The 144,179-nt window shown below is 37.6% G+C and overlaps 3 protein-coding genes across 13 annotated transcripts in view; 2 read left to right on the top strand and 1 right to left on the bottom strand.

Annotated features, from left to right (window-relative positions):
- The window catches only part of MIGA1 (mitoguardin 1), a 105,286-nt gene extending 53,600 nt beyond the window's left edge, over positions 1 to 51,686 (bottom strand). For all 3 annotated transcript variants that reach the window (XM_007079225.3, XM_042997624.1, XM_042997625.1), the window contains exons 1-7: positions 51,601 to 51,686; positions 47,408 to 47,521; positions 27,440 to 27,617; positions 25,589 to 25,725; positions 22,785 to 22,911; positions 19,490 to 19,623; positions 18,402 to 18,525 (exon numbers count right to left, since the gene is read on the bottom strand). In XM_007079225.3, coding sequence (XP_007079287.2) covers positions 18,402 to 18,525; positions 19,490 to 19,623; positions 22,785 to 22,911; positions 25,589 to 25,725; positions 27,440 to 27,617; positions 47,408 to 47,506 — 799 coding nt within the window. In that variant the 5' untranslated portion in view covers positions 47,507 to 47,521; positions 51,601 to 51,686. The remainder of the gene's footprint in view (positions 1 to 18,401; positions 18,526 to 19,489; positions 19,624 to 22,784; positions 22,912 to 25,588; positions 25,726 to 27,439; positions 27,618 to 47,407; positions 47,522 to 51,600) is intronic.
- Positions 51,687 to 59,911: 8,225 nt separating this feature from the next.
- USP33 (ubiquitin specific peptidase 33) lies at positions 59,912 to 123,316 on the top strand. Of its 3 annotated transcripts, none has more exons than XM_042997623.1 (24): positions 59,912 to 60,125; positions 78,695 to 78,826; positions 79,248 to 79,301; positions 80,433 to 80,495; positions 82,448 to 82,600; positions 85,611 to 85,713; positions 86,371 to 86,440; positions 89,625 to 89,738; positions 93,965 to 94,043; positions 95,511 to 95,928; positions 98,042 to 98,182; positions 100,155 to 100,270; positions 101,592 to 101,764; positions 101,894 to 101,964; positions 102,591 to 102,624; positions 105,571 to 105,616; positions 106,265 to 106,445; positions 107,292 to 107,418; positions 108,096 to 108,265; positions 109,387 to 109,468; positions 110,596 to 110,704; positions 120,203 to 120,305; positions 122,026 to 122,094; positions 122,467 to 123,316. In XM_042997623.1, exons 2-24 carry the CDS (start codon positions 78,746 to 78,748, stop codon positions 122,622 to 122,624), a joined length of 2,715 nt encoding a protein of 904 aa, XP_042853557.1. In that variant the 5' UTR covers positions 59,912 to 60,125; positions 78,695 to 78,745; the 3' UTR covers positions 122,625 to 123,316. The 3 variants fall into 3 exon arrangements, with proteins under 3 accessions (XP_042853557.1, XP_042853554.1, XP_042853556.1); XM_042997620.1 differs by having other exon boundaries at positions 101,870 to 101,964; XM_042997622.1 differs by lacking the exon at positions 59,912 to 60,125 and adding an exon at positions 76,413 to 76,518 and having other exon boundaries at positions 101,870 to 101,964.
- A 9,400-nt stretch (positions 123,317 to 132,716) lies between these two features.
- Positions 132,717 to 144,179, top strand: part of ZZZ3 (zinc finger ZZ-type containing 3) — a 109,779-nt gene continuing 98,316 nt past the window's right edge. For all 7 annotated transcript variants that reach the window (XR_006221605.1, XM_042997617.1, XM_042997619.1 and 4 more), the window contains exon 1: positions 132,717 to 132,788. The gene's annotated coding sequence lies outside the window, so the exon portion shown is untranslated. The remainder of the gene's footprint in view (positions 132,789 to 144,179) is intronic.

The raw sequence follows: 144,179 nt of genomic DNA, 5'->3' as shown, positions 1-144,179 counted from the left end.
CTTCGAGCCCCACGTCAGGCTCTGTGCTGACAGCTTGGAGCCTGGAGCCTGTTTCAGATTCTGTGTCTCCCTCTTTCTCTGCTCCTCCCCTGCTCGTGCTCTGTCTCTGTCTCTGTCTCTCTCTCTCTCAAAAATAAAGAAATAAACATTTTAAAAAATTAAAAATAAATAAAAATAAAGTAGCAAGAGAAAATAAAAGTTATACAAAGCAGCTCCATACAGCTAGCAGCTAATTATTCATCAAAAACTTTGCAGGAGGAGTCAATACTATCCAAAGCAATCTACATATTCAATGCAATCCCTATCAAAATACCACCAACATTCTTCACAGAGCTAGAACAAATAATCCTAAAATTTGTATGGAACCAGAAAAGACCCCGAATAGTCAAAGCAATCTTGAAAAAGAAAACCAAAGCAAGAGGCATCACAATCCCGGACTTCAAGCTATACTACAAAGTTGTAATCATCAAGACAGTATAGTACTGGCACAAGAACAGACACTCAGATCAATGGAACAGAATAGAGAACCCAGAAATGGACCCACAAATGTACTAATCTTTGACAAAGCAGGAAAGAATATCCAATGGAATATAGTCTCTTCAGCAAGCAGTGCTGGGAAAACTTGACAGCAACATGAAAAAGAATGAACCTGGACCACTTTCTTACACCACACACAAAAATAAACTCAAAATGGATGAAAGACCTAAATGTAAGACAGGAAACCATCAAAATCCTTGAGGAGAAAGCAGGCAAAAACCTCTTTGGCCTTGGCCGCAGCAACTTCTTACTCAACACGTCTCCAGAGGCAAGGGAAACAAAAGCAAAAATGAACTATTGGGACCTCATCAAAATAAAAAGCTTCTGCACACCAAAGGAAACAATCAGCAAAACTAAAAGGCAACTGACAGAATGGGAGAAGATATTTACAAACGACATATCAGATAAAGGGTTTGTATCCAAAATCTATAAAGAACTTCTCAAACTCAACACCCAAAAAACAAATAACCCAGTGAAGAAATGGGCAAAAGACAGAAATAGACACTTCTCCAAAGAAGACATCCAGATGGCTAACCGACACATGAAAAAAAATGCTCAACCTCACTCATCATCATCAGGGAAATACAAATCAAAACCACACCTGTCAGAATGGCTAACGTTAACAACTCAGGCAACAACAGATGTTGGCGAGGATGCGAGGGAAGAGTATCTCTTTTGCGTTGTTGGTGGGAATGCAACTGGTGCAGCCACTTGAAAACAGTGTAGAGGTTTCTCAAAAAAAACTAAAAATAGAACTACCCTACAACCCAGCAATTGCACTACTAGGTATTTATCCAAGGGATACAAGTGTGCTATTTCGAAGGGACACATGCACCCCAATGTTTATAGCAGCACTATCAACAATAGCCAAAGTATGGAAAGAGCCCAAATGTCTATCGAAGGATGAATGGATAAAGAAGATGTGGTATATATATATACAATGGAGTATTACTCGGCAATCAAAAAGAATGAAATCTTGCCATTTGCAACTACATGGATGGAACTGGAGGGTATTATGCTAAGTGAAATTAGTCAGAGAAAGACAAATAACATGACTTCACTCATATGAGGACTTTAAGAGACAAAACAGATGAACATAAGGGTAGGGAAGCAAAAAGAATACAAAAACAGGGAGGGGGACAAAACATAAGAGACTCATAAATATGGAGAACAAACTGAGGGTTACTGGATGGGTTATGTGTGGGCGGATGGGCTAAATGGGTAAGGGGCACTAAGGAATCTACTCCTGAAATCATTGTTTCACTATATGCTAACTAATTTGGATATAAATTAAAAAGAAAAAATTAAAAAAAAAACTTTGCAGGAGGGACTGCCAGGTTTTATATTCAAAATGATGAATGAAAAAATCTGCAGCCAAGAATACTCTATCCAGAAAGGCTATCATTCATAATAGGAGAGATAAAGAATTTCCCAGAAAAAACAAAAGTTAAGGGAATCCATGACCACTAAACCAGACCTACAAGAAATGTTAAAGGGGGCTTCTTGAGTGGAAAAAAAAGACCATGAGCAGGAGTAAGAAAAGTAGAAAGCACAAAAGCAATAAAATTAAGTAGATCTATAAAAATCAGTCAAGAGATTCACAAAATAAAAGGATGTAAAGTATGACACCACATATCTAGAATGTTGGGGGACAGGAGTAAAAAATGTGTTCAAACAAAAGTGATTATCAACCTAATACAGACTGCTATATGCATGTAACCACATGTACACAGTAACCACAAATCAAAAACCAGTAAAATATATGCAAAAAAAAAGAGAAAAGAATCCTAGTGTATCACTAAATAAAACCAGAAAATCGTGAGAGAAAAGAGTAAGAGAGAAAGGAACAGAGAAGACCTGCAAAAACAACCATAAACAAGTAACAAAATGGCAGTAAGTACATACCTATCAATAATTACTTTGCATGTAAATGGACTAAATGCTCCAATCAAGAGATGTAGTATGACAATAGATAAAAAAGTAAGACCCATCTATATGCTGCCTACAAGAGACTCATTTCACACCTAAAGACACATGCAGATATTCCATGCTCATAGACTGGAAGAACAAATATTGTTAACAATGTCCATACTACCCAAAGCAATCTACAGATTTAATGCAATCCCTATCAAAATACTAACATCTTTCACAGGCTAGAACAAACCTAAAATTTGTATGGAACCACAAAAGACCCCAAATATCCAAAAAATCTTGAAAAAAGAAGAGCAAAACTGGAGGTAACAATCTCCGATTTCAAACTTTGCTACAAAGCTATCCTAATCAAGAGTATGGTGCTGGCACAAAAATAGACACATAGATCAACAAAAACAGGAGAGAAAACCCAATAGTAAATGCACAATTATATGGCCAATTAATATTTGACAAAGCAGGAAAGAATATCCAATGAGAAAAAGACAGTTTCTTTAACAAATGGTGTTCAGAAAACTGGACAGCTATATGCAAAAGAATGAAACCAGACCACCTTCTTACACCATTCACAAAAATAAACTCAAATGGATTAAGCACTTAAATGTGAAGCCTGAAACCATAAAAATCCTAGAAGAGAGCACAGGCAATAAATTCTGTGACATTGGCCATAGCAACATTGTTCTAGATATGCCTCATGAGGCAAGGGAAACAAAAGCAAAAATAAACTATTGGGACTACATCAAAATAAAAAACTTGTGCACAGCAAAAAGCAAAACAAACAAACAAACAAACAAACAATAAAACAATCAACAAAACCAAAAAACTGAAACAACCTATTGAGTGGTATAAGATATTTGCAAATAGCATACATGATAAAGGGTTAGTATCCATAATATAGAAGGAACTTATACAACTCAACACCAAAAAACACGATCCAATTAAAGATGGGCAGAAGACGTGAACAAACATTTCTCCAAAGAAGACAGCCAGATGGACAACAGACACATGAAAAGATGCTCAACATCATTCATCATCAGGGAAATGAAAATCAAAGCCACAACGAGATATCACCTCTCACCTGTCAGAATGACTAAAATAAAAAACAGAAGAAGCAACATGTGTTGGCGAGGATGTGGAGAAAAAGGATCCCTTGTGCTCTGTTGGTGGAAATGCAAACTGGTGCAGCCACTGTGGAAAACAGTGTGGAAGTTCCTCAAAAAATTAAAAATAGAATTACCATAGGATCCAGTAATTCCACCAATAGGTATTTACCCAAAGAATATGAAAACACTAATTCGAAAAGATATATGCACCCCTATATTTAGTGCAATATTATTTACAATAGCCAAATTATGGAAGCAGCCCAACTCTCTGATAGAGGAATCGATAAAGAAGAGGTAGTTTATATACAATGGAATATTAGTGAACCATAAAAAATGAAATCTTGCTATTTGCAACAACATGGATGGATCTAGAGACTATAATGCTAGATAAGTCAGACAGACAAATACATACGATTTCACTCATGTGTGGAATTTAAGAAACATACAAAGAAAAGAGACAAACCAAAAAACACACCCTTAGCTACAGAAAACAAACTAATGGTTACCAGAGGGAAGGGGGGAGGGAGAATAGGTGAAATAGGTGAAGGGGATTAACAGTACACTTATCATAATGAACAATGAATCATGTACAGAATTGCTGAATCACTATATTGTATGCCTGGAACTAATATAACACTGTATATTAAAAATGTTTTTTAAATCAAAACTTTAAAACTTGCCAAAGAAAATACAAAACAATTCTCTTTGTATCTTCTAAACAATACACAAAAAGTGCAAATTGTAATGGAAAGATTGATAAATATGGTAAAATTAATTAATGAAGACCTCTTAAACAGAAATGCACATGAGAATCATCTACTGAACTATGAAATATGAATGTATTTCACAATCCTAACCCCAAAGTTTCAAATTCAGCAGATGTGGAGCAAGGCCTAGGAATGGGCCTTGCTTAGGCCAATTTATTGGGCCTAGGCCAATCCATGTTGTTGAAAAGCTACAGAAGGGATTCTGATGAACATTTTGTCAAGACCCTTAGACCACTGACTATACTACAGTGAAGCCACAGTATCAGCACTGAAAAGAACAGAATTAAATACTCCATCTGCCCACAAGGAGGTTATGGTCTAAAATCAGAGACTGGATGCGTACATAAATAATTATAATTTACTGTCAGAAGTAACCAATTCCACAAAGAAAACCATTAAACCTCCCACAACTTCATATTTCATATGGGACTCCCACTCCATTCTCCAGGAAGAAGCTATACTGGTTTTACACCTTACGTTGCTCCTTTCACCTCTTTATTTGTTCTTTCTGATGGGAAGAGTAACCTAGCTAATGCTGAGAACCTGAGTGCTATTAAACAGAAGAAAATAAGATAAAGTCATTGTTCACTGCATGGCTCTTGGTGTGCAGTCATGTTAGTTCTTTCTCAAGTCTTCTAGAGAAAGGTGTAGGTCTGCAAACCCATCACTTTGGTGCTGGATCCCACTCTCCTGAACTGGACAGAATTGGCAGGGATTATAAGGCAGGCAAATCCGTATGCAACTGGCTAAGTGTGCTAGGCATTTTCTTTGCATTCACAGCTCTTCTCCAGAGAGTTTCTTTTAAGGTTTTATTTAATTTTGAGAGAAAGTGTGCAAGCGGAGAGGGGCAAAGTGAGAGGGGGACAGAGGATACAAAGCGGGCTCCATGCTGACAGCAGAGAGACTGATGTAGAGCTCAAACTCATGAACCATGAGATCATGACCTGAGCCGAAGTTGGACACTCAACCGACTGAGCCACCCAGGCACCCTCCAGACAATTTTTTGAGGTGAAGTAAGGACAGTGCAGGAAGTCTCACCACATTTTCCAATCCAGACATTAGCAATAAAAGTTCTAAATAAAGTTAATACTATTGTATAATCAACATCAGGTTCTTTTTGTGTTCTCAATTTATTCAGAAATCAGAGAGACTGATAAGTCTTTACATGGTACCACTAAGAACAACATATGCTATTATCATGGAACAGAGAAAGGTATGAGGGGTTTCCCCTGGTTGGAAAAGCAGAGAAAAATACACAGAGGAAGTAGTTTTGAACAAAGCTGTGTTCTAGAGGCAGAAAAAATGCTTCAGAGCATGTTGAACCATGCAAAGGAACAGTATCAGAAAAAGAATGCAAAAAGAAAAACAAAAATTTACTAAAAACCTGGAGTTGATTATACAACTAAAATCTTAGAAAAGAATTTCAGTTCTGGAAGAGACTTTGTTCACTTTGGCTAGAATATATGGGAGAAAGTAAGATAAACAGGTCAGAAAGCTACTGAGAACCTGCGAGTGACAAGATGGAAGTTTTGCACCAAGAAGATAACTCTAGAAACAAGGTGTATATGTACCAAAGTGGGGAGAGAGACTGGAGGAAGGAACCCAATTAGGAGAATATTAAATCCAAGCAAAACATGGGGCGCCTGGGTGGCTCAGTCGGTTAAGCGTCCGACTTCGGCTCAGGTCATGTCTCGTGGTCCGTGAGTTTGAGCCCTGTGTCAGGCTCTGTGCTGACAGCTCAGAGCCTGAAGCCTGTTTCGGCTTCTGTGTCTCCCTCTCTCTCTGCCCCTCCCCTGTTCATACTCTGTCTCTCTCTGTCTCAAAAATAAATAAACGTTAAAAAAATTTTTTTTTTAAATCCAAGCAAAACAATTATTTTAATGTTTATTTATTTGAGAGAGAGAGAATGTGAGTGAGGGAGGGGCAAAGAGAGGGAGACTCAGAACCTGAAGCAGGCTCCAGACTCTGACCAGTCAGCACAGAGCCCAATGCAGGGCTCTAACCCACGAACAGTGAGATCATAACCTGAGCCAAAGTCGGACGCTTAACTGACTGAGCCACCCAGGTACCCCCAAATCCAAGCAAAATTTAATGAGGGTGCACAGAAAAGAGAATGAATGAGAGCTATATTATGGAGTCAGAATCAAGAGAATTTGCTAAATAATTGTATATGCTAGCAAAAAGAATATCCATTACCACTTTTTGTTTTTCTCCTATGCATATGTCAAGATCAGGAATCAAAGAAACCTAGTAATCTTAGCTATATCTAGAATAAATAGTTTTGCAAAGTATTTGTCCTTCAGGATGGCATTTTCTTTTCTAACACAGAGACAAAGTATATTTATAAAGAGTATCTTCTTTACTTTCTCAAATAAATAATTTTAAACATGATAAATACCTTGTTTCAGGAAATGCAAATTTAAGTTACCACTATAACGTGAGAAAAACCAAATTAATTCCCCAAAACAATGAATGTTGCCCGGAGAATATGACTGAACAATATCATTGTAAAACAAGTTAGGAACATGTGACACCAATCTACCTGTAACCATGCAACTTTAATATAATCTTTGGTCTCATAAAAATGCTAGACTATAACTAGAATATGAACAGATAACAAGCATTTACCATGTGCCCATGTTAAAATGATAATACATGTTATCATTAACATGTTAAGAGAGGCAAACCAGAAAACAGGCTCTTAACTATAGAGAACAAACTGAGGGTTACTGGAGGAGAGGTGGACAATGGGACGTTAAATGGGTGATGGGTAAAGGAGGGCACTTGTTGTGATGAGCACTGGGTATTACAATGTAATTGATGAATCACTAAATTCTACACCTGAAACTAGTATTACACTGTATGTTAGCTGGAATTTAAATAAGACTTGAAAAGGAAGAAAAAATAAATACAATGATACATGTGATCTCACTTAATCTTCACTATTCTATGAAGTTGATCCTAATGTAGACCTTCATCTTACAGATGAAGAAGCTGAGTCTAAGAAAGGTCAAGGCTTGCTTACGTTTCTTAGCTAGTAAGAGTGCTAGAGCCAGGATCTGAACCCACGTCTGCTTAACTCCGAAGACTTATGCTCTTAACCATTAAACTATACTGTCTAAAATTGAAACCATATTGGCGTTTTTTGGTTGAACCTTCAAAAATTACAATAACTAAATTATAATTTAACAATTCTCTAAAAAAATTGTATATAAGCATAACATTTACAGATGCTGTTAGCTAGAACTTGTATACTAATGGAAATTTACACTAATGTTATTTCAAGTCTGTGCATCATCTTCATGCTCTTACTCTGAGTTACAGTAGCAGGTGTATACAAAACATGCCAGAAAAAAATGTGGTGACCTAAATTTAACTTCCAGTGAGAGGAGCAGCACAGAATGGCATTTATGAGTCATTGGCTTTTAATATGTAGATATAATATGCTGCCCTCTAGTGATTTCAATACCTTGCATTTATTGAGACTGAAGAGCCTCAATAAGGAAGAAGGAAAACATTTTTTTTATTATTAGAGAATTCAAATCTTCATTTTATTTTATTTTTTAACGTTTATTTATTATCAAGAGGCAGAGACAGAGCATGAGAGGAGCAGAGACAGGAGGAGACACAGAATCTGAAGCAGGCTCCAGGATCCAGTTGTCAGCACAGAGCCTGACGTGGGGCTTGAACTCATGAACTGAGAGATCATGACCTGAGCCAAAGTCAGACGCTTAACTGACTGAGCCACCCAGGCTCCCCTCAAATCTTCATTTTATAGTAGGAATAACTGAACAAATAACTATTGTTTAAGCCCTAAATAAACTTTTGATGTGTAAGAGCACATATAGAAATAGAGTTGACCCTTAAACAATGTAAAGGTTAGGGGTGCTAACCCCCCAACACAGTAAAAAATCTGCATATAACTTTTGACTACCCCAAAACTTAACTACTAATAGCACACTGTGGACCAGAAACCTTACAGATAATATGAACAGTTGATTAACACACGTTTTGTATGTTATATATATTATATACTGCATTTTTACAATAAAGCTAGAGAAAAGAAAATGTTATTTAAAAAATCATAAGGAAAATAATATACATTTATAGTACAGTGCTATACTTATTGAAAAATATCTGTGTATAAGTGAAGCTGTGTTGTTCAAGGTCAACTGTACATCCAATAATGATTTACCAATTCAGAATGGTTAAGGAAATACCAGTACAGAACACAGGAAAAGATGAATTAGAGAATAAGGAGTGATTACATTTTATGCAAGGAATTCATGCCTTAAAACCTTGCCTAATCCAAAGTTATTTTCCTAATCCAAATATAAAAGGGGTTGAAGTAGACAACTACTGTGCTGTATTTCTTTTTTCAAGCATAGGTTTAAAGCACAGTAAATGATTACAATTAAAACAGTTTTTAAGAGTGCTGTTAGGGTGCCTGGGTGACTCATTCGGTGGCAACCAACTCTTGATTTTGGTTTAGGTCATGATTCTCACTCACGGGATTGAGCCCTGCATCAGTCTCTGCACTGAGTGTGGAGCCTGCCTGGGATTTTCTCTCTCCCTCTCTTTCTGCCCCTTCCTCACTCATGCTAGCTCTCTCTCTCTCTCTCTCTCTCTCTCTCAAATCAACTTTAAAGAAAAAAAAATGCTTTTAAAACATTTGCAGTATTTGTAAGAAAATTTTTTGCATCACTATTTCCTCCCAAATATCAAAAGTATTTCCTATTATAAAAAAAAAATGACAGCTTGGCTTAGAAGTACATTAGTCGTTGTGATGTCAGACCAGGTTGTCAGAAGTTTTTAATTTTTTTAAAAAAAGTGCTTTTGCTATTAATTCTGCTCTTTTATTTTTTTCAGCATTAGTGCCAAATTTCCAGCATGCTCAGTACTAAATTAACAGCAAGAATATCATCAGTTTCAGTATTCCTAAAATTTAATAACCACTTGGGTGACAGTATTACAAAATATAAAAAAGACTAAATTTAACAATAGCAGTAAAAATAACATCAGAATTACTAAAACCACTTGCAGAAGTTTTCATAGTGTGGTTCATAGGATGGTTCACAGAACATGTACAAATGATACTCAATATTTCTAGTTACCAGCTGAGGTGGCACCACCTAGAGCAAACAGTTTAAAATTCACCAGGCCCACAGCTTTGTAACTAAGTGATTCATGATTAATTTTTTTAAAGTTTTTGGGATTTGCATTATTTGAAATTTTTAGTATAAAGTGATATTTTGCTAATTCAAACTAATTCAAACTCATGAAAACTTACTTAAAATTAGCTTAACAAGAACCATACTGTATTTTTAACAGCTTTACTGAAGTATAATTTACATACCATAAAATTTCCTCCTTTTAAATGTACAATTCAATGAGTTTTAGTAAATGAATTATAGACTTGTACAGCCATTACCATAATCCAGTATTAGAATCATACTCTACATGGGGTGCCTGGAAGGCTGAGGTGGTTAAGCGTCTGACTTCAACTCAGGTCAGGATCTCCCGGTTTGTGGGTTCAAGCCCCGCATTAGGTTCCATGCTAACAGCTCAGAGCCCGGAGCCTGCTTCAGATTCTGTGTCTCCCTTTCTCTCCGCCCCTCCCCAACTTATGCTGTGTCTCCATCTCTCTCTCAAAAATAAATAAATGTTAAAAAAATTTTTTTTAAAGAATCATACTATACATTTATTAAACTGTTACCAACCTCACCTATGTAAAGTAACCAAATAACTCATAATACCAACAACTCGAAAGGTTTTTGGATCTGCTATTTTTAAAAAAGAGAACAGATTTAATCTACTTTCAATAAACACAAAATTACCTAAAGGAAAAATGCTAAGACTATTTTAAACATACTGAAAGAATCGTGCTGAGGAGGATTTAAACCGTCCTCTTCATAATCTTGTCCACAACATTAATCTGGCAGACTACTATAGATAGTACCTATGTAAAATTATGCAGAGTCCTTGTTTATGTTTTGAACTCCAAATTAATGAAATAAGTTTTGCTGAGGTTCTACTATAGTTAATAAAAACCTGACACATGTGACTTCTAAAATGAAGATGATTTGCAAGTGAGTATAAAACCAATCATAAATACTTGATAGCAAATATTCACCTACAAAATAGTTCAGTATCTGCAATATTTCTCAAAAAATATGAATTGATATCAGCCTCTTTTAAAAAAAATTTTTTTACATTTTCCTAAACTACTGGTTAAGTATATAAGTACACATTCATTTTGCCATGATATATAACAAAGTATTCTATAATCTTTTAGTGATCAACATGAAAAAAATGAGAAAGAAGAATCAGTTGAACCTATAGCTGGTTGAACTACCAAGTGTCTTAAGTGACCTAAGACAACTTGGAAGTATCTGTCCCAGATCTCTCTTTGTCCACTTTAAGATATGATATTGACAAAATAGTATATATGTAGTCCAAATTCCAGGCATAGAGCTCCGAAAACTCTTAGGATTTCCCAAGTGATGGAGGTGAGAGAAGTATCTTTGTTATCCATAATAAATTCCTTTCAACCATACGAGAATTTATGCTAATGAGTGACTCTTGGAGGTGGGGGATGGTTGTAAGGGAACCAACCATATAAGTAAAAGATTGGAACTTTCAGCTCCAAACCAGATCCCTGAGGGGAGAAGAGGTGAGGATCACATTAGTCACCAATGGCTGATGATCTAATCAACTGTGCCTACAAAATGGAGACTAAACTAGGGTCCAGAGAGCTGCCAAGTTAGTGAACACATCGAGGTGTGGAAGCTTGTGCACCTGGAGAGGGCATAAAAGCTCTATGCCTATTCCTCATATCTTGCCCTATGTATCTCTTTCATTTGATTGTTCCTGAGTTATACCTTTTATAATAAACTGGTGATAGTAAAGTGTCTCCCTAAGTTCTGCGAGCTATTCTAACAAACTGTCAAGCTTAAGGAGGGAATTGTGGGAACTCCTGATTCCAGAAATATGGGAAACGTGGACTTGTGACTGGCATGTGAGTGGAAGGCAATCTTGTGAGGCAGAGCCCTTCATCTGTGGGGTCTGTGTAAACTGGGAAGTTAGTGTCAGAACTGAATTAGACTGTAGGACATCTAGTTGGTATCTACAGAGAATTGGAGGATTGCTTGATATTGAAAACAACGCATCTGGTGTCAGAAGTGTTCTGAGTGTTCTAAGCTTTCCTTGAAATATTTTTTGTTAATGCTTTCAACAAGAGCACCAGTGACCAACTAGACCAAACTGACAACACTAGAGACTCACAGCTGAAAGGGATACCAAATCAAAATCTAAACTATGAAGGCACAAAAACAGACACTCAGATCAATGGAACAGAATAGAGAACCCAAGAATGGACCCACAAACGTATGGCCAACTAATCCTTGACAAAGCAGGAAAGAATATCCAATGGAATAAAGACAGTCTCTTCAGCAAGTGGTGTTGGGAAAACTGGACAGCGACATGCAGAAGAATGAACCTGGACCACTTTCTTACACCATCACAAAAATAAACTCAAAATGGATGAAAGACCTAAATATAAGACAGGAAGCCATCAAAATCCTCGAGGAGAAAGCAGGCAAAAACCTCTTTGACCTTGGCCGCAGCAACTTCTTACTCAACATGTCTCTGGAGGCAAGGGAAACAAAAGCAAAATGAACTATTGGGACTTCATCAAAATAAAAAGCTTCTGCACAGTGGAGGAAACAATCAGCAAACCTAAAAGGCAACTGACAGAATGGGGGAAGATATTCGCAAATGACATATCAGATAAAGGGTTTGTATCCAAAACCTATAAAGAACTTCTCAAACTCAACACCCAAAACACAAACAGTCCAGTGAAGAAATGGTCAAAAGACAGGAATAGACACTTCTCCAAAGAAGACATCCAGATGGCCAACCGACACATGAAAAAAGTGCTCAACATCACTCATCATCAGAGAAATGCAACTCAAAACCACAATGAGATATCAGCTCACACCTGTCAGAATGGCTAACATTAACAACTCAGGCAACAACAGATGTTGGTGAGGATGCGGAGAAAGAGGATCTCTTTTGCACTGCTGGTGGGAATGCAAACTGATGCAGCCACTTTGGAAAACAGTATGGAGCTTCCTCAAAAAATTAAAGATAGAACTACCCTACGACCCAGCAATTGCACTACTAAGTATTTATCCAAGGGATACAGGTATGCTATTTCAAAAGGGCACATGCATCCCAGCGTTTATAGTAGCACTATCAACAATAGCCAAAGTATGGAAAGAGCCCAAATGTCCACTGATGGATGAATGGATAAAGAAGATGCGGTATACACATACACACACACACACACGCACACACGCACACAAAGGGAGCATTACTCGGCAATCAAAAAGAATGAAATCCTGCCATTTGTAACTACTTGAATGGAACTTGAGGGTATCATACTAAGTGAAATTAGTCAGAGAAAGACAAAGATCATATGACTTCATTCATATGGGAACTTAAAGATACAAAACAGATGAACATAAGGGAAGCAAAAATAATATAAAAACAGGGAGGGGAACATAAGAAACTCTTAAATATGGAGAACAGAGGGTTACTGGAGGGGTTGTGGGAGCGGTGATGAGCTAAATGAGTAAGGGGCATTAAAGAATCTACTCCTGAAATCATTGTTGTACTATATGCTAACTAACTTGGATATAAATTAAAAAGTAAATTAAATTTAAAAAAATAAACTATGTTAACAATTCAGAATGATGATTCAGAAGTGACAGTTTAGTAAGAATAATAAATACATCTAAAACTTGTACCCAGAAAAACAACTGCACAGGAACAAATGAGGGAAGATACGGTTTACCAATAATAAATCTAACAATAATAAAGAAAAACTTAGAAGTTTCAGTAACTGTAAGTTCAACACTAGCAGTGTTAGAAAAGCTAATGTAGTCCTTGGGCTCTGTGATTATAATGTCCAGAATTTTTTAATGTTTATTTGTTTTTGATAGAGAGCATGAGTGGGGGAGGGGCAGAGAGCGAGGAGGGGAGAGAGGATCTGAACTGGGCTCTGTGCTGACAGCAGCAAGCCAGATATAGGGCTTGAACTCACGAACCATGAGATTATGACCTGAGCCAAAGTTGGACAGTCAACCAACTGAGGCACCTAGGAGCCCCTAATGTCCAGAATTTCTACTTCAAGATGTAGAGCATAGGCATTTACTTCTCCTTTTTCCCAAAGGCCCATTGAAAGTGACTTAAAAAAAAATTTTTTTTTTTTTAAATGAGGAAAATTATAGCATCACTGGAAAACATGAAAAGGGTATCGGTGGACAAGAAATTTTAATGACTACCTTGAAATTAGCAAATACAGGATCAGGCAGGTGGAATAAGAACAACAACAAAAACCCCACAGCCTTCCTGAGTGTCCCAGAGAGGGTCCAAATTCCGAGCCGATAAACACTGTTACCCTGTACCTAGCACTTTTATTGTATTATTTCATTTAATGCTCATAATTATTTTGAAAATAGGTATTATATGCCCATTTTTCAGATAAGAGAGCTGACATTTAGACAAGTTATATAATCACACAGCTAATCAATGGTGAAGCCACGACTTGAATCCAGTTAGTGTGAATCTGGAGTCTGCTTTCATTTATTATGCAGATACAGGCCAAAGGGTAATCCATTACAGTAATCATTAAAGCACTACGCTAAATCCCGCTGGTACTGGGGGTGCCTGGCTGGCTCAGTTGGAAGACCAGGCAACTCTTCATCTCAGAGTTGTGAGTTCAAGACTCACGTTAGGTGTAGAGATCACTAACAAAAATAAATAAATAAAACTTTAAATTCATCTGGCACTATTTCCATCAGGTAAGAAGGGTAGCTCTCTTCTTTTGTTCTTGAATTAAACCTTGATAACTTCCTTCTACAAAATGAGTGGAATCTGTCTAGAGTGCCCAAAAGCGCCTGAGAGAGGAGTAAAGAAAGACACAAGAGTTAACGTCAGATCCCCACACAAATTTGGAAGAAGGAAAAATGTTTTAAGGAAAGGAAGATCCACACTAAATAAATATCACAAGAAATGCTTCCTTACTTTGGCAGCTGTGGGGTTCCAGGCTCCCTGCTCCAAGATTACATTTCCCAGAGTGAACTTTGCCAGTAGGCACGCTCTGCTCACAGAGTTCACAGTCAACCATCCTATTCAAGGAAGGTATCTGTCTTATAAATTGGTGAGGCAATGTCGTATGGTGGTTCAGAACATGAATTCTAAAGTTAGCCTGCCTGGCTCCAAATCTTGGCTTTCCCATGCAACTCTAGGGAAGTTACTCAGTATCTCCTTCCCTCTCTTTCCCCATCTGAAAAATGAGGATGATAACTATATTTATCTTATGAAAGTTTTTTTGATGATTAAGTAAGATAACTTTCACTCAGTGTAGTGCTTCTCTTATGTAAGTGCTCAGCAAAGCGCCTGGCACATGGTAACCTGCAAGCAATGGTGTGTGTTAGTTATGAAGTACAGGGGACAAAAGGGAAAGGAGATAAATTAGATGACGACTGAGAAATCTTCCAACCTTGAAAATCTATCAAATTCTTAAGAGAAAAAAATTTTAATTTCATCAAATAAGACAAAGCAAATTCCAGAACAGTGAAGTATTCACTGACGCTAGATCAATACTTGGTTTAAATTCACTACTGAACCTCTGAAGGCATTTATTAACCTCTTTATTTATGACTACTAGCTATAAGTTGCCTCCCAATATAAATTAAATGTGCAAAATGAATTTGAATTTAGAAAATGAGGAGAGCTAACTGACTTCTAAGCAATTTTGATTAATATCAATGAACAGATATAACAGAGCTACTCCCCTACCAGAATCTTGAGCATAGATTGAGCTCCTTCATCCAGAAGTTCAAAAACAGAAATTAGCAATAATAGAACAATATCTAAAAAACTGCCAAGAAGGAAGATAATAATACAGCATCATGTCAACTGGAATCTCCAGTGCAATAACAGGCCAAAGCACTGCATGGCTGCAGGGAAAAGCCAGGCAGCTTAGAAGGCTGTGACAGCCCAGGATGGGAACTTCTTATTCCAAACGTAAGCTAATCAAATTTTATGATCTAATTATGGGTCTCCTCTAGAAATCCTATCCATTTAGGGTTCCAAATTAATAACAATTTACTCAGAAACAACTTAAAGTTAGGTCCCAGAAATTAAGCCATTTGCCTAGGGAACTTCTTATCTAGAAGCAATGTGTATCCAAAGCAGACCTTCCGGGCCAGTGCTAAGAAATCTTTATAACCTGATAAACTAGGAAATCAGAGATGGACTCTGCCAACCACCATGGTCAGTAGAAAAAGAAACTTTAGGCATGCCAAATCTGAGATGCACATTAAATTGTAACAAGTGCAAGAACTACACACCTACATGATCCTTACCATGAGCCAGGAAAATGCAGGTAGATAATTAGAACAGTGAGGATAAAGCCTCCATTCCCAGAATAAGACATTAAGCCTTGGGGCCCTTTTCCTCTCCTCTCCTTATATTTATAATTTTTTCCTACTCCTTTTTCTCTATGGTCATCCTTGCCACATAACCACCCTCCTATCTTTTCCAGTTGTTCCACTCCCGCTGTTACACTTGAATTCTTTTAAAATTCCTTCTCTCTGTTCTTTCTACAATGTCATTCTAGTAAGTTACAAAAGGAACTGTATAGAAAGAAACAAATATAAAAAGAAGGCTTTGGCAAATTCTATTTGTTGACATGAATACTGTCTACTTTTTCCTGGCCTGTAACTTCCACATGTCAAAACATTATGCCCATGATAAGAGCAGAGCAACTGTTAAAAAATACTCAAGTCTAATGAATAATTTTAGTGACAATATAGAATGAAAGAGCAAAGAACAAAATTAATACAAAGAGGCCTCGTATAACATTATGACATACACAGAGCAATTCTTTTTAAGATTTTTTGTTTTTTTTTTTTAGTAATCTCTACACCTAACAAGGGGCTCGAACTCATGACCTCAAGATCAAGAGTCACACACTCCTCCAACTGAGCCAGCCAGGTACCCCTAAACAGTAATTCTTAATTCTAATACAATTAAAATCTTTTACCTAAATTCAAAATACATAGATACCTAAGTATTTCAAAATGCAGCCACTTTTAGTATATTATGTTCAGAAAAAAATGTGGAAAAACTTAACACTCCTTAACTATTTTTTTATTAAAAAAATTTTTAATGTTTACTTATTTTTGAGAGAGAAAAAGAGAGCGCAAGTGGGGGAGGGGCAGAGAGAGAGGGAGAGACAGAATTGGAAGCAGGCTGCAGGCTCTGAACTGTCAGCACAGAACTTGACACAGGGCTCAAACTCATGAACTGCGAGATCATGACCTGAGCTGAAGTTGGACGTTTAACCAACTGAGCCACCCAGGCACCCCACTCCCTAACTATTTTTATTCCTTATAAGAATATAACAATTCTCCTCAAATTAAAAAAAAAAATTATTTTTGCCAAAAAGAGATGCAATATAATCTTGTCTTACTTCATTCTTTGGAGCATTTACAGAATTTAAGGAAGAAATTTTAATTATTCTTTCCTTTGAAGATTTCACTCAAAAAGTCTTTTCAAAGTTTTTTTCTCTTTAAAATAGGAAACTAGGGAGGCGCCTGGTTGGCTCAGTCAGTTGAGCGTCCGACTTTGGCTCAGGTCATGATCTCAAAGTTCATGAGTTCAAGCTCCACATCAGGCTGATAGCTCAGAGCCTGGAGCCTGCTTCGGAGACACAGAATCTCTCTCAAAAATAAACTCTCTCTCTCTCTCTCAAAAATACACATTAAAAAATAAATTTTAAAAAATAATAAATAAAATAAAATAGGAAACAAGGGTAATTGCATATATTAATGCATGCCCCAACTGCTGATATCAAAATCTCGCTTGCAATTAAAATGGGGTCCAAGATGGGGCATGTGGGTGGCTCAGTCAGTTAAACGTCTGACTTCAGCTCAGGTCATGATTTCACGGTTCTTGAGTTTGAGTCCTGCATCAGGCTCTATGATGAGGCTCTGCAGCTCAGAGTCTGGAGCCTGCTTCATTCGGATTCTGTGTCTCCCTCTCTCTCTCTCTGTCCCTCCCACACTCACTCACTCTCTCTCTCTCTCTCTCTCTCTCTCTCAAAAATAAACATTAAAAAAAGATTTCTAAATGGAGTCCAATAAATAGAATTACTTAAAATATTTTAAATGTATGCCATGAGCTACATGCACACTTTCGAGCCATGTCTCTGTCCCATTTTTATATTTCTGTTTATTTTCTTCCTCTCTCCAACACTTGAACTGGGATTCTTTCACTTAGAATGTAATTTTAGGGGCATTCAGATGCCTGAGTGTTGGTTTAGCATCCAATTCTTGGTTTCAGCTCTGCTCATGATTTCACGGTTTGTGGGATTGAGCTCCATGTGGGGCTTTGTGCTGAGCGTGGAGCCTGCTTGGGATTCTCTCTGTCCCTCACTGCCCCTTCCCTGCTTGCATGCACAAGCACAGGCTCTCTCTCTCAAAATAAATAAACATTAAAAAAAAAAAAAAGAATGTAATTTTAAAACAAAGTCACAATCCTACCTACACACTCGAAAGTATATCTTATGGGCATTAAGTTCACTAGAAAAATAAAACTGAAAGAAAAACCAGGAAATATGATAGAACATTTTCTGTTGACTATTTGCCAAAAAATATGTAACCATATCATATTAATACACTTAAATGATTCTAAAAATATTTTTTTTTAATTTTATTTTAATGTTTATTTATTTTTGACACAGAGAGAGACAGAGCATGAACAAGGGAGGGTCAGAGAGAGAGGGAGACACAGAATCCAAAAAGGGCTCCGGGCTCTGAGCTGTCAGCACAGAGCCCGACACGGGGCCTGCACCCGCGGACCACGAGATCATGATCCGGGCCGAAGTCGGACGCTCAACCGACTGACCCACCGAGGCGCCCCAATGATTCTAAGAATATTAAAGAAGAAATTCACACGTTTCCTAAAAAACCATATAAAATGTCCATCTTACCGATATCATTAACAAGGGAATTAGAATCAGATGCCCCCAGGGTAGCTTCGAACTCCTCTTGGAGACGATATGCTCTTTGCAGGAGAGCTTCAAGTTTATGGATAAATTCAGTACTAATAATATCCTACAAGGAGAAGAAAAGTACACACAGCAAATATTAGATTCTAATGTTAAGATTCTCAATACCTTCCACTCTTAAATGAAAGACAGAGAAAGTGTGGGATATGAGGAAGGTCCATTGGGTGGTGACAGCACTGGATTCTGGCTGTGCCTTTGGCCAAGTCACCCCAGTTCTCAGGGATTCAGCTTCTCTACCTATAAACTTAAGGAGTGGGATTCGACCAGGGTTCTCAAAGTAAGATCCTGACCAGCAGTATCAGTATCATGTAGGAAGTTGTTAGAAATGCAAATTCTCAGGCCCCACCCCAGCCACTGAATTAGAAACTCAAGTCTGTTTTAATAAGCCTTTCAGATGATTCTAATGCATGCTGAAATTTGAGACTCACTAGCTGACGTGATTGGTAAATATCAGTCCAGCTCTAATTCTGTGCAACCTTTATGAATATAATGGCACTTAATTAAAACGAGGCTTTAAAAAATCCCTTTAGAAGTCAAAGTAATTCTATATATTCTTAGAAAATCAGGGAACTTGATTATGAACTGCAAATTTGGGATTTAATAACTAACTGAACAGAAAAAGCCCAACAAGACATACCCCTCCACACATACACTCTTAGTCCCAAGGGAGAAAACAAACCCATTGTATTAAATGCCACAAAAAAGAGGCACCTGGGTGGCTCAGTTAGTTAAGCTCCCAACTTCAGCTCAGGTCATGAACTCGCAGTTTGTGGGTTCGAGCCCTGCATCGGGCTCTGTGCTGACAGCTCAGAGCCTGGAGCCTGTTTCAGATTCTGTGTCTCCCTCTCTCTCTGCCCCTCCCCCACTCATGCTCTGTTTCTCTGTCTCAAAAATAAATAAACATAAAAAAAAATTCAAATGCCACAAAAAGCAAGTAAAATGAATCAACATTAAACATTGTTCAATTCTTCCACTATTATAAAGGCCACTCTCAGGCAAATCACCCTTACATCTACACTTTCTTCAGCAATGGCATCTCCTGCACCCAATTTAATGGAACTACAGGCTTCATCTTCAGCCTGTCTATTTCGAAAGGTGAGAGCCTGCTCCCATCGACGTAGTGCCTCTTCAAACAATTCCATACCTATGAATTAAGAACAGAATGATTGTAAATAAAAAAAAATCAATGCCAAAATAAAATCATTTGGGGCTGAAATCTTTTTCATATGGTTATCAACAATGGCATAGTCTGACTGTAATTTTGGCACTAAAGAATAATCTTATGCTCACCTGATTTCATAGCAGAATTTTATTTTATTTTATTCTATTTTATTTTACATAATTTATTTTATATAATTTATTTTATATAATTATTTTATTTTTAAGTAGGCTTCATGCTGAGCATGGAATCCAATGCAATGCTCAACCTCATGACTCTGAGATCAAGACCTGAGTTGAGATCAAGAGTTGGACACTTAATCGACTGAGCCACACAGGAGCCCCTTCATAGCAGAATTTTAATTTCTCAATATATTCTAGGCCTATGGTAGCCAACCAAAAATCAGAGAGAAATGACCAATATGTTTTCTTTTATTTAAAGTAACTCAAATATATACAGTGCTTGGGATTTCTCTAGAATAGTATCATGCGTTCACCAAAAGTCCAACAATGACTAATTTTTATATTCACACAACTATGCTTCAAAATATCCACCTATATTAAAAATTAGGTAAATAGAAGACAGTAGTTGTTAAGAAGCTATCAGGTTTATAAGAGGTTGTCAGAAAGAGAGAATAAAACTAAGAAGAAATAGCATACTAAGTCTAGAATAAAGTTTTGCTGTGTCGATTTGGATAAATACAGTAATTGCTGCGTCAGTTAAAAATCTACAAGACCACTGCAAGAACCAAACAAGGGTTACAGTCTAAGTAGAAATTCATATCCCCTCAGCTATACACAGCTTTTGTGGGAAAAAAAGGTATGCGCTTCTTTTTCTCCAAGTAAAAAAAGTCTTACCAAAATAATTATGTACTTCAAACAAAACCAAAATATTTCAAAACTTCAATTTTTCTAGACATATAAAAGAAAAAGATCTTTAAAAGCTGCTTAATCTGGGGGCACCTAGATGACTCAGTCAGTAGAGCATGCAACTCTTGATCTCAGGGATGTGAGTTCAAGCCCCACACTGGGCATGGAGCCTACTTAAAATAAAAATTAAAAATAAATAAACAAACAAACAAATAAAACAAAGCTGCTTAATCTGGGCAAGTCATTCTCAAGATGTTTTCCATATATAGTAGTTAAGGAATACCTCTCCTCTAAAATCATTTCTTCAAGTTCTCTGAAGAACCTACAACCCTAAACAAAAAAAGTGTTATTTAAATACAACTCACGCCTTTCCTTCTTATGTAATGTAATTTTCCATAGCGAAGAACCAATACTGTGTAGATCTTCCTTCTAAAAAACCTATACACTTAAAAGACAATTAATTACATCACCATCTACTCTCCTTTCTCCAAGCTTTACAATTCTAGTTCCTTCAACCTTTTCTCACTCCATCTACTCTCCAGCCATCTGATTATTTTGGGTAAACATTAAGGAAGAGTGATGTAATCACAGAATAGTCCAAAGATAAAAGCTGCCTCCCAGGAAGAATTGTGTCTCACCTCGTTGCGGCACAGGGCCCAAACCACCACATATCTTCAGTTTTATAAAAGGAATTCAAACATATTTCACTAATACATTCTTTTAATGCCATCAATCTTGTAAAGGGAATTCAAATAATAGGTGGGTGATTAGATGACCCAGAGGGCTTCTACCAATCTTAATTCTATGATACTGAGACTCCCTGCAGCTTCTCTGGTTTTGCTCTATTTCTCTACAATTCTAACTCCCAATAATCCAATGGAAGTTGTTAGTGTAGGTTTATTAGACTTAAAGTAATCCAAAGGCATAGCTTAATTCTCAAGAGACCTTTGGAAAAGATGGCAAAAGAACTACTCTTAAATCTTTCCCCATAGGCAGGAATAACTATGGTGATACTGCAGGAGATGATACAGTCTAACTCCTCTAGAATGTGGGAATACATTCAGAGGTACACAGTCCTTCTACAAATCATTATCTCCTTTACTGTTCATTGGCCAGGGCTATATCAAAGTTTTTTTGTTTTGTTTTTGTAATTAGTATGCACTTCCATCAAAAGAAATACAGCCTGAAATAAAGTAGCAAACACAGAAAAGCATTTGAAAAAGTATTTCAATCTAATTCAATTCTTTTTTCTTTTTCTGGGCTCCAGTGATACTCTCTAGACATGCTCCTTGGTCAAGCCAAGAGGAATACTAAGATGTGAAACACAGTCCTTTTTTTGTTATAAAATCATTCCTGGATATAAGAATACAGGGCACCTGAATGGCTCAGTTGATCAAGCATCTGACTTTGGCTTAGGTCATGATCTTGCTGTTCCTGAGTTCGAGCCCTGCATCAGGCTCTGTACTGACAGCTCAGGGCCTGGAGCCTGTTTCAGATTCTGTGTCTCACTCTCTCTCTCTGCCCTTCCCATGCTCACGCTCTGTCTCTCAAAAATAAACATTAAAAAAAAAATTTTTTTAATACAAATGATAGATAAAAAACAGATTAAATAAAGTGGACTCTGATAGACTCATTAGATAAGAACCAAGAGATCAGGTTAGATGAGTGAAACAGACTGAATAATAGCCACCCAAAGGCATCAGGTCCTAGTCTCTAGAACGTTACCTTACAAAGAAAAGGGGTCTTCGCAGATGTGACTGAATCAAGGAATCTTAAAATTAATTAATTAAGAAATTTAACATGGGGAAATAACCTGGATTTGGTGGGGCCTAAAACCAATCACAACTGTCCTTATAAGAGGCAGAGGGAGATTTGATATACACAGAGGAGGTGATGATGGGAGGTAGAGACTGGAATCACACAGCCACAAGCCAGAAGCCATCAGAAGCTGAGAAGGGCAAGGAACAGATACTCTCCTAAACAGGAATTGTTGTTGGAAGCATAGCTCTAATGATACCTTGATTTCAGCCCAGTGATAATGATTTCAGACTTCTGGCCTCCAGCACTCTGAAAGAATGCATTTCTGCTGCTTAAAACACCAAGTTTGTGGTAATCCGTCAGAGCATCCTCCAGAAATAGGTTATATTATATACACCATATTCAACAGATACAAGAATATTTAAAAATTACGTTGCTTCCCTTAGAACAATTCATCATTATTTAGTTTCACATTAAATGTAAGCATAACATCTTAAAACATTATTATGTTATTCCTACCCATCAAGTATAAGTTCTCAGGAGTGGTCACAGGAATATTAACAAGTTTAACATCATCTTCATCTGCTTTGTCCCAGGAGTTAGAATTGCCACAAGCACAGCTATGACAAGAATTGACGCTCTGGACCTAAAATTAAAATCGACAGCAGTGACTTCAAAATCTCTTTTGTGACAGTATTTTGCCATCTTTTATATTTACAAACTATTTATATAAATCCTATTCCAGGTAAAACAACCCATGTAATCCCCACCTGAACAAATAAATCTGATTGTATTCAAAGTTAGGAGTCATACGACCCTAAGTATCTTAAGCCTTTGTTTGCTCAAAAATACACGAATAGAAGAATATTTCCAACAAAAATCAGTTATTTCCATTAGAAATCAAGCAGCTATTTTTACAGTTTACTGTTTTATTAAATATTTGCTTATAAATTTTATCCACACCTACTCTGGTTTGAGGTAACTAGCTTATTTCCGTTTTAAAAATTATTAACAGTGCTGATTATGCTAAACAATAACTAAAATTGAAAAGCCTCTATCATCTTCCCTTCCCTAGCAAGGTGCATTGAGCCAATCATTTCAGTCATCTTTATGTAGATGATTCCCAAGTCTCTGCCTCCAATTCTGTCCTTTTTCTTCTTTTTATTTTTATTTTCAGAGAGAGAGAGAGAGAGCGCATGCAAGAGAAAGCGGGGGAGAGAAGTAGAAGGGAAGAGACAAAGAATCTCAAGTCGTATGCTCAACTGACTGAGCCACCACCCCTCCATTCCTGTTGCGTTTTTTTATGTTTATTTATTTTTGAGAGAGGGAGAGAGAAAGTGGGAGTGGGGAAGGGGCAGAGAGAGAGAGAGACCAGAGAATCCAAAGCAGACTCCACGCTGCCAGCACAAGCTTGACGTGGGACTCAAACCTGCAAACCGTGAGTTCGTGACCTGAGTTGAAGTCTGATGCTCAACCAACTGAGTGACCCAGGTGCCCCCAAGTTCTGTCCATTTTAAGGGTGCCTTGAGTGGCTCAGTCAGTTAAGTGTGACTTCAGCTCAGGTCATGATCTCGTGGTTTCCAAGTTTGAGCCCTGCGTCGGGCTCTGTGCTGCCAGCTCAGAGCCTTGAGCCTGCTTAACATTCTGTCTCTGTCTCCCAAAAATAAATAAATGTTAACTTTTTTTTTTAAGAAGTCTAAGCCTGGGGTGCCTGGCTGGTTCAGTCAGTAAAGCACGGGACTCTCAATCTCAGGGTCGTGAGTTCAAGCCTCAAGTTGGACATGGAGCCTACTTAAAAATATATAGGAGCACCTGGGTGGCTCAGTCCATTAAGCGTCTAACTCTTGATTTGCCTACGGTCGTGATCCCATGCTCCATCTCACGCTTGAGATTCTCTCTCTCCCTCTGTCTCTTTGCCCCTCCTTCGCTTGAGCATGTGCACACACACACTTTCTCTCAAAAATAAAAATAAATAAACATCTTTTAAAAATTTGATATATTTAAGAATGGGGCAGCTAGATATTCCAACAAAACAGAGAAGCCAAGTACAGAATATGGTGTTTAATAAACTATTTAAAATAATGACAATACATGATGGTACAGACATACACTCCCAGAGGTATATATGTAAGAAATTACCGATGTTGTTTGTCTCTAAGGACGGGAACCGAGAGGATAGGGAGCATATTTATCACTGTACATTTTTTTGCCTCTTCTTTATTTAGTAGCAAGTATATATCCTACCTATTTAACAAAATTTTTAAACCATAATAAGTCAAAAAAAATACTAACTTTATTCCTCACTTGTCAATCAATACTATATTAATGCTTCAAAGAACAAGGCGAGGAACTCCACACTTGGCTTCAGCAAGCCACATACTTTTACCTACGCAAGCTCATCATCTTGTGACCTAGTACAAAGTCTGACTGTATCTTCCAGCTTTTTTGCAGAACATCTAGTTTTTTTGTTTAGATTTTTTTTTGTTTTTTTAAATTACTATTTTAGACAGAGAGAGAGAGTGCAAGTGGGGGAAAGGGATGGGGGAAGGGAGGGAGAGAGAGGGAGGAAGGGAAAGAGGGGGAGAGAGGTGGAGAGGGGGGAGAGGGAGGGGGGGAGGGAGGGAGAGGGAGAGAGAGAGAGAGAGAGAGAGAGACAGAGAGAGAGACAGACAGACAGAGAGAGAGAATCTTAAGCAGGCTTCACACTCAGCACAGATCTCAACCTAGGGCTCCATCTCACGACCCTGGGATCATGACCTGAGTGGAAATTGAGTTGGACGCTCAACCTACTGAGCCACACAGGCGCCCCAGAAATATCTAGTTTGAAGCAATACTTCCAGATCAGCACTATTCTTACAGGACCCCACGTACCCATATCACTTGCTTAAAGAAATCTGGAACCAAACTGGCTGGTTATTTACCAAAAGGAAAGTTTTACTTGCCTAAAGAAAATAGACTCAATAAGATGATTTAAGGTTCTTTCCATACTAAGAGCTATCTATAATTATATGACATTTAAAAAAATTTCTTTTTCTTTTTTTAAGTTTTATTTTTATTTATTTTGAGAGAAAGAGAGCAAGTGGGGGAGGGGCAGAAAGGGAGGGAGACAGAATCCCAAGCAGGCTCCACACTGTCAGTGCAGAGCCCGATGCAGAACTTGAACCTATGAACTGTGAGATCATGATTTGAGCTGAGGTCAAGAGATGGATGCTTAACCAACTGAGCCACCCAAGCGCCCCTATTATTATATAACATTTAAACCAATATATAACAATAGACACAAAAACAAACCTATAAAATAATAAATTTTTTTCTTTACTTACGGAGGCTAAACTCTGTGCAGAACCTGAGTATTTACTGAAAAGTCCTCCATTAGCATAGTTACAAGACTGAGATCCTTTGTCTTTGGCAGAACTTAAAGATAATGTCAAATTTTGTCTACTACTGGAACAACTTGAACCTATCAAACAAATATATCAATAATATTAGAAGTATCAGTAACTCCAATGACAAATTTCCGATAAAATTTCCAAGTTTACATTATATTCCTTCAGAAAGCTTCTAATTTTAAAACACATTTCCCTCAATTGTGTAAATTATTAAGTGTACAGCATTATTAAAATCTACCTCTCTTTACAATTGTTTTTAACACTGCTAAAATATGCTTCCTAAATGAAGACTAAACCATTCATCTAATTAGGGTATTTGATATGATATTTGAATGACCTATTATAATCAGTTTAAAATACTGGCAACTATGAATCTTCAAGTTATAAATTAACAAAATATAAGCACTTCCTTTCCTGAATTACATCTGTACCATGTCCATATTGCATTACATTGTAATTAGTTTTTTCTTTTTCTGTATCCCCTAACCATCTATCTATCCATCTATGGCTGACATTGTATCTCAGTCTATCTTAATGCAGCAGTTAAGACACTACTCAATTCAATTCCTGGGACGTGTATGACCCTAAGCAGGTCACTTAAGTTTTCCTTATCTCGATTTTCTTTATGTCTAAAATGGAAACAATAACACAGGATATAGTCCTAATTCATAGAATTGTTATAAAAGTTAAATAATGTAGTGAGTATACAGCATTTAGCACTAGGCCTGAGATCTAATAAGATCTCATTAAGTGAGAGCCATCATTACTGTAATGTTCACTGTACTTGGCACAAAATAGTCATTCATTAATAATTTGCTGGACAAGTTAATCACAAAAGCATACGATACTCTAAATAATAAATTAAAAATAATTAAAAGTTTTAAAAATAAGAAATTCAGCATGCTCAAGAAGTTATTAGGTTTTTTAAAAATTTTTTTATGTTTTATTTTCAAGAGAGAGACAGAATTTGAGCAGGTGAGGGGCAGAGAGAGAGAAGGACACAGAATCCGAAGGAGGCTCCAGGCTGTGAGCTGTCAGCACAGAGTCCAACGCGGGGCTCAAACTCACAAACCGTGATATCATGATCTGAGCCGAAGTCAGACGCTTAACCAACTGAGCCATCCAGGTGCCCCAAGAAGTTATCGTCATTGATACAACATGGCAATATGTACCATATCTCTAACAAAAACTACAGGTCTTTTAAAAGCCAGCAATTTTACTTCTATTTATACACTAAGAAAATAATCAGACAAGTATATTCAAAGCAAGAAAAACATTCTAAAGGGACTAACAGGGAATTGGTTAAATAAATTAGTGGATATGTTTTCAAATTTAACACTAAGTACATATTAAAACGATAGAAATATATTTATTGACCTAGAAAAACAATTTTATATATTGTTAAATATTTTAAAAGCAGGCTACAAAAGGTGTAATCATAATTTTATTTAAAATACATACATCATCTACTTGTACATAATATAAAATTGTGTATCTCAATAGACTTAAATGCAAATAGAAATGGATAGATATATGCCAAAGTATTATAAGTCATTACTTCTGGGTAGCAGAATATCAAGTGATTTTAATTTTTTGTTTGCTTCTCTATATGTTCTATTCTTTCTAAAATCAATCTGTATTATCTGGGAGTTAAATATTAAGGAAAGACATTTTGGAGGCTACAGCACAGAAATCACTGCACTCCAGTTATGATTAATATATAAATCTTTCTATGATTTAAATATAAACTTTCTTTGTAGACTCAGTTCAGCTATCTCCACATACCTTTGTCTGATGCTGCTCTTTTAGTGTATTCAAGTATGAGGTGCTCTGGTTCCCATGGTAATATTTTTCCTTTCTTCTTTCCACGTCTTCTTTTAAAGTGACGGGCCAGAAAAATTACAGATACGGCACTCACTGCAGTTACCACAAACAGCTTTTTTGCTACTGGTGAAAATCTTATCTGGAAAAGATGTAGTTAGATTGAAAAAAACTTCTTATATTTGTTCACTTTAAATAAAGATGTAAGAGGCAAACTTTTTTTTTTTTAATTTTTTTTTTAACATTTATTTATTTTTGAGACAGAGAGAGAGAGCATGAACAGGGAGGGTCAGAGAAAGAGGGAGACACAGAATCTGAAACAGGCTCCAGGCTCTGAGCTGTCAGCACAGAGCCCAACGCGGGGCTCGAACCCATGGACTGTGAGATCGTGACCTGAGCCGAAGTTGGACGCTCAACCGACTGAGCCACCCAGGCGCCCCTAGGCAAACTTATTCTTAAGATAACCTAGTTCTGGGGCGCCTGGGTGGCTCAGTCGGTTGAGCGCCAACTTTGGCTCAGGTCACGATCTCGCGGTCCGTGAGTTCGAGCCCCGCATCGGGCCCCTGTGCTGACAGCTCAGAGCCCGGAGCCTGTTTCAGATTCTGTGTCTCCCTCTCTCTGACCCTCCCCCATTCATGCTCTGTCTCTAAAATAAATAAACGTTAAAAAAAAAAAAAATTTAAAAAAAAAGATAACCTAGTTCTAACTACTATGAGAAGAATATTATTTCACTCTTTGAATGACAGCTCAAATGAAAGCTGTCACTCTTTGAATGACATTTTGTTTAAAAACAAACAAAACGTACTAACATATGAATTTCTGAAAGTCTTAGGTAAATAAACAGTATTACCACAAACATCAAAAGGAGCACAAAATAATTTAACCCCATTAAAACCTGTTGAACAACTAATGATTAATTCATGCAACTAACTGAATCATAGCAAGATTTTAAATTACAGGAATGATTAATTCAGAGATTTATTTATGTATTTATTTTTAACGTTTATTTATTTTTGAGAGAGAGAGAAACAAAGCATGAGTAGAGGAGGGGCAGAGAGAGAGAGAGAGAGAGAGAGAAATGGAGACACAGAATCCAAAGCAGGCTCCAGGCTCTGAGCTCTCAGCACAGAGCCCTATGCAGGGCTTGAAACCATGAACTGTGAGATCATGACCTGAGCTGAAGCTGGTTGCTTAACCGACTGAGCCACCCAGGCACCCCAGTTCCGAGTTTTAAAACATACCAATTTTTTTTAACTATCTGGAAATTTGAGCAAACATGAATTAACTTAATTTCTAAATAGAATCTGAATAAGCCCTTTTATGCATGAATTATTCAACAAATATTTACTCAGCATTTTACAAAGTACCACACTGTGCTATGAAAATTAGAATTAAAATCTTATCGTAATCCTATTCAACAAGCAAGTATCAAATGCCTTTCATTGATCAGGAAGCACTAGGCATAGAGGACACAGATCTTGCCTCCTTCAAGCAGTATGTTATAGTAGAGACAAATATATTCACAAGTAATTACAATATAGTGTGATAAATACAGTAACATAAGTATACACTAAGTATTCACATCACCTTCACATAAGAGGTAACTAACTTTGTCTTGGGGGACAGACACAATCACCTAAAATACAGGAGAACTATAAAATAAAGCCATGATCTTGGGGTGTAGAGGGCTGGAAAGAGTGTCACTTTCAAATGAACAACAAAAACAAGACAGACAAATGGCAAGTTCTCAATTTTTCTTGAAACCATCACAATGCTGAGGACAGAGGGCAATCACTTGGCCCCAAAATTAAGGAGACACAGGTATCTGCAGGGAGAGATAGGGCATAAGCACTGGCATGCAGAGATAAAACACAGCAGGACATCAGTAAGAAGAGTTCAGCTAGTATGGCTGGTAAATTGGTGGAAACAGTAGCATTGGTGAGAAAGGGTAAAGCACCCCCAGGAGCACTGGGGATGTTGTAAATATGGGCATAATCCATAGTTTTTGCAGGTTTTATCTTCACGAATCCCACCAGGCACTACTCACAGAAAAGACTGCAAGACTCCTAAGTCTCCCCAATGGTGCAGAACCCAGGGAGGGAAACAGGAGTTTCTGTGGAGGTGCATGAACTGCATCAACACCCTTCTCTATTCCCTCAAAAGAACAAAAGACATAAACTGTAGGATGCAGCTTTAACTTTCAAAGGAAATACATACCATTAAACACTTATATTAAAGAAGGTATAAAATCCATAATCTGAGTTTTTACTTTAAGAAACTAGAAAACAGATGAACAAATCCAATCCAAAGCAAGTAGAAGACAGGAAGTAATAAAGACTAAACAGAAATCAATGAAATAGAAAACTAAATCAATAAAATCAAAAGCTTATTAAAAAGAAATCAATAGATTCACTCCTGGCTTTTGGCAAAAAAAAATAAAATTAAAATTCAGTAAAACTGACAAACCTGAAGCCAGTCTGACCAAAACAAAAAAGAAAGAGAAAGAAAGAGAGAAAAGATGAAAAGACACATATTACTAAAATCAGAAATGAGAGAGGCATTGTCACTAAAGACCTCATGGATATGAAAAGTTATTACTATGAACAACTCTATGCCCATAAATTCACTCTGGAAGAAATAGATAGAATGAATAGTTACATATGTACTAAAGAAATTGAATTTGTAGTTAAGTAAAACCTTTTAACAAAACTATAGGGCAAATTCTACCAAATATTTAAAAAAGAAATATTAATTCCATTCAATGAGGGACTACTTCCCAATCATATGTGAAGCTAGCATTACTATTAATATCAAAACCAAAGACGTTACAAAAAATTATAGACAAATATCTATAATGTAGATAGATTTTTTTAAAAGTCCTTCACAAAATAGTAACACATTGAATCCAGCAACATATACAGGAGATACTACAGGAAATAAATACTACAGGAGAGTCTGGGTGGCTCAGTCAGTTAAGCATCTGACTCTTGGTTTCCACTCAGGTCATGATCTCAAGGTTTGTGGGATCAATACTACAGGAGAGTCTGGGTGGCTCAGTCGGCTAAGCATCTGACTCTTGGTTTCCACTCAGGTCATGATCTCAAGGTTTGTGGGATCATGCCCCGCATCGGGCTCCATGCTGACAGCACTGCTTGGAATTCTCTTTCTCTGCCCCTCCTTCCCCTCTGAAAATAAATAAACAAACTTAAAAAAAAAAATGAACGCTATATATGACCAAGGAGTGTATATCCTAGGAATAATTATCTGAATAATTATCTACTCAGAAGGTGTTGCTTTATTGAATGAGGGTGTCACACCTGTTCCAATGTCCACTTGTTAAGAACCTGTTGGACTTGGCTTTGATTTCTGATTGAAGAAGTAAGTGAGCCCCCCTAAATTTGGCAACTCGTAGACCCTGTTAGAAAATGGTGTGTGGTTTTGGTTTCCACATTATACATATATAGGGAAATTGGAAGGAGTTCAGAGAACAGAAACACAATGATTAAAGGGTTGGGGAAATAAGGAGCTGGGATTATTTTATCTGAAGAAAAGCTTTCAGGGAAAGCATGGTGTATGTGTGAGTGTGCATGTGTGTGTGCCAAAGACAGAGTCAAAGAAGCCAAATCTTAAAGGCTATGTGTTTGAGCAGGTTTGATTGGCCTTTGTAGGCCATCTGGAGTCTGGTGGAGGGAGTGAGAAGAAGCTGGTCTGCCTTACCAATTACTGGGAAGGAGAATAAGCAATTTAAGAGAAAGAGGGGGGACTTGGCCAGAATCAGGCAGGAATTACTTTAGCTAGGGGTTCTGTCTCAGACCTACTTATATTATAATCTTCAAATGTAGCAAAAATTTTTGTCTACGTAACCCTTACATTTCAGCTTCTACTAGATTTGAAAAATATGATTAGGTATAGTATATCCAAAACTACTTAATGATAAGCCATGTCCTATTTCTCTCCAACTATATGATGAAATCTTGAGATAAAGTTTTTCTTCGTCTTCTCAAATAAAAAAAATAAATAAATAAAAACTCTCAGCAAATTAGGATTAGAAGGTGTGTGCATTAAATAGTGTCCCCTCAAAATTCATGTTCACCTTGAAGATCAGAATATGATCATATGAGCCCACGTGGCTCAGTTGGTTAAGAATCTGATTCCTGATCTCAGCTCAGGTCTTGATCTCAGGGTTGTGAGTTCAAGCCTGGTATTGGGCTCCACACTGGGCATGGAGCCTACATTAAAAAAAAAAAAAAAGACAGAAAAAGAAAAAAAGAATATGATCTCATTTAAAAAAATCTTTGTCGATGTAATCAAGGTAAGAATCAAGATGACATTGCATTGGATTAAGGTGGACCATATGTCCAATGAGTGTCTTTATAAGGGATTAAAGGACACATAGAGACAAAAAGGAGAAGGCTATGCAAAGAAAAAGACAGAGATTACAGTTATGCTGCCACAGCCAAGGAATGCCTGAAGCCAACAGAACCAACATCATATTAGAAGTAACAGCCAGTGCCAAAAGTCAAAAAAGAAGAATAAAAGAAATACACATTGGAAAATAAAAAGTAAAACTGTCTCTATTTGCAGACAACTTGATTGTCCACATGGAAAATCCCGAAGAATCTCCCCCCAAATCCCCTAGAACTGGTAGGTAAATAGGCTACAAAGTCCATGATAGCAATAAGCAAATGGAATTTGACATTAAAAAGCAATACTACTGGGGCACCTGGGTGGCCTAGTCAGTTAAGCATCCGACTTTGGCTCTAGTTATGATCTCACCGTTAGTGAGTTCAGGCCCCACATTGTGCTCTCCGTTGACAGTGTGGAGCCTGCTTTGGATCCTCTGTCTCCCTCTCTCTCTCTCTGCCCTTCCTCAGCTCACATGCATGCCCTTTCTCTCTCTCAAAAATAAACATAAAAAAAAAAAAGCAATACTACTTATAACAGCACCAAGTAAAAGAAAAAATAGAGAAAATTTTTAAAAATTCAGTTAACAACAAAACACTAATCAAAGAAATCAACAAAGATAAAAGGAGATACATCATGTTCATGGACTGTAAAATATCATTCTCTCCAATTTGATCTACAGAAAATAATAAAAATCCCAGCAAAAATTTTTGTAGATATTGGCAGCTTATTATTTTTTAAAAAATTAAAGAAAGGCAAAGGAAGTAGGATAACCAAAATAACTGAAAAAGAACAAAGTTGGAGAACATACTCTAGCCAATTTCAGGACTTAACTATAAAGCTACGATAATTAAGAGAGTGTGGTATTGGTATAAACATATAGATCAGTGCAACAGAATAGAGTTCAGAAATAAACCTGCAGAAATAGTTAATCTATTTTTGTTGAAAGTAAAAAGGAAATTCAAGGAAGAATTTTTAGAAGAAAACAGAAAATCTATGTAATCTTGAAATCACCCAAACCCAGAAACCACCTGGGTGTCCTTCAACAGATAAATGGATACACGTTACATCCATATAATGGAATACTCAGCAATAAAAAAGGACATAATATTCAGATACACAACAATGTGAATGGATTGCAAATGTATTATGTAAAATGAAAAAAGCTAATTCCAAAAGATTATATGCTGTATAACTCCACACTATATACAATAATTCATGCACAGATCATAAACTTAAAACTATAAGGACATAAACTCTAAAACTATAGAGTTCTAGAAGAAAGCATGGGAGAAAATCTTTGTGAACTTCCACTGGGCAAATATTTCTTAGAGATGACACAAAGAGCCTGATTCATTTTTTAAAAAAGAAAAGTTGACAAACGGATTTCAGAATCAAAAACTTCTGCTCTTTAAAAGGCACTGTTTTGGGGTGCCTGGGTGGCTCAGTCGGTTAAGCGGCCGACTTCGGCTCAGGTTATGATCTCGCGGTCCGTGAGTTCGAGCCCCGCGTCGGGCTCTGTGCTGACAGCTCAGAGCCTGGAGCCCGTTTCAGATTCTGTGTCTCCCTCTCTCTGACCCTCCCCCATTCATGCTCCGTCTCTCTCTGTCTCAAAAATAAATAAACATTAAAAAAAAAATTAAAAAAAATAAAAGGCACTGTTTAAAGGGGTACTTGGGGGGCTCAGTCAGTTAAAGCATCGGACTTTGGTTCAGGTCATGATCTCACAGTTCGTGGGTTCAAGCCCCACATTGGGCTCTGTGCTCACAGCTCACAGCCTGGAGCCTGCTTCAGATTCTGTGTCTCATTCTCTCTGCCCCTCCCCAGCTTGTGCTCTGTCCTTCTTTCAAAAATAAACATTAAAAAAACATTTTTAAGACACTATTTAAAAAAATAAAATAAAATAATAATTTAAAAAGAGGATGTCTGGGTGGCTCAGTCAGATAAGCATTCAACTCTTGATTTTGGCTCAGGTCTTGATCTTGCAGTCTGGAGATTGAGCCCCTGATGGGGCCCCCCTACACTGAGCATGGAGCCTGCTTGAGATTCTCTCTCTCCCTCTCTCTCATAAGTAAATAAATAAATAAATAAATAAATAAAGGCACTTGGGTGGGTGGCTCAGTTGGTTAAGCATCAGACTCTTGATTTTGGCTTACATCATGATCCCAGGGTCGTGGAATCAAGACCCACATGGGGCTCTGCGCTGAATGTGGACCCTGCTTGGGATTTTTGTCTCTCTCTCCTTCTCTGTCTCTCTCCCTCTCACTCTCTGTCCCTCTCCTCACTCACACTCTCTCTAAAAATAAAAAATAATAAAATAAATAGATAAGAATAAAAGTTAAATAAAAGGCACTGTTTAGAAGTAGAATAGGCAATCTACAGACTAGGAGAAAATAGTTGTAAATCATATATCTGAAAAGGAATTATACCCAAGGTATATAAAGAATTCTCAAAACTGAATATGAAAACAAAAAACCCAATTAAAAAATGGGCAAAAGCTCTGAACAGACACATCAACAAAGAAGACTTATGGATGGCAAATTAGCATATGAAAGCATGTTCAACATTACTGGTCACCAGGGAAAATCAAATTAAAACCACAAGAAGGGTTCCTGGGTGGCTTAGTCAGTTGAGCATCCAACTTAGGCTCAGGTCATGATCTCGTGTTTCACAAGTTCAAGCCTTACATCGGGCTCTGTACTGACAGCTCAGAGCCTGGAGCCTGCTTTAGATTCTGTGTCTTTCTCTCTCTCTGCGTCTCCCTCACTTGTGCTTTGTGTCGTTCTCACTCTCAAAATAAATAAACATAAAAAAATTAAAAAATTTAAAAAAAAGTAAAACCACAAGATTCCAACACATACCTATATTAGAATGGCTAAAATTAAAAGACTGGCCATACCAATGATATAGCCACTTTGGAAGAAGTCTGGCATTTTCTTTAAAAATTAAAAACATCTAGGGGCGCCTGGGTGGCGCAGTCGGTTAAGCGTCCGACTTCAGCCAGGTCACGATCTCACGGTCCGTGAGTTCGAGCCCCGCGTCAGGCTCTGGGCTGATGGCTCAGAGCCTGGAGCCTGTTTCCGATTCTGTGTCTCCCTCTCTCTCTGTCCCTCCCCCGTTCATGCTCTGTCTCTCTCTGTCCCCCCAAAAAAATAAATAAATAAAAATAAAAAAAAATAAAAATTAAAAACATCCCTATCTTGTGATTCAGTCATTCTACTCCTAAGTACTTACCCAAGAAAAATGAAAGCATATGTCATACAAAGACTTGTATTGGGATGTTCTTAGCAACTTTACTTACAATTAAAACACAAAACAGGAAACAACCTACATGTCCACCAAAAGATGAACAGGTAAACAAACTGTGCTGATACATACAACACATATATATTTCAATATAATCAGACTACTTGAAAAAAAAAAACAGACAAAAGAAAGTACATATTATATAATTCCATTTTATATAAAACAGAAAATTCAAATTAACCTAGAGTGACAAAAAGCAGATCAATGGTTGCCTGGGGGGAAGGGAGGGAGGGGAGTGGGACAAGGAGATGCGAAGGGAGAGATTACAAAGGGAAATAAATTTTTGGAGCTTATGGATACATTCATTAATCTGATTGTGGCAAGAATCAAGAATTGCACAAGTACATACAAATGTACGTCAAAACTTAAATTGTAAACTTTTTTTTGTTTTTGTGAGAGAGAGAGCATCGGAGAGAGTATTCCAGTATTTTCTGGAATACTAGAAATGATTTACTTCCATTTACCATTAGCATTTGGCCTCAATGACTGTGGTCCAACAAAAACATTAAAACTATTCTTAAAACTATTCTTACTCTACTTTTCTTCCAAGTCCATTTAAATTCCTTCAACACTATCCAGAAAAAGTAGAACATTCCAATATTGCCTCAAATATTTTCCCTTAATGATCTTTAAGAATTGGGGCACTTGGGTGGCTCAGTTGGTTAAGCATCCAACTTCGGCTCAGGTCATGATCTCATGGTTCGTGAGTTTGAGCCCTGCATTGGGCTCTGTGCCGACAGCTCAGAGCCTGGAGCCTGCTTCAGATTCTTTGTCTCCCTCTCTTTCTCTGCTCCTTCCTGCTTGCACTCACTTGCGCGTGCTCCCTCTCTCTCCTCTCTCTCAAAAATAAATAAACATTTAAGAAAAAAAAGGATTGGGGCGCCTGGGTGGGTTAGTTGGTTAAGCATCCAACTTTGGCTCAGGTCATGATCTCACACTTTGTGGGTTCGAGCCATATGTCAGGCTCTGCACTGATAGCACAGAGCCTCACTTGCCCTCTCTCTTTCTCAAAAATAAATATACATTTTTAAAAAAAGAATTATTCTCTTAAGCAATGTCTCTACGACAGATATCAGCAAATTTTTATTTCTTTCTGTTTCTATGTTTTTCGCTCTGGAAACATATCTTCAGTGTTCATAGCAATTAAATGAGATTTGGAAAAAAACAGCAATTCCTTGAATTAGGATACTAAAGATCCAATGATAAAATAAATTCTAAAAACAGCACTATTATTGGGATACCTGGATGACTCAGTTGGTGGAGCGGGCAACTCTCAATCTCAGGGTTGCGAGTTCAAGTCCCATGTTGGGTATCAAGATTACTCAAAAATTAAATCTTAAAGAAAAATTCTAATATTTTTATTTTATATTAAATATAAAAAGAACTCTATTATTAAGAATACCTTAATTTTCAATATATTGTATAAACTGCCATGACCTCATTACCAAAAAAGTATTAACCTTAGACCAAATGTAAAGATTATTTACTGCAGGAATAAATGTAAGATAACATAATTAAGACCTCCATTAAAGAAAATAATCTATCAATACAGGTTCAGTCACAGCTAAGTGATCACGTCTGCTTAAACTGTCAGCTCTACTATATCCAAGGGCACTGAAGTTAGAGAACTATTCTATTAAGAGATAAAAGTACAAAATTAAGGGGTCCTTGTATGGCTCAGCCGGTTAAGTGTCTTGATCTCAGCATCATGAGTTCAAGCCCCATACTGGGTTCCTCACTAGGCATGAAGTACATAAATAAATAAATAAACAAACAAACAAACAAACAAACACAAAATTAAAGCTACTCCATCAGGCATATAATGTGTTTTACTAATATAAATTCAAATACAATAAAAATCAATTCACTTTTGTTAAGATCTAAGTTCTGTTTATATACTATTTTTATATTAAAAAACCACCGAAGTTTACAGTCCTAATCTCATGAAAAAAGAAACCTTTTCCATGACAAAAAAGCAACTAATTCCCCAGAGAAAGATGTTTATCCTAAGTAATCTACACAAGGTCTGAAAGTCTCCAGTATCACTCCTGCCTATCATTTCTTGTTTTGTTACTTTTTTTCCCCAGAGGAAGGTCAATTACTTTCATATCATTGCTTAGAACACTGGAAATACAGCATCCAGAATCCTAAAGCTCAGAGGAACCTTTTGTGGTGATACAGTCCATTTCATGACCTCCAGACAAATGAAAACTAGACACATCCTATTCATTCAACATGAATTGAACATCCATTTATGGCCTAGACACTGAGAATACAAAGGAAAAGAACACTACTCCTTATGCTCAGATTTCACAATCCTCCCCATTCCATAACCTGATGCCATTGTTAAATGCTCTTGTCAAGTTTCCCCTGCCATCTAATGTATTCTGGAAGACAAGGAATAATTAGTCATACACAAGTCTCTGCCTCCAATAACTTTATTTCCCTTTACTCAGCATAAACTTCTTCCCAGAACTAAGTTGATCTATTCCTCAAACACAGTACTTACAACACCTTTTGGGTTGGGTGGGGGGGTCATTTCTACAAATTTTACTGAGAATTAGGGCTGGGCCTGTATCTAGATCTTGCTCACCACTTTATATCTGGACTGAAACACAGTAGAGGCTTAACAAATATGCTTCGAATGAATCTCTCTGATAACTAGAACACACTGCATTCAAACTGTAAACTCTGAACAAACAGGAATAACATCCTCCTCATAGGGTTTTTGTGAATAGAGATAACCTACATAAAGTAGTATCTGACACATAGCAGGCATTCAAAAATGTGAGCAATTATTTAGTGTTAATTTAATTTAAAAATTTTTAACAAATCTTAGTTTGAAATAATTTTAGATTGACAAAAAAGTTGCAAAGATTGTAGATTTCCTATATACACATCACTTAAGATTTTCCTGATACTAACATCTTATATTAACACAGTACTCGTCAAAACTAAAAAATTAACATTAGTACAATATTATTTTTTTCATATTTTAATGTTTACATATTATTTTTGAGAGAGAGAGAGAGCACGAGTGGGAACAGAGGGCAAAGAGAGAGAGAACAAGAGAGAGAAACCCAAGCAGGCTCAATGCTGTCAGTGCAGAGCCAAACATGGGGCTCGAACCCACAAACTGTGAGATCATGACCTGAGCTGAAACCAAGAGTTGGCTGCTTAACCAACTGAGTCACCCAGGCACCCCTACTACAATATTACTAACTAAATGATATAGACTTTATTCTGATTTCACCAGTTTTTCCACTAATTTTCTATTTCAGGACCAATTCACGATGTCACACTGCATTTAGAAAGATTTTTATTTTAAGTACTTTGTATTTCTCACTTAACACTCTGAAGTTGGAGAACCAACTAAACTACTTACCACTTCATGTTGTGGTTTCCCGATGAAAAACACAATCTGCTTGTATTAACATGATACACAGTGATATACCAAAGTAATCCTTAAGAAAACCACAGATGCAAAAGAGACTTAAGTATTTTGTTTAAAGTATGTATTCATTATTTTTTAAAGATTTTATCCCTAAGCAATCTCTACATCGTGGGGCTTGAACTCACAACCCCGAGATCAAGAGTTGTATGCTCTATCAACTGAGCCAGGCAGGTGCCCCTAGAGTATGTATTCATTAAATTAAAAAACAAATACTTGGAAAATGTATTATTCCTTAAATAAATGACACAGGGAAATAGGAGTCAACATTTATTGGGGTGCTCACTCATTTTTATTGTATGTCAGACATGGTAAATTGGCTTCAAAGAGGTTAAGCAACCTGCCAAAGGTTACACAACTCTACAGTGGTGAAACATGAATCAAGATGCATTGTAGAAAGCGTTTAAATCCATTCATGTTATACATCATGTATTAAAAATACTACAGGGGTGCCTAGGTGGCTCAGTCGGTTAAGCATCTAACTTCAGCTCAGGTCATGATGCCACAGTTTGTGAGTTCGAGCCCCACGTCAGGCTCTGTGGAGCCTGCTTCAGATTCTGTGTCTCCCTTTCTCTGCCTCTCCCCCTCCCTCACTCTGTTTCTCAAGGGTAAAAAAAAAATTAAAAAAAAAAAAAAAAAAGAAACTACAGTCACACCAATGACATATCTCACTATGCAATTAATTATATAACTGAACTGCATCCAACATGGCTTCTCAATCTTTGGAGGCTGAACTAATGAACAAAAAAATCTTACATGTCTTTTTTCATAAAAAAATCAATCCGGGGTACCTGGGTGGCTCAGTCAGTTGCAGCTCCACCTTTAACTCAGGTCATGATTTCATGGCTTGGGTTCAAGTTCAAGCTGACATTGGGCTCTCTGCTGTTAGCACAGAGCTCACTTCAGATCCTCTGTCCTCCTCTCTCTCTGCCCCTCCCCCACTCATGCTCACGCACTCTCTCTCCCTCTCAAAAATAAAAAACGTTGAAAAAATATTTTTAAAAAATCAATATAATTCTAAAGTTATGGAATTGTCCAAACAAGAACTCTGAGCTTTGGGGTGCCTGGGTGGCTCAGTCAGTTAAGCCTCCAACCCTTGATCTCAGCTCAGGTCATGATCTCATGGTTCATGGGATCAAACCCCATGTCAGGCTCTGGGGTGACAATGCAGAGCCTGCTTGGGATTCTCTCTCTCTCCCTCTCTCTCTCTCCCTCTCAAAATAAATAAATAAACTTAGAAAAAGAAAAAGAACTCTGAGCTTGGGGCGCCTGGGTGGCTCAGTTGATTGAGCGTCCAACTTCGGCTCAGGTCATGATCTTGCGGTTTATGAGTTCAAGCCCCACATCGGGCTGTGTGCTGACAGCTCAGAGCCTGGAGCCTGCTTTGGATTCTGTGTCTCTCCATCTCTCGGCCCCTCCCCTGCTCATGCTCTGTGTCTCTCTGTCTCTCAATAATAAATAAACATTAAACAAAAAAATTTAAAAAAAAAGAACTCTGAGCTTTTCCTTGGCCCTTTCTTAGCCCTTTGATGCTGTTCAACCTGTAACTTCTCTTAGTGTAGGAATCAACAAACTTTTTTTCGTATAGGCCAAGTATAAATATTTTAGGCTTGTGGAACGTATGGTTTCTACTGCAACCACTTAACTCTGTTAAGTGTTAAGTGTAGGTCAGAAGGAGCCACAGATAATACACTAACAAATGAGTATGGCTGTGTCCCAATAAAACTTTCCTTGCAAAACCAGGTGGTAGTCTTGATTTGACTCAGAGGCTGTAGTTTACTGACCTGCCTTAGAGCACTGATAGCATGGAATGAGTTTTGAATACTAAATACCATGACTAAGAGTATAGAACGTAAACTTCAGTTTACCTGCAATGACTCTTCATATTATTTTTTAAAATATTCCATGGGACAAGTTGAACAATACACATGGCCTCAGAAAAGTATTCTTAGGATTGGAAAGTAGTGGTATAGCAAAATCAATACATGCAAAGGATATAAAAGTAATTCTTAAAAAACAAATACAAAATGCTAATGAACTCTTTAAAAATTAATATTTTGATTTCTAGGCTGTGAAAAAACATATATTATCAAATGATTAAGATTAAGAATGGATTGCTATAGCCAATCTGAAAAGCAATTTAAGAATGACAAATGGTGGGGCGCCTGGGTGGCTCAGTCAGTTAAGCGTCCGACTTCGGCTCAGGTCATGATCTCGCGGTCCATTAGTTCGAGCCCCGCGTCGGGCTCTGTGCTGACAGCTCAGAGCCTGGAGCCTGTTTCAGATTCTGTATCTCCCTCTCTCTGACCCTCCCCCATTCATGCTCTGTCTCCCTCCGTCTCAAAAATAAACAAAGGTTAAAAAAAAAAATTAAAAAAAAAAAAGAATGACAAATGAAAGCCTTCAAAATGTTCATACTTAATACAAATTGCTCTTAAATCTATGAAAATATTCCCAGCTTAACATAAGAGAGAGATAAAATTAAAACCATGATGAGGGATGCCTGGGTGGCTCAGTCGGTTGAGCACCCAACTCTTGATTTTGGCTCAGGTCATAATCCCAGGGTTGTGGGATCAAGCCCTGTGCCAGGCTCTGCGCTGAGTGTAGAGCCTGCTTAAGATTCTCTCTCTCTCTCTGCCCTTCTCCCCCACTTGCACATATACTCTCTCTAAAATAAAACAAATAATAATAAAATAAATGTAAACCATGATAAAATACCATTCTCAACTTTCAGATTGGCAAGAACTCCAAAATTTGGGAAGTACAAAATAATACTATTCCTACAGAGGGCAATTTAGCAGTATCTACCAAAATTCAAATAAACTTGCTCTTTGGCCCAGATATCCAAAGTCTAAAAAACTCATCCTATGCCTATACCTGTATCCCATGGCTATGTTGTATGAATTGAGATATATCAAACTTACTCACTATAATAGCATTGTTTATAACAGTACACGATTAGAAACAACACAAATGTTCACATATAGAAATATTATGTAGGGGTGCCTGGGTGGTTCAGCTGATTAAGCGTCCAACTTCGGATCAAGTCATGATCTCACAGTTCATGGGTTCGAGTACCGAATTGGGCTCTCCACTGATAGCTCAGAGCCTGGAGCCTCCTTTGGATTCTGTGCTTCTCTCTGTCTGTCTCTCTCTCTCTGTCTTTCCCCCTCCCCAACTAGTGCACGCGTGCACGCTCTCTCTCTCAAAAATAAACAAACATAAAAAAAAAAAAGAGAGAGAGAGAAAAGAAAAGGGGCACCTGGGTGACTCAGTCGGCTAAGCATCCAACTTCAGCTCAGGTCATGATCTCAAGGCTTGTGAGTTTGAGCCCTTTGTTGGGCTCTGTGCTGACAGCCCAGAGCCTGAAGCCTGTTTCAGATTCTGTCTCTGTCTCCCTCTGCCCCACCCCCACTCATGCATTTTCTCTCTCTCAAATATAAACATTAAAAAAATTTTTAAAGAAATATTATGTAGCTGTAGGAATAAAAAAACTAAGAAAAAGAAAAAGAAGATCTACATATATTAATATGGAGAGATCTCCAGGAAATTTTTTAAGTATAAAAAAACGGGAACATAGGTAGTATGCTCCCTTTTATAAGAAGAGGAGTTATATAACTGCTTTTGCTGATATGTGAATAAGGAAACCCTGAAAGATATTCAAGTAATCTAAATGGTTACCTATAGGAAGTGGATGGGAACTGAGATAGAGTAAAACACCTCTGTGTGTGTATACACATATATATATGTATATATATATGTGTGTGTGGTTTTGATTTGTGAACCATATAAATGTATTAGCTATTCAAATAATACATTTTAAAGAATATTATTTTATATCACTTTAAGGATTAAATGAGTTTGTAAATGCACCTAATATAAAATGTCTAGCATATTGCTTTACATACAGTGGATGCAGCTATGACCATCTGGAAGTCTTTTTATTTTATTTTTTTTAAGTATGTTTATGAGTTTTGGGTGGGGGGTGAGGGGTAGAGAGGGGGAGTGGGGGAGAGAGAGAGTGAGTGAGAGTGAGAGTGAGAGAGAGAGAGAGAGAGAGAGAGAAAATCCCAAGCAGGCTCTGAGCTGTCAGTGCAGAGCCCAACACAGGGCTTGTACTCATGATTATGAGATCATGACCTGACCCAAAATCAAGAGTTGGAACTTAACCAACTGAATCACACAGTCGCCTTTGGAAATCTTTTTAAATGTTATCCAAATGGCATAACAAAAACAAATACAAAATACCAAACATTTAGACTCAATATTTTCACCTCTAGGAATCCACCTTAATGAAATCTAAAAATGGGACAAAGTTTCATAACTGTCGAAACAAACCAAAAACATAAAAAAAGAAATATTCAATAAACTATAACATCTATATTCATAAAGCATTTCTAAGGACAGAAAATGCTCAAAATATGAAACTTTATAATCTCAAATGGTGGAGGGGAACAGGGCAGTGGGGGTGGGAAGTGGGGCATGGAGGGCAGAGATATATATGCAAAAATAAAAGACCTAGAAAAAGTATAGCAAATAAGCTTTTACAGAGGAACTGTTGGTAATTTTTTTTCTCTTTTATTCTTTTCCATATTTGTCAAATTATCTTTCAAGCACATAGTCCTAAAAAAGGAAAGAAAAGAAAAGAGAGATGGGCGCCTGGGTGGCTCAGTCAGTTAAGTCTCCTGCTTCGGCTCGATCATGATCTTGCGGTTTGTGGGTTCAAGACCCAAGTCAGGCTCTGTGCTGACAGCTCAGAGTCTGGAGCCTGCTTTGGAGTCTGTGTCTCCCTCTCTCTCTTCCCCTCCCCCCTCTCAAAAATAAATAAACATTAAAAAGAAAAAAGAAAAAGTATAGCAAATAAGCTTTTACAGAGGAACTGTTGGTAATTTTTATTTTCTCTTTAATTCTTTTCTATATTTGTCAAATTTTCTTTTAAGCATATACTCCTGAAAAAGTAAACACAGGAAAAGAGAGATAGGGCACCTGGGTGGCTCAGTTGGTTAAGTGTCCAACTTCAGCTCAGGTCATGATCTCACAGTTTGTGAGTTTGAGCCCCACATGGGGCTCTCTGCTGTCAGCAGAGAGCCTGCTTCGGATCCTCTGTCCCCCTCTTTCTCTGCCCCTCCTCTGCTCTCTCTCTCTCAAAAAAATGAATAATCTAAAAGAGAGAGAGAGAGAGAGAAAGGAAAAGAGAGAAAATGGATTTGGGGATGAAGGAGATACAAGTTAAAATCTCACATTATTATATATACCTTTTGGACAAGTTAATTAAGCCCTTAAAGCCTCCAGATCTGTAAAATGGAGATGATATCTAAATTCCAGGGTTACTTTGAGGATTACAGACATTTTATATATAAAGGACATAAATAATATCTTAAACACAGTGAACACTAGGTATAATTGCTACTTCTCATACATCTGTGCCACATCCTTCCCTATATATAAATGTAAAATTACACTATACTCCTCCCATCTGAGATACCACTCACTTTAACACGTAAGCAAGTTTTGCAAACACTGAAATGTAAAAAATGATCATCTTGGATTTAATGAAATACATTATAGCTTTAGTGAACTAAATGCTACTTTCCACACATACCTTTTTCTTCAGCACAATGAAGTACATATTGCATTAGAAACAAATATTAAAAATAAAGGGACTGTTCCCATGGAAATGGGATTCCCTAATCATTAGGAAAATGCAAATCAAAACAATGATATACCAACTCAGACAGCTTTAGGTGGCTACTATTAAAAAAAAAACAAAAACAGAGAAAGATGTTTCCAAATGACATATCAGATAAAGGGTTAGTATCCAAAATCTATAAAGAACTTTCCAAACTCAACACCTGAAAAACAGATAATCCAGTGAAGAAATAGGCAGAAGACATGAATAGACACTTTTTCAAAGAAGACATCCAGATGGCCAACAGACATATGAAAAGATGCTCAATGACACTCATCATCAGGGAAATACAAATCAAAACCAAACTGAGATACCACCTCACACTGGTCAGAGTAGCTAAAATGAACAAATCAGGAAACTATAGATGCTGGCAAGGATGTGGAGAAACAGGAACCCTCTTGCACTGTTGGTGGGAATGCAAATTGGTGCAGCCACTCTGGAAAACAGTGTGGAGATTCCTCAAAAAATTAAAAATAGAACTACCCTATGACCCAGTAATAGCACTACTAGGAATTTACCCAAGGGATACAGGAGTGCTGATGTATAGGGGCACATGTACCCCAATGTTTATAGCAGCACTTTCAACAATAGTCAAATTATGGAAAGAGCCTAAATGTCCATCAACTGATGAACGGATAAAGAAGATGTGGTTTATATATACAATGGAACACTATTTGGCAATGAGAAAGAATGAAATCATGCCATTTGCAGCAACATGGATGGAACTGGAAGATATGCTGAGTGAAATAAGTCAGTCAGAGAAGGACAGATATCATGTTTTACTCCTATGTGGATCTTGAGAAACTTATCAGAAGACCATGGGGGAAGGGAAGGGGTAAAAATAGTTACAAAGAGAGAGGTAGGGAGGCAAACCATAAGAGACTCTTAAATACAGAGAACAAACTGAGGGTGGATGGGGTTGGGGGAGAGGAGAAAATGGGTAATGGACATTGAGGAGGGCACTTGTTGGGATGAGCACTAGGTGTTGTGTGTAAGCGATGAACCACAGGAATCTACCCCAAAAACCAAGAGCACACTTTACACACTGTATGTTAGCCAATTTGACAATAAATTATATTTAAAAAAAAACAAAAACAAAAACACAAAATAACAAGTGTTGGTGAGAATGTGGAGAAATGGGAACCTTGTGCACTGCTGGTAGAATGAAAACTGGCAGAGCCACTATGGAAAACAATATGCCAGTTCCTCAACAAATTAAAAATAGAATTACCATGTGATCCAGAAATTTCACTTCTAGGTATATATCCAAAAGAACTGAAAAGCAGGGACTTGAGTAGATATTCATACAGTCATGTTCATAACACCATTATTCACAATAGCCAAAAGACAGAAGTAACCCAAATGACCTGTGATGAATGAACAAATAAAATGCAGTGTATACATAAAATCAAGTGTTATTCAACCTGGGAAAAGAAAGAAATTCTGACGTGCTACAAAATGGATGAATCTTGAGGACATCATGCTAAATAAAATAAACCATTCCCCCAAAGACAAACATTATATAATTCCATTTATGAGGTACTTAGAGTAGTCAAATTAGAAACAGAGGGGGAATGGAAAGTTGCTATTTAGTGGCTGTACAGTTTCAGATTTGCAAGAAGTTCCAAAGATTGGTTGCACAACAATATACCTAACGCTACTGAACTATACATTTTATAATGGTTAAAAAGGTAAATTTTATGTTATGTATATTTTACCCCTATAAAACAAATTAAAGGACTGTGATGAGAACAGGTCCACTTCAATAACATAATTCACTGAAAATATTTTTTTTTTACTTTATTTTGATTTGAGAGAGAGACACAGAGAGAGAGAGTATGAGAGGGTAGAGGGGCTGAGGGAGAAAGAGAGACTCCCAAGCAGGCCCTACACTCAACACAGCCCAACGTGGGGCTCGATCCCACAACCCTGGGATCATGACCTGAAATCAAGAGTTGGGACACTCAACTGAGTAACCCAGGCACTCCATCACTGAAAATAACTTTAATGGACTATGTAAATTCACTTAAGGAGGACTATTTATTCTTAAGTTTTGTTTGTTTATGTATGTATGTATCTCTACACCCAGCATGGGACTTGAAACTCACAACTCCAAGATCAAGAGTCACTTGCTCTTCCAAGTGAGCTGGCCAGGCACCTCAGTACTATTTTTTTTTTTAAGTAATAAAATCTCCTTTTTTAAATTTTTTTTAATGTTTATTTATTTTTGAGAGACCGAGAGAGACAGAGCACAAGCAGGGGAGGGACAGAGAGAGAGGGAGACACAGAATCTGAAGCAGGCTCCAGGCTCTGAGCTATCAACACAGAGCCCGATGGGGGGCTCAAACCCATGAACTGTGAGATCATGACCTGAGCCACCCAGGTGCCCCTACAATCTCCTTTTAAAAGTTATGAATATGAGAGGAGCCTGGGTAGCTCAGTCGGTTAAGCAGCCGACTTTGGCTCAGGTCATGGTCTTGTGGTTCGTGGGTTTGAGCCCCACATCAGGCTCTGTGCTGACAGCTCAGAGCCTGGAGCCTGCTTCGGGTTCTGTGTCTCCCTCTCTCTCTGCTCCTCCCCCACTCATGCTCTGTCTCTCTCTCTCAAAAAAAAAAAAAAAAAACAACATTAAAAAAATTTTTTTTAAGTTATGAATATGGTAACAAAAAGCCATGAAATAAAAACCAAGTAAGTTTTAAACCACATTAATAAACATTTTAAAGTTTTTGGTTTTTATTTTTTGTTTTTATTTCGAGAGATAGAACACATGCACATACATATATACCAATGGGGAAGGGCAGAGAGAAAGGGAAATGGAGAGAAGGAGAGAATGCCAACCAGGCTTTTTGCTGCCAGCACAGAGCCTGGTGTGGGGCTCAAACTCATGAACTATGAGATCACGACTTGAGTAGAAACCAAGAGTAGGACACGTAACTGACTGAGCCACCCAGGCATCCTAAACTACCTTAATAAACATTTTGACTGAACCATTTAAAACTTCAATTGAAATTTAAATACTATAAACAAAATACTATGCTCTGAGCAATAAACTTATTCGACTTCATGTTTTTTGTTTGTTTACCTGGGAGAGAGAATAGTACCAAGACAGAGGAAGATCAAACACTCTTAGTACTGCAGTCTTCAAGGAAAACTGTGATTCGCTTACTGTTTCTTCTGACATGACTCCTCTTAAAACCTTCATTAAATGAAACATAAAAACATATTAGCTATTAAATGAAAGATACAAATTGAAAACTTAACTCTATCAGTGTTTTCTTTTTGCAGTTAATTATTCATGATATACTTCCCTGAAGAAAATTATGAGCCAAATTTACTCGAGCTAAAAGTTTATTAATCATCAAAGCATCCAAAAAAGAAAATGTGTTAGATTTGAACTATCAGTTCAAGTAGTACATTTTCCTTAGAAAATTACAGGTCCTAGATTCTCTCTTTTCTGCTTAAATAAATATTTCAGCTTTTTAAAAAAATTTCAGTTTATTTATTTATTTCTGGGGGGAGAGGGAAAAGAGACAGAGAGAACGAGAGCGAGAGCGAGAGCGAGAACGAGGGAGAGGGGGAGGGAGAGGGGGAGGGAGGGAGGGAGGGAGGGAGGGAGAGAGAGAGAGAGAGAGAGAGAGAATTCCAAGCAGGCTACACACCGGTCAGCATAGAGACCGATGTGGGGCTCACTCAGGAACCGTGAGATCATGACCCTCATCATGACCCTCATCGTGGGAAACAGAACACCACAATTACCATAGGCGCATATTCATTCAGGCTCCAAGATCTCTGAGAAAACGTGAGATGGTGAGGTTAAAAATAACCTGAAAGGACTTGAGTGAATTGCCCTTGGAAAATGTGGTCTGTTCTTTAGTATGCAGATAGGGATGTTTTGCTTAAAGGAAGCCAGCTGTACATAGCACAGTGCATTCACTCCCTTTGTCTTTGCCTCTATCGTAAAGATTCTTACCGGAACGTATGTATCTGCAAGGCTGCTCTCGTACACAACATACATGTACGATAGCTGAATCAGATGTACACCATTGACATGCTTTGCTAAGCTTTCTGTTGTTAATCATTGCTGATCTGTTTTTCCTGAAAACGTATATAAGAAGATGTACAATAAACCTCGGTACCTAGGGCTGTTGGCTCCGGGTCCCCTGTGCCTCGCTATACTGTTGTCTCTTTTTCTCAGTTCCTTCGCCACCCCAGGTCCACGGCCCTTTGAGGCCGACATCAGATACTAAACCAACTGAGCCACCTAGGCACCCCAATATTTCAGCTTTTAAATAAAATTTAAAACCTATTTCTTCCCACTTATTTCCTTCAAATAACAGGAGGTACAGGTACTAAAAGGAACCTGATTGGAACCATGACTCCTGGGGCTAGAAGGTAACCTCAGTTCACTGAACTGAACTTCAGAACTCAGGCACTTATTCTCCTACCATTCCATTTTAAAGATGTTCAAAGAAATGCTATATGCATGCTATGAAATTTTAATATTGTTTTAATGCCTATTTCTATTGAAACCAAAGAAAGAGAAGTAGGAGGTCTACAGAGAAAGCAGCTATCTCTCATAAAGGCCCTTAAGGGTAGCAGAACTTTCACAGACATAATGGTTCAGGGTCTGGGTCTATGCTTTTCAAAGCCAGAAACTCAATTTTATCTGCGTACCCAGTTGGACACACAATAAACAAATTCACATAGTACTGATGTATATATCAGCTTACATATTTATTCATTTATAATAAGGAAATACACTAGTCAAAAAAATACTTATATATGTCATCAAGACATACCCTCTGAGATAAAACACTGTAGGAGCTAGGGGCTCCTGCGTGGCTCAGTCAGTTAAGTGCCCAACTCTTGATGTCAACTCAGGTCATGAGCTCACAGTTTGTGAGTACAAGCCCTGCACAGAGCTCTGCTCTGTGCTGACATGAGGAGGTTGCTTCATATTTTCTCTCTCCCTCTCTCTCTGTTCCTCCCCTGCTCACGCTCTCTCTTTCAAAATAAATTTTAATACCATTTAAAAAAAAATGTAGGACCTAAATTCATACGTTAAACAGTTTGCCTGGTAAACACAAAATTAATGGAACCTAAGGAATATTTCATCTAGGCCAATTAAAAGCCTGAGAACAGTCTCTGGTACACAAGAGGGTAGGCTTTTCCAGTAACCAGAATGTTTACGTCTACCAAATTTAATATTTCTTTTCCTTGAATAGCGCTATATAAACATTACTAAAGAGAAAATAAAAATCAAAAATCTTCCAATAAAAGCTTTTTGGCTAGAGGCTCCTGGGTGGCTCAGTCCAACTCAATTTCAGCTCAGGTCATGATCTCACGGTCGTGATATCGAGCCCCGCATGGGACTCTTCACTGGGCAAGGAGCCTGCTTCAGATTCTTTCTCTCCCTCTCCCTCTGCCACTCCCCTGCTTCCCAGCACGCTCCCCGTTCAAAAAAGAAAAAAGAAGGGGAAAAAAAAGCTTATTGGCTATACTTTCAGTCCCTTATTTCTGCATATATCTCTGTGCTTTTTGTAGACTCCAGACCACTTTCTGTTAATATGCAGACTACCCTTTAATGTTAATATCTTTTTTTTTCAGACAAGCATCAAAACCATTAAGTAGTAGTATCCTTTCAAGAAAAACAGTAATACTAAAGGTAGGTTACTGCTACTGACACCTTATTTATTCCCTACTAGCGACACTCACAGAGTGTAAACTTAATCCCCCTTCACACATACTCTAATTGCAATGTTTAGACCCAGTATAATTCTTTCTATTTTTTTTTTAATTAATGTTTTTTTTAAATGTTCTGAATCAGAGGCAGGCTCCAGGCTGAGTTGTCAGCAGAGAGCCCAACCGCCGGGCCTGAACTCACAGACCAAGAGATCATGATCTGATCACGACCTGAGTCAAAGTCGATGCTTAACCCACTGAGCCACCCAGACACCCCTAGACCCAGTATAATTCTGATTGAAGTACACTTATTCCAAGCAACAAACTGTGATAGAAACATATTGCTGAGAAATACAAAGGAAATTAAACCTGAGAAAAATGGTCCTCTGGAGAATGAGATTAGGGGTATAAGGTTGTGCAGGGAATCATTCCTTTTCATTATAAGTCTTCTCTAATATTTGATTTTTTTAAATACCTACATGTATTACTTTTCAAAAATACTACACTAAAGGGGGGCCTGGGTAGCTCGGTCGGTTAAGCCTCTGGCTCTTGATTTCTGCTCATGTCATGATCTTGAGTTCATGAGTTCAAGCTCTTGAGTTGGGCTCTGCCCTGACAGTACAGAGTGATTGAAAACTTAATAATTAATAACTGAATAACTTTTAAAAAACTAATCATTTCAGTTTCTTCCATAAATACTAATTAAAATAAACACGAAGGCAGTTTAATTATTATTCAAATTTGTAGAAGGCTCTAAAACATCACCAAAACCACTGTATTATGTAATTATGTAACCGTTGGAGAGCTAAAAATGTGTGATAGTTTGTTTCTTAAACACCCTAAAATTCTATTCTACAGCTTACTTTATAATTTAAGCAATAATGAAAGTCCAAATACCCCTCCCCAAACTGACGTGAAACGTAAACTCATGCACCCGAACTGAGTAAATAAAACACAGCAAAAATATTTAGTTGCAATAACGATAAAATAACAATAATAAAGGTCTGTGCAAGAGCAAGATCTTTTGGAGTCCTCCTTCCACAATATAAATGTGGAACAACTTTGTTTACAAAAGGGCCCTGAGGCCACAATCCTCCCTATGCTCTATTATTCTCTGAAAGCACCAGCAAAGAAAGAGTAATCTTCCTCATTCAAAAACCACTCCCTGCTCAAACCACTGGCATTCACGCAAAAACTTGGACCACGCTAGTGGCCCTACCTCCACCAGGACCCTCACCCCCGACCTCCACAAGCACTATCCTCAGCGGTCTTCCTTTTTTTTTTTTTTTTTTTTTTTTTTTTTTATTAACCAAGGTACCAGAAAAGTGGACTCTCGCTCGGCTCGCCCGCCCAGACCCTCGGTTGGGCTCTGAGCAGTAGTCGGGAGCCCACCCTGATTCAGCGCTCCCCTTGCGGGCCTCCCTCCGGCGTGCGGACTTCTCTGGCTTTCTGTTCCTTCACCCGCCCTGGGATTCCCGAGGGCCAAGGCCGGGGCTCCTACCCGCGCCCCACCACGCCCTACCCTGCTTGCCTCGGCCCCCGAGGGCTACACGACCCCACCCTCCCCTACGCCTTCCCCCTCCACCCTTGTACCTGGTGCTACAGGTCAGGTGCTGCGGGCTCACTCCTGATTCCCAGCCGCAGCCCAGCACTGAAGAGCCGCCTGGCCGCGGGGGCGGAGTCCTTCCGGGGTCAGAAGTGGGAAGGTGGAGAGAATGTGGCGGGGGCCTTGTAGCCTTTCAGCGCGAGGGGCTACGTGTGAAGCCGCTCTCGCCATTTTTGTGTAGGGTAGAGGCTCCTGCCTTGGCAAATGAGTTCTAAAGACTGCCTAAGAACTGCATTGTTACAGTGTTGTCAACTGGTATCGCAGTTTGTAACCTTTTGAGGGATCTAGGTCTATTCAGCGAATTTGGTGCCCTGTGGGGATTTTACCCCAGACGAATGCACATAGACTCTTACAGACGCTCATACATTATTAAAAGAAAAACATATGTACAGTATGTACAAATTCAGATGCCCGAAACCAATCCATGGATCCCGAATTAAGAACTTCTACTCTAGATCCGCAGCACCTAAACTAATGAATGTTAAGAGGCATTCCAATCCTGTATCGATGAAGTTATTGATTTCAATTACTCTCCACGTTTCCCACTGAATTAAAATATGTAAATATGGCCACCTATGAGTTGTCAGGCAGGGTATTCACTGCTCTTAGGTTCTAATACAGAGAAAACGAGGGAGGGAGCGTGGAGAATGACAATAAAAAAAGATGCTGTTTCTATTTGCAGTCTTGAGTCAAAACATTCCATCAGAACTGCAGATTTAAAAATTCCAATTACTGATCATATTTGTGGTGAAATGCCCAAATAACTTTGTAAGGATAGCTAAAACATGACAGCAGATGTTACTATTCCAACCTAAGGAACAGGAATGAATAATCATTTCTATTAGTTTTCAAAATTCCTATTTAGTCAAATGGAAACTAGGAAATGACAATACTGATGTGTGACATCACTAGATGAATAATAGCCAAAAGTGCACAGAGTTCTTGGTGAAAATATTTTGCACTTTTTAAGTAAATGGAGGTATTGACATTTGAAGAACCTGGAATGTGTAAGGTTTTTTGTTTATTCTCCCAGTCTCCTTTCTGCTGCCTCCTCCCTACATCCCACAACTTACATTCAACATAATGGGAACAGCAGTAGTAATGATAAGTACCACTTAAAGCAACTTTACTGACGACATTATCTCTTTGAATTCCACAATAGACATTATGAAGGAGATATTTGTACATACTGGTTATGGATTTTACTCTTTAACAGGGGAATAAGAAATGCATATTTTATTTTCCTAAATCAGTGTAAATTGCTCCAAGCCCCCCTTCTCCTGGGTTGGCAGATTATTTGCTAAAATTCATGAAGGGAAACCTCATTAAAGTGGACATGAGGTGCTACAAGGAGAGTGGAAGGGGAAAATGTACCACTCGATGTCAATTAGAGAAAGAATCATCAATCACAAGCCCCAATAAGGAAAGAATACACTGTATCTCCTACAAGAAATCCATACTACCCCTACAATTCAGCCAGTGAGAAGCCATCATCACCCCGAATCCTTGCTTTTCTCCAAAGGACTTTTGTTCAAAACAACCCCTCCCAACTTTCTCCTTCTCCATAAAATAATGTTCTTCTCCTGTGTTTGTCAGACTTGCCTATGGTTTGCCATAGCTTGCTTGTCCCAAATTGCAATTCTCTGTTATTCCTAAATAAAACCGTGTTTGCTGATAAAATAATTGACTTTTATTTTTAAGGTTAACATGCAGTGTTAGTCATTAGTATGTATATCAGTTAGGATGCTGTTAGCTAGAAGCAAAAAACAAAAACAAAACATAAGTAGTTTGTTTAATAATGGCTTAAACCATAGGACAGAGTATTTCACATGGATGCAGCATCAGGCAGGCAGAGTCTCATATTTGCATATGATGTCACAAGCTATCTTAGCCCAGGGGAAAAATGGGTCTTGGTTAATTCTAAAGGTCTGTCCCTCACCCAAAGTGAGGGTAATCATTAATCAACCATTAATGAATGTGGGAGATCCTATATGCATAGTATCAAAACAATACTGTAGTTTCAGACTGCCTGAGTTCGAATCCTTTGTCTGCCACTTACTAGGTATGTGATCTTAGGGCAAAAACTTAACCTCATTATGCCTCAGTTTCCTCATTGGGGTGTTGGGAGATAAATGTAATAGTATTTGTAAAGCACTAAGATTCTTATATAAGTTTTTAACTTGGGTTACTTGTAACTCCATGGGCTCTGAGGATAAAACTTTATCTCCATATAATCGGTTTCCTTTGTTATCCTATATATTTTGTTTATGCACGTAAAAACATTACTTTGAGAAGAGGGGCTCTGTCAAAGGGATCCAAGATAACAAAAAGTAGTTAAGAACTTAGAACAATCCTGGCACAAATTTCTAAGATGTATGGCATATTCCGTGGGACTTTTCTACATTCTTTGGCATAAGCTCCAAAGTTAAGAGAAACAGATGCCAAGTGCCCCAAGTATTCTTAAAAAGGATGCTAGACCAACTCCACAAGGCATGTTAGGAAAATGTGAGGCTGATTTAGCAATCCTCAGTACTCACATACCTCCAGGGAATGATATGGCAAAATTGATCAAAGAAGATGGAAAAATGAAAATGCCTACGAGAGAGTTTTCTGGAGTGCTGTGCAATTTCCTCCCCCTCCTCCCGAGTGGGAAGAGCAGGGTGCATAACCCATCCTACTCCCACCTCAAGCCAAGTGAAGGAATTTTAAGAAACTCAGAGAATTTGACTTCCATGTCCTGTAGCATATATCACCTGAAAAGTCTAAAGACAATAGACTATCCCAAGAGGCCTTTGATGGCAGAGCAAATACAGAGGGCTGCAGTGGCAGTGGCCTGTACTTGCAATTCTGCAAGAAAAATTATCCTATGGGCCAAATGAATGCCACAGAAGGTAGCCAGGCTTGAATTACCTTAATAGTTGTTATCTTTGAACCAGGAACTAAGTGGACTATCCAAATGGTTAGCCACAGATTTTTTTTCCCCTCCATATTAGAAAAATACAGTGAGAGGTTCCCAGCAAGGGGGGCAGTCATTGTGGAACTCACAAAAGGGCTATAAGAAAAAAGCCAGAATTTAGGAGTGAGCCATGTGCAGAAGGCACCCAAGTCAGATTGAACGCATATATCTGGTATTTCATTTAGGATATTTAGGCTCACTGCTCACTCTGACACAGTAAATGGCCAATGAACTTCATAAATTATTGGTGGAAACAGCACTTATCAAGTGAAAATATTAAGCCTGACCAAAGTCTAGCACTTCAGTTAAAAACAATCACATCACCTAAATAGATTAATTCTTTTAGGTAATTCATATATCCAATTACTTTTTCCATTAAGTGCTAAAATCTGGCAGAGTTCCCAGAAATAACTCAGGGCCTCCTTTTAAATCCATAAAATGCCAAAGGGTATATAATGGCCATTATATCCTTGTTCTCATTATCCACCCAGGAGTGTTTGGCAGACTTCTCCACAAGTCTCAACTAAGCTGATCAAGGCATTTAGAACTCAGACTATGGTTCTAGATGCTAATTTAGAACATTTAGTCCATATACATCCAAATATTACAGATTCAGTTCCTCAAAATGATAAGTGTAGTGATACCATATGACCCAGAATTCCTATATAATACACAAGAGAAAGTAGAAGATACATTACATAAAAACTTGTACACGAGGGGTTCCCCAGTGGCTCAGTCTGTCAAGCATCCAACTTCAGCTCATGATCTTATGGTTTGGAGCCTGCCTGGGATTCTCTCTCTCCCTCTTTCTCTCTCCCCTTTCCCCACTACATGCACTCACTCTTTCTGTCTCAAAATAAATAAATAAACTTAAAAAAAAGTTACTTTGTGGTGCCTTGGTGGCTCACTTGGTTGAGCATTTGATTCTTGATGTCAGCTCAGGTCATGGTCCCATGGTTGTGGGACTGAGCCCTGCATCAGGCTCCCTGTTGAGTGTGGAGCCTGCTTAAGATTCTCTCCCTCTCTTCGTCTGCTCCTCTCCCCAACTTTTGCATTCTATCTCTAAAATAGAAATTTAAATAAATAAATAAATAAATAAATAAATAAAAGTTATTTGACACAAAGGCACCTGAGTGGCTCAGTCAGTTGAGCATCTGACTAAGGCTCAGGTTGTAATCTCACAGTTCATCAGTTTGAGCCTGGCATCAGGATCTCTATTGTCAGCACAGAGCCTGCTTCTGATCCTCTGTCCCTTTCTCTCTCTGCCCCTCCCCTGCTCACACTCTCTCTCAAAAATAAATAAAACATTAAAAAAAAAAAGAACAAGAACAAGAACAATAGAATTAAAATTAAAACACATGGAAACAAGAGTTCCTATTTTGCATATTTGGAAATTATAACATTTCAAAAGTCTAGAAAACCATACTATTTTTAAAATTAATAAAATTAAAAGAGTTGCATCTGTTTTCTATATATTTAAATGAGAAACATTTTGTAAAGTATAAGAAAATTACTATCTTAATTTAGAAATATATTTTATATAGTTAGAAAATATATTTTATGTTTCTTTCATAATTTCATATTCACTCATCTTCTTCCATAGCAGGTTTATTGATTTGTCCATTCTTATACATTGTGGCATGCACTGTGCTGAATGCTGGAAAAATAAGAAAAATTCCTGCTCACAGTTTGGTTCAGGAGATGGAAAAGTGAATAAATCACTGTGGTGTATAATAATGACACCACAGTGTATAATTTATACTAGAAGTTTAATATCACTAAAGAATATTCCATAAAAGAAAGGGTCCAAATGGCCTTAAGAAGTTGAAGTTTGCTTCTCCCAAGAGGTGACCCTTGAAGGATGTGAAGTTCACTTTTAAGAGAAAGAGTAAAAGGCAAAAAGTCATTCTATGCTTAGGGTTAAGGAAAGCAGCACTAAATAAAAAAGGCAAGGAGCAGGGGCTCCTGGGTGGCTCAGTCGGTTAAGTGACCTCAGCTCAGGTCATGATCTCACAGTCCGTGAGTTTGAGCCCCGAGTCGGGCTCTGTGCTGACAGCTCAGAGCCTGGAGCCTGCTTCAGATTCTGTGTCTCCCTCTCTCTGACCCTCCCCTGTTCATGCTCTGTCTCTCCCTGTCTCAAAAATAAACGTTAAAAAAAAATTGAAAAAAAAAAAGGAGAATGAAATGTAAATTCGAAGACCTTGAGGATTGCATGTGTTTGATAGGGTGTAACAAAAGATGAGATAAGAGGAGAAAATCTGGGTGGAACTAATGCCACCAGGGGCTAGGATGAGGCAAGCAAGGTGCCTAAGGTACACAGGTGCTCTGTTTTAGGCAAGTGCAAGGTCCTTAGATATTGCACTTTAGGTACCTTGCTTATCTCATCCTAGGCCCTTGATGAGAAACAAAACAAGACAAAACAAAACAAAATAAAACACTTTTGGGGCAACAAGGACTCATTAAAGAGTTACAAGATGGGATTTATGTTTTAGAAAGAGTTATGTTCAGAATAATAACATTAAATTAGAGGAGAGACTAGAGTCAGACATGCAGCCATCGAAGTAATCTAGGTAAGAATGAAGAGGATCTGTACAGAGGAACCTTCTTAGGTTCTCTCCCCCATGGAGTCAGTTGAACATCTATTGATTTTTTTCTTCTTCTTTTTTTTAAAGTTTATTTATTTGTTCTGAGAGAGAGAGCGAGAGAGAAGAGGGGCAGAGAGAGAGGAAGAGAGAAAAGAGAGACAGAGAGAGAGAATCCCAAGCAGGCTCCATGCTGCTAGCAGCATGGAGCCTGATGCAGGGCTCAGTCTCACAAACTGTGAGATCATGACCTGCATGGAAGTCAAGAGTTGGATGCTTAACTGACTGAGCCATCTAGGCAGTCCCTTTTTTAACTTTTTGAGGAACCTCCATACTGTTTTCCATAGTTGCACCACCTTACATTCCCACCAACAGTGCAAGAGCATTCCCCTTTCTCTGTATCCTCACCAACACCTGTTGTTTCTTGTGCTGTTAATTTTAGCCATTCTGACAGGTGTGAGATGATACCTCATCATGTTTTGTTTTTTTTAATTTTTAGTGTTTTATTTATTTATTTTTATTAAATAAAAAAATTTTTTTAACGTTTATTTATTTTTGAGATAGGGAGAGACAGAGCATGAACAGGGGAGGGTCAGAGAGAGAGGGAGACACAGAATCTGAAGCAGGCTCCAGGCTCTGAGCAGTCAGCACAGAGCCCGACGCAGGGCTCGAACTCCTGGACCGCGAGATCATGACCTGAGCCGAAGTCGGACGCTTAACCAACTGAGCCACCCAGGCACCCCAGTGTTTTATTTATTTTTGAGAGAGAGAGAGAGACAGGGCATGAATGGGGTGGGGGCGCGCGGAGCAGAGACAGAGAGGGAGACACAGAATCTGAAACAGGCTCAAGTCTCTGAGTTGTCAGCACAGAGCCTGATGTGGGGTTGAAACAGAATGGTGAGATCAAGGCCTGAGCTAAAGTCTGACACTTAACTGACAGCCACCCAGATGCCCCTCATCGTGTTTTTCTGTTTTTGTTTTAATGTTTATTTCTGAGAGAGAGAGTACGAGTGGGGGTGGGGCAGAGAGAGAGAGGGAACAGATGATCCAAAGCAGGCTCTTTGCAGGCAGCAGAGAGCCTGACTCGGGGCTTGAACTCACGAACTGTGAGATCATGACCTGAGCTGAAGTTGGACACTCAACTCACTGAGCCACCCAGGCGCCCCTCTGATCTTGGTTTTGATTTGTATTTCCCTGATGATGAGTGATGTTCGGCATCTTTTCATGTGTCTGTACACCATTTGGATGTCTTCTCCGGAAAAATGCCTAGTCATATGAGAAGGTATTTGTTTTGATATGACCATTTCAATTATCTTCCTTCTCCCTCTTCCTAACTCTATTTCTTTTCTTCTTTTTCCCCTTCACTTCTTCTCCCCCACCATTTTTACTTTGATTAAATGTAAAATGTGCACATTAAAAAATATTGCATATTGATGAGAGCCTCTTTCATATGCTTAACAGACTGAGCCACCCAGGTGTCCCATCACTCTTAGTTCTTAACAAAGGAGTCATATTTAAAACACTTAGGTATTTGATTTTTAAAAATAAAAATTAACCACATTGCTGATATCCTATAGCCTGTAAACTGCAATATTTTGAAATATGCTGAAAAAAAAGGGAGGAGTGGTAGTGCCATGGGCACCCTCCAAATTGTGAAAACTCCATTCTCTCTCCATGAATCCAGGGTAGGTGACCATTCATAGTGAGGTCTTTGTGTCAATCTCTACATAGCTAGCAAAGGTTCATTTTTTCCACTTTTATCATAAAAATAGAAGCTCCCATATCTTCTACTTGATTCTGATGGAGATTGAGCATCTTGCATAGCACTTGGCTATGTGCTTCTATTTTGGAGACCACAAAGTTAGAGGTAATTGGATATATGAAACTGGCAATTTTAACAATAATTTCCATTAATTTAACTGCTTTTATTGTTTGTGTAGCAATCATTTGATCACATTTAAGCTAAATAAATTAGAAGGCAGGTCTCTTCCAGTACTCTAGGCACTAAGCAGATACTAAGGTTTCAATAAATGATTTTGATTTTGGCCTTAGGGGAAAACAGGAGAGATGAATTTCTCCTTTGCAGATGTAGAAAAGTAAAGACAATTACTTTCAGAGAATCTAAGTCCTAAGAAGTTGAAAGAAGAAGGAGAAAACAGTGTTGAATCAAGTTGTAAAGGGGCCCCTGGGTGGCTCAGTTAAGCGTCTGATTTGGGCTCAGGTCAAGATCTCACAGTTCACCAATTCGAGTCCCGCCTCTGGCTCTGTGCTGACAGTTCAGAGCCTGGAGCCTGTTTCAGATTCTGTGTGTCTCCTTCTTTCTCTGACGCTCCCCTGCTCACGCTCTGTCTCTCGCCCTCAAAAAAAAAAAAAAAAAAAAAAAAAAAAAAAAAAAAAAAAAAAAAAAAAAAGTTGTCTAATGTTTCTTTGCCTAAGGTTGGACACCTGAGGCCCTTCAGCAGCCAGGCTTAATGCAAATTCTCTAACGCATTGAGACAAGACCTGCTAAAGGCCGTATAGCGTGAATGCAGAAGAGCGGGAGAACACGTGTAAAAACGACAAGAGCCCAAAGCCTAAAACTGCTCTGATTTGTACTCAGTTCCAGTACCCAAACTACTAAGTAAGCCCTGATCCTGAGGGCAGGCCTGGGTCTCCGCACCTGGTCCCTGCCGCCGCGGCCACGCCCTGGGGGCGGGGCGGGGTATCTTTGCAGCTCCGCCCCTTCCCGCCCAACCGCGGCGCCCCAGACGCCTGCGGCGTCCGCGGAGACACCGGAAGGAGCTGCGGCTGCTGCGGAAAGTGGCCGGTGCGGGAGGCGGGGACCCTGCGGGCAGCGCTGCAAAGCCGTTTTCCTACCTTCCCGACGCGACGCCTCACCTCCCTGAATCCCGGGTAGTGAGAGAGGATTTTGCGGAGGTGCGGCCGCAGGCCACCATTGGCTGTGCTGGCGGGGCCCGCGGGGAAGGCCGTGGAGGTGAGCGCGGCGCTCCTGGGAGGGGCGCGGGGCCGAAGGGCGCCTCGCCTGCAGCCAGGGGCCGGTCTCGGTTCTCGCTCCCGCGCGCTGGGGCTGCGGCCGCTGCAGTGGCCTCTTTTTCTTGGTCTAGGGATGTGGTGGTCGCATGGACGAGAAGAAGGCCTCAGTCTCTCTCAGTGCTCTGCGTTTCAGGAATGATCTGGTGGCCGCCCCGATAGGGGTCGGCGGAGGACGCGAGTCAGTCGTAAATTTGAGGAAGGGTCCCCAGGGGGCGCTCCCCTGGGAAGCGGGAGATAAGAGGGGTGTAGCGAGTCCCTGAAAGGGGCCCCGCTCCTTTCCTTGGTATCTCCATTCCGGCTTGCCGGGCCCTCCCGGTGGGTGCAGACTACTGAAAGCCCCGCAGCGCGCTGGCTCCTAGGTCCCGGTTTCGTTTTGCAGCGCAGTTGAGGTGATCGGACCTGTTTGTGCAGCCCCAAAGCCCCGTTATTCGTTGTTATTAACGGGAAAATCTTAGGTGTCATTCTCCCTGGAATGTTTCTTCGACCAGTGTTTGATCCATATTGTTTCAGAGGTTATCCCGTACAGTCTGTCCATCTACAGCTTTTGTTTGTGTCGAATTTCCATAGTGTGTGGTTTCCCAGATCTTTTTACTCGTACATATTTACCAAGTACAAAATGTTCTTTATTTGAATGTTTACAGGGTGCAAGTTGAATTGTTGTTTGAAAATCTCCTAGGTGTTTTGCCCTCAACTTAATATTTTTATTAGGATTTACATTCTCATGTAATTAGTATTAGGCCTGGAAAATTGAATCAGAGGGTAAAATCCTAGCAGGAGCACCCATAGGCTCTAAACTGAGAATGAATTTTACAAGGATCTCTAGACTTCTTAATAGTTGTATAGAATTATATAATTTGTTAGCTTAATTAGATTATTTTTCCTTTAAGAAAAACCTGTTTAAAAAATAATGAGGCCTTCTTCGTTCCATTTCTAGATGAGACGATTTTATCGTTTGGGAAGGTCTGACCAAAGCAGATAATAAGCTATTACTTGAACCTAATACAAATAATGAATTCGGGCTATTAATATAAGTAAGGAGAAAGAGTAGGAATCTTACTGAAGACAAAGCTAATTTTAAGAGAAGGTAATAGTAATAGTTACATTATGCTGGTAGGTTTATGTTATTTCACTTACTTTGGTAGGATTAAAAAAAGAACTATACAAAAATATTACAAGAATAAAATATTTGAACTGCTGTATGCAAGAGGGGTAGTCTACATAAGATTGCATCTTATTTTTGATCTGGTTTATTGCCGACTTTCACTTTTTTGTCTTAATGAGCTTTTTATAAACTACCAATAACCAAATAACAGGGCAGTTAGATTGTAGTAAATAGTTTATTTTAAATATTTGAAATTCTGAGTTAAGGAGATAATTCTTAATTTTTATGTATTGCTGCTAGAATTTTCAGTGACCTTTCACATGTGCAATCTTGTTTGAACCTCATGCCAGTTTTCTAAATTAGGAATGCCAAGAAGTAAAGTCTTTTCCCATGACAGAAGCATTTCGAAATTGTGTAAGGATCAGAATTTCCTTAAAGCCTGAAAAAATCTTGCTGAAATAACTGATAAAAATTGGAATTCAGTTGGATATTAGAGCACTGTGAATTGTAATATATGACAGATTGTGGACTCGTTGCAAGAAAATGAAGTACATAAATAATGAACGATTTTTGGTGAGACATGAAATGTAGACATTTTTTAAAAAGAAAAGAATAAGTAACAGCTCTTTTTTTTTGTTTTAAGTTTTATTTACTTAAGTAATCTCTACATCTAGTGCGGGGCTTGAACTCAGAACCCTGAGATCAAGAGTCACATACACTTGGGACCCCTGGGTGGCTCAGTTGGTTAAGCATCCAACTTCGGCCCAGGTCATGATCTCACAGTTCGTGAGTTCGGGACTTGCATCAGGCTCTGTGCTGGCAGCTCAGAGCCTGGAGCCTGCTTCGGATTCTGTGTCTCCCTCTCTCTCTGCACCTCCCCAGCTCATGCTCGCACTCTGTCTCTGTCAAAAATAAATAAACTTAAAAAAAAAAAATTTAAAAAAGAACCACAAAATCCTTCGACTGAGCCTTCCTCAGCCAGGTGCCCCAGTAACACTTCCTTATTTAGTGTAGTTTTTAAACCTTTTTTTTCAAGTCTGCATGTGATTACAAGAGCGTTTTAATAAGTAAGATAGCTCCAAAGAGTACAAGATAAGTAGAATGGTTTAATCATCTATAAAAAGGATCATGAATTTTGTACAGTATAGTATATAAATAAAACTGATATTTTATTATTATTATTTTTCTTTAAGCGGTACACCCTACATGGGAGTTGAACTCATTACTCTGAGATCAAGAGTTGCTTGCTCTACTCACTGAGCCAGCCAGGCTCCCCAAGAACTAATATTTTAAAAATTATTCATGTATCGAAATAAATTTATCTTAGAAGGCTAAGTAAGTTATCTGTTTAGTTTACAAGGAAAAGCCCTTTGGAAAAGAAAGAGAATGAAACATGGTTTCTGCCTTCAAAGAACGTAATTACAGTCAAGCCTTCTGTCAAGTAGTTGTGCCCCCCTTCCCCCCCCCCCCCCCCCCCCCCCCCCCCGCTGTAAGTACCATATGAGTATTATAATCAGGAATTTAGGTGAGGGAGATATTACTTGTGATTGAGTCTTGGTAGAGATAGTACTTGAGATGAGTGAGCTTTGAAATCAGGTTTTCGATACGAGAATTCCGTAGGACATTTCTAAAATGAAAAGATATTTGTGCCTGGTTGGCTCAGTTGGATGACTTTGGCTCAGGTCATGATCTCACACCTTGAAAGTTGGACGATGTGTTGGGCTCTGTGCTGACAGCTCAGTGTCTGGAGTCAGCTTCCGATTCCGTGTCTCCCTCTCTCATTGCCTCTCCCCCACTTGTGCTCTTTCTCTCAAAAATAAGTAAACATTAAAAAATTAAAAAAAAAAGATAATTGGGTTCCTGGAAAGGTACAAGTTATATTTAAGAAAGGATTAGTAGAATAATTTGGCAGATAGTAAATTATTATGTTTTATATAAGTTAGTAATAGGAGGTGAAAAAGACAAATTATGAAAGACTTCATTAAAGGTGTTTGATCAGAAGAGGTATGTGTTAGCACATGAATGCGGAATGAGCTGTAATTGGGAGTAGGTTGAGACCAGGAGACTGCTTGGGCAGCTTTAGGTTATGATGTCCAGAGTATTATTTCTGTGGCCCTCGTAAGTTTCTCTGATGTGCTATCTTGAAAGTAGGCCTTGAGATAAGAACATGGGTTCAGGGGTGCTTGGCTGGCTTAGTCAGTAGAGCATGTGACTCTTGATCTTGGGGTTGTGAGTTCAAGCCCCATGTTGGGCAGTATAGCTTACTTAAATGAAAAAAACAAAAGACACGTATGCAGGTGAGACGCCAGAAGTTGCAGTGAGAGAGTGGGCAAAGAGTCAAGGAAGGGTGCAGCTCTTCCTGCCCATGGGTCCTGCCCCCATGTTTTAATAAAATCACCTTTTTGCACCAAAAAAAAAAAAAAAAAAAAAAAAAAAAAAAGAGGGAAGGGGAAAGAAAAGCCAACTAATGGGCAACTGGGGAGGTTAATCCTATGGAGATTTTTGTAGAACTGCCTCAGAATTGTCCTGCCAAATGAAGGGGAGTTGAAGAGTTTTTCTCCTACTGGACCTCACTGATTGAGATTGTCTTTGAAATGCCTTGCGCACAGTTAGTTGCCTTGGCTAAGGTTAGGCAAGCTCCTGAGGTGCTGGAGAATTTAGAAGCAGAGGAGTGGTGGAGGTGGGAAGTTGTGAGTGTGTGCTCGGATAATGTCCTTACCAGACTGCAAGTGAATACTGAGATGAGCTGAAGGGATAGGGGACCAGATCTTAACTCTGTTAATATGTGTTCTCATTAAATAATTCAGTTGTGCAATAAAAGCCTCAATTTTTGTGGAAACCTAGAAGAAGAAATGTGAATTGAGGAAAATTGGTGAAAAAGCACAGAGAATCTAGTGATTGATAGAATACAGGATGTGTACAGGAGGGAATCCAAGATGGCTCTGACATTTGAAAGTTAACTTGTGATTGAGGAGGGTTGCCGGAAGGTCACTGATACTCACATTAGTTACTTCAGGAGAATAAAAATTTCAGGGTGTTGAAGAGCATTAATAGAGAGTGTATGACCATTCAAAAGGGAAAGTACTTTGGGGATTTGAGCAGTGCTGCCACCCTGACTACACTTACATTGTTTGGCCCATCTTGATCATAAGTCTTTGTTACTTAGATCTCTGTATTACCAGGGCCTAGCACATTCCTGAAATATGGTAATATGAAAATATGGGACTGAGTGTGATATAAAATAAGACCATTCACTACAGTTTTAACTATAAAATCTTGAAGAATTTCTGATATTTTTAGTAGAGGAATAAATTTTGATGAATAAATTGTGATTCTTTTAAAATTTATTTACTTTTAAACATTTTATTATTTTTTTAAATAATCTATACACCCAATGTGGGACTCGAACTTACAACCCCGAGATCAAGAGCTTCATGCTCTAGTGACTGAGCCAGCCAGGCGCCCCTTGATTCTTTTTTATAATCACCAATATTCTGGTAAACAAACAAAAAAGACAAAATTAATTCTTAGAGTGGTTTTCATTTGAATATGGTGGTTGCATTTGTTTTTTCATGTTTCTAAGGTGTCTTCATAAGTGATTTTAATGATTATCCCATAATGCCAACATACTGTTGCTTAATCACCTCTCCATCTTGCTCAGAAGTGACTTAGGGTGAAAATTACCTCAGCTGGTTTGAACCTCTCTCAGAACTCTGTCATATTCATTCTTTCTTGTTTTCCCTCTCTCTTCCTCTCTCTCATTTCTCTCCCCCTCCTTTCTCTTCTTTCCCTAGTGTTTGTTACAGGTATTTCAACTAGATAAAGTGACAGTTGACTGTACTTTGCCATTATTGGACAGATTTTTTTTTTCTTTGTAGGAAATGCTAATTAATTACAAATTTCACTTTATTTAGAGTGAGAGTTATCAGATCAGAGAGATGCTTTTGGATGATTTATTGTGTCAATGTTAAGAGTAGATTCTAGAACAGATACATTGCAGGTAGAGAAATCAGGAGCTTATATAGTTCTCTCAATAGATTTAATAAGGCTCTGCCATTGATTAGACTGTTAAGGGTCAAAGGCACATGTTTTTAGAAAGATGGAAACTAGAAAATTAGCGTTACATTTCTTTTTCTATGTTATGGTTTGAATCTTAACGAATAGGGAAGGAGTTATAGAACTGTGAGACCTGTGTGAAGATTTGAAGGAGTTTGTGTTTGCTAGAATGTTGGTTTTTTTTTTTTAATTTTTTTAAACGTTTATTTATTTTTGAGACAGAGAGAGACAGAGCATGAACAGGGGAGGGGCAGAGAGAGAGGGAGACACAGAATCTGAAACAGGCTCCAGGCTCTGAGCTGTCAGCACAGAGCCCGATGCGGGGCTCGAACTCACGGACCGTGAGACATGACCTGAGCCGAAGTCGGACGCTTAACCGACCAAGCCACCCAGGCGCCCCAGCTAGAATATTGTTTTAAAGGACAAGAAACAAGAAATTTCTTTAAAGTGGTCATCAGCAGATTTCATAGGTTAAAAAGTCTCCATGAACACTTAGCTGTAGATTGATTTAGAATGAAGTAAACTTTTCTTTTTGTTTTTGCACTCTTTTCATTAATATTTCCACTTATCAAAACAGTTTTTTTCTGCTTGCTTTTATTGTATAGCAGTTTTCTTCTATGGTAAATATGGAAAAATTAGCCATAAGCTTATTACAATATTGCATTTTTGCTGTTAAATAATTCTAAAGCCTAATATTTAAAATAGTGTCACTTGGTCTAGTCAGATTAGTTGTGGTGAAACAGTAGTCTAAATTGAAACTTCTGACAGGCAAATTAATTTTTCTAAATTAGAGTATCTTAGAATTGACTTTTTAGTGCAAAATACTGTCCTTTGGAATACCTCTGACAGGTGGTCATCCAGCCTCTGGTAACAATGATGGGCAACATCCTATTTCCCAAGATTGGACCCTCCATTTTTGCGTAGCTCTAATCACTGAAAATCTTCACCATTGATTGGGTTTGCTATTTCTCACTTTTCTCTGGTTATATAAAAAAGAAAGGATCCCTCATACTTTGATCATTATGTCCAAATAATTGGAACACATATGTAAAGTCCTCCAACCTTTGCTTTCTCTCTAAATGTCCATGCTTTGAATTGCTTGCATAGTGGTTAATATTTACTTATTGAGTGCTTATTATCTCACCCTGTATTAAGTGTATATATATACATATATATATATATATATATATTAGCATATATGTGTGTGTATGTATACATATATATACATATACATTTACCATCACTTTAGATAGTAGATTCTTTGAACCCTCCTTTAGAATATTGTATCAACATCTTTAATTTTAGTTCATTTTTCTAAAGTTTATTTTTTCCTTTTTTTTTTTGTTAAATTTTTTTTTTTTTTAACATTTATTTATTTTTGAGACAGAGAGAGACAGAGCATGAATGGGGGAGGGGCAGAGAGAGAGGGAGACACAGAATCGGAAGCAGGCTCCAGGCTCTGAGCCATCAGCCCAGAGCCTGATGCGGGGCTCGAACTCACGGACCGCGAGATCATGACCTGAGCTGAAGTCTGACGCTCAACCGACTGAGCCACCCAGGCGCCCCTATTTTTTCTTTAAAAACTATTTTTTCAGTTTATTTTTTATTAAGTTAAAAATTGTTTTTGTTTCAGATTTTGATTTAAATTCTAGTTAATGTATATTGTAATATTGGTTTCAGGAGTAGAATTCAGTGATTCATAACTTATGTATAACATCCAGTGCTCGTCATAACATACTTTATCTTTTTAAATGTTTACTGTGAGACAGACAGTGTGAGCAGGGGAGAGGCAGAGAGAGAGAGATTGAGAATATCCCAAGCAGGCTCCATGCTCAGTCCAGACTGCTATGTTGGGGCTTGACCTCACAATCACGAGATGACAGCCTGAGCCAATATCAGGAGTTGGATGCTCAACCAACTGAGCCACCCAGGTTCCCCTCATCATAATAAATTTTATTTCCAGTATAGTTAACATAAAATGGTATATTAGTTTCAGGTGTACAATATAGTGATTCAACAATTCTGTACATTACTCAGTGCTCATCATAAGTGTACTCTTTAATCTCCATCATCTATAAAAAAACATGTAAGAAAGATAACGATTTTATTCAGTTTTTAGGTTTTATGTTTTAATTTTATTTATGTCTTTAAAAAATCTTTTTGTGGGCACCTGGGTGACTCAGTCAGTTCAGTGTCTACCTCTTGATTTCAGCTGAGGTCATGGTCTCATGGTTTGTGGGTTTGATTGAGCCCCATGTTGGGCTCTGTGCTGACAGCATGGAGCCTGCTTGGGATTCTATTTCTTCCTCTACCCCTCCCCCACTGTCTTTGGCATGTACGTGCCCTCTCTCTCAAATAAACTTAAAATATTTGTTTCATTTATTTTAGGGAAAGAGAGAGAGAGAGAGAGAGAGAGAGAGAGCGCACACGTGAGGGAGAGGAGCAGGAGGAGAGAGAGAATCCCAAGCAGGCTCTGTGTTCACACGGAGCTTGATGGGGAGCTCGATCCCACAGCCCTGAGATCATGACCTGAGCCAAAACTAAGAGTTGGGCACTCAACCTACTGAGCCACTCAGGTGCCCTATTTATTTATTTATTTATTTATTTATTTATTTATTATGTTTATTTTTGAGAGAGAGGGGGGAGAGAGAGTGGGGTGGGGGGACAGAGAGAGGGAGAGAGAAAGAATCCCAAGCAGGCTCCCTGCTGTCAACACAGAGCCTTTTGCAGGCCTCAAACTCATGAACCTTGAGATCATGACCTGAGCTAAAATCAAGAGTCAGATGCTCAACCAGCTGAGCCACCTAGGTGTCCCTATTTTTATTTTTATTATTATTTTTTTTTATTTTTTATTTTTTAACGTTTTATTTATTTTTGAGACAGAGAGAGCATGAACGGGGCAGGGGCAGAGAGAGAGGGAGACACAGAATCGGAAGCAGGCTCCAGGCTCTGAGCCATCAGCCCAGAGCCCGACGCGGGGCTTGAACTCACGGACCGCGAGATCGTGACCTGAGCTGAAGTCGGACGCTTAACCGACTGAACCACCCAGGTGCCCCACCCTATTTTTATTTTTTGAGTAAACTCTGTGCCCAGCATGGGGTTCGAACTTACCCTGAGATCAAGAGTCTACTGACTGAGCTGGGCACCCCCCCAAAAAAAAATCTTTTTTAAAATAATTATATAACTATATTTCACTAGCCTGCCTTCTGTATATTCATCCAGATTTTTGTTAAAAGTACAAACAGTTCTGCCACCTGCTAGTAGAGACCTTCTGGATTCGTATCAATCTTCTCTATTACTGTTATTTACCAGTTTTCCTAATTCTTTTCTCATGGTTGCTTGAATATGACTTTATATTTACCTTTCAGGTTAGACTAGACAGTGGAATGCAGGCAGTTTCCCAATATTAAAAGGTTCTCATTAGGTCACCAACTATGTCTTGATGTGTAACATATATTAATAACACAGGTCCCTGTGCTTTTCCTAAAATTTGAATATCTGGTCTTATTCGGATGGCAAGGCCAGAAGTTTGGGCATGAAACTTGATTTTACTGCCATGGTATTTCCCTTCTCCCATCCCCCCACTTAAAAGTATCATCTTCAGAAGCAGTTTTGAATCTATAGATAGGCAATTGAGCTGTGCGTCATAGTGTGTGAATTCAGCCAGAAACATTTTTTAGTTGGGGTTATTACTATCATTATAAGGCTGAGAAAATTTCAAATACTGTAGCTAGGCTAGACAGAGGAAAAGGTTGCCAGATAAAAGATTGTAAAGGTAAGGACAAATTGAGGTCAAATTATGGAAAGCCTTAATTTCCATGCAGAGCTTAAATTTTCTTGTGCTCCGTAGTGATTCCCATCTTGTGAACCACACGCTTCTAGAGGAGTCTCAGACTTCTGTTGGATATACATCTATATACTGAACAAATAGCATTTTCATATACATTCATTTTTACTGCCTTTATGTTGTCTGTCTTCTCTAATGCCTAGTACCTGTCTTCCCTGGACAAACTGTCAGGCCAGAATGAAAGCATGCATGCCTTCTTTCTTTTGGTATATGCTGGAGAAGAAATTGAAGTAGCTTAGAACCCCTGTTGTCTTACTCCCTTATATCTAAATAGCCTACTCTCAGTAAATCTTTATCAAAAGAAGGAATAAAAGAGTGATTTTTTTTTTTTTTACCATACTGAATTAATTGAGTAAAACTAGGTAACTAGAATATTAAGGGCCTTCTATTTTGATAGTGTTGTGTTTAATTGTTAAGGAATACTAAATAGCCTTGGTTCAAATTGTTAGCTTTTGTTTATATTTATTAATTCTCATTAAATTGTTTATATACCAGAAAATTAATACCAGATACTAAAGCAGAGAATTTATTCCCCGGTCCCCATTTCTTTGTTCTGAGGCAACATTCAGAGTGCACAACCTGCAATACCTCTTGTATTTTTATAGGATGTATCTGTATCCAGATATAATGTGCTGTAATGCTGGTTTAAAATTTTTACTTCAGTGGTTTTATACAGTATGTATCATTCTATAGCTTCCTTTTTTCCCAATCCAACTTATGTCCTTTAGAGCTTTCTCTGTTGGTTAATTATCCATCCATGTCATGCAGTTAAACTATTGTGTTGTATTTAGTTGTGAATGTGCCATTTGTATATCCATTCTTCTAATGGTGGACTTAAAACATTTTAAAATCAAAGTGAGATTAAGACTGTCTAGAAAGCCATGAGAACATTTCCATTTATTTGGTAAACATTAGAGGAAAATGTAATCAAATTAAATACTTTTATTAAGTAAAAAAATAAGAGAGTTTAGTACTTATATTTAGGGATTAAGAAAATAAAACCAAAACCAAGTAGGACGTGGAAATTAAAGATAAAACTTTAATGGAATTGGAAGCAGCAGAACAAAAAATAGTGGAAAGGATAAATTGCAAAGCTGTCTTTTTGCCAAGACCAATGAACTAGATAAACCTGCTATAGAAGGAAAAAAAGAATTCAAGTAAAAACACTCAAGATTAGGAATGAGAAAGGAAACATCATAGATATCTGGATATAGGAGAGATTAATGAAATGTTATGCAAATTTTCTTGAGAATATCACAACCATGCTATAATGCCAAAGTTGAAAATTGAGAGGGCATGCATAATTTAATAGCAAAATATAAATTAGTAAAATTGACCCAAGAAGTGAAAAACTTGAATTGACCCATTCTCACTAAGGAATTTAAAGATGATTGGAGATATGTCCTGAGTCCCTGGGTGGCTCAGTAGGTTAAGTGCCTGACTTTAGCTCCGGTCATGGTATCGAGGTTTATGAGTTCGGGCCCCACATCAGGCTCAGTGCTGACAGCTCAGAGCCTAGAGCCTGCTTCAGATTCTGTGTGTGTCTCTCTCTCTGCACCTCCCCACTCATATTCTCTCTCTCTCTCTCTCTCTCTCTCTCTCAAGAAACATTAAAAAGGAATAAAAAAAAAAAGATGTGTCCTTCAAAGAGGCAGCATAGCAGATAGTTTCACAACTGAGTTTCATTTAATTTATAAATAATATATAATAATGATAATGAACATTTTCTGTGGTCTAGAAGATGCAAAGCTACTAAATGCATTCTGTGAAGCACGCATAACTTTTATCCCTGATAAAAATGTTACCCAAAAAGGCCAATTTCACTTGCAAAATCTCTAAATAGAAATACACAGTGGAATCTAGATATGAAGCAACAGGCTAATAGTACATTTTGACCCATAGGGTATATTACACCAATGCAAGGGTTATTTATATCAAATCTGTTAATAGATGATATAATCGGATGAAGTAAGGAATATATTAAACCATCAGTAGCTGCTGAGAAGACATTTAATAAAGTTCATTAAGATTGTTTCTAATTAGGGGTGCCTTGCTGGCTTAGAGCATGTCACTCGATCTCAGGGTTGTGAGTTCAAGCCCCATGTTGGACCTATAGTTTACTTTAAAAAAATCAAAAGTAAATTAAGAATAGGAGGAAATTATAGCAAATGTCCTGAATAGCAAAACCATCACAATAAGGACCCAGACATGGATGCTCACAATCACTTTTATTTCTTTATTTTTATTTTATTTTATTTTACCTTTTTTAACATTTATTTATTTTTGAGAGACAGAACACGAGCGGGGGAGGGCCAGGGAGAGAGACACAGAATCTGAAACAGGCTCCAGGCTCCCAGCTCTAAACTGTCAGCACAGAGCCTGATGTGGGGCTTAAACCCACTAACTGTGAGATCATGACCTGAGCTGAAGTCGAACCCTTAATTGACTGAGCCCCCCAGGTGCCCCTATTTTTTAAATTTTTTAATGTTTATTTCTTTTCTTAAAAAAAATTTTTTTAATGGTTATTTTTGAAGGAGAGAGAGAGAGAGACAGAGTGTGAGTGGGGGAGGGGCAGAGAGAGAGGGAGACAGAATCTGAAACAAGCTCCAGGCTCCCAGCTGTTAGCACAGAGCCCATTGCAGGGCTCGAACTCATGAGTCTTGAGATCATGACCTGAGCCGAAGTCGGATGCTTAATCGGCTGAGCCACCCAGGCACCCCAAATGTTTGTTTATTTTTGAGAGAGAGAGAAAGAATGAATGAGTGGGGGAGGGGCAGAGAGAGAGGGAGACACAGGATCTGAAACAGGCTCCAGGCTCTGAGCTGTCAGCACAGAGCCTGATGTGGGGCTTGAACCCAAGAAGTGTGAGATCATGACCTGAGCCGAAGTCAGATCCTTAACTGGCTGAGCCACCTAGGGCCCCTCACAGTCAGTCACATGTGTGTGTGTGTGTATGTGTGTGTGTGTGTGTGTGTGTGTGTGTGTGTATGTATATGTGTATATATTTATATAAATACATTTTTTTAATGTTTATTTTTGAGAAAGCATGAGTGGGGGAAAGGGAGAGAGGAGGGGGGAGAGACGGAGAATCTGAAGCAGGCTTTGTGCTGACAGCAGAGAGCCAGATGTGGGGCTCAAACCCATGGAGTGTGAGATCATGACATGAGCCAAAGTCAGATGCTTACCTGACTGAGCCACCCAGATGCCCCCACTTTATATTCAAGATGGTCTTAGAGATTCTAGTAAATGCATTACAACAGTAAAATTAATTAGTATTGATATTGGAAAACTAGGTAAAACTATCATGTTTCCAGTGTATTCAGAGAATAGCCAAGGAAACTGAAAAGGAATAGTGAAGGAGGAATGCCTTACAGTTATCAAAATATTCTACATTTTTTGTATTCAGATTAAATATGGTATTGGTGGGACACCTGGGTGGCTCAGTTGATTACGAATCCGACTTTGGTTCAGGTCATGACCTTGCAGCTCGTGAGTTTGAGCCCCACATTGAGCTCTGCATTGGTGGTGTAGAGACTGCTTAGGATTCTCTCTCTCTCCCTCTTTTTCTCTGCCCCCTGCCACTTGCCTGTGTGTGGGTGTACGCTTGTGCTCTCAAAATAAATACACTTAAAAGTATTCAGGGATACATTAAAAAATAAATAACTATGGTATTGGCATACGTAGATTAGTGGAACACAATAGGGGATCCAGAAATATGTGCAAGTGTAATAAAGATAGTATTACAATTCAGTGGGTAATGGGTAGATTGTGTAGTAAGTGGTGCTGGTACAACTGTCAGCCCATCTGGAAGAAAATAACATTGGGTTCCTGTCTTAAGGTCTCTAAAGACAGGTCTTTAAAGACAGGTCTTCCTGTCTTTAAAGCCTTGTTTAAAAAAAATATTTAAGGTTATTCTATAGCGTTAGGTATATAAACAAGGATGAAGGAAAATTTTTTTAAGTTTATTTATTTTTGAGAAAGAGACGACACACAAGTGGGGTAGGGGTAGAGGGAGAGAGTGAGAGAGTGTCCCAAGCAGGCTTCACACTGTCAGTGCAGAGACCAGTGCAGGGCTTGAACTCATGAACCATGAGATCGTGACCTGAGCCAAAGTCAGATGCTTAACCAACTGAGCTACCCAGGTGCCCAAATGAAATTTTAAGATCAGAAACTCAGAGCTGTTATAAGAGACATGTTTGATTTTATAAAAATTAAGTGCTTTAATGATAAAGGCTACCATAAGAAAGTTAATAGTATTGGTACTAAGACAGACATAGACCAGTAGAATAGAATAGAGTTCATAAATAATCTTCACATGTATGATTAAATATATTAAAAAAATTTTTTTTATTATAAAATTTTTTTTAGGGGCTCCTGGGTGGTTTAGTTGGTTAAGCATCCGACTTTGGCTCAGGTCATGATCTCATGGTTTGTGGGATCAAGCCCCACATTAGGCTCTGCTCTGACAGTGTGGAGCCTGCTTGGGATTCTCTCTCTATCCCTCTCTCTCTGCCCCTCCCCCACTCTTTCTCTTTCAAAATAAATAAACTTACAAAAAAGTTTTTTTAAGTTTACTTTTAAGAGAGAGTGTGTATGTTGGGGAGAGGTAGAGAGAGAGAGGGAGATAGAGAATCTGAAGAAGTCTCTGAGCTGTCAGCACAAAGCCTGATGCAGGGCTTGAACCCACAAACTGTGAGATGATGACCTGAGCCGAAGTTGGATGCTTAATTGACTCAGCCACCCAGGTGCTCCCATGATTATTTTTAATAACAATGTGGAAACAAAGTGAATATTCATCAGTAGAAGAATTAATTGCATGATTTATGCAGTGTATGCATCATGACATGTGTATTCAAGAAAAAGTTGAGATAGAGGGATGTCTGTATTATTGCCCAAAAAAGGCCATATATGTCTCTTTCTATATTTGATTATATGAACAAGAAAAAATATTGAAACACATACATACATTCTATAGTGCAGGTATGCTGGTAATAAATTCTTTCAGCGTTTGTATAAGAAGTCTTTATTTTGCCCTTACTTTGCAAGGTGTTTTCCTAGGTATGGAATTCTAGGTTGACAGTGTTCCTTCAGTACTGTACAGATGTTGCTCCATGGTCTTCTGGCTTGTATTGTTTCCAGAATATGTTATTGGCCTTTTTTGGCTACTTTGAAGATGTTCTTTTTATTATTGGTTTTAAGCAGCTTGTTTTTAGTGTGCCATGATATAATTTGTTTATATGTCTTGTGCTTCAAGTTTGTTGTGTTTGTTTTCATCAAATTTGGACTTTTCTACCCATCTGAGTGATACTCTAATTTCTCAATTTTTTTTTTTGGTATTTCAATTTGAATAGTTTCTTTCACTGTGTCTTTAGGTTCATTATTCTTTTGCATTGTCTAATCTGCTGTTCATCTCATACACTGTATTTTTCACCTAAGACTTTTTTTTTTAACATTTAGAAATTTGCTTTAGGTCTTTTATCTTCTATCCTTCACGTTTCTCTTTAAAATATGTATCTTGGGAGGCGCCTGGGTGGCGCAGTCGGTTAAGCGTCCGACTTCAGCCAGGTCACAATCTCGCGGTCCGTGAGTTCGAGCCCCGCGTCAGGCTCTGGGCTGATGGCTCAGAGCCTGGAGCCTGTTTCCGATTCTGTGTCTCCCTCTCTCTCTGTCCCTCCCCCGTTCATGCTCTGTCTCTCTCTGTCCCCCCAAAAAAATAAATAAATAAAAATAAAAAAAAATAAAAATTAAAAACATCCCTATCTTGTGATAGGGATCATGTGATCATGCTCTGTCTCTCTCTGTCCCAAAAATAAATTAAAAAAAAAAAAAAGTTGAAAAAAAAAATTAAAAAAAAAAATAAAATATGTATCTTGGGGCGCCTGTTTGGCTCAGTGAGTAGAGCACGCGACTTTTTATCTCAGGGTTGTAAGTTTGAGTCCCATGTTGGGTGTACAGATTACTTTATTTTTTATTTTTTTTAATTTTTTTATTAAAAAAAATTTTTTTTAATGTTTGTTTATTTTTGAGACAGAGAGAGACAGAGCATGAATGGGGGAGGGCAGAGAGAGAGGGAGACACAGAATCGGAAGCAGGCTCCAGGCTCTAAGCCATCAGCCCAGAGCCCGATGTGGGGCTTGAACTCACGGACCGCGAGATCGTGACCTGAGCTGAAGTCAGACGCTCAACCGACTGAGCCACCCAGGCGCCCCTGTACAGATTACTTTAAACAAATGTGTATCCTTGGGGCACCTGAGTGTCTCAGTCGGTTATGCATTTAACTCTTGGTTTTGGCTCAGATCTGATCTCATGGTTTGTGAGTTTGAGCCCTGCATCAGGCTTTGCTCTGACAGTGTGGAGCCTGCTTGGGATTCATTCTCTCTCTCTCTCTCTCTCTCTCTCTCTCTCTCTCTCTCTCTCCCCCCCCCCTCTCTCCCCCTCTCCCCCTTTCTCTGCCCCTCCCCCACTTGCTCTCTGTCTCTAAAAAACAATAAACTTAAAAACATTAAAAAAAATTTAAAAACGTCTATGCTTTATCCTGTCTTCTGTGTTATCTCTGGATCTCTTTTTTTTCCTTGTTTTTGTTTTGTAGTTTTTGAGTGGATACCAGACATTGTAATTTTTTTAATCTTGTCAGGTGCTGGGGTTTTTTTCATTCCTTTGTTCTGGGGCACAGTTATGTTCCTTGAGAATAATTTGACTCTGTAATACTCATTTTGAGCTTTTTAAAGGCAGAACGAAAGTAGTCTTTAGGGATACATTTTCCTATTATTGAGGTAATACCCTCTGAGTACTTTATTCCCCGTGTATTATGAACTCTTTAAACTCTGGCTGGTGGGGACACAAACAAACTTGTGTTGGCTGCCAGAGTTGTTCTACCTATTCTTTTCCAGTAATTCTTTCCCCTGCTTAGGGTAGTTTAATCACATGCACATGCTCATAAGTACTCAGCCAAAGACCTAATGGTAGCCCTCTACAAACCTCATGAGTTTATTTGCTTTGTGTTTAGTTCTTTCCTCTCTGTTACTCTGCCTTGTGAATTCTAGCCACCTTGGTGCCTCTGCATTTTCAACACTACCCCTTCAACTCAAGGAGACTGCTGGACACTGGGTTTTCTCCTACGTGCACTGTGGCCTAGAAGTTCTTTCTAGGCGTAAGCTGGGGTAATTGTTGCCTACTTTCCAGTGCCTGATAACCGTTATTTTATATATTTTGTCTAGCTTTTTAGTTATTTAAAGAGGCTAAATCTGGTTCCTGTCACTCCATCATGGCTGGCAGTGGAGGTAATTGGATAAGAAGGAAGAAATATCTAAGCACAGAAGGAAGTGAGAGGTGGGTGGGAAAGATTGCCAGACCTTTCACAAACATAAGTAAGAAATGGAAAACGTTAATAGTTATTTTAAGTTAAATTTCATGCATCTGAAAGTCTGGCACATGGCTTGTTTAATCTTATGTAATAATTTCATGTTTAGAGGGGTGCCTGGGTGGCTCAGTTGGTTGAGCATCCAACTTGGGCTCAGGTCATGATCTCATGGTTCATGAGTTCCAACCCCGCATTGGGCTTGCGGCTGTCAGTGCAGAGCCCGCTTCAGATCCTCTCTCTCTCTCTCTCTCTCTCTCTCTCTCTCTCTCTCTCTCTTTCTCTCTTTCTCTCTTTCTCTCTTTCTGCCCCTTCCCCACTCATGCTCTCTTTCTCAAAAATGAGTAAACATTAAAAAAAAAATAATGTTTAGAGATAATGATTTATTCAGTATTAACCCCCGGAGTGATTTCTGTTGTATTTTGTCGGTTGCAAGATAATATTTGACTCATTTGATTGAAACTTTCTGTTTAATGTGTTTACTAATGGGCTAGTATTTTAGCACATTTATAAGTGTTTATTCTTTCCTAGTAAGTTTCTTAATTTTTTCCAAAATAGTGTTCTCAAACCCCAAGGATGAACTAAAGGCATGAAAAACCTTATTGTTAAGAATGTACACATCCAAGAAATATCTGGAAGTACTGACTTAAACTTGAGATTTTACTTGGAAATCACTCACTTTACTTGAACCAGTTGTGAGATTTCTATGCGTTGAATGCTGTAAATCAGTTAGCTCTATGATTCATAAGATCTGCAGGGGAGATAGATAAAATTTAGTGACATTATAGTATTCCTATCATTCTCATAAATTACATTTATAATATTGTGATGTCTTGGAAGAAGTTAAGTATATTGGGGTTACAAAACATTTTGCCTTCTGTTTATTTTAATGGAATTTGAGGAAACTCCTGAAGATAATTAGGAAAGTTGTAATTGATGTGGGAAACTACCTCAGTCTTAAACTGGTGGTCTCATGGGAGAGAGAGGTATGAGACCTTACTGGTCATCTAAAAAGAAGTACATAAAGGGATGCTGCAGAGTGCCTAATAAAATTATATGCATATGTGTAGTACTGTGTGTGTGTATGTACACACTTGACATGTGCTACCTCATTTCATCCTTAAAGTAGCCCCTTGAGTTCATTATGCCAGTCTACTCTTAGTCTTATATGCAATTAAGATAATAATGGTACTCTACGTCAGGGTTGCTGAAAGGATTTTGTGAAGATGTTGTTTTCAACCTGAGATAATGTTGTCCCTTTGAGGACATAATTTTATTTTATTTTATTTTTTTTGAATTTTATTTTATATATTTTTTAAGAGACAGAGCATGAGCGGGGGAGGGGCAGAGAGAGAGGGAGACAGAATCTGAAGCAGACTCCAGGCTCCCAGCTGTCAGCACAGAGTCTAACACGGGGCTTGAACTCACAAACTGTGAGATCATGACCTGAGCTGAAGTCAGACCCTTAACTGACTGAGCCACCCAGGTGACCCGGAGGGCATAATTTTATACTGTACTTGTAAAAGCAGTGGTGAGAGTGTTCTGGCATCTAATGGGTTGAAGCAAGAATGTTGCTAAACACCTTACAATGCACAGGGCAAACCCCCACAGTAGAGAAGTATTTGGTCCAAAGTATCAATGTGGTGCCAACTTGAGAAACTTTAGTATGTGACCATCTTGGTATATTGCTAAGATACCAGACAATTTCATTTATATCATCACTAGGGGCTGCAGCTAGTGTAAAAATGAATGTTTATATTTGATGGTTCTTTTAATTCCTATTCCAGTCTAAGGATTAATCTTAAAAAAGAAAAAAAAAGATACAAGTACTTAAATTGAATAACTTTAATTTTTTCCCTTTTATTTATATTCTAAAATATGAAATGGGAGAAAGGGGGAAAAGCAGCAAAAGTAATGGAGAAACAAACTTACATTGATACATAGTTATCAGTTTCAATATAATGTTAATTTTGTGGAGAAATTTCCAGTGTACATGTTAACTTAAATTATGAAAGTAATCTAGGTATATTTGAAAAATATACTAGGGTAGACTTGTAAACATGCATGCTTATTATTTTAGCCTTTATTTTAATGATTTTAAATATTTACCATTTTTTAATTAATATTTTCTGGTTGTTTTTCCCATAGGTGTTACCTCATTTGGAAATACTTGGGAGACAGGAAAAAGTTACTAACAAAATGTCACCTTTTCAAAATCATTGTCCACATTTGGATTCAGTTGGTGAAATAACGAAAGAAGACTTAATGCAAAAATCTCATGTAAGATATAGGGTTTTTTCCTTGCTTAGAAAAATCATTCATTGCTCTCTCAAATGTGTGTTTTTTTAAAATAAATTACTGTAATACTCTGTGTTCATGGGCTCCAATTTATTATTTTTTTAATATTTATTTACTTTTGAGAGAGAGAGAGAGCGTGAGCAGAAGCAGGGTGGGGGTGGTGTAGAGAAAGGGGAGACACAGAATCCGAAGCAGGCTCCAGGCTCTAAGCTGTCAGCACAGAGCCCTATCTGGACTCGAACTTGTGAACTGCGAGATTATGACCTGAGCTGAGTGAGGTTAGACGCTCAACCAACTGAGCCACCCAGGCACCCCTCCAATTTCTTATGTAATATTATTAGTCAATTGTATGTGTTTGGCTGTGTCAACATAATGATAATGCTATTTGATTTTTGTTTTATAGGGTACTTGTCAGGATTGTAAAGTCAGAGGACCAAATCTTTGGGCATGTTTGGAGGTACGTATATGTTTCAAAACTTTGGTATTATAAAAATTTATATCTGAATAAGGATAACTATAAGAGTTTTTTGACACTTAACAGATTTCATAAATGAACATGCTTTAAAAAAAGATGATTAGTGATAACAAATTAAACTTTATAAACTTTGGGTTTTAAATTCCAGTGCTTTTGCAGAGTTTTAATAAATCACTAAATATATATGTGTGTGTGTGTGTGTGTGTGTATATATATATATATATGTATATATTTCTATGAGACTTATTTTTTTAATTTTATCCAAATTTTTTAAAATTTTAAAATTTTAATCCAAGTTAGTTAACATATAGTGTAATAATAGTTTATAAGAGTAGAATTTAGTGATTCATCACTTACATATAACACCCAGTGCTCATCCCAACAAGTGCCCTCCTTAATGGCCATCACCCATTTAGCCTGTCCCCCCATCCAACAACCTTCCAGCAACCCTCAGTTTGTTCTCTGTGTTTAAGAATCTTTTATGGTTTGTTTCCCTCACTGTTTTTATTTTATTTTTCCTTCTCTTCCCCTATATTCAGCTGTTTTGTTTCTTAAATTCCACCTATCAGTGAAATCATATGATATCTGTCTTTCTTTGACCTACTTCGCTTAGCATAGTAATTTTTGGTTCCATCCATGTTTTTGCAAATGGCAAGATTTCATTTTGATCGCTGAGTAGTACTCCAGTGTGTGTGTGTGTGCATGTGTGTGTACACACACATGCACACACACACACATACATACACACCATATTTTCTTTATCCATTCTTTAGTTGATGGACATTTAGGCTCTTTTCCATAATTTCGCTATTGTCGATAACACTGCTATAAACATTGGGGTGCATGTGCCCCTTTGAATCATCATTTCTGCATCTAATCACTAAAATATTTTATGCTTGTCTTATATTAGAGGTGACATAGCTTGTAATTTAGAAATATTCTCATTTTATTCCTCTGTTCCTAATGCCATTTGGTTAAAATAAATGAATATGGAAAGTCATTTAGTCATTAAGTTAAAATGTATGATCAAAACTTAATTGTAAATGTAAATGTGATGCTGTTGTATATTTACACGTTATAAAATGACTTATTTTTCTTTCTGTATAATTATAGAATAGATGTTCATATGTTGGTTGTGGTGAATCACAAGTAGATCACAGCACTATACATTCTCAGGTATGTATATAGAAAATTTTTTTGGTGTTTATTTACTTGCTTTGTAAGTTTTCATTTATTTATTTATTTATTTATTTATCTGTCTATTTGAGAGAGAGAGAGAGAGAGAGAGAGAGAGAAGAACGGAGGGAGGGAATGAGGGAGAAAGTGCTTCAGCAGGGGAGAGGCAGAGGGAGAGGGAAAGACAATCCCAAGCAGGCTCCACACCCAGCACTGAGCCCAATGCACAGGGGTCAGGGGCTCGATCTCACAACCGTGAGATCGTGACCTGAGCCAAAATCAGGAGTCAGACACTTAACTGACTGAGCCACCCAGGCATTCCTTAAGTTTTTATTTTAATTCCAGTTAGTTAACATATAGTATTATATTAGTTACAATATAGTGATTTAGCAATTCCATATATCACCTGGTGTATAGAAAATTTTTATGCAAGATATTTAAAAAAATTTTTTTCTAATGTTTATTTTTGAGAGAGACAGAGCGTGAGTGGGGGAGGGGCAGAGAGAGAGGGGAGACACAGAATCCAAAGTAGGCTCCAGGCTTTGAGCTGTCAGCACAGCTCATGGACTGCGAGATCATGACCTTAGCTGAAGTCAGACGCTTAACTGACTGAGCCACCCAGGCACCCCTTTGCAAGATATTTTTTAAAGCGAGCCTGAAGGAAAGGGAAAGCAAGCAAATACAACATTATTAATTCAAGTTGTAATTCAAAATTTTCCCCTTTTTTATATAAGAGGAGTTAAACCTTTGCTTATACTTTCTAAAAGGTGGGGAGGGGAATTGCTAAGATTAATATTAGATTGAGATTGTAATTAAGAGAGTAATGATTTAAGAAATTTGCCTCCTGGTTTATGAAGATGATAGTTGGAATTTTAGGAGAATATGAAAATTGAAGTCAAGAGTGGATGCCTATGCCTATGATAGGGCCTGGTTAACTTTTAAGTCTCAACTCATATTACCTTCTGCACATCTTAATTGGAGTTCTCTTTCTACTTCACCCTGGTTGTTTGGTGCTTGTGTGTAATTCTGGTATGGTATGGTATGGTAGAGTGTAGTAGAACTTCTAAACTGTATGCTTCTTTTCTTTCTTTTTTTTTTTTTAAACTATATGTTTCTTGAGCATGAACTGTCTTTTTCACATTGATGTCTCTGTAGCATTAATTGTTCTCAGTCAGGGTTCCTCAAGACAATTAATTAAGCCTGAATATTCCAAAGCCCTCAGGCATCATTGTACATAATTTACTTCTATTTTGTGCATCCAGAATGGTAGTGCTGTGTACCATTCTTGTGAGAATTGAGAAAATAGTTACTAAGATAATTTTCTGTAGGCATAAATTCTCTCCATGAACTCTGGTTGAGAAAGGCCAGAATTTTATGTATCCAAGATCATATATTCATATTGCTTGAGATGTTTTTTGCTTTGACTTACATCATTTGACTCATTCTTTTGAATAGTTACTATGATCTTTTAGAATAGTTACTATGCTTTGGTCAATTATTTTCTTGTATTATACTTATTTGCTAACTCCAAAGGAGAGTCTTAGTCTTATGTTTATTTTTATGCTGAACAGTGGTGAAAAATGACAATAGTATAATTTCTAGAGTAGGCTTATATATTGTTACTATTCACTATACTTTAATAGTTTATCTAAAGAATATGTTTTTGGTGTTCAAGTTTTAACTCTTCTTTTTGGAGTATATTGTTATTCATTAAAGGCCAGCAGTTTATCTTATATGATTTTTTTAAAGTGTTTTTTTTGTTTTTGTTTTTGTTTTTGTTTTAGTAATCTCTACACCCAGTGTGGGGGATTGAACTTATGACCCCAAGATCAAGAGCCACATACTCTTCTTCCAACTGAGCCAGTTAGGCATCCCCTTATATGATCTTTTGAAATGTTTTCAACTATACCTAATTTTGGTTCCTCTTCTCCCTCCCCTATGAAATTGTATAGGAGACAAAGCATTATCTTACTGTGAACCTTACTACTCTTCGAGTATGGTGTTATGCTTGCAGCAAAGAAGTATTTTTGGATAGGAAATTAGGAACTCATCCTTCTTTGCCTCATGTAAGACCACTTCACCAAACCCAAGAAAATAGTGTCCAGGTAATAATCAAACTTTATTTAATTAAAATATATATTTTCAGGTATGAAAAGGTATGATTTTAGAATTTGTCACGTAGTTGAAATGTATAACAACTCTACCTCACTTGTACTTTAAATATTTCTGTAATGTGCCTTTTTTCTTGATTGCAATACTGAGGCTAGCCTTTGCTCTTTTATAGAATGATTATGTTATAGTAAGATTGAAGCTCACCTGTCTGAAGATGGAAAAGCATGTTTTGTGTTTTTAAAACTTAAAAACAAACTTCTTTTTTTTAAAGTTTGAGAGACATGTAGAGAGCACAGTGGTGGGGGGGGTGGTGCAGAGAGGGAGACAGAATACCAAGCAGGTTCCACTCTATCAGCATAGACCCCGATGTGGGACTCAAACTTCCAAACTGTGAGATCATGACCTGAGCCGAAATCAAGAGTCAGCTGCGTAACCAACTGAGCCAGTCAGGCACCCTAACAAACTGTCTTTAAAAAGTGTATATTTTTCTAGCAATCTGATTCTAGGAGAGGGGGCAGGCCTTTTTTGATAGGAAATTACAAATACAAATTCAGCTCCCTTTTCCTCATTTCTCTTCCCTTTCTACCTCCATTAATATTACTAAGAACATTTTACTAATTTATCGAAAACCAAATAGGGTATATTAAAGCTTAGCATTGATCTTTGGTTTCAAAATATGTGTAGGCTTGCAAAGATTAATCACTTAATTTTGAGAATTTTCTAGTTCTATAAAAATAGGGAAAAGGAAATGAAAATATTAGAAGAGTTGGTTTCTAACTTACTGTACTCATCATTTGCTCTGTATGGTTTAATTAACACATTAGTGAGGTTTTTTTCCCCTCATGTATCAAAAAAATCACATTGTATTTCTATACTTGTCTTCCTTGATACCAACTTTTAACATTTTTCTATTATATCTTTGTGTCACATTCTGATAGTACACATTTGTGTAAATAAATTTGCTTGTCTTACACATTACGTAACTAAAATGAGTAGATTTTAGACAAGCTATATTTTTTTGTATTTCAAAGTTGAATGGCAGTAGTGGATAAATCACCAAACTACCATTACTATTTCTGCCACTGATATTATCATTCAGAAATGTGTTTTTTGTCTTGTTTTTAATGCCTTGATAGTTTGAAAGTAAGTTTTCTGGAACACACTTGCATTATTAACAAAAATGTGGTAACTAAAAGTTTAATCACATAAGGAATTGGTAACAGTTTATAAGGGTAATACTCAGGTGGTTGAAAGAATAAGTGCAGATAGTTCACAAAAAGGAAATACAAATAAAAACACATTGACAAAGTAACCATCACTGACTAAAGAAAACAGTTGTCTGTTGCCATTTCTGCCAGATTTTGCAGAATGTTGAATGAATGTTGAATGTCTTAATGAATGTTGAATCTGATTGAATAAATATACTGATATTTTTCTGATGGCTCGTAAATAATTCTCTGTGAGTTATATTTATAACACATAAAAGGCATGAATTTAATTTCATGCAACTTCCTGATCCCATTGTTGAATAAAATTACTCAGAAGAAAAAAGTTATTTGTACAATTTTTTAATATAAAATTTCAATGCTATTGGAACATTAATTATAAAATAATAATATTGGAAACCAAATGTCATTAGTAAGATTTCTTAAATAAAAATTTTTTCTAGGAGGTAAAATTTTAAATGATTTTTTTTTAATTTTTTTTTTTTTAACGTTTATTTATTTTTGAGACAGAGACAGAGCATGAACATGGGAGGGGCAGAGAGAGAGGGAGACACAGAATCTGAAACAGGCTCCAGGCTCTGAGCTGTCAGCACAGAGCCCGACGTGGGGCTTGAACTCATGGACCATGAGATCATGACCTGAGCCGAAGTCAGACGCTTAACCGACTGAGCCACCCAGGCACCCCTTAAATGATTTTTTAAAAACCTCTATACTTAAATACAATTAAGTGAGAATATGGGGCCAGCTCAAATGTTCAGTATCTACAGATACCAGGAAAGTAAAATAAATGTATAAAGTGGGTAGGTAGAAAAGTGCATATGCATGCATTGTAGAGGTGGAATAAGGCCTGAATAAGTTGGAGAGTCAGAGCATATGCTAAGTGCATGCTGCTGTTCAGTTTCCTCCTTTAAGTGATAGTTGCTAAATGGGTTCAGTGTAGTTCAGTCTTCTATTAAAAGAGAACTTGCAGAATCTGATATTTCTATGAGCTCTCCTGATTTTTAAAATATTAGATCAAAGTTTTTCTTATGTGTCTTTTTTTTTTTTTTTTTTTTTTTTAAGTGTGAGCTAGCATTTGATGAACAGGTCACCATTGCAACATTTGAGTTAAGACAATATTTGGAAATTAATTCTGGAATATTTTATTACTATTTAAAATAACTGAACTATTCCATATGTATAAAATAACGCAAAATAAGTATGGTAACAAGTATCAGGAGAGATTGTAGAAGTCTACAGATAAGTTGGTGTGTTATGATAGAAAAACTTTAGTATTTTCTTCCTGTAAAAAGTTAGAAAAATCTGAAAAGATGGTGTAGGAATGTGTGCCTAGATTTTTTTTAGCTTGATAACACTGATTGGATTGGAATTCACTGAACTGATAACTGTTAACTTTTCTTTTTAAAAAAAAATTTTTTTTTTTTTTAAATTTTTATTTATTTTTGAGACAGAGACAGAACATGAATGGGGGGAGGGTCAGAGAGAGAGGGAGACACAGAATCTAAGCAGGCTCCGGGCTCCAAGCTGTCAGCACAGAGCCCGATGCGGGGCTTGAATTCATAAACTGTGAGATCATGACCTGAGCCAAAGTCAGATGCTTAACTGACTGAGCCACCCAGGCGCCCCAGTTGTTAACTTTTCAATTCAGAAAAGTCGTAAGTGGCTTTGTTATTCAAGTGCATTTTTAACAAAGATAGAGTGACATGCTCTTTCCTAGTGTAGATCCTCATTACTTTCAAGATGTAAATGTAAATTTGCTGTCTTTTCTGTTATCAAGGATTTTAAAATACCAAGTAGTACAACATTAAAAACTCCTCTGGTTGCTGTATTTGATGATTTGGACATAGAAGTGGAAGAAGAAGATGAACTTAAGGCAAGAGGTAAAATCTCCTATATAACACTCTTTTCTATGGTACTACACATTTCTTTAGGAAATTGTAATGTGAAAATTTCAAACTCGAGAAGTGAAAGAGACTCTGTAGATGTTGATGGCCTAAATAAATAAATAAAATCTAAAATTTGGCCTAGTACAATTGTATTTGCAGGGAAAGCAGACTGACAACTTTTGAGTGATGCTTGGTTTCTCTGGCATCACTTTACCAAAGCCCTTAGTATAAACTATCCATATACAATTTAGTACAAATTTTGTGTTTTATAATTGATGCAAGGGAATTTTAACTTTTTAAATGTTTATTTAAATAATTATCTGAAAATTAACACTTTAGTAGAATCCTGACCTCTGAGTTGTTCAAGTTGATATTTTGTATTTCCATAATGTATTTTGTGGTTTTTTCCCCTTAGTTTTTAAATATTTTGAGTTATCTCTGTACCCAATGTGGTGCTTGAACTCACAACCCCATGATCAAGGGTTGCATGCTCCACAGATTGAGCCAGCTAGGTGCCCCTATTTTGTGTGTTCTTAACATAGTTTGAGAACTGTAATAAGTATCATACATAGTTACATATTCAGTAAACACTTAGAAAATTAAGTCACTGCATTATTGAGTGATGACATAATTTATGATTGTTCTTAATAGGTCTTACAGGTTTGAAAAATATTGGAAATACTTGCTATATGAATGCAGCTTTGCAGGCTCTTTCTAATTGGTAAGTATAGAAATTAATTTTGTATAGCTTTTTAAAGTCACTCTTTATCACAGTTCTTATATGGCAGTTATACTTCAATAAAACTGTTTCTAAATGAAAAAAAAAAAAATAAAGTCACTCTTTGAACAGAAAACCATGCTGCTGGTAACCTATGGCCATACCACTCTGAACGTGCCTGATCTCACCTGATCATGGAAGCTAAGCAGGTCGGGTCTGGTTAGTATGTGGATGGGAGAAAATCATGCTGCTCTTAATTTGCTTAAAAAAAAAAAAAGAAAAGAAAAAAAAGAAAGAAAGATGAGTCAGAGGAGGAAAGAAAGAAGTATACTAATAGTAATATGAGAAAGAGTTAACAATTCTATTCAATTTCCCTAGCCAATAGGATCCCATAAATCCTTGGCTGTCCTTCTTCCCTCAATGAATTCCTCTCCTTCCCTCTCACTTTCTGAAATGACCCCATTTAAAAGATTCTGTGGATTAACTATGTAAATGTCCTGAAAAGTTTCTTTTTTCTTTCTTGTTAAGTAATCCTGAAAGTAGAGTAGGCAAGAAACTGGGTTGGTACTAATCCATTGTCCCAGTGGGATTATTCATGCCTGTATTTCCTGAGACTGCTGGTTCTGGTGTAAACCCTAGTTAGTTGTGTGCCTTTGAGCAAGTTATTTGTTTTAACATCTAGAAAATGAGAAGCTTGAACTAATTCCTCAGATCACTTTTTTTTTAATGTTCTTGAGACAGAGAGAGAGAGAGAGAAACAGCATGAGTGGGGGAGGGGTAGAGAGAGAGGGAGACATATAATGGAAAACAGGCTCCAGGCTCTGAGGTGTCAGTACAGGGCCTGACATGGGGCTCGAACCCACGAGCCAGGAGATCATGACCTGAGCTGAAGTCAGATGCTCAACCGACAGATCCACCCAGGTGCCCCTTCCTCAAATCACTTACAGAGATGCTATGAAAATATTTTGTACTTTTCTGTAGGTGAAAAGTCTTTAATAAAAAGTATTCAGGTTTTTTTTAATGTTTATTTTTGAGAGAGACAGCACGCAAATGGGGGAGGGGCAGGGAGAGAGGGACACACAGAACCCCAAGCAGGCTCCAGGCTCTGAGCTGTTAGCATAGAGCCCAATGCGGGGCTTGAATCCACGAACCACGAGATCATGACCTGAGCCAAAGTTAGACATCCAACTGAGCCACTCAGGTTCCCCTAGATTTTTTGTTTCTTAATCATACTTCTACAGAATAGGTAGGGGCAGCATGGAATGCTCTGTAGACATCTATTGAGTCCATCTGGTCCGACATGTAGTTTAAGTCCAGTGTTTATTGATTTTCTGGCTGGAAGATCTATCCATTGTTCGAGATGAGTATTGAAGTCCCCTACTGTTACTGTATTGCTGTTTATTTCTCCCTTCATATCTATTAAAAATTTTTGTTTTTTTCAACGTTTTTTATTTATTTTTGGGACAGAGAGAGACAGAGCACGAACGGGGGAGGGGCAGAGAGAGAGGGAGACACAGAATCGGAAACAGGCTCCAGGCTCTGAGCCATCAGCCCAGAGCCTGACGCGGGGCTCGAACTCACGGACCGCGAGATCGTGACCTGAGCCGAAGTCGGACGCTTAACCGACTGAGCCACCCAGGCGCCCCATCCCTTCATATCTTAATACTTGCTTTGTTTATTTAGCTCCCCTATGTTGGGTGCATATTTATAGATGGTATCCTTTTGATGACTCAATTCCTTTATCATTATATAATGGCCTTCTTTATATCTTTTAGAGCTTTGAGTTAAAGTCTGCTTTGTGGGGGTGCCTGGGTGACTCAGTCGGTTAAGCGTCCGACTTCAGCTCAGGTCGCGATCTCGCGGTCCGTGAGTTCGAGCCCCGCGTCGGGCTCTGGGCTGATGGCTCAGAGCCTGGAGCCTGTTTCCGATTCTGTGTCTCCCTCTCTCTCTGCCCCTCCCCCGTTCATGCTCTGTCTTTCTCTGTCTCAAAAATAAATTTAAAAAGTTAAAAAAAATAAAGTCTGCTTTGTGTAATGTAAATATAGTTACCTATATTTTCTTTTCATTTTCACTTGCATGGAATATCTTTTTAGGATAGCCAGTTTTGTTTTGTTTTTTTTAATGTTTATTTATGAGACAGAGACAGAGCATGAGTAGGGGGAGGGGCAGAGAGACAGGGAGACACAGAATAGGATAGCCACTTTATTGCAGGGCAGGGTTTGGTCCTTTGCCCAGTGTTTTTCCTGTAACTGAATAGATTCACTGAGGTTCCCTGCAGCTAATCATGCTCATAGAAGATAATATAGCCTTTTTTTTTTTTAATGTTTATTTTGAGACTGAGGTAGTACGTGTGTGAGTGGGGGAGGGGCAGAGAGAGAGAATCCCAAACAGAGCCTGTCATGCAGAGCCCAACATGGAGCTTGATCTCATGAACTGTGAGAACATGACCTGAACTGAAATCCACAGTTGGATGCTTAACTGACTGAGCCACTCAGGCACCCCAACGGTATTGCCTTTCAAATTGCTAACTGAGCCACCAGATGGATAGTAGTACCACTTACTGAGATGTAGAAGCCTGGAGGAAGAATAGATTCACTTGAAAGTTAAATTTTGATCATGTTAAATTTAAGATGCTCAGCATAGCCATCAGTTTGGATATTTGATATAAATCTGGAATTTAGATGAGATATTTGACTTTCATAAGTTTGACTGTCATTGGCATGAACATGAAAATTTAAGGACACCCCAGGAAAAGAGTATATAGGGAAGAGAGGTAAAGTCCTAGGATCCAGTCCTGAGGGACTTTGATATTTATATATCTGGTAAGAGTCAAAAGAACAGTAAAGAAGGGAAAGAGTTGCCAGAGATAAAGAAAAACGGAAAAATTCGTCATTGTTCAAGAGAATGGTTGCTCAAGAATGAGGGGTAGGTCACTTGTAATAAATGCTACTAAGAGGGAGTGAAAGATGTTGACTGCATCTGGCAGCATTGAGGAGTCTGATACAGTGGGGTCAAATTTGATTTGAATGGGTTGAACACGAATATGAAGAAGTGAATGTGAAGCTGTAAAAGGGAGCAAAGAAATGATAGATATGGGGCTGTATGTGCTACCAATTTATTGAATGACCGGAAGTCAGTCATTATTAAGCTTTGATTCCACTTTTACATTTTTCTTTTTTTGAATTAGCCCACCTTTGACACAGTTTTTTCTTGATTGTGGAGGACTAGCTCGAACAGATAAGAAACCAGCCATTTGTAAAAGTTATCTCAAACTGATGACCGAACTGTGGCATAAAAGCAGGTATGTACTTAATGTATTTATTCTCTTTATTATTATTATTTTTTTAAGTTTATTTGTTTTGAGGGAGAGAAAGCACATGGGGAGGGGCAGAGCAAGAGAGAGAGAGAATCCCAAGCAGACTCCGTGCTGTCAGGTTGGAGCCTGACGTGGGGCTTGAATCCACTTAACCGTGAGACCATGACCTGAGCTGAAATCAAGAGCCAGACGCTTAACTGACTGAGCCACCCAGGTGCTCCTCTTTATTATGTTTTTAAATGAATATCAAATATTAAAAGGATATAGGTGCACATATATAGAGCTGAAAAAAAGTAAATTTGAGACAAGTTCATTTTACAGTATGTTCTGTTTCAAACTGAACATCCAAATGAAGTATCTGGACTGCAGATAAGTCGAAATGCTAAAGCTGCTATTACTGACACTTGAATTTTAATGCAGGAGTAGACATTCTCACAACGCTAAAATCAGACCATAAATACTTAGGTGAATGTTCATTTTTCTGCTTATGTTTATTTCCTGTAAAGTGTAGCATTAGAAGAATAATTGTTCAATGTAATATTTTACTAATTTTGTTTTAGAATTATTCAGAAAATTGTGTTTACCATTAGTCCTAACTGCTCAACCTTATCTGTAAAGAAAACAATCATAAAGCTTTTTTTTTTTAAAACCTCACAAGACTTTTGAGATCTTGATTTGTAATGTAAAAATTTCAGTATTTAAAGTTTTAACATTCCCCTATTCCTAAGTGCCTCAGTTTTCTTTGAGATATTTTACCCCCTACTAAGCATCTCTTAAGTCAAACAAAAATTTGTTACTATTTTGATTTAACATGCTAGGAAAAGAAAATGGCTTTTCTTTTTTTTTTTTTTAAATTGAAGTGTAATTGATACACATTGTTATCTTAGTTTCAAGTATATAACATTTTTTTTAAACGTTCATTTATTTACAGGTACCTGGGTGATTCAGTCTGTTAAGTGTCCAACTTTGGCTCAAGTCATGGTCTCACATCTCACAGTTCGTGAGTTCGAGCCCCATGTCAGGTTCTGAGCTGACAGCTCAGAGACTGGAGCCTGCTTTGGAATCTGTGTCTCCCTGTCTCTCTGCCCCTCTTCCGCTCATGCTCTCTCTCTCAAAAAAATAAACATGAAAAAAAATTTAAACTTTCATTTATTCATTTTGAGAGTGAGAGAGGGCATGCGTGTGGGCGGGGGGGTGGGGGTGGGGGTGCGCGGGGTGGCCAGGGGCAGACAGGGAGAGATAGAGAATATCCCAAGTAGGCTCTGCACTATGAGCGTGGAGCCCAACATGGGGCTTGAACCCCCAAACAGTGAGATCATGACCCGAGCCGAAACCAAGAGTCAGACACTCAGCCAACCTAGCCACCCAGGTGCCCTTCAAGTATGTGACATATTGACTGGGCAATTCTATACATTACTTAATGCTCACTATGATAAGTGTAGTCACCATTATCACCATACAATGTTATTAGAATATTATTGACTATATTCTCTATGCTTGACTTTTCACTTTGTGACTTACGTATTTTATAACTTGAAGTTTGAACCTCTTAATCTCCTTTATCTATTTCGCTCATCCTCTTCACACACCTAACCTCTGGAAACCACAAGTTTGTTCTCTGTGTTTAAGAGCCTTTTTTTGGGGCGCCTGGGTGGCGCAGTCGGTTAAGCGTCCGACTTCAGCCAGGTCACGATCTCACGGTCCGTGAGTTCGAGCCCCGCGTCATGCTCTGGGCTGATGGCTCGGAGCCTGGAGCCTGTTTCCGATTCTGTGTCTCCCTCTCTCTCTGCCCCTCCCCCATTCATGCTCTGTCTCTCTCTGTCCCAAAAATAAATAAAAAAACGTTGAAAAAAAAAAAAATAAGAGCCTTTTTTTTTTTTTTTTTTTTGCTTGTTTTGTCCATTTGTTTCTTAGATTCTACATATAAGTGAAATCATTCGGTATTTGTCTTTCTCTGACTTATTTCACTTAGCATAATAAACTTGAGGACCGTTCATGTTGTCACAGATGGCAAGATCTTACTCTTTTTTATGGCTGAGCAAATATTCCATTGTATATATACCATCTTGATCCATTCATCTGTGGATGGACACTTAGGTTGCTTCCATATCTTGGCTGTGGTAAATAATGCTGCAGTAAACATAGGGGTGCCTATATATTTTTGGATTAGTATTTTTATTTTCTTTGGGTAAATACCCAGTAGTGGGACTGCTGAGTCATATGTTATTTCTGTTTTTAATTTTTTGAGGAGTCTTTATGCTGTTTTCCAGAGTGGCTGTACCAATTTACTCTCCCACCAATAGTGCACTTGGGTTCCCTCTTCTCCACATCTTTGCCAACACTTGTTATTTCTTGTCTTTTTGATACTAGCCATTCTGATTAGTCCTCTGCCCATCTTTTAGATTTTTTTTTTTTTTTTTTTTGGTGTTGAATTGTATAATGTCTTTATATATTTTGGATATTAACCCTTATCTGATAGATCATTTGCAAATATCTTCCCCCATTTATGAGGCTGCTTTTTTGGTTGTTGTTGATGATTTCCTTTGCTGTGTGTAAGCTTTTTACTTTAGTCCCAATAGTTTATTTTTCTTTGGTTTCCTTTGCCTGAGGAGAAATATCCCTAAATATGTTGCTAAGGGTGATGTCTAAGAGATTATTGCCTGTATTTTCTTTCAGGCATTTCATTGTTTCAGGTCTAACATTTAGGTCTTTAATCCATTTTGAGTTTATTTTCATGTAAAAAAAAGAGTATGATTTTAATGAGTTCCTTGGGGCTATGAACATTAAAGAGCCAGAATCCTCCATTGTCATTTATCCCTATTGAGTGTTATCCAGTGCTGCTACAGACTCTATAGCTAGAATTAACCCTTAACTGCTGTTTTTTAAGCTTCTTTGCCCTGAATATGTATTTTAAACTTAAAATTCCTGAAAGTTTATCAGACTTCAGAAGTGTCAGTACAGAATTCTAAAAGTGGTTAAATATCTGGGGCACCTGGGTGGCTCAGTTGGTTAAGTGTCTGACTTTTAAAAAAAAAAATTTTTTTTAATGTTTATTTATCTTTGAGAGAGACAGAGACAGAATGTGAGTGCGTTAGGGGCAGAGAGAGACGAAGACACAGAATCCGAAGCAGGCTCCAGGCTCTGAGCTGTCAACACAGAGCCCGACGCAGGGCTCAAACTCACGAGCTGTGAGATCATGACCTGAGCTGAAGTTGGACGATCAACCAACTGAGCCACCCAGGCACCCCTAAGTGTCTGACTCTTGATCTCAGCTCACGTCTTGATCTCAGGGTGGTGAGTTCAAGCTCTGCATTTTGCTCTGCATTGGGCGTGAAGTCTACTTAAAAAGAAATTAAAATCTTATTTATGTCAATTACACTCAAGTAAAAAAACCAGAATTCAAAAATTTAGATAATGTACTAGGTATATTTATCTTAATTATCCCAGGAATTTAAAATAATTAGAATTTTGTTTTAAGTAATTGTAATTGTTTTTGAAAAATAGAGCATGATCATGTCATTAGGGTCGAGAGCTATAAAATATATCTTAATTGTCTTAAGTATATCTTAATATAAAGCTATTCTGGTGAGCCTATGAAACATAACACTGGGCAATTTTTAATGACTTTGTGAAACACATTAACAACTTGAATTATTTTTTTTTAACTTTTTAAAAAATATTTATTTATTTATTTTTTTTTTTAATTTTTTTTTTCAACGTTTTTTTTTATTTTTATTTTTGGGACAGAGAGAGACAGAGCATGAACAGGGGAGGGGCAGAGAGAGAGGGAGACACAGAATCGGAAACAGGCTCCAGGCTCTGAGCCATCAGCCCAGAGCCTGACGCGGGGCTTGAACTCACGGACCGCGAGATCGTGACCTGGCTGAAGTCGGACGCTTAACCGACTGCGCCACCCAGGCGCCCCAAAAAATATTTATTTTGAGAGAGAGAGAGACAGAGCACAAGGAAGAGAGGGGCAGAGAGAGAGGGAAACACAGAATCCGAAGCAGGCTCCAGGCTCTGAGCTGTCAGCACAGAGCCTGACGCGGGCTCAAACCCACAAACTGCGAGATCATGACCTGACCCGAAGTCTTGAACCACCCAAGTGCCCCTACAGCTTGAATTCTTGATTGTTACTTACTAAAATAAAAAGTAAAAATTTTAGATTTCATTCATCACAGATTTCTCATTAAAAATGTTATCTTCCTCAGGCCAGGATCCGTTGTTCCTACTACTCTGTTTCAAGGAATTAAGACAGTAAATCCAACATTTCGGGGGTATTCTCAGCAGGTAAGTCTTCATTCTTTTTCATTCACAATCTTAATGTTTAATAAGTTTGAAAAATGCCATTATGCATTATGCTTTTATGGAGCCTTTTGTATTTCTTCCTTTATAATTTATTTGTCCATTGTCTTGGGTCATCCTTTCTTGTGTGTTTATTTACTGACAATAATAGCCTATTGTCATTTTTTTGCTTATATTTTTCCACCTTTCTCATAATTTTATGTTTTTCTAGAAATTGTTAAATTTTGGAGTGCATAAATACGTCTCTATTCTAATGCTTTTAGCTTCAAAAAGTTACACATATAGAGATAAATTTTCACCTATATTTTATGCTTTAATTTTTAAAATATTTAATTCTTCTCTGCATCTGTCATTTATTTTGTGTTACAGTGCAAATTTTATTTTTTTTTTTTCACAAATAGCTAACTAATTGTACCAGACTACAGATTTGGAAGAATTTTCTTTTCTGATTTTAGAAATTTCTTCTTTTTTAGTTTTTATGCTTACATTAATATTTTATAGGGTTTGTTTCTGGGCTTTCTGATTCATTGCATTGATCTATGTTTTGTTGAAGTGGTACCAATGGCAGTTTCAATTATTGTAACTTTATATATTCCTTTGATATTAACACCTAACCCTCGCATATTTTTCTTTTTCAAAATAATACCTGTTCCCTGTTAATTTTTTCTGGTGCACAGACACCAGAGACTGATTTCTTAGATGTGAGTTGGTCTATAAATTTATAAATTTGTATTTTCTTTCTTTCTTTTCTTTTTTTAAATTGAAGTATAGTTGATACATAATGTTACATTTGTTTCAGATGTACAGCATAGGGATTCCACAATTTTATACATCATGCTATGCTTGCCACAAGTATAGCTACTATGTAGCTATTATTTATCACCGTATGACACTATTAGGATACCACTAGTAATATTCCCTTGCTGTACCTTTCATCCCTGTGACTTACTCATTATGTAACTGGAAGCCGTGCTTCTCACTTTTCTTCACCCATTTTGCACATCTCGGTACCCACAAATTTTCAAAAAGCATTCCAGGTTGATTAAGGATTTTTCTTTGAGATGTAGTACAAGATTGGAAAGCTTTAATTTTAAGCCAAACTGATAAAATATTTGAATTTAGGACATCTCTGAATTCTAATTGTCATATGAGGCAAATCCAGTTGTGTTTTTTTAAATGCCTCTTCATTTTTAAAAAATAGCAGCAGTACTAAAAGCTGACCTCCAGATCATCTTCAGTTTTTAAATTACTTTTGTTTTATTTATATAATTATTTAGAACTCAGTGCTTCCTATTACTTCTTCAGGGCCTTATGTTCTACTAACTGGTGTTTCCTCAGTATAACACTACACCTTTAGGAATCAGTTGATAAGCACATTTTGTATAGTTTTTCTTAAGTTTCTACATACACATATTTTTAATGAAGTGGTAATATGTGTTGTTTATATATTAGGATGCTCAAGAATTCCTTCGGTGTTTAATGGATTTGCTTCATGAAGAATTAAAAGAACAGGTCATGGAGGTTGAGGAGGATCCTCAAACTATAACGACTGAGGAGACCATGGAAGAGGACAAGAGCCAGTCAGATGTAGATTTTCAGTCCTGTGAATCTTGTAGCAGCAGTGATAAAGCAGAAAATGAAAATGGCTCTAAAGGCTTTTCTGAAGATAATAATGAAACAACAATGTTAATTCAGGATGATGAGAACAATTCAGAAATGTCAAAAGATTGGCAAAAAGAGAAGATGTGCAATAAGATTAATAAAGTAAATTCTGAAGGAGAGTTAGATAAAGACAGAGACTCTGTGTCTGAAGCAGTTGACTTGAACAACCAGGAAACTGTCAAAGTGCAAATACACAGCAGAGCTTCAGGTGACAATTTAATAATTGGAAAATGATAGTGTTTCATTTGTAGACAATGTGTACAAGATAGCATATTTGTATTTATTTGTATTATATTTGTAATTTCACTGTTTTCTGATTTTTGGAGAGAAAATTAGCATGGCCTGTGAGTGAAATCAGACATATTTCTAGTTTACATGTTAATGTTCCCAGTCTGTATTTAGCATAAAAAATGAAATAGACTGATTAGCTTAATATTTTATGTGCAGGATATGATCAAGTTTGAAGAAAGCAGGAATAAAATAGTTGTTACTTTTGGGCTAAGTAGTAGAGTTTAGCAATATTTGCATGTAGAATATTAAGTTAATGTCATTTTATGTGGATTCTGTTAAGATCCTGGGGAAAAAGCAAAATAACTCAAATTACAATTCTGTAATCTTACACACTTTTAGATTTAGACTACTGTCATTGGAATACTATCAGCTATGAAATATTTGGCATATATTTTGATATAGCAGTTTAACTATAATGAATCCTGTTATGATAGATTATTACCAGAATACTAGTGTTTTGTTGTTGTTTTTTTTTTTTTTGAAAAGAGCAAGTGGCCAGATGAAAGATAATTAGGTTAGATTGCTTTGCATTTTACCTTTATTTCTTCAAAAGTTAATTTATCTTGGCCTAGTGTGATACTTAATTTTCCAAAGCACGTTAAAAACCATCAGAAGTTTAAGTTCTTTGATCTTAAAATAAGTGGCAGACAAGTAACATAAAAAAGTTTATCTTTTGTAATTTGAAAAGAATAAAACTAGTAAACAATTTATTTAGGTATTGAATGAGCCCAAAATTTCTTCTTGAGGAAAAGGATATTTCCTTGAACACAGGAATAGTAGTGGTTCACCTGTGTGTGGTGCATATTGGTGTTCTAGTCAGGGAAGTCAGGAAAGCATTTTAGGCTCCTTAGTTACAGTGGCCTTATTTTAGAAGTTTAGATGCTTTTGGAAGTTGTTTGGTCAGTAAATATTGAAAGACAGCCTAGGCTTCCGTAGACTGCTGTTCAGCCCGCCCTTGTTGAAAGCCTGATTAAGGGACTTAGTGGTTCTTTATTGCTCCGTAGCAGGCTTTTTCTTATACATGGTGACTAATTGATGAGCTAGATCAGGGATCTGAGCTTTTACATTTTACAAAGACCTGATTAAAAAATGTGACAAAGACTGTATATAGGATGCAAAACCTGAAAGACTTATTATCAAGTTTTTTACAGGAAACATTTGCCAATCCCTGACCTTGATAATACTAACTTTATTCCCTGACCTTGATAATACTAACTTTATTCCCTGACCTTGATAATACTAACTTTATTCCCTTCAGAGAGGGTGAGTGAGTCTCCTACTCTTTCTCCCTCTAATATTACGCAGTCTTCATTTAGTCATGGTTGGAATCGTGAGAAATGCTTATGTGAAAATAATAAAGGTGACTTACTTTGCATTATCTGGAAAAATCTCTGAAGTCATTCAGTTTCAGGGTCCTTATGAACAGTTCTTTTTTCTTCAGATACTTATTGAGCACAATCCCTTGCCCTGAAATCTGTATTGTATATATATACTAGGACTCCAACAGCACAACTGTCAAGATAGTGGTCATGAAGTTTTTATTTTCTTGATTCATAATTTCATTCTAAAAAAGGTTCTTTTCTGATAAAGGGATGTATTTCCTTTTATCACTGTAAGAATAAAATAATTTATGATTCTGCCTAAGTTTCTTCTTAGATTTTGATTATTATGTTAGTTTGAGAAGATAATCTTTTTCTCCTACAGTTTCAAAGCTTTTTAAAAACTATCATAAATACTAAAAAATACTAAATTAGAACAAATACAATTCTCTTTGGCTTTATGTTACCACTGCTCACTTCCTAAATTGCTAGTGCAGTAATGTGTTACAAACATTATTTGGATTCCTAGGTGGAAAATCACTGTTATTTTGCTTAGCAAGAACTTTGTCTATCAAATATTTCACTTGACATTTATTAATGGGAATTGTGTTTAAAATCTCAAATGAAGAAACCTTTAAATTAATTAATATTATTTGATAAGTGGGATAATTTTACTATTTAAGGTAATAATACAAATTTTAAATATTACAGAATATATTACTGATGTCCATTTGAATGACCTGTCTACATCACAGATCCTCCCATCAAATGAAGGTGTTAATCCACGTTTATCAGCAAGCCCTCCTAAATCAGGCAATTTGTGGCCAGGATTGGCACCCACACACAAAAAAGGTAGAAGTTTCAGTTATTCAGGTTCCTTTGTTTTGATAATTTAAAGTGTTAATTATGAAATATTTAGTACTTTAAAATTGACAGCATAATTTTATATAACCATGATTTGAAATTTTTGTGTGTGTGTGGCACAAATTTACATACAGTAGAATTCACTCTTTTGGTGTAGAGTTCTGGATTTTAACACACGCATAGATTTTTGTTACCACCACACAAACAGAATATAGAACAGTTCCAACACCCCCAAGGAATCCCCTCATAACTACCCTTTGTAATTAGATCATCCCCCTACCCCTCCCTAAACCCTAGGCCTTTGATCTGTTCTCTATTGCTATTGTTTTGCCTTTCCCAGAATGTCATATAAATAGAATCATACAGTACATAGTTTTTTGAAACAGGCTTATTTCACTTATTGTAATGCATTTGAGATACAGTCACATTGCATGTCTAAATAGTTATTTTTATTACTGAGTAGTTATTTCATTGTGTGATTATACTGCTGTTCATTCATTTTCACTTTGAAGAACATTTGAATTATTTGCAGTTTTTGGCAGTTGTGGATAATGCTGCAATAAACATTCGTGTACAGGTTTCTGTGTGAATATAAGTTTTCATTTGTCTAGAGTAAACACCCAGAAATGAGGTTATTGGGTTTTATGTTAGTTTCATACTTAATGTTGTATGAAATTGTTTTCCAGTTTAGCTGTATTATTTTGCATTCCCACTAGGCTATGTATGAGAATTCCAGTATTACAAAATGTAAAACTCTAAAACTCTTAGGAAAAAACATAGGAAGGAGAAAGTCTTCATGACCTTTTGTTGGACAAATAGTTTTTTTAAGACATCAAAAGCAATATCCATAAAAGAAGGGACGCCTGGGTGGCTCAGTCAGTTAAATGTCTGACTTTGGCTCAGGTCATGATCTCATTGTTCATGGGTTTGAGCCCCATATGGGCTCTCGGTTGACAGCTCAGAACCTGGAGCCTGCTTCGGATTCCGGATCTCCCTCTCTCTGCCCTTCCCCACTTGTGCATGCTCTGTCTCTCTCTCAAAAATAAGTAAACATTAAAAAAAAAAAAGCACAAAGAAGACAAAGTTTTAAAAAAATCCATAACAGAAACAATTAAAAATTTTCTTGGCAAAAGACACTATCAAGAGATTGAAAAGATAAGATTGGGAGAAAATGCTTGTAAATCAGGAAGCTCACAAAGGATCTGTTCAGAATGTATATATATATAAAAAAAATTCTCAAAACTTAGTTATAAAATCCCTTTTTCTTTTTCTTTTTAATTTTTTTTTAACGTTTATTTATTTTTGAGACAGAGAGAGACAGAGCATGAATGGGGGAGGGGCAGAGAGAGAGGGAGACAGAATCGGAAGCAGGCTCCAGGCTCTGAGCCATCAGCCCAGAGCCCGACGCGGGGCTCGAACTCACGGACTGCGAGATCGTGACCCGGGCTGAAGTCAGATGCTTAACCGACTGAGCCACCCAGACTCCCCATAAAGTCCCTTTTTCAAATAATACCTTATTGGATGCAAAAACAAGGAAAAGCAAAACTATTCTGATTGAAGTCAAGCTGGAGAGACTGAACCTCCCTTCTATTTCATCTTGGCTTCTTTTGGGATTTTTAAAAAAAGTTTATATATTTATTTTGAGAGATCATGAGTGGGGAAGGGGCAGAGAGAAGGGAGAGACAAAGTCCCAAGCAGGCTCTACACTGTTAGTGCAGAACCTGAAGTGGGGCTTGAACTCCTGAACTGTGAGATCATGACCTAAGCCGAAATCTAGAGGCAGATGCTTAACTGACTGAGCCACCCAGGCGTCCTTGGGATTTTTTTTTAAAGTAATTCTCTTGAATGGTACTTTGACAAGTTACTTTAGGATAGTAAATTTTACTGTTAAGGATTCCAGAGAAAATGGTAAAGGAACTACCTTTTAAAAGAATGTTCTTCACTTGTTTTTCAATCCTAGCTCAATCTGCATCATCTCCAAAGAGGAAAAAACAGCATAAGAAATACCGAAGTGTTATTTCAGACATATTTGACGGAACAATTATTAGTTCAGTGCAGTGTCTGACTTGTGACAGGGTGAGTATGAGGGAATTATAATATGCAGGGAATTTCTGTCAAATGGTCTTAAAAAAAAAAAAACCTGACAAATGGGATGAAAAGTTTAATTTTTTCTCCTTGCTACTTATGGCTATACATGTATTTCTTATGTTTACATCAGCATAAATTGATTCTAGGAGTAGAATTTATTTTTTGGAAGTAGTAGCAACATCAGTTTGAAAGGATGGGTCTTGACCTGTCATTGGACAGGCATGCATTAGCAAGAATTAACTCTGTTGTTCATCTCTGGTCACATGGAAAGGTGATATGTTGCTCAGCAACAATAAATGGTAACACATGCATATCCTCCCAAGGTTGATAAAATTCATATGCTGGGAAACTGTTGCTGTTCACAGGCACAAGGCTGTGAGTGTATCTTCTACATTTGGTGGTATGGCTTATAAATATTTTCTTTTGTTAAGATTACGGCTCAGATAATACAGGTAGTGTCAGATTCATGCATAAGAGCATAAGTTAAAATCATGAGTTCTTTAATCTTCCCTAAATCTATGAGTTTCTTTGAGCTTTTCTTAAGAGTGGTTTTGTTTCAGTGTAGTAATGAATTAAGGAATATAAAATGACTTATTAAAAAAACCCTCAAAAGTAAGTTTTCAGCTATTGTGGTAGGATCTTAAGTCAAATCTAAGAGCTACATCATTTTAATGTAGGCTGTTTGGGTACCAAATATTTTTTATTTTTATTTTTTAATGTTTATTTATTTTTGAGAGAGAAAGAGCATGGGCAGGGGAGGAAGAGAGAGGGGGACAGAATCTGAAACAGGCTCTAGGCTCTGAGCTGTCAGCACAGAGCCTGACGTGGCACTTGAGCTCACAAATGTGACATCATGACCTGAGCCGAAGTCGGACGCTCAGCTGACTGAGCCACCCAGGTGCCCCTGGGTACCAAATATTTAAATGGGATTATCTTGAATTGTTTTCAGCTTTTTAAAAGTTACATGCCAAGTTTTACATCTTTTTAAAAACCATCATGAGACGTCATTTCCAAAAACAAATGCAGTAATAGTTCTTACGAGTTTGGAGCTCAAGCTACTGTGGCTGGATGTACTTTTCTATGCCACAGTGTCCTTGATTAATGGGAATGTTAGTAGTAACTTCATAAGATTTATGTGAAGGTTAAATTTAGAACAGCACCTGGTACAGAGCAAGTGTTTTTGCCATTGCTATTACTGTTACTGATATTTTGGGGGTTTTTTGCTTATAAATTGCTTTGCAGTCTAAGATTTGTTCTCATAAATGTGTTGGATTATTTTCATCCCATTTTAAACACGAAACAATTTTAGGTGTCTGTAACCCTCGAGACCTTTCAAGATCTGTCCTTGCCAATTCCTGGCAAGGAAGACCTTGCTAAGCTGCATTCATCCAGTCACCCAACTTCTATAGTCAAAGCAGGATCATGTGGCGAAGCATATGCTCCACAAGGGTGGATAGCTTTTTTCATGGAATATGTGAAGAGGTATGTATGCATTTTCCTTGTACTATTTGAATGTTATAGCTGCTGTTTCTGCTGTACTGGCAGAACACTTCCTTTTTTTTTTCTCTTCTATCAATAATGTTTCAGGTTTGTTGTCTCATGTGTTCCTAGCTGGTTTTGGGGTCCAGTAGTAACCTTGCAAGATTGTCTTGCTGCCTTCTTTGCCAGAGATGAACTAAAAGGTAAGAAATATGAATTAGTCTTCAACTATGGCTAAATTGTTTTGAGTGATCTAAAATACTAGTGGGACTAAATATAAAATGTGTTTATAAAAGCTAAGTTTTAAGGTGGCTTAAACAGTACTTGCCCATATATATCATCATCATAGTTGCCAATATCTACCATGGCAATATAAATATAAATAACATAAATCATATCCTGAAATGATTGATACAAATTCCTGTAGTATAAGACAATATGGTGAGGGATTCAAAGAAGGGAATTCAACCCATATAAATGTTGTATATCAGGAGTACTCTGAATTCCTCCATAATATTTAAGATTTTCCACTGTTTTTTGTGGGTTCAGCACCTTGCTGGAATATATAACAGGCAGTCAGTAAAGTCAGGAAAGGGTATTTTTTTGAGATAGGCCTTCAAGGTTGAAAAGAGAGAGAGGAGAGGGTATTTTAGGCAAGGTAAACATCATGAATTGATTCTTGAGCAGAGACTAAAAAATGTGAGCTTTGTGTTACTGTGCTGCAAAATCAGCATACGGCAAAGTCAAAGAATTGCAGAACCAAAAAAAAAAAAAATACAGTAACTTACTTTTATTTTGAGAGGAATGACCAGATCTGTTCTATTTCCAGGTGACAATATGTACAGTTGTGAAAAATGCAAAAAGTAAGTGTCATTGATAGTGCTTTGAATCGCATGTTTTGTATTATAAATGATATTTTTCTTGGTCACTTGAATTAGGTATGTGGAGTTAATTTTGCACCTTATTTAGAAAAATAAAGGCTAATAAGCTTTGTTCTAGTAAAAATAGGGAGACTGGCTCTTCTGTAAAACAAATTTGAGGTAAAAGTTTAACAAATTTAATAGGCTTATCTAAGATGTGAAAGTTTGTATGTATTTTGAGATATAAAATAAGTATATAATTTTGCATAAAACATCTTCTAAATATGGTATAAAACATATATTATGATGTATAATACACATTTTCATTATATGAGTTTGCCATCATAAATAGGGCAATATTCTCTTCTGGATGAACAGGCTAGATTCAGGATGTCAAAGTGACTATAAAGACACATAGTTTCAAATCTGTATAAAATTCAGAAAGGTTATACCAACTTTGATGTTACCTGTTGTATGATGGCAGAATAGAAAGTTAAGAAAAGTATGGTATTGTTTCTTTACATCTACTACTAGCTGCCTTTTAAAAGTCTTATAATAAACTCAAGCTTTTAAGCCTATGTGGTGCAAAGTTAGAAAAGAAAAGTAATTGGAGGATTGAAGGCAGATATGTTTGTGTAAACTGAGAAATTTGTCTGAATCTCTGTAAGAGAAAAATAATGGGATCCTAATAAGAACTAGAACCTTCATAATAACAAACATCTTACTGTTTAGCAGTAACTCCAGGGAAGTGTTGATCTGTAGCTATTGGTTCTCGTCATGCCAAAAAGGAATGGTATGTTGTTTGGTCAGTAAGGATTAAAAGCTGTTTTATACTTTCTAGAAAAACATACACCTCTTATGAATTGGGAAGTATTTATTAGTTTGTCTCCTTGAAGCTGTAGCTAATAGATGAAGAGGGATTTGGCCTGGAGGGGCAACTTTCCTTGAAAAGCAACATGAACTAGGAAAAAGATACTAGTGAAGGTGGAAAAGAACCTTGCATCTGCCCCAAATCCAACGTAGATACCTGTCAAGTATATATTAATACTCATTAATACTAACCACCCTTTAATTCAAGTTATTTGTTTCTACATTTAAGAGTAAAGATTCTATTGCCAGAGTGGGATTGGAAAGTGGGAAAAATGGGTGAGGAGGATCAAAAGGTATAAGTTTCCAGTTATAAATAAAGTCATGGAGATATAATGTGCACCATAGCAACTATAGTTTATAATACTGTATTTCATATTTGAAATTTTCTAAGACAGTAGACTTGAAAGTTTTCATTCATCACAAGAAAAAAAATTTTGTGACTATATATGGTGACACATGATGTGAACTAAAATTACTATAGTGATCATTTTGCAAAGTATACAAATATTGAATCATTATATTGTACATTTGAAACTAATTCAGTGTTATCTGTTGAGTATACCTCAATTAAAAATAATAATAAAATTTGAGGCGCCTGGGTGGCTCAGTCGGTTGGGTGGCCGACTTCAGCTCAGGTCATGATCTCACGGTCCGTGAGTTCGAGCCCTGCATCAGGCTCTGTGCTGACGGCTCAGAGCCTGGAACCTGTTTCGGATTCTGTGTCTCCCTCTCTCTGACCCTCCCCCGTTCATGCTCTGTCTCTCTCTGTCTCAAAAATAAATAAACGTTAAAAAAAAATTAAAAAAATAATAATAATAAAATTTAAGTAATAAAGGTTATAATATATTGACCAATATATAATATATTGGCCAATATAATATATTGGAATTTTATTTTACTCATTTTTACTTGATATCTGGATGTTATAAAGGCATAGCCAGGCCATAGACAGTAACACATTTGTTTAAAAAAGTAGTTTTCAGGAGGTGCCTGGGTGGCTCAGTCAGTTAAGCGTCTGACTTCGGCTTAGGTCATGATATCATGGTTTGTGGTTTTGAGCCCCACATGGCTGTTAGCTCAGAGTCTGCTTTGGATCCTCTGTCTCCCCCTCTCTGCCTGTCCCTAATGTGTGTGCATGTTCTTTTTCTCTCAAAAATAAACAAATGTAAAAAAAAATAATAATTTTCAGGGTACCTGGGTTGGCTTAGCATCCGACTCTTGATTTTGGCTCAGGTCATGATCTCACAGTTTGTGAGATCTAGTCCTGGAGCCTGCTTGGGATTCTCTCTCTTGTTCTCTCTCTCTCTGTCCCTCCCCCTGCTGTCTCTCTCTCTCTCTCAGTAAATATAAAATTTTTTTTTCCTCAAAGAACTAACTCCCTGAATTATTATTACTGATAGCTTAAATATTTTTTTTTTAATTAAGAGACTCCAATGTTTCATTAGTATTTTTTTTCTTCTTCATTTTTCTCTTTTCTCTTTTTTTTCCTCTCCTGTTCTGAATGATAGCCTTGTTGTCATTAGTATGCATTTTTAAATGGGTAGCGTATAGGGGCGCCTGGGTGGCGCAGTCGGTTAAGCGTCCGACTTCAGCCAGGTCACGATCTCGCGGTCCGTGAGTTCGAGCCCCGTGTCAGGCTCTGGGCTGATGGCTCGGAGCCTGGAGCCTGTTTCCAATTCTGTGTCTCCCTCTCTCTCTGCCCCTCCCCCGTTCATGCTCTGTCTCTCTCTGTCCCAAAAATAAATTAAAAACGTTGAAAAAAAAAAAAAAATGGGTAGCGTATAATTCAGTAGTGAGCATATTTTGTCCCTATGTTTTCTAAAATATTTTGCTGTATATTTACAAATACTTTGGGGCACCTGGGTGGCTTAGTCGGTTAAGTGTCCGATCTCACATTTTGTGAGTGAGCCCTGCGTCCTGCTTCAGATTCTGTGTCTCCCTCTCTCTGCCCCTCTCCTGCTTGTGCTCTGTCTCTTTTTCTCTCAGAAATAAACATTAAAAAAAAAATTAAAAATACTTTGTAGATTCATATGGGAAACAGGTTTACTTAAATTTGTTTTTTTTTTTTCCTCTTTCCAGATTAAGGAATGGAGTAAAGTTTTGTAAAGTACAAAAATTTCCTGAGGTATGGGCTTTATTAGAATTAAGTTCATTTTGTGTTACAGGAACGTAAAACATTAACATAATACAGTGTAGCATGGTTGAAGAACGGAGTGGTTCTATTGACCAATTGTTATGTTCATATACCCTATTAGGATTATTCATTTTTAAAATACTGACTTATGGGGCACCTGGGTGGCTCAGTCGGTTAAGCAGCTGACTCTTGATTTCGGCTCAGGTTGTGATTTTATGGTTCATGGGATGGAGCCTCATGTCAGGCTCTGCACTGACAGCACAGAGCCTGCTTGGGATTCTCTCTCCTCTGCCCCTCTTCTGCTTGCTTTTACTGCATTCTCTCTCAAAATAAAATAAACTTAAAAAAAAAATAGTTACATACCAACTAAGTGCCCTTATCTGTAAAACTGTGTTGAACACAGTTTAATCAGACAGTATAGGATTTTGCAGGTATAATATAAAATTAGAAAAGCCAGCAGGTTTGAACTTAGGAAGTACCAGGTTTCACCATTTCCATATTCTGATGTGTTTAGAATCAGGTTATCATCATTGTAGGGTGATGTGTAACCTTGACACTTAATTCAATACCTATATTTAATAGATTCCTTTATTAGTATATAAAACAATAGAATTTTAAATAATCTTATCTTTCTCTTAGATTTTATGCATCCATCTTAAAAGATTCAGACATGAACTTATGTTTTCCACCAAAATCAGTACCCATGTTTCATTTCCACTGGAAGGTCTGGATCTTCAGCCATTTCTTGCAAAAGATAGTCCAGTTCAGATTGTTACCTATGATCTTCTGTCAGTCATTTGTCATCATGGAACTGCAAGTAGTAAGTATATAGGTTTGACATATGTCTAGATCAGGGGGAAAAAAAGTAACGGTCTGCATTGATCTGTTAAATAAGACCTGATTAAATAAAAGAAATGTAAAAATAGATTTTTATTTTTTAGTTTTATTTTAATTTGGTTGTTATAAACAGGTCTGAAAATTTTAGGTAATTGAATAATTTTGCTATGAAGTTTTGAATACTAGAAATATTTTGTATAAAGCTTAATATTAAGGACTTTAATATGATCATTTTTGGGGGGCACCAGGGTGGCTCATCTGGCTCTTGATTTCAGCTCAGGTCATGATCACAGTTCGTGAGATCAAGCCTCACGCTGGGCTCTGTGCTAATAGCACAGAGCCTGCTTGAGATTCATATTCTCTCTCTCTCTCTCTCTCTCTCTCTCTCTCTCTCCCCCCCTCCCCCTCTCTCCCTCTCCCCCTCTCCCCCTCTCCCCCTCTCCCCTCTCCCCCCCTCCCCCTCTCTCCCTCTCCCCCTCTCCCCCTCTCCCCCTCTCCCCCTCTCCCCCTCTCCCCCTCTCCCCCTCTCTTCCTCTCTCCCTCTCTCCCTCTCTCCCTCTCCCCCCTTGCCTTGCTTCTGCACTTTCTCTTTCTCTCAAAATAAATAAATAAAAAGATTATATTTTTCACTTTTTTTAAGATTACATTTTTGTCCTTATTTTCATTTCCTCAGGTGGTGATGGTGAGGATACATACTGGAAAAAATATAGATACATAGTTCTTGCTATATCTCTGTCTCTGCTAGGAACTGAGGATTCAAAAAGTACTTTAATTCTTGTGTTAATCTTGTATTGCTGAAATTATTTAAATTTTTTCAACTCAAATTCAGGTGGACACTATATTGCCTACTGCCGAAACAATTTAAATAATCTCTGGTATGAATTTGATGATCAGAGTGTCACTGAAGTTTCAGAATCTACTGTACAAAATGCAGAAGCTTATGTTCTTTTCTATAGGTAAGGAAGTAACTCTCATGGATAGATTATTTTGACAAATATGAAAGAACATCTCACTTTGGGGTTTTTACTTCTAAGACTTTCAAGATGTATTGCTGAGTAAAGATTAGAAATTGTTTTTTTCTAATTTCATTTTGTAAGTAAAGTGAAAGGTTGCATGCAGAATGATCTTTTGTTAAGAAAATGTTAAATCATTTAGTTGAAAGGTAAATGAATATATTTTGTTTTAGAAAGATTGGTTTTAATAAATTAGTCTCTGACAGTAGGAGTTAAGTACCAGATTTTCTCCTAAAATAGCTAATAAAGGAGGTATTACTATAAAAATAGATCTTTGGTATTTTTCAGTATCTTGTAAAAAGATTACTAACTACTGAAAGAAGAAAGTAGATGAACTATTTAGGTTGATTTTATTAGCAAACATTTGAACGCCAACTGTATACCAGTGGTTATGTAGATACCAGTAGTTCTGATACAGTGGTGCCCATTAGGGGTATATAATGTAGTTGGGGCTAGGGGTGGGGTGATACAAAATATATTTCTGTTGTATAATTCCCAAGCCTAATAAGATTCATAGTATTACTGTGTGTGCTAAGTCTAATAAGGAAGACGAAAAATCCATCAACTGATCGGATGGAGGAAAATGCATATTAAGTTTAATGAATCATTGTCCTTAATAGGAAGAGCAGTGAAGAGGCACAAAAAGAGAGACGAAGGATATCAAATTTATTGAACATAATGGAACCAAGTCTCCTTCAGTTTTACATTTCTCGACAGTGGCTAAATAAATTTAAGACTTTTGCTGAACCTGGCCCTATTTCAAATAATGATTTTCTCTGTATTCACGGAGGTAAGAAATCCTGAATTGGAAAGTAATGGTAGATGTTTGCCCTTAAATAATTTACAGATTAAGAAAGAGCCAAGAGTTTTCCTCTTCGACTTATTTTCCATTTCTTTATCTGCATCCAACTTAAATCTGTTTAATTCTCTAGTTTTAGAAATTGGTATTTTCTTCTATTTATAGGCAGTCTGTAGCCTCTTCATAGGAGAGATATTTATTGAGAACCTGTTCCAAACCCTGTGCTAGACCCTGAGAATACCAAAGACACTGTTTGTTTTCTAATTTCATAGTAGAGACAGATCCATACACAGCCAGTTATAGTACAGTGAGCACTTCTATTACACATTATTCTTCTCTGCTGAGAGGCATTCAGCTACCCCTTGTATCCATGATTTTTACCCTTTTGCCTAAATTAATAGCTGGCTCTTTTCCTAAGTATGGACATGTCCTTGGAATTTAACAAAAAAGCCTTGTATAGTTATTTGCTAAATATAACTTATGCCTTTGTGACTGGCTATGTTAGTGTTTGTTCTCATGATAAATAACATGTTAGTGTGATACCTTGATTAAATTTCATGGTTGAAGACTCAATATTCTTATTAATTAACTATTTTTGCAGTGAAACCACAAGAGATAGTAGGAATGTCCCATAGTGAATATAGAAACCTAAACCTTGAAATGTTTCTGTATGTGAATTTATCTCTTATTATTTCCCTACTTGAAGTACTAACATAAGGCTCTTCTAGTTCTGAATCCCCCCATAAGCTTTTTATGGTATTTATCTGTGACTGCCTTTTATTATAGTTAGTTATATAAGTGCCTCATGTCTTTTGCTGGCTCAAGCTCCATGAAGGAAAGAGTGTCTCTTATTTTCCTTTGATTTCCCCCAATACACAGTCAATGCTTGGTAAGGATTTACATAAATTACTTGAAGATGTTGGTTACCTGATTTTTCTCTAACTACTTCAAGAAGTAGGTTCATTTTTAGGAATGTAGTCACCAGAAATACTTAATTTTTAAGAATACTGATTGAAAAATGCCAGTGATTAATCAGTTTAAAAATGAGTTTAACCTTTAAAAGTTGTATAAAGGAATTTAAGAATGAAACACACCCATCTAAACTTTTTTAGGCGTTCCTCCACGAAAAGCTGGTTATATTGAAGACCTGGTTTTGATGCTGCCTCAGAACATTTGGGATAACCTGTATAGCAGGTTTGTTTTTTTAAATCAGACAATACGGTATTATGAAAATCAGTTGGTGAAACTTGTTAAAAGGGGATTGTATTGTTTCACATATGCTCCTTATGCTTTATGTCGCTTATGTAGAAAATTCTCTTTTTTCCTGTCATTATTCACTCTGAAGTGAACAGGAAGACTTCATAGTTAACGTGGCCCAAGTCTAGATAATTAATTCTGATTTTTAGGTTCTAATTATCTGTATCTGTAGAAATATATGGGTGATATTTAAGTCTGAGATTTTAAAGTTTTAAATTTTGTTTTAAAACATTTCATGTATAATTTCCTTACTGTGTTTTCCATAGTTAAATATTGAAAATATGGGGTACCTGGGTGGCTCAGTCATTTGAGCATTGTACTCTTGATTTTGGCTTTGGTCATGATCTCACAGTTCATGAGTTTAAGCCCTACCTTGGGCTCTGTGCTGACAGTCTGGAACCTGCTTAAGGTTCTCTCTCTCTCTCTCTCTCTCTCTCTCTCTCTCTCTCTCTCTCTCCCCCTCCCTCCCTCCTTCCCTCCCTCCCTCTCTCCCTCTCTTCCTCCCTCCCTCCTGCCCGCCCGCCCCTCCCTTGCTTGTGCACTGTTTCTCTGTTGAAAATAAATAAACATTAGAAAAAGTTAAAAATAAAAAAAAAGATTCTCTCTCTCTCTCCCTTTGCCCCTCCTGCTCTTGTGTGCACACACACTCACTCTCAAAAATATATATATATTGAAAATAATTTATTCCATGAATTCTTACTTAGAAGCCAGGGAAAGCCTCTTTCTGATTAAAACTTAAGACTATGGCTGCATTAACATGTTGTATTGTAATTTTTTGAAAGCCACCTCTTTTACTTTGTATTGTTACCTCTAGCGTATTTGGTAGCAGAAGTAGCTGTAAGGGAAAGTTAAAATATAAAGCAGGTTACTTAATACATTGATAGTCATCCTGATAAACATAAAATCAAGTTGTTATAATTATTTGATTTTTACGTTAGTTTAATTATGACTGAGAATTTTTTTGTGGTGGTTGATTCTTTACTAGGGATTTAGCCTAGTAAAGATTTCCTAGAACATGAACTTTCTTTAACATTATCATAATTATTAAATTCTTCTTGCTTTAGGTATGGAGGAGGACCAGCTGTCAACCATCTGTACATTTGTCACACTTGTCAAATTGAGGCAGAGAAAATTGAAAAAAGAAGAAAAACTGAACTGGAAATTTTTATTCGGGTAAAAGTTATGCTTTTCAAGTTGTAAATGTGATTTAGGATAAAGATCACTGACAATTAGCAGAATCATTATGTTAATGAAATGATTAGATGAAGGAGTTGTAGGTGTTCAGGGTGTGTAACAGCCAGAGACCTCCAACAAGTCATTAAAATTCTAGTGAGTTAAGGTCTCCTTTTGTGGGGTTTTGTTTTCATGGATTGGTAAAAGATTTTGTTGTACAGATTGGTACTTGCAAGAAGTCTCCTTATTGAAATGGTAAATTACAGGTTTCTTTTAGTGTTTTTCTGGAAGTATCTACCCAGACTGGATTCTCTACTTCCATCTTTTTGTGAAATATAGTATTGTTTTGTGGGACTGTCTATTCTTTCAAATATACTCCTCAAAATGAGTATATTAAGAAGCATTCCTTGATTGCAGGCAACAATATGAAGGTCATTACAGAATCAGTAGGAAGAGCTAAACAACCAGGTTTTTGTTTGCTTGTGTGTTTTTTTTAATAATCTATTTGATTTTTTTAAGGAAGTTTAAACTGTATCTGTGCAGTTTTCACAGACTTACCAATACAGCAGAATTAGCCTTTGATGATTTGAAAGTAAATTGGATTATCTACCTTTTGAAAAGGATCAACATGCAAGTAAATTAAAAACCATTTTAATTTAAAATTTAAAAATGGGGGAGAGGTGGGCGATACAGGGGTATATATATAGGTTGTGGTTATGGAATGAATAAGTCACGAAGGAATGTAGTCAATGCTACCGTAAGAACGATGGATCAAGATAGGTGGTAGCTACACTGGTCGTGAATACAGTATAATGTGTAAACATGGAATCACTATGTTGTACACCTGAAGCTAATGTAACATTATGTGTCAGCTATACTCAGAATCATTTAATGTGTATATGCTGACTGAATGACCCATCCATATGCAAATTCAGGGTTTTTCTGTGTGCTTAGAGCTGTTTGATGGTCTTAGGCTCTGAAGTTTTAAAATACTATAGTGGTTGAGGAAAAAAGACATATTTAAACATGCACTAATGATATGCACTAATTCAGAGAGGCAAAATGAAGTAATTCATAGGTAATTAAGTAAGTAAAGAGGAGAAACTGTTGTAGTATCACTGGTTAATTATAGCAGATTACCAGTCTAGATGATGATGATGATGATTTTATATACACTGCTAGGTTTTATGGGGGTGCCTGAATGGCTCAGTCAGTTGAGCATCTGATTCTTGGTTTCAGCTCAGGTCATGATCTCACAATTCATGAGTTGGAGCCCCACGTTCGGCTCCATGCTGGCAGCATGGCGCCTGCTTGGGATTCATTCTCATTCATTCTCTCTCTCTCTCTCTCTCTCTCTCTCTCTCTCTCTCTCTCTCTCTCTTCCCCCCTCACCCCCCCTCTCTTTTCTGCCCCTCCCCTGCACACATGCTTTCTGTCTTTCAAAATAAATAAGTAAACACTAAAAAAAATAAACAACCAGGATTTATGGACAAGGACTAGTACAGTTCCATTTATCTAGGTAACAATAAGTAAGTATCTTCAAAGTACTGTTGTCAGTAGCACAGTTCCAACTTTTTATTTATGGTCCAAAGTCCTAGTAGAGAATCCTAGTAGAGTTTTAGTCACCTGAGAACCATGTGCATTGATAATCCTACTAAGACTATATTGGTGGAGGGATGGGTTATTTTTTAAAAGAAAATTGAGATTCTTTCAGTAAAAAAGGAGAGGAAGTTGTTAAATAGACAAGAGATGGGGGTACCTGGGTGGCTCAGTTGGTTCGTGGGATTGAGCCCCATGTCGGGCTCTGTGCTGACAGCTTGGACCCTGTTGAGGATTCTTTCTCACCCTTTCTCCCTGCCCCTCCCCTGCTTGTTATCTCTCTAAATAAATAAATAAACATTAAAAGACAAGACATGAACAGTATGTTCCATGTTATGGCTGCCCAGCACATGTTCACACATCATACACATGTATACATACTTGCTTTTCTTCATGGATTTAGAGTTTTTTGTGTGTGCCCTTGCCTAAAGTAAAGAAATTTTCACACACACGCAGGAAGATAATATAGGTATCAATTTGTGTATTGTGCTTAGGCCTCATTTGTTTCCTAAATTTAAAGAGGCAAGTTATAGTTGAATATTTAAAATAGTTCACTTCAGGGTGCCTGGGTGGCTCAGTTGTTTGGGCATCTGACTTAGGCTCAGGTCATGATCTCGCAGTTCACGAGTTTGAGCCCTGTTTTGGACTCTGAGCCTGCTTTGGATTCTGTGTCTCCCTGTCTCTCTGCCCCTTCCCTGCTCATGCTCTGTCTCTCTCAGAAATAAATAAACACACACACACACACACACACAAATAAAATAGTTCATTCCATGAATGCTTGAATAAATGGTTAATGACTGTATCCATTAGGGTTGGGGGAACAGAAGTTATTGTAAGTATTTTGAATATAATAGGAATATAGGCGAAGAAATACTTAAACAACTACTGAAAGGACTAGGCAGTGAAGGTCAAGAAGACCATTTATGGCGTTTGGACCATAAATAAAAAGTTGGAACTGTGCTACTGACAACAGTACTTTGAAGATACTTACTTATTGCTACCTAGACTTATTGCTGACTCTTAAGGTATCTAGAAGTGGGATAGGCTGCCGTGCTAGAGGTAGGAGAGGTGGCCTGTGGGGGTTTCAGAGCCCAAACAGGTTAAGGAGAGCTTCTTGTGTGGACCCAGTCAAGGGGGTTGGAGCCCAGGTAAGTTGAAAATGGATACCCATGTTGGCTGGGGGTTGGGGTGCCGTGGGTGATAGGATTGAGGGATGGATTCCATATGTAGAATTGATCAAATAATAAGTATAGTGAGAGCCACATTTCTCATTGTCAGATAAGAGTTACAGGTATGGAAAGGGAGAAAACTAAAATGGACCGTGTTACTAGATTGGACTTACAGGTATCTTTGTGAACTCATGGTGATACATATATACACACATACATACAGAGGTACAAATGTGTGTACGTGTACGCATGTATAGAAGCAGATGGATGTGTATATATGTTAATTCCCTACCTTTGTCACTGAAAGGGCCTGGGAGCAATGCTAATTCCAATAGGATTGAAAATACCTAGCTTTCATCAGGTCCTGGCCTCTTAACATCTTTCTTCACTAAAAGGTACCAGCCTTCCTTAGAGAAGTGGCTGGTTCATATCAATGTTAATTTCCAACTTTTAGTCATTTCTGTTGCGTAGGAAAATGTCCTTGTGTGTATGAAATGTACACCAAGATGTTTGGAGGAAAGGAACATCTGCTTAGCAGCTTACTCTCCATGATCTAAGTAAAGGAAATTTCTTTGTGTCATATTGGAGTTTTCCTGTAAGTTAGATTGTTTCCAAGTTAAAAAATTTAAAATTGTGCAGTCCCTGGAAATTATCTCAACTGTTTGCCACTGGTAATTCTCAGAATAATGCTCAGAAATCTATTAAACTTGATAACCTGTTAATCTCAGGACCCTGGTGGGTTATTCTCAGGATGCTCATAAGACACAAGATGCTGCTGCTTTTAAAGATGTTAGCTGCCTGTGACACCAAGTGAAGGATTCTTGGGAAGATGCTTGGCAGTAGTGGCAAAATCCTATTTATGCCATCTGTGGATGCTTCAGTCCTACTCACAGCTGCCACCAGAGGGGAGAAGTTGCTTTCTTTTGTGCCTTCTATATATTGCATAGATCATTGATAATGCCTAATCTGTAGTACTCCTGGCATGGGATCCTGGAAAATGTAGGCTTCTCTTCTTCACAGAAGGGAGTGTAAGAATGAATGGAAATGATGCTTTATCAGCTGTACAGTAAAGTCTGTCTCTTGTCACCTCAGTATTCATACATGTAAGCAACAGCAGTAGCAACAATATCATGTTTCTGTTTAACACCGTGCAACCAGCTCATGTACCAATACATGCTGCGTTTACATTTTCCTAAACTTGGGAGACTCAAAGTTCTATGAGTCACTATATCCATTTTTGGATGTTAGTCATTCATCTTTAGTTCAGTCAATTCAGTCATAATATCCCTTTCATACTGTGAAGAATAAACTATAAGATTAACTACAACCAGTATACCTTATATGAAATAGTAGAGGAAGAAAAGTAAATTTGTAATTATTTACAAATTTGCTAAATGTTTACAGATATGTATATGTGGTAAGGAAGAAATATGTATGTACAGCTGATCATTTACCCATTTCATATTCTCTGTTTTCTTAATCAGCACTTAAGTTGGTTGTGGTTGTATTTACCCAGACCATCATTACTGAAGAATCTGAGGTCTTTGTAATCTTGCCTGGTTTAGATTTTTCTAGTTGTCTATTAGCTTTTAACCTCTGGGTTTGGAAATACTGAATGGTGCTTGCTGTGGGTTGAATGGCGGTCCCCCCAAAAAGATATATCCATGTTCCAATCTCTGTGAGTTCACCTTAATTGTGAATATGACCTGATTTGAAAAAGGGTTTTGCATATGTAATTAACTTAAGGATCTTGAGAGGAGATCATTGTAGATTATATGCATGTACCCTAAATTCAATGATCAATGTCCTTATAAAAAGACCTGCAGAAGAAAGAGACTCAGAAGAGCTGAAAGCCATATATAGGCAGGAGGCAGAGCTTGGAATATATAGCCACAAAGCAGAAACTTTAAGAGGCAAGGAACAGAATTTCCCCTAAAATCTTCCCTAACGTATGTTCCTGCCTACACCTTGATTTTGGGCTTCTGTTCTCCAGAACTTTGGAAGATTAAATATCTGTTTTCAGATACCAAGTGTTTGGTAATCTGTTATACAGTAGCCCTCTGAAACTAATACAGTAGGTATAATCTGGTTTTCAGACATAAGCCTCTTTGTTCCTGTTGTATAGTGGCCATTTTATTTCAGCCTTTAAATACCCAGGGCTGTAACCCACTCTGCCTCTTGGTTCAGTGACTAGAGGAACCATACATAACCAGAGGAGTATTTCAACTTTTAGTCCAGTAAAACCATTGTTGTTTCCCTGTGGAATTGAATACCTCCAAACTAGTAGAGGCCAAAGTTGTGGAGATGAGAAGCAAAGATTTGTGAGTATGTCATGAGGTACTTTCTTTACCTGGTATCTAGCCTCATGTATTCTGGTTATGGGGAAAATACCATATACTGATTTCTAGTTTGGAGCATATACCATACCACAGAGGACAGTACCAACCCCACCAAATTTTGCCACCCATGCACAAAAACTGAGTCTTCAATAGGCCAGCAGCTTTTAGGTGATGCCACATGATAAGGTCAGTGACTCCCATGAATGTGAGCCCGACGTGGGGCTCGATCTCACTACTGTGAGATCATGACCTGAGTTGAAATCAAGAGTTGGCTGCTTAACCAACTGAGTCACCCAGGTACCCCACGGAAAATATTTTAGTAGACATTCTTTCTAAGAAGGGGTGACTAGTAAACACACGAAAGGGTACACTATCAGCAATCATTAGGAACATGCAAGTTAAAACCTGTGAAATACCATCACACAAGTCTTAGAATAACTGGATAATATCAAGTGCTTACAAGAATGCAGAGCAAGTGGAATCGTCACATGCTGGTGGGAATGCAAAACGTTACATGCCAAATGATAGATTGGCAGTTTCTTCTAGGTTCAATAAGCATAAGTGCACGTGACTCAGCAGTGTCACTCCTGAGTATTTACTCCAGAGAAATGAAAACTTATGTTCACAGGAGGTGTGCCTGGCTGGTTCAGTCTGTAGAGCATGTGACTTGAGGTCGTGAGTTCAAGCCCCATCTTGGGCGTAAAGCTTACATTAAAAATAAATAATAGAAAAGAAACGTGTGTACAGATGGTTATAGCAGTATTGGTCATAATTGACCTAAACTGGAAACCATTGAAATGTTATCGGCTGGCAAATGGATAAACAAAATGTATAGCTCTATAATGGAATACTACTGGTAGTAAAGAAGATTGGAGTATTGATGCATGCAGCAGCATGGATGTATCTCAGAAACATTAGGCCAGGGGAATATAGATGTGAAAAGGCTATGTGATATTGAATTCCATTTATATGAAATATCTGAAAAGTGGGAAACCATGAAGACAATGTACATCAGTGGTTTCCTGGGGCTGAGAATAAGAGATTGATTGTAGAATGGTGCAGGGGAACTTTTTGGGGTGTCGGAAATATTCTAAACTGGTTTATGGTTGTGTTGCAAAACTATAAATTTACTCCCCCCCCCCCCCCACTTAAAGCAGGCTCCATGCCCAGTGGTGGACTTAAACTCACAACCCTGAGATGAAGAGTTGGATGCTCTATAGATTAAGCCACCCATGCATTCCCCCCCGCCCCACTTTAAAAAAAAAAAGAAAGAAAACAGTGTGTGAGTGTAGAACTTAACACTGGAGTACAAATATAGGTGCCCTTGGTAGACTGGAACTTAAGTAGAGTTTCTGAAAAATTGAAAAAGTAGATAGGATCAGGTTGAAGAAGCAAAATTGAAAAAGTAGATAGGATCAGGTTGAAGAAGCAAACCAAAGGCCACAGGAAATATCATACAGATTTCAAGCTTGAAAATGGCAGACACCAATAATAACCTCAGCATTCTGTCCTCTGCATTGTACAAGGCAACAAGCATAAAGGTTTTTGCTTGGATACAGCAGTAAATAAGGAGATGTGGGTCAGTTAAAGAAGGAATTATCTTAGGTAGTTTCTAATCCATAGAATTGTGATTTCTTAAATTAAGCTTTAAAATAAACACAATTGGGGGTATCTGGGTGGCCCAGTCGGTTGAGCGTCTGACTTTGGCTCAGGTCATGATCTCACAGTTTGTGAGTTTGAGCCTTGCATTGGGCTCACTGCTGTCAGCGCACAGCCCGCTTTGGATCCTCTGTCCCCTTCTCTCTCTCTACCCTCCCCCCCCCCCCGTGCTATATCAAAAATAAATAAACATTAAAAAATTACAGTTGATCCTCAGAGAGATAAAGACATAAAGATATTATATCATAAAAACAAAACTCAACAGATGAGTTGATTGAATAGCAGCATAAATAATGCTGGAGAGCAAAGTGGTGTACTGAAAGGTTTTGCAGAGTTTCTCCTAAAATGAAACACAAGGATAAACAGATGGAAAACAGAAGTTTCAACATGTTGGACAGATATAGAATCCAATGTTTTTCTAATAGGTAATTTTATTTTATTTTTTTAATTAAAAAAATTTTTTTGAGAGAGTCAGAGCATGTGAGCAACTGGGGGAGGGACAGTTGGAGAGGGAGAGAGAATCCCAAGCAGGCTCCACACCCAGTGAGGAAGATGACTGAGAGATTGAGCCCAGGGTAGAGCCTGACTCAGGACTTGCCATGAAATTATGACCTGAGCTGAAATCAAGAGTCCTATGCTTAATCGACTAAGGCACCCAGGCACTGCATATTTATTTTAGAAGAGACTAGAGGGGAGGAACAACTATTAGGGCAACAGTTTAGAGAAATTAACCTGAAGTAGAAAAAAACATGTATCTTTTTTTTTAAGTGTTTTTTTGTTTTTTTTTTTTGAGAGTGAGCATGAGCATCTCATTTTTTTGAGATGAGTTGGGGAGGGGCAGAGAGAGAGAGAGAATCCCAAGCAGGCTCCACACTGTCAGCATGGAGCCTGATGAGGGGCTTGAACTCACAAACCATGAGATCATGACCTGAGCTAAAATCAAGAGTCGGATGCTCAAACTGACCGAGCCACTCAGGTGCCCCAACATGTATCTTTAAATTAATGAGGTGGTTGTAGTTAACTAAATATTTTAAAAACCCCACCTAGACACATAAGAAATATCCTAATGCCAAAAATGAAGTCCTGAAAGTATTCAAACCTGATAAAGCTATGCGTTAAGTGTATTTAATTGGTATAATCAATCTGACATTACATTTCAGAAATCTCCATTCTCTAGGGATAAATTGTGCATCATAGAAAGTCCCAACTTTAATTCTCTACCTTGAGACAGACATACTTTGATTTCTTCGTTAACCATCAGACAGCCACAGTGTTTTTCATTGCCTTTCATTGTTCTGTGGAAGCAACTGTCTTATATCCCAGAAAGATCCTTGCCCTCAAATAATTTTAATAAATAAATAATACATGATGTATTGAAAGGTAATGAGTTCTGTGGAAAAGGAAAATAATAGAACAGTGTACTAGAACATAGTACAGTGATGATGGGAGGTGTCAGGTGCAATTTCAAAAAGGGTGATCAAGATAGGCCTTTATTGAGAAGGTGACATGTAAGCAAAGACTTGAAGTAGGTGCGGAAGGTTTTCAGATAAGCGTGAAAAGGAGTGATGGCCATGTAAAAGCTTTAAGAAGCAGGAATGTAAATACTTGGTTCTGGGAATAACAAAGAGGTCTATGTGACTACAAGTGAATACATGATGAAGAAAGTATTAGAAGATGAAGTCAAATCATGGAGCCAGATCATGGAGGTACTTCTGTGCTATTATAAGGATCTTTGGGGATAATGGCAGGGTTTTACTAGATTTGATTCTAGGAGAGACATTATCTGAACTTGGCTGTCTTTGTCCTCAAATAGTATGTACCATGGGCATTTGGTTACCCATAATGAAATATTTTTAAGAGTCTCCTGTCTTTTCACACGAATACAGGTAGATAAATTTCAGATACCCTTCATCTTTCCCAAGCTCTTTGCCTCCACCTTTCTTTTCATACTAGTTTTTCTATCAATTCAGCTTCTTTAGTTGAAAGCAGTAGTAGCCCACATTAGCTAACTTAAGCAAAAAAGAAATTTATCAAAAGGTAAAATTGAATAACCAACTTCTCCAGAATTTTAGGATCCAGGCTAGTTCTGAGTATGTAGCTAACAAAATTGACATTGGAGTGACTTCATTCTCACCATTAGATCGCTCCTGAAGATTTCCATTTCTAGTAGAGTTTTGCCTAGATGAGTCACATACTCATTTCCTTCGGCCTTAGAAGAGGGAATGGAACAACTTTAGGGACTTTTGTCCCACCACTTTTGGGAATTTGTCCTATACATATATGTATATTGTTGGTGAAATGACATGTACAAGATTATTCTTTGTAGCACTGTGCTTGTAATTCATTGCAGCATTGTGTTTGTAATAGCAACATGTCTACTAATATCTTAAGTGAACAGAAGTAAAGGGTAGACAGTGGATATGATATGTTTAAGTAAGATTTACACATTTGATTTTTATAAATATGTAGAGTATTTGTTGTTTTGAAGACTTACCTTGACCATTTTCAGTTATCCAGTCTTTGATTCTCCTTTTGTGTATACATGTAAATTTTGAGACATAACCTAGACTTGTTTATTAATAGTGTTACTATGGTACTAAGATAACTTAGCATCAATGTACATCACATTCTTTATGAGGAACTGGCCTTTTCAGATGCTAAAGTAGAATGGTTGTATTCTGCTATAAAACAAGTTTTAGATATTAGGTGACTGATTTTTTTTCTTCCTATAGCTAAACAGAGCATTCCAAGAGGAGGACTCTCCAGCTACTTTTTATTGCATCAGTATGCAGTGGTTTAGAGAATGGGAAAGTTTTGTGAAGGGTAAAGATGGAGGTAAGTGGTTAACTGAAAAATGAAATTCTTTGTTGGGGCGCCTGGGTGGCTTGGTCGGTTAAGCGTCCGACTTCGGCTCAGGTCATGATCTCACGGTCCGTGAGTTCGAGCCCCGTGTCGGGCTCTGTGCTGACAGCTCAGAGCCTGGAGCCTGTTTCAGATTCTGTGTCTCGCTCTCTCTCTGCCCCTCCCCTGTTCATGCTCTGTCTCTGTCTCAAAAATAAATAAACGTTTAAAAAAAAAATTAAAAAAAAAAAGAAATTCTTTGTTGATTTTTTTTTTTTAAATTAACAAATACTTTTTGAGTATCTGTATGCACTTGGGATTATATACCAGTGAGCAAAAAAGAAAAAGATCTAACAGTCTAGTTTATATTCTGGTTATATAAATGCTTTAAACCTATTTCATGAATTATAGCATATTCATAGCAGGAATAGAGGAACCGAACAAAATTAGTCTACAATCTTAATATCGAAAAGTTAAAAAAAATCTTCCCAACATTGGTTACATAATGGTTTAACCATTACTACTTTGTGGACTTTAAAAACAAATTTGTGGGGCGCCTGGTCAGCTCAGTTGGTTAAATGTCTCACTCTTGATTTCAGCTCAGGTCATGATCTCATGGTTTGTGGAATTGAACCCCACACTGGGCTGAGGGTGCAGAGCCTGCTTGGGACTTCTCTCTCCCTCTTTTTCTGCCCCTCCCCCACTTGCATGCACTTTCTCTCAAAATAAACATTATAAAAAATTTAAAAATAATTTTTGTGACAGTATGGGTAAAAAGACGTTCTTGATATATGAAAAAGGTTGCAATACTGTATACATCCTCTGAAACTTTTATATTTAAAAAAATGGCAAACATATGCAAAGGCAAAAAACCCCACAGATATTAAACCTGCTTATCTCTCTGTAATGGGATTACAATATTTTTTCTTCCTTGTACCTTTTTTTTTCCTTCAGATTTTGGTAATGAACACGCACTGTCCTTTTGTATTTTGTATTCAAGGGGAAAATGGGTGTTTTTCCCCCTTAAATTAAAAAAGGATGTATTTTAACATTTCATTTTATAATGCTTTTGTAATGTTTTTAGTTTAAATAATGACAATCTGAAATAAATTGAGAATTACACGATTTCTTCTTAAAAAATAATTTTTTTTTAATGTTTATTTTTGAGAGAAAGAGAGAGCGTGAGCAGGGGAGGGGCTGAGAGACAGGGAGACGCAGAATCCAAAGCAAGTTCCAGGCTCTGAGCTGTCAGCACAGAGCCCAATCCAGGACTCGAACTCACGAACCTCGAGATCATGACCTGAGCCCAAGTTGGATGCTTACCCAGCTGAGCCACCCAGGCACCCCTACATGATTTCTTTTTAAATTATAAAAGAATTGTTCTTTTATAGTATTAAAAGTGAATTTTATTTTACTTTATTTTATTTATTTTTTAAAAGTGCATTTTAACCTGTGATCCTCAAATGGATAGTTAAGATTGAGATTTTGGATGGTAGTGAGAGAGCCTCTCTCCCCCTTTCTTTCTTGGTTTTGTTTTGGGGGAACCAAAAAGACCCAAAAAGAAGCTCAGAAGACAGTTCAGAATTCACTATAATATTCAGTGTGATTATATAGTTACATTCCTCAACTATTTCAAGCACAGAAGTATGTAATTCTTTGGTGCATTCCTTTGAAAAGTATGCATTTTGATCATTTGTTTTTCCTTTTGACTTAGATCCTCCAGGTCCTATTGATAACACTAAAATTGCAGTCACTAAATGTGGCAATGTAATGCTCAGGCAAGGTAAGTTTGACTAATATTTAAACTATCTGTCACTATTAAGAATATATCATTACTAGCCATCTGTGCCACATTTTTTACGCAGCTCAATGATATAATTCATACATGAAGTAGGACAAATACTTGCCTAAAAGTTGCCAGTGTTTGTTATTTGAGCAAAGGTTTTAAGGCTTTCGTATGAGCTAGGAAAGAGTACTTAAGACAGACCATATGTTGCAGCTTATAACAATATGGGCTGGTAATCTGAAAATTCATGTTCCACAAGTTCTCAGTTATCCCTGGAGTATTCATGCTGGGGGGAGGGTACATTATGAGTGTTTTTGCAATATGAATATGTAGGGTTGTAAATATTATTCTGTTTGAACTTAATTTTAGGAGCAGATTCTGGTCAGATTTCAGAAGAAACATGGAATTTTCTACAGTCTATATATGGTGGAGGGCCTGAAGTTATCCTACGACCTCCAGTTGTTCATGTTGACCCTGATAGTCTGCAAGCAGAAGAAAAAATTGAAGTAGAAACTCGGTCCTTGTAATTTTGAGGATATAGAAAGTTCTAATGAGAAATCATTTTCATTTCCTCTCGCATACACATGCAAAAACATTCCTAAAAACATGTTAATTTTCTTGATTTTTAATATTTTATCTCTTATTCCTTCTTACTGGGCATTATGGAAGAATGTGTTAAAATGTATGATATACTACAGGTTGGTATATTTAATGCTAGATAACTTACCGTAAAGTCTTTCAGTGTAATATTTTTGAAAGAGAAGGGATAATTGTGATCATTTGGTAATCAGTAGGTTAACTTTGACCTTTATACTACATGCAAATCCATAGTATCCTTTGTAGTTTTGTAAATACTCTTGCTTTGGAAACTTTTTCAGTACCTTAAAATACCATAACTCTGACCAATCATTTCAGTTCTCCAGAAACCTAATTTAATTGTATAGTTTTGACATGGCTTCATATAATAAAGAGCCTATTTTAAATTGAAAGTTGTAGTCAGAAAAATGGTAATTTCCTAAAGCTCAGGAAACGTTAAGGTGTCACTTCTTTTGCACTGCAGCATATAAACTAGCATATTAATATTTACAAAATGTCTTTTTGAATGTATCAAGGATGTATTTAGTTTGAGTGGAATTTGTGTCAGCAGTTATCAGTAACTTATTGCCTCTTATACTGTAAAAGGTTAAACTTCAATTCCTGTAACCCTGGATAGTATTCATTAATATTAGTAAAAAACTTAGAGTTAGTTTTAGGGCACTTTTTATTTTGAGAGCATGAAGTATGGAATGTGTTGATGAGATTGTTGATAAAGCTAAAGACACTTGCAAAATGATTTTTTTAATGAAATGCATAAAGTCTTTTTGGATAATATAGTATGCACTGCTATTTGCTTGATTATGTGATGTCAAAACTTTAACTATATTCCAAGTACAAAAACAAACTGGATTACTTTGAGGATGTTGAATAGCATTCATGATGGGTTTGTTTTGGTGTGGGGCAACTGCCACCAGCTAAAACAGTGTTGTTAAAATTAGTTCAATAAAAATGATTTTAAAATGTGTAACTTGGGTGTTGAATTGACTTGATGAATATTAAGTGTGAAAGGTATAAAGTTTGTTAATATTAATGTCTTCCTGTTATTTCTTAATCACAGGTAGGCAAAATAAGTCATTTGGTATAGTACTTAAAGTTTTGATGTTTAATGAAACAGCGAGCTTAATTAATCAGCATTAAGATGTATTTGAATTTTTAAAAAGATGTATCTAGCTTTCAGATTTCTTCTTCCTCGTAGTTACATTATGATCCTCTTCACAGATTTAATGATGTTGTATCCAACTCTGAATCACCAGAGTTTATTGTAATTTTGGTATTTAAGAGATAGTCAAAAAAGGTTTGTTTTTAATAGTGCTTGTCGTTTATTGAATATTTACGATGTTTCAGCCACCTTACTAAAGTGCTTTACTTATATTTAATCCTTATTACAGCGTTATGACTTAGATCAAGTGGCTTGCCCCAAGTTACACAGCAAAGAAGTGGCAGATGGGGACTCCCAACTCCAGTCAATGTAACTTCATACCAGTGCTTATTCACCATTTTATAATATCTCCCAATGAATTCTTTTGAAACAGATGATAGTATTAGTCACATTCATTATTAGCGTTACTATTTTCATAACAAACTTTGGAAGATTATGTGTGATTAATTATATCAGAAAGAGGTAATTTCCCTGTATTTTGAAGCTGCTCCTGTAACTCTCCAAGATGATAAGTTTGAATATACTTGTTACCGTTTTGAAGGATTGCATGTAAGGGAATTAGGTAAGAAACTCTTTCTCTCTCTTTTTTTTTTTTTTTTTTTTTTTTTTTTTTTTGAGAGGGAAAGTGCATGTACAGAGGAGGAGCAGAAGGAGAGGGAGAGAGAATCTTTTTTTTAAATGTTTATTTATTTTTGAGAGAGAGAGAGTGTGTGTGAATGAGCATAGTGGGGGAAGAGGCAGAGAGAGACACACAGAATGTGAAGCAGGCTCCAGGCTCTGAGTTGTCAGCACAGAGCCTGATGTGGTAGCACACAGTTTGAACTCACAAACTGTGAAGTCATGACCTGAACCGAAATCAGATGCTTAACAGACTGAGTCATACAGGCACCCAAGGGAGAGAGTTATTCTTAAGCAAACTCCACACCCAGTGTGGAGTCCAGTGTGGGTCTCAATCCCAGGACTGTGAGATCATGACCTAGGCCAAAATGAAGAGTTGGACACTTAAATGACTGAACCACCCAGGTGCCCCAAGAAACTATTTTTTTTTTAGGGGAAAAAACCCAGGCCACTGTTCAAGACTATTTTAATGATAACACAGCTACTACTAATCACTACTAATGCTGAATTCCTACTAATGCAAATGTTTGGCACAGATTAATATGCCCAAGTACACACAACTAAGTGTCAGAATTCAAACCCAGATGTGTCTTACTTCAAAATCTATGCTTCTTTCAGAAATCACAAGTAAATTTCCATTTAGAGAATCCAATTACTGTTTCTCAGCCACTATTATATCCTGAAACTTCCTTCTTTAAACTTGCCTGGTGCTGCATTTTATCCATTTTCTTCCTCCGCATATCTCCCTATTTAGAGGGTTCACTCACTCCCTTGCTTTCAGCTATCACTTTTTTTTTTTTTTTAAAGCAATCTCTACATACAATGTGGGGCTCAAACTCTCAACCCCAAGATCAAAACTCTGTGCCAAATATATATGCTCATATGTCAGTCACCTAAAACTCAAAAGTTTGAAAAAGCAGTATAAATAGTTATTAGAATGGGCTCTAGAGTCCAGTGAATGTATTGGTTAACTTCTGGTGCAAAAATGCTATATAACAACCACAAAAACTCAGTGGTATACAGAAACATTTAGTTTTTTTACAAGTTTGTGGAGTTCAGCAAATCAGGCTGTGGCTGGTCTCCAGTGGGCTCACTCATGTATTTGCATTCAAGTTGGGCGTTGGCTAGGCAGGTCTTGAGACCTTGGCTGGGCTCACTCATTTGTCTTGAATTGGGCTCTGTTTCTTGTGTCCTTCACCAGGCTAACCCAGGCACGTTCTCTTGTTCATGGCAGAGGAGCAAGTTGTTTTCAAGCCTCTGCATGTGTCCTATCTGCTAATAACTCATTGGCCAAACCAAGTTACATGGTGGAACCTAGAATCAAGGGATGTGGGAATACAGTCTACTTTTAATGAGAGGAACTGCAAAGTCACATGGCAAAAGGTGTGGATACAGAGAGATATGAACAATTAATGCCATTAATGCAGTCAATCTAATGTAGTTAAATTGCTCATTTTTGAATCCTGGCTCTGCTACTTACTAGCTGTAAACCTTGACACATTCCCTGATGTTGGTTTCCTCATCTGTAAAATGAGTATCTACCATCTTGGGTTGTTGTGATACTAAATGCTTTAAAAGATACAAAGTACCAGGGGCACTTGGGTGGCTCAGTCGGTTAAGTGTCCTGACTCTTGACATCGGCTTAGGTCATGATCTCACAGTATGTGAGATTGAGCCCCATGCAGGGCTCTGTGCTGACAGCTTGGAGCCTGCTTGGGATTCTCTCTCCCTCTCTCTTCTCCTCCCCTGCTCACCTGCACATGCGCATGTGCTCTCTCTCAAAATAAAAATAAACATCAAAAGATACAAAGTACATAGTAATTGTATATCTCTTCCCAATTTTGGGTGCAAAAAATGTGCCCTGACAGATACATCATCCTACAGTGCTTTTTACATGTCATCAATGGCAGAAAGTCCAGGATCCCAGTCCATTTCTCTGTATGGCTTTAATTGCTAAGTGGGTAAGGACTTCAGTAACTCATGTCTGAAGTGTGTACATTTGGCAAAATTATGAACGTATAATTATGATCGCAACTGTTCAGGTATAGATTTATCAAACAAGCTCTTTGGGTTTAAGTTCATTCGATTTTCTTTCTCACCCATGTGAACTTGTGCTATAAGGACCTGTGGACACTGAAGGGTGAAACTGTTCATGAATATAACAGCACGTATAGTTCTCTAACAGCAGTCATGATGCTACTCAGGTTGAAGACTATCTTTTGTAGTATAACAAAGCCCTCAAAAGTTGGTTAAAACAAGGATTTATTATTTTTCACGATTCTGTGGGTTGTCTGGAGTCACTCATGAGGCTGCACTGAGCTGGCAGATATGCTATGTTGTTAAGTCCAAAAAGGCTCCTGACATAACTGGAGCCTTGGTGCTGATTGTTGGCTGAGCCACAACATTCATTTCCATCAAGGTCTCCATAGGATCTTATCCTCCAGGACCTCTCCATGTGGCTGCTCTCAAGGATAGCCTGATTTTCCTTACTTAGAGGATTCCAAAAGGGTGAAAGAAAAAGCTGTAAGGTTCTAAACGGTTAGGTCTGGAACTGACACAGTGTCATTTTTGCTATCCTCTATTGGGAAGGAACTATATAGGGGCCTGAATACTAGGTGACCATTCACTTTGACCAACCTGGTAAAGCAAGGGAAAATCAGGAGGGGGTCACACATACTTGGTTATTCCACTTTAATGCTACAAGGATTAATCTGGGTTCAGATGGTCAGTAAAGCGTTCTTTGTTTCACTGTAAAGGTACTGATCAATTTTTCCACTAATAATTTTATCTACTGATGAGTATTCCCTGAATCAATGATTTCATTACAGGTTGCAAAATGGCAATTTAATCATTCTAGGATTTCTTTTGAGGGACTTTTTCAACATCACTCTATAAATGAATCATAGAAAAAGAAAGTGGTTCAGGATCTGTGATGTGATAAATGTTGAAACCAGTACTAACTTGGTGCTCCTGTGGTCAGTTGAGATCCCAGAGATTAGTATCTATGTACTGTACCATCCCTGGAGGATGAATGGAGGATCATGAAGGAATGGGGGGATCATCTGAAGAATTGTTATAATTCATTTATCCTTTTCAATATTTCCAAATCTTTCCTTTGCTAAATTAGACTGTTAAGAGTTTCTTACCTGGGCTATGCTGTTGCCCTCTTTCAAGCTTAATAGAATTGCCTTCAGCCTAGGTGGAGAGATGTTGTAATAAAGAGTCCCACAAAATTAGTTGTTGGATTTACTGTAAAGATGCTGTTGAGGATACAGTTCACTATATGACATAATCTTGTTTTGATAAATTGTGGGACAAATTTATCTTTGATCTTAGTACTGGGAATAGTAATGCCTCCCCTGAGCAACTGGTTTGTTATCCTATGGATGCTGACACTGTCATAAATGATCTTGTTTTTCCTTGTTACAAGGTATGCCAGAATTGAAGCAGTGCTCAGGATCCTAGAATAGGTATTTTTGTGCATTATTTTACTTCAACTTTCCCATTTTAATCATTTTAAATTTGATTTTGTCTATTGTATTAATTTTTTTTTGGTAAGCCCCATACGTATTTTTAGAAATAAGCAAGGATAATTTAAAAATTTTTTTTAAAGAATGTTTATTCATTTTTGAGAGACAGAGTGCGAGTGGGGGAGGGGCAGAGAGCGAGAAGAACACATAGAATCTGAAGCAGGCTCCAGGCTCTGAGCTGTTAGCACAGAGACTGATGCAGGGCTTGAACTCAAGAACCTTGAGATCGTGACCTGAGCCGAAGTCAGATGCTCAACTGACTGAACCACCCAGGCACCCCAAGGATAATTTTTAAAAATATGCCAAATATACTGGTTTTTTGGGCACTGTACAACAACGTCTTCCCCACTAGTCAGTAAGCACCAAAAGGATTTGTCTTGTTCACTCCTGTGCTTACCACAGTGTATGGCACAAAATCTGTAGCTGGTAAATTTCTGTTAATTAATGTTGATGGCTCTCTTTCAAGTTACCTTCTCCCTGGTTTTGGAGGTACTATTCTATCCCAGTTTTTCTTTTACTGTTCTTGCCTCTTGCTTCTCCTCTGTAGTTGTCTTTTTTTTTTCCTTTGCCTCCAAATGTTTGAATTTCTCAAGGTTTTGTTCTACATTTTCAATTCTTCTCATTCTTTGTGCTCTTCCTGGATAATCTAAACCCAGGTTTCAGTTTCTGTTTGTATGTTGAAGACTCACAAATCTGTACCCGTAGTTATGACCTAGGGCTTGCATCCCAGATCTATATATTCTACTGACTCCTGGGCAGCTTCATTTGGATGTATGAGTTAATTCAAATTCAGTATACCCTAATGGCAGACATCATTTCCTCCCCTAAACCTGCTCCTACTTATGGTATTTCCTATGGTCTTCAGTGACACCTCCATCTCTCTGGTCACACAACCCAGGAATCCTAGACTCCCTTTTAACATACTAAGAAATTCAATCAGCTACCTAAATCTTGGAGATTTAGCCCCCCAAATAACCTAGATACATATTTGGATATAAGGGCATTTATCAAACCAATCATTTGTAATAGCAGGAAAGTAGAATAGCCTTAATACCCCCAAAGAGAAAAACGTTTAAATAAATTATATAACCATCTCCGAACGATATGACATGGAAAGCACGAGCTAATGAAAGTGATTAGGATACATTTCATATTTTATGTATATCCACAGTAAAAGAAGCAGCTTATTTCTGGTGGTAGTAGTTCCGTGTTTTTAGGGGCCTTTCCATCAACCTCTCTCTGTGTAATGTTTTATACCTTCTGCCTAACTCCTAAATGCACATTCACACTTTTGGTTTCATTCAGCCTAGATGTTATTTCCTCAGGAAGCCTTCCCTTTTTCTTCTATCTAAAGACCTCAGAACATGTACTTTGGAGCATATGGACATATTTTCATTAGTCACCTGTAATTTTCATTCATGGTGCTTATCAGTTTGAAACTTTTTTAAAAGTAGGCTTTACACCCCGAGTGGAGCCCAGTGAGGGGCCTGAACTCACGACCCTGATATCAAGACCTGAGCTGAGATCAAGAGTCAGACGCTTAACCGACTGAGCCACCCAGGTGCCTCTAGTTTTAATTTATGTACAGTATTTGTGTGATTCTTTAAAAATTAAAAAAATATATATATTTATTTTGAGAGAAAGAACAAGCAGAGGAGGGGTGGGGTGGGGGGAGAATCTCAAGCAGGCTCCACAATGTCAGTGCAGATATCATGAACCATGATATCATGACCTGAGCTGGTATCAAGAGTTACCAGCTCAACCGACTGAGCCACACAGGTGTGCCTGTATGATTATTTCTTGAATGTCAGCCTCCCTCCCTAGACTACAGGATCTGTAAGAGTAGGGTCTATGCTTGCTTTGTTTACTACTGTATCTCCAGCACCTTGTACAGCAACTAGCATGCTTATTGAATGAATGAATGAACTAACTACATAAATGGTTTTCTAAGCATGTTCTGAGGCAGTGCCTTAAAGGCAGATGTCAGTGGTTGCCAATTCCTAGGTCATTTTATTTGGATTAAGTATTGGATTCTGGCAGAAGACTGTGTGTGTAAAAGGAATCCCAGTGCTCCAGTAAATATTGTGCAAATCCCTGAATTAGATGATCTTGAAGTCTCTTCCATCTTCAGTATTCTGTGATCCTAGATGAAAACAACCAAGAGCATATGGGATATATCATAATTAGGGAGTGACCTTCACTAGTGAGCTTGGCAGTGGTTTCTTTTTCTGAGTGCAAGAGAGCTCCTTTTCCCCCCTCTTAGATAATTGAAGATCTAAGGGGGGCTCTTATCCCTTTCTGCTTGGCCAGGATCTACACCCAGGCCTAGAATTTTCTCTCCTTGGCCATCTTCTTTACCATCAATGAACTAGTCTATCCCCCTCACCCCTTAAGTGCTTGCTCCAAAGACCCTAGAACCCAGCCACTTGGGGCTACTTGTAGTTCCCCTCTCACATTCCTACATACTCTCAATCATGCAGTTCCCTTAGCTGAGAATGGTCTTTTTTTCTCTGCTTTGCAAACTCATGCTGTAACCTGAATGCCAACCCTTGTAAAAAGCCTTTCCCAACCCTCCTCTGTTCCCACAATATTTATATCTCTACATAGAGCCTTCTGCAGTTCAAATTTATGCAAATTACATAACTCTCTAAGCCTATTTTCTCACCAGAAAAATGTGAATAGTGTCATAGGTTGGGCTCTCCAAGAAGCAGACACTTACGTGATTAGTGTGTAGATTTTTTTAGGAAATGCTCTTAGGATCATCATTTTTGAGGTTAGGGAAGAACTGGGCAGCGGAAGAAGTCAAGCAGTCATGTAGTCTTAATGGGATGCAACAGCTGATACAAGTTGTTCTGCATATAGGATGATCCACTGGAATTATCCCAAGTTGAGGTGAGAGGGCCAGTCCTTCCAACAATCCTGATAGATCTATTAGTGGCTCTATATTGATCAGTCTTTGGATGTGGCCTCCTTGGGAAGAGGTGTGACACTGAGCAACACCAGAAGGGGGTTGACAGTTCATGGCTGTCTGTGGGCAACACTCCTGGCCGCTGGGTAATAAGTCCTTCATTTCTGAAGGGTATCTGAGAAGTACATTTTGGTGCCTAACATTAACAGTATCTATCTTAGAACATTGGAAGATTAAAATAGAATCAGTGATAAAAAGTACATAGCAGACTGCCTGCCACATATGACTCAAGAAGAGATGGTTGTTATGGTTATTATACATAGAACTTGGCTCTAAAACATATAGAGCAAGGTAGGGAAACCTTGTTTATTTTTGTGACTGTAGTCCTAGAATAGGGCCTGGAACCAATTAGGTTCAGTAAAGGCAAGTTGATGTGTTAATATAAAAATATATTTGTCACCTTTTGTCTGGAAGCAGATGTTATTTTGAGTTAAACTCTCAACTAAAACAAATAAAAAAGTCAATTCAACATTTAGTGACTTACCAAAAAAAAAAAAAAAATAAAGGAGGCACATACATTCATTTGCCTGGAAAAAAAGTTCCAAAGACAAGGAAAACAAAAGCAATGAAGCAGTACTTGACAAATGCGTAAGAGCTCCAGTTAAAATGGCTTCTATCACTGGATTTTATATTTTTGGAATATAATTTTCCTATAAACAGGGAAAATTGTAGTTCAGCTTTTCCACCGTTCATAAATGGTAGGATTGTCAATGGAACAATCAACCCAAAGGAAGTACTTATTTCCATCAATGTTTATTGGGCTTTATCTTCCTGCATGCCCAATGTAGTTTGTTGACATGTTTTATTATTTATTTATTTCTATTTATTTAAGTAATCTCTACACCCAAGGTGGGTCCTGAACACTGAGCCAGCCAGGCACCCCTAGGGACATGTTTTAACACAGTATTTATTAAACACTGCTTTGTGCCTGACACAGGTCTGGGGATATAGCAATGAGCAAAAGTTACAAAGTCCCTGCCTTTATGGATCTCACATTCTTGGTGGCAGGAAACCGACAAAGTCTGTAAGTGATAACCGTCGCTTAGAAATATAAGCAGGTGAAGAGAGTTAAGACTGGTGGTGCAAGTGTGCTCTTTGGATACAGTGGCCTGGAAGCCTCATGTTGACCTTCGAGAAGGGACTTGAACTACGCATTGAACATCAACGAGTTAAAAGAAATCTGAAGAGTTCTATCCAGGGGGGAACAGCAAGCTGAAAGTCTGAGAGCCTGCGTGCTGTAGGAATAGCCAGAAAGCCAGAGGAGTGAGCGAGGGGGCTGTGTGTTTGGCGATGAAGTAGGCAGGAGCATATATAACATACAGCTTGAGACCACATCGCTAAGGGAGCCAGTGTGTACAAACCTTTCAAGAGACCACAGAGGGCACGATGAAGCGGACTTCCAACAGCGGAGCTACAGCGACTCCTTTCCTCTATGGGTAGGGCCAAGTTAGACTATAGTAGGGACGGAACTGGGTCCTGCTCTCAGAAGACCAACCCTCGCCCAGGGGCGAGGGCGGACCTCGGCGGCCCCCAGCCCGCCTGCGCTGCACGGGCCGCGGTTACCAGCAGGCGGTGTAGTGAGCTCGCCTGCAGCCGCCGACGCCCGCCCGTCCCAGCGAGAGAGGAGGGGACCGGAAGGAGCCGCTGGTGCTGCGGGAAGTGGCAGGAGCGGGAGGCGGGGACCCACCTGGAAGCGCCGCGGCGCCGCTGTGGAGCTTCCTGCGGCGGCCACCCGAGCAAGTGCCGTGGCGGGGGCAGAGAGCGGCCACGGCGGCGGCGCTTCCCCAAGTAGCTCACGGCGCCCTGCCCCGCTCGGAAGGTGAGCAGTCGCTCGGGGCACGTGGTGGGGGCCAGACGTGGGGTAGGGAGAATGGAGGAGGAGGGAACCCGGGGCACCATCGGCTTTGCGACCCGGATTTAGAGCCCAGTGCTGGGAGGGGGTGGGTTGGAGGCGACGGCGAAACCCCCACGTGGGGCGGGGGTGCGCGCGCACGTGTGCGCGGGCGAAAGGGGGGCGGGGAGGGCTCTTGGGAGGACGACCAGCGCGCGCTCGCTCAGTAGCTGCCCACGTGACGGCACGCCGAGACTCTCCTTCCACGTGACAGGCTGTGAGGCTGGTTGAGGCAGAGGGTTGTTGTGTCTGTGTGGTATTAACCGTGGTCGTTGGATGTTTTAGGGTTTTCTATCGCTTCTCCTCTCTACTAGGGGGGACAGGATGAGAAATAAAAGGCGTAAAAGACTTTCTGCTATTTCCTTGTTATCCACGTTCTCAAGTCCCTTAATGAAGCACTTTCCAAGTTCCGAAATACCGATTTCACTGTACCGCCATGTTGGTTCCAGGGGAAACTCGCGAGATGCTAGTGGGTTTGTATCGCGAGATCTCTCGATTCTCGCGGGACCTTGTTGGCAGAGCAGTTGTCCTGGATGGCGAATGCTTGGGTTCCGGGGGCCTGGGACCCGCAACTCTTTCTACCAGGCAAGTTGTTAGGGAGGGGCCGGGGGCGAGTGCCTCTTGGTGCCGGGAGACGTGCTAGGTCAGCTTCCTTTAGTCTTGAAGGGAATACATTGACCTCATTGAGGCGACACGGTCCTCCTCCCCACCCCCTCGGGCGCTCCGCCACCTGCAGAAGCTTCTGCACCCCTCAGCCCCGGCTCCTTTTCCCCAGCGCAGTGATAGTTCCACCCCTCCGGCTTACTCCCTCGAAGTCCAGAGCCATGCTCGCGCAGTCGTGACGATTCCATAGGATAGCGTTGCTGTTAACTTTCAAACGTTCATGTCAGTTTTCCCCCTTGTTGCCATTTTCTAAAGAATTCCAGACCTGTTAACCATTCTGTCGCTTGTTTCTGCCGCAGTACCTTAGTCCACTGGTCATTTTCAAACGCTTAAAACTACTGCGCCTTTTATTTTTTCCTCTCTGAGCATCATTTACTCCCACTTACTTGGTCATTGATAACTTCCTCACGACTCTAACTTACTTTGTATGTACGATAACTTTTGGCAGTGTTTGGAAGGAGCCCTTATATCTCTGACAATAACTGATGTCAGAATAAAATCGTTCTTTTAATTTTGTGCGTGCCTATTAACTCATAATTATCGATATGATTTTGATTACTACTGTATTATGAGGTTGCCATCTTTGATGTTCAGGGATGGTTGTTTTAGGTCACATGGTTACAAGTAATAGTGGAATGTTTTAAGTCAAAATTTTAATTAAAACCAAACTTCTCTTCATAAACTTTGGTATCAAAGTTTGAATTCGGTTTTTCTTTAAATGAGTTTGACATAAAATTAATTTTTCTCCAACTTTCAATGTCTATATCAGAAATAAATTTACAGTATACCTACTTTTCGTATTCTTGAGCCAAGTAATTTCATATTTCGTAATTTCGTATTCATGAGTCTTTGGATTTATTTGGTATTTGTAGTGGGGAGTTAATTACATAACTAATGAGATAACTAGTAATCCACTCAAAGTTTGTTTTTTTAAAAAACTACAAAAGTGTCATTTGCCTTTACACTTGATACAGAGAAATATATACAGTAAAACGCTCCCTGTTACACTCTTGCTAAGTTGCCTTACTTAGTCTTAAATCTCTGTAACTACTCTTAGCAGTAGCTGTGTATTATTCCATGTATTTTTTTTTTTTTTAAGGAAGAGGAGGAAGTGGAGTGGTGTTTTGAGATACACTATCACAACATTAGCAACCAGTAAAAAATTTTCTACCCCGCGAAATTTTCATTTAGCGATGCATACCTATTGTCTTGACAAATATATGCATATTTGCTTTAAAATAGATTTGTTTATTTCTTTATTTTGAGAGAGAGGGAGGGATAGAGAGAGAGAAAGAGAGAAAAAATCCCAAGCAGGCTGCACCCTGGGAGCACCAAGACCAACACTGGGCTCAGTCTCCCAAACCATGAGATCATGACCTGAGCCGAAATCAAGAGTCAGACTCTTAATGCACTGAGCCACACAGGCGCCCAGACAAAAAAAATTGTACAGATTTTTTGGTGGTTCGGTTTTATGACAGTATCTTGAGTGATAGCATTATTTTTGTCCTGGAGATTTAGTATGCTGGTAGCTTTGCACTAAAATAAAATAGAATTTAAAGAAATAAGTATGTTATCAGTTGAGCTTTATATTTTTATATTTAGTACTTGTGTTATACATTCACCCTTACATTTATGCTTATATTTTGTGATACTTACATATTCTAAATTATAACCCAAGTTTGTGTATAGGAATTTTAAAAAGTTACCAGCTCAGTTAAATAGTTCTGACCATGCAATTTACTGAGCTCAACAGTAGAGTGGTAGGTATATTATTAGTGAATACAGACAAATGTACATATACTCAGAAGTTGCAGCATTTTGTGATTGTTTTTTTGTACTTTTCCCGCAAACCTACTAGCAGTATTATTTATTAGTTACACAAAAGTATCTATTCTTCTTGGGCAGTGTGATTTTCTTTTGTAATTGTTCCAATTAGGAAAATTGGGGAATGAAAGTGAGTGTGAAGGGTGTGATGAGGGAAAGAGGAAAAGGAGACGTGGGAATGTGTAGTTTGATACTGAAATGGAATTGGAGAAGTTGCACAGAAAAAAGAGGATGGTAGAAGTTTGACAGGGCTGTGGTCCAAGACTAGGCAGATTCACGATGGTTGGAGGGCAATTTGAGTTGACTAGAATTTGGAATCAGTAACTTTAGTAATTTTTTTCTCTTAAAATTTTTAGACTGTTTCAGTCCATCTCAAAAATTGCTTGATATCATTTGTCATAAAAAATCAGCAATTGAGTTTGATACTTAATTGCAACTTTGTGAATTCTTTAGTTAGGTAAAGCCCTCTTGTTAAGTAACATTTGTTGAGTATATTTTATTATTTTTAGAAGTAAATTGTATTATTTTTAGAAGTAAATTTTATTATTTTTAGAAGGAAATTGTCAAAATGGCAATGGTCTCAAAGTTCACAATTCTATAATGGCCTTTGCACAGGGATCTACAAAGTTGTGCTTGGTATTTGGGCCTTTGGTAGTTACCATGTGTATCTGATCCTTGCGATACTGTATATATTTCTTACACTTTTGTAATTAATAAACTTTCTGGTAGTGGATCTTGGGAATACCAGTCTTTTAGAGATTAGTATTTATCTGAAATACTGGGTAGAAATATACTGAGAAAATCTAAGGAGGAAGAGGAATGTATTTTATATGGTTCGAGTTTGCTTGAGTAAAACTTAACCAAGAAATTTTATTTTCCTTTTCTCATTTATTAACTGTCACTGAAGTGATCTGAGAACTGATGAGCTGCAGTGATGAGAGGAAATTAATAACATTGATAATTCAATACTGATTGGGCCTCACTTGGATTTTTTTCTTAGGGCCTGACGCAATGCTAATTTCCATAGACCTATAACTTTGTAAACTATACAGTGTGATACCTATATTACATATTAATATACCAAGAATATAAATTTTATTTCTTAACTCTTCATGAACCAGTATCCAAGAGAGATTACCAGAAATTACTTGGCCAGAAATGTCAGTGAAAATATGTTGCAGGTGCTTTTTAAAAAAATCTATCTAGTTTCATAGGAAAATTCAGTTTGGATTTAACTACAAGGAGTATTTGCTGGAAGACTTTTTGGTTTTTAAAGTAGTATTTAATATAGATGTGGTATACATTGTGGTGCAAATTTCTGTAGTTAATACTTTGATAACTACTGTAATTATACTTTAAAAACATTGAACAGTGAGTATTTCCCAGAGCCTTAAGTGTTAACTTCCAATACCATGGAAGTATAGACTTTGCTATTTTATTTGAACTTATCCTTCTCACCTCTTTCTGTTTTTTTCTTTTTAGCTGTTCTTTCTCATTTAGGTAGATCTTTTTTGTATTGTCAGAGACCAGTGAGTTCAGTAACTTTTCTTGAGGAGACTCTCAAACTATTCATTCATTATTATTAGAAACTCTGTTATATTTATGTTATATTCAGTAATTCAACAAACGTTTTTTGAGTGATAGTGATCTCAGCCATTTGAAACAGCATGGATTTCCTGAGCCATCAAAATAACTGTAAGCAAATACCATAAGCCTGTGGTCTTTATTCAGAAATTCCTAAGTGGAGTAAATAAGTTTTGCAGTCCCAACAGGATTGGTTATCTGATTTTTTAGCCCACAGATCATAATCCACAGGATTGGCCATTGGAGTTAGGCACAATGATTGCTGAAATGTAATTATGTTTCAAGGGAAAGGGGAGAAAAACTATTAAAAAATAGATGGAACTATTTTAGAAGAATAGAAGAATAGTGTTTTAAGGCCATTACATAGGGACATGCAGTCCTATAATCATTAACTTCAGAGGGAATCACAGTATTGCCAAGCAGTGTAGTACATGGTGTGTCACAGGATGACCTTAGTCATAAATAAACTTTTATTCTATGTACTGTGTTTAAGGAAGTAAGAAACTGGTGTCTTTTTAGAAGATTATTATAAGGGTAAGCATTTTCAAAGCTTTGTTAATTAATGCATTTCAGTTTTCTGGAGAATTGACCTATAGAACTCAACTGATGATACCAAATAAAAATGATGCTGTTGTGTATGACATTTCCTGTGTTTTATTTTATTGCATTTCTCTATTTATTAATTTCATTATTTATTATTTCAAGGGATTACCTCCCAAATAAGGCTCTATTACATTTAATATTTGATATCAGTGATTACCAGTTGTCTAAAGACTAGCATCTTTATTAATGAAGGAATATTCAAAGCAAATAATTAGAAATAGTAAATGACCAGTTTGTATAATTAAGTTCTGTAGTAAAAAAAAATTTTTTTTAATGTTTATTTATTTTTGAGAGAGAGAGAGAGAGAGAGAGACAGAGTATGAGCAGGGGAGGGGCAGAGAGAGACACACACACAGAATCAGAAGTAGGCTCCAGGCTGTCAGCCAGAGCCTGATGCAGGGCTCGAACTCACAAACTGTGAGATCATGACCTGAGCTGAAGTTGGATGCCTAACTGAGCCATCCAGGCGTCCCTATAGTTTTATTTTTTATTTTCATTAAAAAAATTTTTTTTAATGTTTATTTATTTTTGAGACAGAGACAGCATGAACGGGAGGGCAGAGAGAGAGGGAGACACAGAATCCGAAGCAGGTGCCAGGCTCTGAGCTGTCAGCACAGAGCCTGACGCGGGGCTTGAACCCATGGACTGTGCGATCACAACTTGAGCTGAAGTCAGAAGCTCAACCGACTGAGCCACCCAGGTGCCCCTATAGTTTTTTTTTTTTTTTTTTTGTTTTTTGTTTTTTAATGTTTGTTTAATTATTTTGAGAGAGAGAGAGACAGAGGGGTAGGGGCAAAGAGAGAAGGAGAGAGAATCACAAGCAGGCTCCGTGCTGTTGGTGCAGAGCCTGATGCAGGGCTCAGTCTCACAAACTGTGAGATGATGTGAGATCATGACCTGAGCCAAAATCAAGAGTTGGATGCTTAACCAACTGAGCCACCCAGGTGCCCCTTTAGTTTTGAACCGTGAAGTTGAGTCTCCATCCTTAGCACTGATGAGTTTCCTGAGGAGAGAACTGTTTCATTTTGTAGTGGATTTTCTTTGTTGCTTTGCTTCCCTTTACAGTTTCTTTTAATATGTTAATTTAAACTGTGTGTTCTGTTTATTGGTAGAGTAATGGTAGATAGTATTTGATTTAGGTATAAAGTGTGTTATGTGGTGTGTTTTAATGACTTTAATGACTGGCTTGAGGATTTTAAATGTGAGGAATTAATATCACCATATTAAAATTTTGATATATTTCTTACATTATTTTAAAAACGCATCTTTTATATACTTGTGGATAAAACATTTAATTCCATGTTTTGCTTTCTAACCTAATGTTGGGTAACATTTTTCCATTCTCACAATGAATCTTCATAACCATAATTATAAATAGTTGTATGATGTCCCATGTGTTGATGTATCATTCCCCTATCCTAAATTTTTGCATATATAAATAACAGTGTGAATAACATTTATACATAAGATATTTTCTTGTGTATAGTATTATCTTCTAGTATATTGCCAACACCAGAAGTGATTTTTAAGTATATTTTTAAAGGCTTATAAAACCTATTCGTCATACTATCAAAAGGATCAAATTATGTTCATGTTGAAATGGCTGTTACTCTATACTTCTACATTAAGGATTATTTATAAAAACTTAATAGAGTATAAGTTATACCACTTTTTTCTTAGATTACTAAGGTGAAACATTATGCTTAACAGATGTATTTCATTTATGAATTAAGATAAACAGAATTTCAAAATTAATGTAAGTAACCAAATCTTTTGACCTAAGTTTGTTTGTTCACTTTTGAACTTCTGAAATTGCTTCTCTGGAAATGTAATAAATAAACAATACTGATTTAATACTGTCTCTTTTAGTTTTTCTAAGTTAGATTAAATAAATTGAACTTTTTACCTCATCTGATATTGGTGTGAAGTGAGAATATAAATGTTTTTCTCCAAATTGGTAATTGTCTCAACTCTATTAAATAATTTTTATTTTCTCATTGTTTTGTGTTTCATTTTTATATTTTAAATGTTTTTTATTTCATTTATTTTTACCCCAAACTTAAAAAAATATTACTATTGATTTTTAGATGATTCTTATGACACATCTTTCTTTTGATCTGGTGTCTTTTTATTGTGATACTTGTTTTTGTATTGATTTTTAAGAGCACTCTACAAATTGAGGATAATAAAGCTTATTCTGTACAAAAACAGTGTTTTATAACTCTTTTTCTTGTCAGCCAAAATTTGAAATTCTTTTCCCATACCACAGAATTTAGTAGGATTAAATGAAGCAATTTCTCCTTTCTTGAATGGACAAAATATGAAACTACTTAAGAGTACTGTATTAGAGGCTATACAGAGAAAAACTACTTTGGTAAATTTTTGTGGAATTAGAGAATTAAACTGCTAAGGTCAACAATTTAGGATGTGTGCTTAAGGTGTTTTCCTTTATTAAATAGCAATGTGTAGTTTGACATCATTATTAGCCTCCAGTCTATTTAATGAAAAAGAGCTAATTGGCAGTTCTAGAAATTAAGTTACAGAATCACAATACCTTTTTTCTTCAGTTGTTAAGAACAGCAGTATGGCACATTTACTGACATTTAGTAATGAATACTCTAAGAAATTCCAGGTGAGCATTAGTGAGGGCATAATTCATGCCAAGGAGAACATTTTTAATATTGAAAGTTCTTATTGTTTATGAAGGTATGGTTTTTTTCTTTACAAAATAATTATCCAAGATCTTAAAATAATTTTTTAAAGAAGGGAGATATTTTTACCTATTTACACTTTAAAACTGTGGAGGCTCCAAAGTTACTATTTTATTAAGTAATGACTATCATGTTCTGTTGTTTACAGATTGGTGTGATTACATTAATGCTAGGAAGAAATAGCAGATTAACTTTCTAAGTGTGGAATCATAATAAATATTTGAAAAAATGTGTGTCCTGTGCTTGGGGATCCCATAAAGAGAATTGCAGGTGAATGATGGGATGAAATTTCTTTCTACCTTGGATCTACCTTGGGATGCGATTTAAAGGGATTGAAACATAATTTATACCTTTTATTACTATCAGAAGGAATTCTGCTTACTTCATAAGGGATAAGTTGATTTTACAGAATGGCACTGAACTAATCCAGGAAATAGTAGTTGCTAATTGTAATCTGGCACTCATTTATACTTTTCTTACTAGTTTTTAAATTTTTTTAAATTGGTCAGAAGCTTAAGGAAAACCTATCCTGCAGTTCATATACACTTTCCCATTAGAAAGCAGATTTATTATGTTTCATAAATAAGGTGGAATACTGCTTTTTTCTAGGTTGATGGTATTATACAGGGAGGTGCCAGGATTTTTTTCTTCTGAGAAAGATGTGTGTATTTGTGAGATTTATTTAACTGATAGCCCTTAAGGAACTTTGTGATACTTCTCTGTCTTTACTCACCCCAAATTTGTAATTCTTGAAGTTTATTTTTTTAAATAATCTCTACACCCAACCTGGGGTTGGAACTCACAACCCTGAGATTATGAGTCACATGCTTTTCTGACTGGGGCAGCCAGGTGTTCCTGTAATTCTTAATCTCAACTGGCTTCACTAAAAAGAAATTTTAATGTTTGTGTTTGCAGTAAATGTTTCATTTTCTGAGAGAGAAATGTCCTTTATTTGCTCCCTGCTTTTAAATAAATGTAAATATGATTGTAGTATAATATATACAAAGTTCTCATAAGTGTATATAGCTCAGTGACTTTTTTTAATTTTTTTATTATTATGTTTATTTATTTTGAGAGAGAGAGAGAGTGCGAGTGGAGGAGGGACAGAGAGAGAGCGAGGGAGACACAGAATCTGAAGCAAGGCTCCAGGCTCTGAGCTGTCAGCACAGAGCCGGATGTGGGGCTTGAATCCATGAGTGTAAGATCATGACCTGAGTCGAAGTTGGATGCTCAACTGACTGAGTCACGCAGGCGCCCTGGTTCAGTGAATTTTCAAAATGTAATCCTACCTGTGTATTCAGTACTAAGAAGCAGCACGTTATCAGAATCTCAGAAACTGTCTTGTGTTGTATTCTGGTGATTAACACTACCCCATCCCATGGGAAACCACTCTTTTGATGTCTGGTACTATGGAATATTTTTGTCTCTTTTAGAACTTTAATTTTATCAGCATCATTACATTTTTACCATGCTTTAGAAATCCTAGAACTTAGTGTAATTTATACGTGGAGATTTCAGCTCTTTGACTTAGACATTTTCCTCATCGCATTCATGATTTTAAGAACTCTTAGGGGTGCCTGGGTGGTTCAGTCGGTTGAGCATCGGACTTCGGCTCAGGTCATGATCTCGCAGCTTGAGAGTTTGAGCCCCCTGTTGGGCTCTGAGCTGTCAACACAGCTTTGGATTCTGTGTCTCCCTCTTTCTCTGTTCCTCCCCCTCTTGCTCTCTCGCTCTCTTGCTCTCTTGCTCGCTCTCTCAAAAATAAATAAAGATTAAAAAAAAAAAAACCTCTTAGAAGGGGACATCAAAGAAAATCCTTGCTTTCTTGCTTTCAGATAAGTTAGTAGACCCTTTCAGTGTTTTAGTGGAACTTGGGCAAAGAGGATACTTTTAATTTCTGTCACTGATTGGCCTGTAGTAGTACTGCAGCACCCCCCCCCCCCCCCCCCACTTAATAATTTTGTTTTGAACATTTTGGTATAGCATTCCTGACTAGCTAATGGCTTTTTGGACTTTTATCCTATGAATTGGCAGCTTTCTTTTCATTCTTTGAATTCCTTTCAAGCAGTGATTCCTATTCTAGTTTTTATGACAGACACCCTGTGGTATCCTCTGTTATTTTAAAGAATATTGTGAGGGTCCCTCTCCCCAAGAAAAACGTCCCAATTTGTTTAAGCCATTTTAATTTTAAGATACTTATTGTATATTTATGAACAGTGTAATGTTGTGGTGTGCATATTATAAAATCAAGTTATAGGCTATTAAAAAACGGAAAGCTAAAAGCCTTTTACCTAGTTTATATCCCCTTTCAGGCAGGCTTCAAGTATAAGTGCAACTTTTTTTTTCTGTGTATTTTATTTTTAATTTTTAAAATTTTTAAAATTTATATCTAAATTAGCATATAGTGCAACAATGATTTCAGGAGTAGATTCCTTAATTCCCCTTACCCATTTAGCCCAGCCCCGCTCCCACAACCCCTCCAGTAATCCTCTGTTTGTTTTCCATATTTAAGAGTCTCTTATGTTTTGTCCCCCTCCTTGTTTTTACATTATTTTTGCTACCCTTCCCTTATGTTCATCTGTTTTGTATCTTAAATTACACACGAGTGAAGTCATGTGATACTTGTCTTTATCTGACTAATTTTCCTTAGCATAATACCCTCTAGTTACATCCACATAGTTGCAAATGGCAAGATTTCATTCTTTTTGATTGCCGAGTAATACTCCATTGTGTGTGCATATATATATATATATATATATATGCACACATACACATCTTTATCCATTCATCCCTTGGACATTTGGGCTCTTTCCACACTTTGGTTATTGTCAATAGAGCTGCTATAAACATTGGGGTGCGTGTGTCCCTTCGAAACAGCACACCTGTGTCGCTTGGATAAATACCTAGTAGTGCAATTGCTGGGTCATAGGGTAGTTCTATCTTTGATTTTTTGAGGAAACTCCACACTTTTCCAGAGTAGCTACACCAACTTGCATTCCCACCAACAATGCAAGAGAGATCCTCTTTCTCCGCATCCTTGCCAACATCTGTTGTTGTCTGAATTGTTAATGTTAGCCATTCTGACTGGTGTGAGGTGGTGTCTCATTGTGGTTTTGAGTTGCATTTCCCTGATGATGAGTGATGTTGAGCATTTTTTCATGTGTCGGTTGCCCATCTGGATGTCTTCTTTGCAAAAGTGTCTATCATGTCTTTTGCCCATTTCTTCACTGGACTGTTTGTGTTTTGGGTGTTGAGTTTGAGAAGTTCTTTCTAGATTTTGGATACTACCCCTTTATCTGATATGTCATTTGCAAATATCTTCTCCCATTCTGTCAGTTGCCTTTTAGTTTTGCTGATTGTTTCCTTTGCTGTGCAGAAGCTTTTTATTTTGATGAGGTCCCAAGAATTCATTTTTGTTTTTTGTTTTTTTCCCTTGCCTCCGGAGACATGTTGAGTAAGAAGTTGCTGCGGCCAAGATCAAAGAGGTTTTTGCCTGCTTTCTCGAGGATTTTGATGGCTTCCTGTCTTACATTTAGGTCTTTGATCCATTTTGAGTTTATTTTTGTGTATGGTGTAAGAAAGTGGTCCAGGTTCATTCTTCTGCATGTCGCTGTCCAGTTTTCCCAGCACCACTTGCTGAAGAGACTGTTATTCCATTGGATATTCTTTCCTGCTTTGTCAAAGATTAGTTGGCCATATGTTTGTGGGTCCATTCCTGGGTTCTCTATTCTGTTCCATTGATCTGAGTGTCTGCTTTTGTGCAAAGTGCAACTTTTTTATCACATAGTCTCCCTTTCCATTTTCTTTCCTAACCCTTCCATTTCACTTTTTTAACTTGAAAAAGGCATAATGAAAAAAAAAGGCATAATGAAAGATACATTATTGTGTTTCTCCACCTAATTTTTCTTTCATCTGTGTCCCACAGTTAGCCTGG

Source organism: Panthera tigris, chromosome C1 (assembly GCF_018350195.1).
Source record: "Panthera tigris isolate Pti1 chromosome C1, P.tigris_Pti1_mat1.1, whole genome shotgun sequence".
NCBI lineage: Eukaryota > Metazoa > Chordata > Mammalia > Carnivora > Felidae > Panthera > Panthera tigris.
The sequence above is the reverse complement of the archived record's forward strand: the minus strand, read 5'-3'. Positions and strand labels throughout refer to the sequence as shown.

Excerpts from the sequence above, each read along its gene's own strand:
- USP33 (XM_042997620.1), top strand. The coding sequence starts at position 78,746 with ATGTCACCTTTTCAAAATCATTGTCCACATTTGGATTCAGTTGGTGAA. Across the intron at positions 82,601-85,610 it reads CCCAAGAAAATAGTGTCCAG|GATTTTAAAATACCAAGTAG; the intron begins GTAATAATCAAA and ends TCTGTTATCAAG. Across the intron at positions 101,765-101,869 it reads TTCATGGAATATGTGAAGAG|GTTTGTTGTCTCATGTGTTC; the intron begins GTATGTATGCAT and ends ATAATGTTTCAG.